At 45.9% G+C, this 105,607-nt stretch overlaps 3 protein-coding genes and 2 long non-coding RNA genes across 16 annotated transcripts in view; 2 read left to right on the forward strand and 3 right to left on the reverse strand.

The window, feature by feature from the left end:
• Window positions 1-29,064: 29,064 nt before the first annotated feature.
• Window positions 29,065-84,265, reverse strand: Samd8 (sterile alpha motif domain containing 8). Of its 11 annotated transcripts, XM_087585506.1 has the most exons (8): window positions 84,088-84,265; window positions 80,784-80,919; window positions 79,175-79,638; window positions 49,449-50,041; window positions 45,062-45,157; window positions 41,929-42,046; window positions 33,946-34,096; window positions 29,065-33,556 (listed from the first exon to the last, which is right to left on the reverse strand). In XM_087585506.1, the coding sequence occupies exons 4-8, from the start codon at window positions 50,024-50,026 to the stop codon at window positions 33,252-33,254; spliced, it is 1,248 nt and encodes a 415-aa protein (XP_087441632.1). In that variant the 5' UTR covers window positions 50,027-50,041; window positions 79,175-79,638; window positions 80,784-80,919; window positions 84,088-84,265; the 3' UTR covers window positions 29,065-33,251.
• Dusp13a (dual specificity phosphatase 13A) lies at window positions 76,687-79,312 on the forward strand. Its single transcript, NM_001162408.2, has 3 exons — window positions 76,687-76,835; window positions 77,647-77,864; window positions 79,113-79,312. The coding sequence occupies exons 1-3, from the start codon at window positions 76,687-76,689 to the stop codon at window positions 79,310-79,312; spliced, it is 567 nt and encodes a 188-aa protein (NP_001155880.1).
• A 113-nt stretch (window positions 84,266-84,378) lies between the features above and the next one.
• On the forward strand, window positions 84,379-92,048 carry Dusp13b (dual specificity phosphatase 13B). The gene is made up of 4 exons (NM_001007006.1): window positions 84,379-84,800; window positions 85,556-85,729; window positions 90,120-90,340; window positions 91,593-92,048. Exons 2-4 carry the CDS (start codon window positions 85,557-85,559, stop codon window positions 91,793-91,795), a joined length of 597 nt encoding a protein of 198 aa, NP_001007007.1. The 5' UTR covers window positions 84,379-84,800; window position 85,556; the 3' UTR covers window positions 91,796-92,048.
• Window positions 88,225-91,768, reverse strand: LOC108352868 (uncharacterized). Its single transcript, XR_015638599.1, has 2 exons — window positions 91,401-91,768; window positions 88,225-90,036 (listed from the first exon to the last, which is right to left on the reverse strand). It is a non-coding gene; the product is annotated as an uncharacterized LOC108352868 (long non-coding RNA).
• Window positions 92,049-100,417: 8,369 nt separating the features above from the next.
• LOC120096899 (uncharacterized) overlaps window positions 100,418-105,607 on the reverse strand; it is a 37,994-nt gene continuing 32,804 nt past the window's right edge. The window contains exons 4-8 of one of the 2 annotated variants that reach the window (XR_015638605.1): window positions 103,595-103,630; window positions 102,963-103,198; window positions 102,722-102,783; window positions 102,030-102,166; window positions 100,418-101,830 (exon numbers count right to left, since the gene is read on the reverse strand). This is a non-coding gene — a long non-coding RNA (uncharacterized LOC120096899). Of the gene's footprint in view, window positions 101,831-102,029; window positions 102,167-102,630; window positions 102,784-102,962; window positions 103,199-103,594; window positions 103,631-105,607 lie in introns of both variants that reach the window. The other variant, XR_015638606.1, reaches the window with a different exon arrangement.

A 105,607-nucleotide genomic window follows, 5' to 3' on the forward strand; every position in this document is an offset into this window, starting at 1 on the left:
CAAGATGTAGAAACCTCGGCTCCCTCTTCGACGCCATGTTGAGCTACATGCCACCGTAACGATAGCAAACTAAACCTCGTCAGCCCCAACTAAATGTTTTCCTTTGTAAGATATTGTCAAGGTTGTCACAGCAATAGAAACCCTAACTACGGGCTGGAGAGATGGCTCAGTGGTTAAGAGCACTGAGTACTCTCTCAAACGTCCTGAGTTCAAATCCCAGCAACCACATGGTGGCTCACAACCATCTGTAATGTGATCCAATGCCCTCTTCTGGTGTGTCTGAAGACAGCTACAGTATACTCATATATAATAAATAAAGAAATCTTAAAAAGAAAAAAGAAAGAGAGAGAGAGAGAGAGAGAGAGAGAGAGAAAGCAAGCCTAACTACAACAGGAGGAAAGGATTTGTTTGGCTTACACTTCCATATCATTGTTCATCACTGAAAGAAGTCAGAACAGGAACTCAAACGGGGCAGGAATATGGAGGCAGGAGCTGATGCAGAAGCCATGAAGGGGTGCTGCTTCCTGTCTTGCTTCCCGTGGCTTGCTCAGCCTGCTTTCTTATAGAACCCAGGACCACCAGCCCAGGGGTGGTACCACTCACCATTGGCTGGGTCCTCCCACATCAACCCCTAATTAAGAAACTAACTTACAGCTGGATCTTACGGGGGCATCTTCTCAATTGAGGGTCCCTCCTTTCGGATGACTAGCCAGCACAGCTGGGAGGGACAGAAATGCACACAGGGACTTGTATTTGAGGCCATTAGTGCCCACAGTCAGCTGTGAAGGATCTCCTGGAGATAACTGGTCTCCAAAGTTCGGTCAGTACATGTGATGATCACCCTACTGTGCGTGTAGAACTACGGGCATGCACTTGTTTGAGGTCTACAATCTCAGGATGCCATTTTCTAAGCACACTACAGCAGGAAAAACACTGATCAAGAGACAGCCGCATTCCAAAGGCAAATTAGGGAAACACAATCGTTCCTCAGCTTTCCAGAGCAGAACAGAGTTGGGCTCCCTCTAGCTGTCTTGGGGTTCCTGTTGCTGTGGAGAGACACCATGACCACAGCAACTCCCACATTTAACTGGGGCTGACAGTTTCAGAGGTTTAGTCCGTCATCCTCATGGCAGGACACGGTGTCGTGCAAGCAGACAGCAGCGTTGGAGAAGGAGCTGAGAGCTCTACATCTTGATCCACAGGTAACAGGAGACTGTAGTTCCGTGATCAGCGTCTTCCCTTGGGAATGTTCAGGCACACTGCACACTGTGGGGTGGGGTGGGGGGTCTTCTCCAAGGATTTTAGTGTTACATCTCTCTTAGATAGTATTCAGTAAAACAGCTCTCTTAGACGTTATGCACGAAACAGTGTGGGTACCTTACCCAGGTTTAACAAGGACTCTACGAACCTTGGAGAGTGGGAAGGGGTTCTCAAGGTGAAGGTAGGTCATTGGCTGGACCTTCACGGACTGGGAGTGCCTCATTTGCACAGAGAAGCATTCCAGGAATCCCACCCAGATGCTTGCGGAGCAGGCTCTTATCTAGAGAGAGGAGGTCGAACCTGTAATTTTTGCCAAGGACTATGTGACACTCTTCATGTAGGGGATTGGGTGTCAGGATCCCCAGATCAGGCAGAAAAGAGGAAGCCCTGCTAAGAAAGACCCAGGAAAGCTGTCCAGACGTGGTAGACTGTGACCTTAATAGTGGGGTCCAACAGGAGACCGGGCATCCAACTGGGCATAGCTTGAGTAAACGAGACCTCAAAGCCCATCCCCAGAGTGACACACCTCTTCCAGCAAAGCCACACCCTATTCTAGCAAGACCCTGCCTCGTAATAACGCCTCTCTTTATGGGCCTACAGGGGCCAATTACATTCAGACTGCCACACTAGTTTAGTGTCTAGTTAGATGATTAAGTAGATGGTGGACCGGCTGCTTAAGAGTACACGAAGTAGACGGGGTTGGGGATTTAGCTCAGTGGTAGAGCGCTTGCCTAGGAAGCGCAAGGCCCTGGGTTCGGTCCCCAGCTCCGAAAAAAAGAACCAAATAAATAAATAAATAAATAAATAAATAAATAAATCTTTTAAAACGTTGGTTATTAATTTATAAGTTTTTCAATTACAGTTTACCTATATCACTTTTTTTTAAAAGATTTATTCATTTATTATATATAAGTACACTGTAGCTGTCTTCAGATACACCAGAAGAGGGCATCAGACCTCTTTACAGATAGTTGTGAGCCACCATGTGGTTGCTGGGAATTGAACTCAGGACCTCTGGAAGAGCAGTCGGGGCTCTTTTTAAAGATTCTGCTCTTTAACTGTGAGAACTATTTCTTCCTCAGCTGCAACGCCCCTCCCCAGCCGACATGTAATAATGCTGACATAGACGTCCATCATGAACATAATTAAATAATTGTGATTAACACATGCCAGGCACTTCCTTGCTCTGAAAGGTTTATATGCTTTATTAAGTTCCCTCAGAGAACATGAGTTAAGTCCCCGGTCCTGAATGAGTACAGCTGGTTCCTTAAGTCAGGGAGGCACAATTTTAACCTAGCTCTGTTAGAGTCAGAGGCAGACTAGACTGTGTTAGCCCCCAGTCACTCTGTTACCTACTGTACTCAAAGCCTTACCCGCTGGCTGGGGAAGCCCACACAAAAGAAACAAGAAGTCAACTGCCTTAGGCCAGACATGGCTGCAGATAGCTGCCTTCCTAACTTTCCCCTTCTAGGTTGTACGTGAGGGCCCGAGCCTCCAGAATCAGCAAGGGAACAAGAGCTTCATTGGGTCACTGCCCAGTCTGTCTTATGACTCGCACCCCACACCTTTCAGTTTCTGCTGTGTGGCTGCCCTGTGTCTCTCGCACTGGTGTGGGAGGCAGTGGAGGAGAGACGAGGAAGAATTCTGGGCCGCAGGAAGTCACAAGGGCAGTTTGGCAGGCTGCCTGGACGCTCCGCAAAGAGAAAAACTGGGGAGGAAGCAGAGGGACAATGGACTATTATTTCGAGCTGTGGGAGACTGGTCAGTTTGGCACAGGGTGACCTACCAGCTTGCACTGACTGTTAGTTGAGGGCAACTGGATTTTAAATAATTCAGGCCCCAGGTATGGAGCAAGGGCTGGAGGGCAAACCCAGCTGGTTACCGATGAACACAACTGAGCATGTCAGAACTTCCTCACTGAGCAATCCACGCACCGGGCTGAGCATGGGCTGAGCACGGGGTGTGACCTCCACTACTTGGCCCAACCTGATGGTCTAAGCCAGCACACGCGTGCGCGTACGCGCGCGCACACACACACACACACACACACACACACAGTCGCTGTGTTAAACCAACATGAATCCACTTCTCTAAGTAGAACTTCTCAGAGCCTGCTACTCTGCATGAAAAATCAGTGAGGCAGAAACACAGACTTCTCAACAAGGATCTGAGAGCCAACGCTCCCCCAGGATGTATACCAATCTTAAACAGCACCCCCAGCATAGCCACCCTGAAATGTAATCAGTTCCGGGTCTATCATGGTAACCATGAAGAACACCGTTTAGATCTGCTGTGGTGAGGTGCGGGACCAGTGTTCCAGCTACTGCTCATCAGTACCCTCCGAAAGTCACATAGCCGCTTCCAGCTCGGTACCAAGTATGACCAGAGCTCTTACAATAGTCTATCCTTGCAAAGCACAAAATTTGTCAAACAAGGTACCTTGGCTTGAAGATGCTTTGTCCTAGCTGGTTCCTCTTAGGACTGTCGCTTCTTGGACCATAGTCCAAAGCCTCTCCCCTTTCTCCTTTGTCGTCAAGCACATTCCTTCAACACATCTCTTGTTAATTTTATCTTATTACTTAGCGAGGCATCTGCCAGGGAGCATGTGTGGAGGATAGCCCTGTGGAGTCTGTTCTCTCCTTCCACCTTAATGTGGGGTCCAGGGATCGAACTCAGGTCACTGGGCTTGCACCACAAGCACCTTTCACCACTGAGCCGCCTCACTGACCTTCAACGTATCTCTCACGCATCTATCTGATCCTACACTGGCGCCTGCGGCCTGAAGGACCTATTCTGGCCCACTTGTCTCAGGTGTACTGGGAAGCAGCAGATCCTTACCAGATGCAGCTCTCCTGGAGGCCTCCCGGTACAGAGGAGAAAGAGGCTCACAGACCCCGGGTGTCAGTGGTGTGAGTTTGAATCCTCATGCTTTAGGAAGCTCCTCCATAGATTGTACAATGAAGGGTTATGACAGTCTCTAGTGATGGCTGTAAGGAGTAAATGAAATGTGAGAGTCTGGGGGTGCTGTAGGTACTCAGAGAATAGATCACGAGGGGTGGTGGGTTTTTATTCCACTTCCCTTGCCAGACTAAAAACTCCCAAGTAAGTGAGTTGAGTGCGAGCTTCCCCTCCTATAACTCCCCTGAAGGGTCTGGGGTAGAGGCATTACCCAGTGTGTAAACAAATAGAGAAATTGTGGGGATGGGGCTGTCTCAAAGACAGAGGATCCAATCTGAAGCAGGCTGAGTCTTCCAGGAGTTCAGGGCTGGTCCTTCATAGGCCATCAATCCCACATCCATGGAACCAACCATAGTTAGAACTATTGTAAAAGGTGGAGGCCAGCAGGTGAAGATGGCCCAGCAGGTAAGGGCACTTGTTGCCAGGGCTACAATCTAAGGGGACCCACATGGTGTATGGTGTCCTCTGTCCTCCATGTGTAAGCCACAGTATGAACACACACATAAATATATGTACCTTCAAATTACTTTTTTAAAAGATTTATTCATTTATTAGCTATAAGTACACTGTAGCTGTCCCCAGACACACCAGAAGAGGGCATCGGATCTCCTCACAGACAGTTGTGAGCCACCATGTGGTTGCTGGGAATTGAACTCAGAACCTCTGGAAGAGCAGTCAGGTGCTCTTAACCGCTGAGCCATCTCTCCAGCCCCAAATTACTTTTTAAAAGGAAATCCACAGATATATTCTGCCCTCCTACTCTGAGGTGGGTTTCTTTAAACCCTACACCCTGCAAGGACTACTTCAGCAATGAAAGCCTTAGCCCAGTGTAACTAGGAAAAAGGAAAAAAGAAAAGAAAACAAACAAACAAACAAACAAACAAACAAACAGAGTGAGGGAGGGGCAGGAAACCAAGGATGGAAATTGGAAAGGTTAGGGGATACAACGTGTCAACAAAGGGACACAATTAAGACCTTGAGGACATGGTCTTTCTTGCCCTGTTCAGGATGCCAAACCACCCTAGTTTAGTTTTCTTAAGGAATCTGTCTTGGTAGCTGTTAGGGTCTGTCTAAGCTCTGCCCACGGTTACCTGGCAATAGCCAGGTTTGTCCGACACTATAAAAGGGGCTGCTTGTTACCCCCATCCTGTTCTCTCTGCTCTTGTTCTTGCCTGCCCTATCCCTCTCTCTCCATGTGTTCATGGCCAGCCTCTACTTCTCTATTCCCCCTCTCTGTCTCTCTCTCTCTCTCTGTCTCTCTCTCTCTCTCGGTCTCTCTCTCTCTCTCTCTCTGTCTCTCTCTCTGTCTCTCTCTCTGTCTCTCTCTCTCTCTCTCTCTCTCTCTCTCTCTCTTTCCCTCTGCCTTTCTCTGTCTCTACTATCCTCTTAACTCGCCTCCCCATGCCCTGAATAAACTCTATACTATACCATCCATTGCTGGTCCCTCAGGGGGAAGGGATGCCTTAGCATGGGCCCACGGAGGCACCCCCTTCCCCCATACCAGACTACACCTCCAACCTCCATCTTCTTATAAACACATCGGTAGCCCAAACCACGATAGCTTTCAAAGTGATCCATTGTGAATCCTGGTAGTCGCCTCTTACCAGGATTCTGTTTTCTACCTGTGTATGCAGCTGTAGATCAGACTCTAGTGAGACTCAGAGAAGGATTTCAACCTGTTTGCAGGCCTAGCGTTCTGCTAGGAGGGGAGGCTATTCCCCAAGGTTATTGATTGGCTAAAGCCACATCTCCAAGGAAATGGTATCAGAGAACTGAGGCTGTTTGGGGGCTGTAGCTCCGAGGACTGGGTTCAATCCCCAGATCCCTCTAACTCCCCAGAAAAAGGCAGACAGAAAAAAAAAAAAAAAAAAAAAAGCAAGTGTCTGAGACAAGCTACAAAAGACGCACTATCAGAATGGACTGGTGCTTTCTGCAGGGGTCAGAACTGCAGGTTCCGTTAATTCAGAATAACGAGGGCCAGCGAATGAGACCTGTTTGGCTGAGTTAGACACATTAGAAAGAAATCTGCTTTGTTACCTTTTGGATGCCATGGGGCTACGCTAATAAGCTGCTCCTCTGTGTAGGTCTTAAGGAGACTCTGCTTTAACAGATGAGGAGATTTTCTAAGTCAACTCGTCTGTTGTTCATATGGAGCTACTGGTCAGTGAACTGGCTGTGTTTGTTTATATCACGGTATTTTAGCTTAACCCTGTTTGTCAATGGTGTAAGGCATCCAGTTTGTCGTCTGTAAATTAGTGAGTTCTCAGACAGTGTGCTTCAGTGATCTCTCAGGATGCTATCAAGGATCGTGTAGGTCTTGGGGAATGGCACAGTGGGAGAGTGCCTGCCCCAGCATTCCTACACACACACACACACACACACACACACACACACACACACACACACACACACGAGTGTGCTCGGCAGTGTTTGTGCACACTGAGGCCAGAGTTTGACATTAGGTGGCTTCCTCTATCACTCTCTACCACTTCTAAAAATCACATTTAAGGGCTGGAAAGATGGCTCAGCAGTTAAGAACACTGACTGCTCTTCCAGAGGTCCTGAGTTCAAATCCCAGCAACCACATGGTGGCTCACAACTGTCTGTAACAGTATCTGATGCCTTCTTCTGGTGTGTCTGAAGACAGCGACAGTGTATTCACATTCATAAAATAAATAAATCTTAAAAAAAAATAAAAATCACATTTATTTATTTATTTAAGAGGATGAGAACGGGGTTGGGGATTTGGCTCAGTGGTAGAGCGCTTGCCTAGCAAGCGCAAGGCCCTGGGTTCGGTCCCCAGCTCCGAAAAAAAGAAAAGAGAAAAAAAAAAAAGAGGATGAGAACCAGAATCAGTCCAGGAGGGTTAACTAAGGCTGTCAGGTCTTGGGGTTGGGGATTTAGCTCAATGGTAGAGTGCTTGCCTAGCAATCGCAAGGCCCTGGGTTCAGTCCCCAGCTCCGAAAAATAGAAAAAAAAAAAAAAAGGCTGTCAGGTCTTAATTTACTAGACTACTTAATTGACCCTTACTGTATTTTTTGAAAGAGAATCTCTCAGCAAGCCTCCAGTTCACTGTTACAGCTAGGTTAGTACACCCCTGGGATCCTGTCTCCACCTCTTAGCACTGGGGGACTACAGAAGCAAACCACTATACCTGGCTTTTCTATGGTTTTAGGGGACCCAGACTCATATCTTCATGTCTTGGAGCTTGCTGGCCTTGCACTCACAAAGGTCCTCCTGCCTCTGCCTCCCAAGTGCTGGGATTTAAGATGTGCACCGCCATGCCTGTTGAAGTCCACTTTTATAACACAGGGCATGCTCCGCACAACCCACTTTTTTTTTTTTTTCCGGAGCTGAGGACCGAACCCAGGGCCTTGCGCTTGTTAGGCAAGTGCTCTACCACTGAGCTAAATCCCAAACCCCTCAACGCACGTTTAGAATATATATTCACTCTAGTAGCCCTGCTCCACCAGAAAAACCTTAACAAAACAAAGACAGTGTGTAGGTGTCCAGTCAAGAGGTAGCAGAGAGACAGGGTACCTGCAAAATTTAGGCTGGTGGCATCAGCCGAGGTTGGTCACATGAGCTAAGGGGAGACTTGCGACTTGCCACTACTAAAGAATATAACCAATTATGTTCTGCCTTTCATGAGCATCTAAGCAGGAAACAAGACATTTACACCCATGTGCAGGGCTCAGCTTGTCTTCTCCAGGAAGAAAGCAGCAACGAGCTGGGTCTTGACCTGTGTTTTGTCTCACCATAATAAAACTAGTTTGCAAGCTGAAAGATGATGTTTGATTTGAAACAGACACTCAGAGGGATTTTACTTGTGAGTCGCTGGGCATGGAAGGAAAAGGATAACAAAGTAACAACAGCCCATACCCGGAGGGCCTGGATGCCTGCTCCAAAGCTGCAAAATGAGCTGAGCTTTTAATGGAGCCAAGGCTGGCACTTCAAGGTGCAGGGGAGCAAAAGGCTAGGTGTGAGACAGAAGATCTGCTCTCCGTTGCCACCAACAGACCACATCAAATAGAGAGCTGGAAACACTAACATTGTCCATGATGCTGAAAACGTGAATGGAGGAGCTACGGGTCCCCACTGGGCCCATTCCTGTGGCTGTGGGACCGGGTGCCCCTAGGCCCTTCTCTCCAGGTAGGGCAGGCGGTTCATCTGGACTCACCAAAAGTGAAAATGGAAGCTTCAGGGCCTCTTGATACCAAATCCTGTTTGAGTTTACTAACAATAAATTTCTCCAGAGCAAACCTCGAAGGCAGGGCCATTGTAAGAGGGATGGTCTTTATGGCCTCAAATTCACATCAAAGAGTATGAGACCCACCATACACAACTTGGTGCCCTCTGTAAAAATACCTATGTGGTGTGAGGTTAAGAGCTGGTATCCAGGAACACTTGTGTGGGCCCGACCGTGAGTGAAGTTCTGGGGCAATGTACTGAGTCTGGAGGCAAGGTTCAGCTGGTAGAGCATCTGCCAAGCGTGCATGGGTCCAGAGCGAGATGCCCAGTACTGCAAACTGGATGCCGTAGCACAAACCTGCAATCCCAGCAGTCTGGAGGTAGAGGCAGAAGGTCATGTTCAACTATGTAACGATTTTAAGGCCAGCCTGGCTAACAGCCTTGTTAGGGTTTTTTTTTTAATATTTATTTAATGTACACAAATAACACTGTAGCTGTCTTCAGACACACCAGAATTGGGCATCCGATCCCATTACAGATGGTTGTAAGCCACCATGTGGTTGCTGGGAATTGAACTCAGAACCTCTGGAAGAACAGTCAGTGCTCTTAACCTCTGAGCCATCTCTCCAGCCCGGGTTTTTGTTTGTTTGTTTGTTTGTTTTGTTTTGTTTCTTTTTTTTTTTTTGGTTCTTTTTTTCGGAGCTGGGGACCGAACCCAGGGCCTTGCGCTTCCTAGGCAAGCGCTCTACCACTGAGCTAAATCCCCAACCCCTGTTTTGTTTCTTTTGGTTTGGTTTTTCTTTTTTCTTTCTTTTTTTTTAAAGATTTATTCATTTATTATATATAAATACACTGTAGCTGTCTTCAGACACACCAGAAGAGAGCATCAGGTCTCATTACAGATGGTTGTGAGCCACCATGTGGTTGCTGGGAATTGAACTCAGGACCTCTGGAAGAGCAGTCGGGGCTCTTAACCACTGAGCCATCTCTCCAGCCCTGGTTTGGTTTTTCAAGACAGGGTTTCTCTCTGTAGCCTTGGCTCTCCTGGAACTCACCTCATACTCACAGAGATCGCCTGCGTCTGCCTCCTGAGTGCCAGGGTGGAAGGCTATAGTCACAACCACCAGGCTATGAAAACCCTGTTTTTAAAAGACTATTTAAAGGTAGTCTGAGAGAGAAGGCTGAATCAGTAAACAGACGGCGCTAGTAAGAGAGCCCTACAGCAAAAGGGGGGGGGGATTCTCCAATCCAGGCCACTTGGAGGATCTCAGATACGGTAACTCACCAAGTGGTGGCACAACCCCACACACTGATGCCTTCTGTAGATCTGGCTCTAACAGCTCACTGTCTTCCTTCCTTCAGACCCTTGTGTGGTGAACAGAGCAAGAACTGATGCTCTTCCTTTAGAGATAAGGAAGTTGGAGCCTGCAGAACCATTGTCCATTAAAGAATTTCCTCCTAGGTCTCTGTCCCATGCCAAGGACCGTCCTTGCCCCTCTGCCTCATGGGGCTTCATTCCTTCCTGCAGAGGTGGCCACATCACTGCCTACACAGAGGCATCTGCACCTCTAGGTCAACCGCCTCACCAGCTCTGGGTAAGCACTTTGTAGGACAGGCCAGATTATGAAGGCTTTGGGAAGGTGATGTCCCCTACCCCCAATATCCACCTTAATCTGTGGCTTAGTGTAACAAGCTTCATTTCTAAGTACGCTTGGGAGTGAAGGGCCAGTCACAAGGTACATTTCACAGACCTCTTACCATGCTCAGTGGCCCCTTATAAAGTGATGGAGGTGAGAGACAACGACTCTCATGCACTGGGGACCATTTTGTTCCTTCCCATATTTCTCAGTTCATCAAAATGAGCTTGGGATTTTGGAACATCTGAGATGTGGAACTTTGCTTGCAAAGTCTAAACAAATACTCTAATATCTGAAAATCTCTGAAGTCTGAAACTTTTCTTTCTGGCCCCAAGTATTTTGGGCAAGAGTTGCTACTCACCCATTAACACTTCAGCTCATTAATACTCATGATAGCCACCCTAGGCCATTATGACAGATAGTTCAGCAGTTAAGAGCACAATCTGTTCTTACAGAGGACCTGAGTTCAAGTCTTGGCCTATCAGATGTGTGTAGGGGGGGGCATGCAGTAAAAACTGTGGACATGAGTGCTCCATGGTGCAGTTAAGGGGAAAGTTATTTGTTAGATATGAGAGAGAAAACAGCCAGGGGCATCTGGAAGACCAGCACACAGAGAGAAAGTAGGAAACGGAATATGGCCAGCCGACCGACACAGCCCGGGCTAGCTATGAGAGGGGGAAATAACCAGAATGGAGAGTAGAGAGGGCACAGAGAGCTTAGCTGGCGGGGGGGGGGGGGGGGACCGTTATAGAGAACAAACAGCTGCCTGGGAGAAGAGAAGCCAGCATCCCAGATGGGGGTTTTGAGATGTGTAACAGGTACCTGTAATAATGGGGGAGCCTAGAGGCCAGCATGCACTTCCTTATGGTGATAGGCGCCACAGGTCCCTTTGCCACAGGGGAAGGAAATGACTCCTATCCACAGACAAGAGCAGGTTTTACAGGTTCCTGAGGAATGGTGGCTTTTATCTAAACGCCGGAAGCCTTCATATGGTCCAGCCTGAGCTCCTTTCTCATATGTGGACTGCCTTTGGAGTCTGGAGACTTGGAGTTCCCTTTAGACCTGACACTCACAGCTGCCTGTCATAGCAGTTCCGAGAATGGAAGCCTCTGCTCTTAGCAAGTATAGGCACTCAAAAGCACATACATACATACGAACATACATACGTACATACGTACATACATACAATTTAAAGTAGTAAGTAAATCCTCTTAGAACAATGGTTCTCAACCTTGCTGTGACAACAGTTGTGGAGACTGTTATTGTTCTGTCTAAGCTCCACCCCACAGTTACCAGGCAACAGCCAAGTAAGCTCCACCCCACAGTTACTAGGCAACAAGCCTACCTAACACTATAAAAGGGGCTGCTTTCCCCTCCCTCTTGCTCTCTTGCTCTTGCCTCGCTGCTCCCACTCTCTCCCTATTCCTTTCCCCCTTTCTTTCCACATACTCATGCTCAGCCTCTCTCTCTCTCTCTCTCTCTCTCTCTCTCTCTCTCTCTCTCTCTCTCTCTCTGCCTTTCTCTGCCCTACTACTCTCTTAACTCCCCTCCCCATATCCCAAATAAACTCTATTCTATGCTATACCTTCAAGTGGCTGGCCTCTCAGGGGGAAGGGATGCCTTAGCATAGGCCTGCGGAGGCACCCTTTTGCCCCATACCTGACTACACCCTCCATAAATACACCACTGACCCCCCAACCATAAAATTATTTTTGTTGCTACTTCATAACTGTAACTTTGCTACTGTCATGAATTGTAACGTAAATATGTTTTCCAATGGCCTTAATGTTACCCCTGTAAAAGTGACCTCTGTGAGGTGACCCACAGATTGAGAACCACTGTTTTACAAGTTCGGCTCTTTTTTTTTTTTTTTTTTTTTTTCCTTTTTTTCTTTTTTTCGGAGCTGGGGACCGAACCTAGGGCCTTGCGCTTGCGCAAGCGCTCTACCACTGAGCCAAATCCCCAGCCCCCCCCCTTTTTTTAAAGATTTATTTCTTTCTTTCATGTGAGTACAGTGTTGCTGTCCTCAGACACACCAGAAGAGGGCATCGGATCTCTTTACAGATGGTTGTGAGCCACCATGTGGTTGCTGGGAATTGAACTCAGGACCTCTGGAAGAACAGTCAGTGCTCTTAACCGCTGAGCCTGTATTTTAAAAAGAAAGAACTATTATCACCTCCCAATGGAGGGTAGAGAGGCTAAGTAACTCCCAAGATCACATGGGTAGTAGCAAGCACAGGAGCCAGTAATTGATTCTGGGCACTTGGCTCAGTAATGTCTGAAGCCACCATGTTATGCAGCTTTCGGGAGGACACAGACAAAGGGTGGTTTGGTGGTTTGAACGAACTCAAGCAGTTCTGTTACTTAACTCAGAATGAGACAGAAGCCAGGTCTTCCTGCTGTAAGCCACACCTCACTGAAGTGTGGTAGTTGAGATTGCTAGCCATTCTTACTCAAAATGTAGTAACAGGAAGGATTGCGGAGGCCATGCTAGGGCACAGTGGTTGAGTTCGGAGTAGGAGGCCAAATACAATATAAAATTTCAATCCACTCAAAACATGCCCCACCCCAAAAGCTGGGAATCGAAAGTGCGAGGCCTTTCAGATGCTCCCATTATTTTCCCCAAGAAGACATCAGTGCCTGTTTTAGTTTCCTTTTCTGTCACTGTGATAAATACCCAGATAAAAGCAACATAAGAGAGAAAGGGTTCAAGGGCTGGGGATTTAGCTCAGTGGTAGAGCGCTTGCCTAGGAAGCGCAAGGCCCTGGGTTCGGTCCCCAGCTCCGAAAAAAAAAAGAACAAAAAAAAAAAAAAAAAGAGAGAGAGAGAGAGAGAAAGGGTTCATTTGGCTCACAGTTATAGTTCATATCTGTGGGGCAGTCACAGTGGAAGGAACCTGTCACAGCTAGTCACATTACCTTCACAGTCAGGAGCAGCGAGTAATCAAGGCATGTGTGCCAGCACTCACCTTGATGTCTCCACTGTTATACAATCCTGGGTCCCTGCCTGGGGAATGGTGCCACCCATAGTGGGCTCCCCGCTAATCAAGAAAACCCCCTCAAGGTGTGCCCACAAGCCAACCTGATTTAGATGGGTTAGCTAGTCCCTCATTGAGGCTCCTTTCCCAAGTGTTTGGAGATTGTGTCAAGTTGATAAGATTAACCATCACACTACCTTTCAATTCGGATGCACCGAAAGGATGAAGCTATGCAAGTGGGAGCTGCTGGGTGAATTGGTCCCACAGGCTAGTCTCCAGGAATAGGTCTTTGTGTGAGGGAGCCACAGGAGGTCTCTGTAGCAGAATTTTAGAAGAGCATCGCACCTGACATTTACTCTGGAGCGATGGCCACGTAGCCTTGAAGTAATCCTTTTGTAAATGATCAGTGATTGTTATCTGAGATTTCTGGGGTTGCTCTTCCTTGGGGATTTCAGACCCATCGAGTAACCTTAGTCTTAAGACATTCCTGCAAACTTGGAATTCTTATAATGACTGTGTTTGCTTGGGTAATGGGACAACTCCTGGATTGGATAAGAGATTTTGGTATTTGGGAATTGACTTGCTGGACGGCCTTTTCTGTAACAATCGATAAAAAGCACTTCCGTGAAGCTGCTAGTGTTTGTTTCCCCAAAACTGACCCCCCTGCTACTGAAAAACCTTAGGTCATCCTGTAGAGTCCATCTTTCTTCACTGTCCCCAGAACACTGACAGGCCATGGCCCTGATGTCTGTCTGTGAGAGTCCTAGCATTGGCTAGGGGAGAGCACACATTTACCTTATTCTACTAGCACCCAGGCAACAGGGAAAACTGTCCAAAAACCCTACCAGCAGCTTCCCTTTGGGAAGGTTTTGAAAGGATGCGTGCACATACAGATTCCCACTGCTTACCAAATGCCCTCAGGACTACCTTCACCTCTGCTGATTCCTGTCCTACCCAAGGTTCCTCAGGCCACGAGTCAGAGACCTGGCCCACTCCGAAGCTCCTGGCTCACGCTGCAGCATGGGGATCAAGGCTGAGCTAAATCAAGAGCCTAACACCCCACCCACTGTGTAGAGGGCAAGGCTCTTAATCCGTAGCTGAGGTCTCTGCTCAGAAAAAATGAGGGTTACCACCATTTCTAATGACTTCTCCCAAGTGACCTGAATAGTCTTTGGTAGATTCCAAATACTGTCAAAGAGCCCTGTGAACTGTTATGTTTCTGAGTATCATGACAGAATGAGGTCAACAACTCCATTTCTGAACACCAGGAAGACAGGGAAGGGCTCAGGATAGGATGGGAGGATAAAGCTGTCCCTGTTCATTAAATTATAAAGAACTTACAAAAGGGGGCTGGGAAGATGACTCAGTAAAGTGTTTGCCATGCTAGCACAAAGGTTTGAGTTTGAGCCCTAGAACCCATGTAAAAAGCTAAGCATGGTGTTGGGTGGTTATAATTCCAGTACTGGAGAAGCAGAGACAGGCTACCTAGCCTCTAGAGTGCACACGCGCACACACACACACACACACACACACACACACACACACACACACACAGAGTCTACAAAAGAACATACTGAAAGGACTCTGGGCAGGCCGCGCGTGGCAAACAGGCCTTGCCTTCATGGTTAGGTTACATTCTAAAAGCTAGGCACCACGGTCCATTTCCTTATTTGGTCACTTCTTCCTCTTGAGGCTGGCTACCAAGGTCCAGCTCTCAAAGTATTGAGTCCAGCAACCAAAAACTACCTTGGCTCACCTAATTAACATGCCCAATTAAAACGAAACACTTCATCCTACCAGGGTCTCCCCGCCCCCTTTACCTTTAGAAACAGCCATTTTCCTATGAGCCACATCCTGTCCCCTCTTTATCCACAGGCAGTCCTTTGTCTCACACACGGACAAATACTCCACTTTCCTGCCCCTCCCTACTTTGTTCCTTTTTCCTCTTCCACCTCCTCCTGTCTTTGTCCTTTGTCCCAGTCTTGGGGTGTCTTGGGCTGACTCTAAGGTTCCCTCTACTTAAAACTTGCCAATATCACAGAATATAAGGTCAGCATCCCCAAGTGAAGTGGACCTGCATGTACTAAAACTACACAACTGAAGCGTAAGGAATGAGACGAGGGCGGGACTAGAGCGGCCAGGCGAGACCTGCAGTGACTGTCTGTGCAGAGTCCTGCAGTCTAGAGTGTCTTCACCATCACGCACAAGAGGAAGCAGGAAAGGAGAGGCTTTGGAAATACCCAGGCCTTGCTGACATGCCTTAGGTGCCTCTAGATAAGGGTGACCAGTGAGATGACTCCTGCCGAAGGCACCCGACACCAGGCCTGGCTGACACGAGTTCAATCTCCAGGACACACGTGGTGGAAAGAGAGAACCAACTCCGGCACGCTGTCCTCTGACCTCCACATGGAGGCGCCACGACACATACACGAAGTAAAATGTAATAAAAGTATTTTAAAGATGCGCCTCCGTTGGAAAGTGCATCTACTCCCAGTGGAGAAACACCTGGAGGCTCAGCTTCTGCCAGGAGCCTGGAAGAGATCAAAATTCCTTCCGTCTGCAGAATCTCGGGGTAGAGCTCAGCCTGTGGTACAGGCACCCAGGAGACACCGGTGTGCACACTATGCTGCTACAAATGGCCGGGGCATCTGAGTTACAGGACACTCATGGTTAGAAATCTGGAGCGCCCTCTGCTGGTGTCTACCTGCAAAAGATGAACCTGGTACCGAAAACCCTTAATACCAGCCTGTAGGTTTTTGTAAGTTTGATCTTATCTCTGCCTTCCAAGTACTGAGATTATAGTCCTGCGTCTACTGAATTTTCCACATGACTGGGGGTCCCGGGATGGGGGGGTATAAGTTTAGATTCCACTGCTGGTGTGGCAAACACTGACTGAGGCCTCCCTAGAGCCGCCATTTAACTGTTTTGATTTCTGTGCATGAGCGTTTTTACACGCAGGAATAGATTCCCTAGAGGATTACAGTTACAGGTAAATTTTGGCTGTCATGTGAGTGCTCTGGTCATCTGCAAGAGCAGTAACGGATGAACCATCTCCTCAGCTCCCCAACCCAATAGTGTTCTGTTGGGGGGACAGGGTCTGTCTCTATAGACCGGTCTGACCTTGAGTTGGCAGTAATCCTCCTGCTTCAGCATCCTGGGGCTGGGATTACAGATATATACTGCCCTGCAGAGCCTGAGGCAGCTTCTCTGAGCTCATGCTTCCTTTTCCTGTGTGTCCTTCCTCTCTTCTGGCTAACAGAGGATGAAGGGGAGCTCGGTGAGATCTTCAGAGACAGCAGGCTTCGGGGCCAGGCCAGCTGAGTTGTCCTAAGCATAAAGTGTCACTGTGGTACAATGGGGACATGGGGTGAAGATGTAAGATGCATCATGTCCTCTAAGACCTACCCCCCCCCCAATCAAATCTTGACCAGAGCCACCAAGGCCCTATTTACTCTGCTTACAGAAGCTACCTTATGATGAGCATTCGAGGGAGCCAGGACCATGGCCCTCATTTGGTTGTGGGGTTTTTGTTGGTTTTGGTTTGAACGGTTTTTCAGTACACAGCCCTAGTTGGTCTTGAACTCAGAGATACATTAGTTTTAGCCTCCCAAGTGCTAGGAGTAAAGGTGTGCACCATCCTGCCTAGTAGCTCGGCCCTTGAGGAAGGGGCTGTCATTGTGTCATTTTAAGATCCACCAGCATGGAAGGACGCAAGCTCTAATCTGTCCCCACCTCACAGCAGCTGGCCGTAAGAAATTACCGGTGCAGACGGGAGGTGTCCTATTGGTTAGATGGGAGGAAGGAAGTTAATTTAGTGCTTCTGCTAAGATATAGAGGCCATCATCCCTCCTCAAAGGCCACCCTTTCTGTTACTGACCCTTTTTGTGATGGTGTGTGGGATGGTAAGCTTGTAATGTTACAAGATCACGGACCAGAAGCCTCCTCTGTGAATGCCCAGTTTGGAAAAGCCACCATCTTTGAGGGCACTCTGGAAGTACTTCCTAGTATAATAACCTAATAATTTAAGGAACTTACGCCCCAGTCTTAGCTGGTGTCTTATGGTTTCTACTGCTGTGACGAAACACTATGACCAAGTGCAATCTGGAAGGAGAAAGGGTTTATACAGCTTACCCTTTCATGGCCCAGTTGCATCATCAACGGAAGTCAGGACAGGAACTTAAGCAAGGCAGGACCCTGGAGGCAGGAGCTGATGCAGAGGCCATGGAGGGGTGCTGCTGACTGGCTTGCTCAACATGGCTTGCTCAGCCTGCTTTCTTACAGAACCCAGGGCCACCAGCGCAGGGATGGCCACATCTATAATGGGCTGGGATGTTCTCTATCAATCACCAATTAAGAAAATACCCTACAGGCTTGCTCACAGCCTGATCTTACAGAGGCATTTTCTCAAGTGATGTTCCCTTCTCTCAAATGACATCAAGTGGACATAAAGCTACCCAGCAAAGCTGGTTCTAGTTACAACAGAGACCAGCGCAGCACCTGTTTGCCATTTTAAGCCTCTTGTCTAAATGTCACTTCCCTTTCTGCCACTTCAAGTAATCAACTTTCTACCCTTTTGCCAGTTTCTGTTTAAAATTGTGTGTGGTATGTGTTCATGCTGATGAGTTTGTGTCCATGCTGATACAGATGTGTGTGGGGTGGTGTGTGTGTGTGTTTGTGCATGTGTGTGTGTGTGTGTGTGTGTGTGTGTATCAGAGAGCAAGAGAGAGAGACAGAGAAAGAGAGAGAGAAGGAGAGAGAGGGAGAGAGGGAGAGAGGGAGAGAGGAGAGAGAGGGAGAGAGAGAGACAGACAGAGAGACAGAGAAAGAGAGAGAGAAGGAGAGAGAGGGATAGAGGAGAGGGACGGAGAGAGACAGACAGAGAGACAGAGAGAGAGAGACAGAGAGAGAGAGAGGGAGGGAGGGAGAGAGAGGGAGAGAGGGGAGAGATGGAGAGAGAGACAGATAGAGAGAGAAAGAGAGAGAGAGAAGGAGAGAGGGAGAGAGGGAGAGAGGAGAGAGTGAGACAGACAGAGAGACACAGAGAGAGACAGAGAGAGAGAAGGAAAGAGAGGGAGAGAGGAGAGGGAGGGAGAGAAAGAGACAGACAGAGAGACAGAGAGAGACAGACAGAGAGACAGAGAGAGACAGAGACAGAGAGAAGGAAAGAGAGGGAGAGAGGGAGAGAGGAGAGAGAGGGAGAGAGAGACAGAGAGACAGAGAGAGACAGACAGAGAGAAGAGAGAGAGGGAGAGACAGACAGACAGAGAGAGAGACAGACAGACAGACAGAGACAGACAGACACAGAGAGACAGACAGACAGAGAGAGAGAAACAGAGACAGAGAGAGAGAGAGAGAGAGAGAGAGAGAGAGCGCGCGCACCGGAGGCTACTGGGTGTCTTCCACTCTTCTTTGCTTTATATATATTTTAAGATGGGCTCTCTCACTGAATGTAGAGGTCACTGAATCAGGTAGGCTGTCTGGTCAATAAGCTGCACGAATCCTCATGTATCTGTCTCCCCAGCGTGGCGGTTATGGAAGTGCTGCAGAGACAGCCCTCCAATCTCTGTAGGTTTGGATTTGTTTTGTCTTGTCTTGCTTTTTCACTCTGCTTTCTGGAATTTTCGAAACAGAATTTACTATGTAGCTCAGGGTGACCTCGAACTCACAACCTCTCTGCTTGTGTCTCCCAAGTATGGGATGCCAGGTGTGTGCCATGACGCAGCTGGCTCCTACTTACTGTTTGTTTTGGTTCTAGCACTCTTGGCTACCTGAAATGTCAACACTTGCCAAACAAACGTTACCAGAGGACACCTTAGCTAAACAGGATAGGTTTTTAATAAGCTTCCTGAAGCGGGAGACACATACAGGTGAACAGGAGGGCAGAAACAAAGAGAGCTCATTGTACAAGATTTAGGCTTGTGTGATGCGATCTTAAAGAGAGTTCTGGGCTGGAGAGATGGCTCAGTGGTTAAGAGCACTGGCTGCTCTTCCAGAGGTCCTGAGTTCAAATCCCAGCAACCACAACCATCTGTAGTGGGATCTGATGCCCTCTTCTGGTGTGTCTGGAGATAGTATACTTATGGGGGTTGGGGATTTAGCTCAGTGGTAGAGCGCTTGCCTAGCAAGTGCAAGGCCCTGGGTTCGGTCCCCAGCTCCGGAAAAAAGAAAAAAGAAAAAAGAAAAAAAAAAAAAAGAGAGTTCTGAAAAGCAGTGAAGCACAGTATACTGTGCTAGATTGAATGCGCCTAGAAAGAAGCCTTGATTCTTATGAAGCAGCAGAGGGAGGGAGCATACAGCCACCATGGTGGCCATTACATATAGTAAAGCCTTTCCTGGCTCTGAGGCGCCGAGAGGAGCAGGGGTGAGTCAGCTGCCACACCTAGCCCTTGGTCAGTGTGCTCTTCTGGTGACTCACTTGTGTTCAGGACAGCCCCGCTGGACCAAGGGCAGTGACCAGTTGACAGTACCAGAGACGCTTGCCTTTCTCACAAGGCAGCAGTAAGATTGCTGAGGGCGAGCATGCCGTTTACTCCCCAAGGCGCGGTTACCACACAGTGCCTGACACTCAAGCACCTTCAACCTTTGATCTTACACAGCCACTGTGGTGTCAGCCCTCCATCCAGGACAGATATCCTTGGAATCTTCCAGAAGACGGCAGGGCCAGTAAACGATGCTGGCAGGGAGATGGGTATCAGCACTATTCTCATAAAACTCTTAAAATGGACAGAACAGTTGTATCTTTTCAACTCTCCCTAGAACCCGATAGGACTTGGCCTTTTCCAGGTGGTCAGGGACGACAGTTGGGAAAATTATTTTCAATGACGGTGAATGGCTAAGTCAAGTCAGGGAAACATTCTCTGTTCACGTAAATGGTTTTCCTTCCCCCCATAGACAATAGCATTCATTATCTTAATGCTGTTCTACCCAGAATGAAATCTGAGTTGGTTCTCTCAAGAAACTATAGGCCTTTCTAGAAAGAATAACAATTCTGGGTTGTTAAGAAGAGAGCCAGCCAATGCAGGCAGAGGCCTGTCCTGTTTCTTTTTTGAATTGTTTGGTTTTTTGTTTTTGTTTTTGTTTTTTTTTTTTTGTTTTTTGGTTTTTGGTTTTATTTTATCTTGTTTTTGTTTTCTGTACGCATGTCTGTGTCTCATATACATACCTGGTGCCCATAGGAACCAGAAGAGGGAATCAGAGTTACAGACAGACTGTGGTGAGCTGTCACATGGGTTATGGGGATTGAGTTCTCTGAGGTAATCTCTCCAGCCCCAGAGGCCTTTCTGATACGTCCTTTTCTGATGGTCTCTTTTCCACTGTGCTAGCCTGGGACTCTCTCACCAGTTAGGCTAGCTTCGCTGGCCAGGAAGCTCCAGGGAACCTCTTTGTATTGGTTCTGTTTCTGTTGCTGTGATAAAACACTATAATCAAGGCTTTCTGTCAGAAGGCTAGAGTCTGGGATGGCTGAACAGAGTAAGCAGGTACCGTGGCTGGGACAGCAACCTGAGCGCTCACATCTTGAACCATAAGCAGGAAACAGACAGAACAAACTCAAAAGGGCACTAACTCTTCAAACCCTCAAATTGAAACACTTCCTTTAACAAGGCCACACCTAAGCCTGCCCTTCCCCCCAAATTACCACCAACTGGGGACCAAGTGCTCAAATGCCTGCGTCTTTTGGGGGCATTTCTCTCTCAAAGTACCACACTCCAGTCTCCTGCTGGGATTCTAAGTATGGACCACCACATCCAACATTTTTAATGTGAGTCCTGGGGATGGAACTTGGGTCTTCATGCTTGTAAGACAAGCACTTCACTAAGGAAGCTATCCCCCCAACTCCCAACCCCATGTCATGGCTTGCTTCCTGTATACCTCTGCGCCCAACCTCCCAGGGCTGCCTCTCTTCTCCAGGGCAGAGGATCACAGAGGCCTGGCCTCTCTGCCTTGACAGGTGGGAGGGTATCTTAAGTTTTTCAGGTGAGAGCCCTTGGCTCCTGGGGCACTGTGTGCCTTTCAACTCCTGAGAAACCAGGCAGGGCACTCCCTCAAGCAGGAAGCCATTCAGGCTGTCCGTGTTTCTCTCTGTTCCCTAGAAGTCAGCAAAGCATATAGAAGTTTGATAGGACAATTAGTCTTAGATATTAATCTTGGTTTACTCTATATAACTTGCAAACATTATTGTATCCTGGTAACTACAATTGTATTCTGTTTCTGATAAGGGTATAAAAAAATGATTGCTTGTGATAAACTTGTCACAGCCTCAGTCTTGCTGTAACCCCTCAAACCAACCACCCATGCCTGATAGGTGACATCCCCACTGACCATAATCAGGTAACCCTGACTTAATAAGCAAGGGCTGGTGCTTACCCCCAGAAACGCGAGCCCCTATCCTGTGTTTAAGCTCTGTGAGAGGGTCAGCCATCTTGCCCCTGGGAGTCCAACCCTGTGTTTGTGGCATCCATCTTATGCACATGGTTGGTTACATTGTAACTGTTAATCTGCCTATTGATGACTCATTTCTTACTACTGAAACCTCAACTGCCTGTAGGGCACACACCTTTAATTCCAGCAATAGAAAGCCAGGGCTAGGGGTCTGAACTCAAGGCCAGCCTGGACTCTATGGCAAAAGCCTGTTGATTCCAGTAACAGTGAAGCTTTGCCACTAAGTGTTTATAAAACAGGATGGTCAGAAATGTATTCTGAAAACTTTCCTAACAGTGAAATTGTAACCATTCCACATTTGCTTCGTATTTTACTATTTTAAAAACTCTTGCCTGGGTGGCCGGGGTGGAACACCCCTTTAATGCCAGCATTCAGAAGGCATGGGAAGGCTGATCTCTGAGTCCATAGCCAGCTTGGTCTACAATTTCAAGGACAGCCAGGGCTACACAGAGAAACCCTAAAGTTAAAAACAAAACACATGGCTTGCTTTTATAGACTATGGTAATAATAACTCACTCTTGGGCTGGGAATATGACTTACTGGGTGAGTACTTCTCAGAACACACAATGTATCCCCAGGACTTCAAAACAAAGTAAAGCAGACTTCAAAGGAGACAAACAACCTGTGGCCCATCAGATGGGCAAAACCGAGTAAGAACATATTACTTTGACAATGGTATATGGGATTAACAGGCAAACTCATATATTGGGAGAGAAAGAATTAGTTTATCGTAAGTTACACTTTTTTTTTTTTTTTTGGACAGGGTTTCATGTAGTCCAGGTTGGCATGAAATTCCCTATACAGCCTAGGATATGCAAGGATATACAACCTTGAACAGGATCCTGATTTTCTTGCCTCCACCTCTCAAATACTAGGATTACAGGTTTGAGCCAGTATGTTTGATGGTACAGCCTCATTTAAAGATAACCTGAAAATTTAAATTTTTTAAATTTTAAATAGAAAATTCACAAAGCCAAGTTGGGCACCGTAGCCACACCTCTTGATCCCAGCACTTGGGAGGCAGAGGCAGGCAAAGCTCTGTGAGTTTGGGGGCAGCCTGGTCTATAGAGTTCCAGGGTGGCCAAGGTTATAAGGCCTAGGCTCAACTGGCTTCCATGTTCATGACTTATTTATTTATGTATTTACTTACATATTTATTCATTTATAAAGATTTATTTTTTTATGGATGTGAATACACTGTCGCTGTCTTCAGACACACCAGAAGAGGGCATCAGATCCCATTACAGATGGTTGTGAGCCACCATGTGGGTGCTGGGAATTGAACTCAGGACTTCTGGAAGAGCAGTCAGTGCTTTTAACTGCTGAGCCATTTCTCCTGCTCCCCATAATTTATTTAAAATGAACAATTTCCAAAAAATATAGTAAGAATCACAGTAACCATTGTGGAATTAATAAAAACATTTAGACTCTTACCTGGACAGCTATGCTTATCAAATTTCCTCAACAGATATATGTATCAAAATGCTTCAAATTGTATCACTGATACCACAACACTCTCTAGCTGGGTCTCTGCTACTCAAGCTCCATAAAGGATAGGCTCAAAGTTCATGCACTTTGCTCTTTTCTTAATGAAACCTGCATCTTACAACCATTAAGTTCAGACATTGTTTGCAAAGTTTCATCCAGTGCTTCTAAGTCTAGAATATGAATGATCAAGGAGGTTCTTCATTCTGGTTTATATAGGGAGCATCCTGAGCTGTAACATTTAAATTTAACTTTAAAATTTTAATTTACTTTTAAAATTTTAATTAAATTTAAGTTTAAATCGTGCTACTGTACCAGAGGCCTTAAAGGTGTCATTTGGTCCTATCCAAAGTGACAGCTGAGGTGCCTAACTCAGCTTCCTCCAAGTCACCATCTTTTCTCTTAATATCTCTGCAAGGGCCAGTTACCATTCTACTTCATGCTTGGGAGCCTAGGACTCCTGGAGGTGACGGGGATCCAGGATATCCTAGATTCGCATTGCATCAGCCAGTAGCAGTCAACAGCTAATTTTTGGTTCCTCAGTCTTCCTTCCTGGGTCAAAGACGTCCTAAAAGTTGTGCACAGTCCCAGATCTTTCAACTATCAAATGGTAGGGCCTCTTGAGCCTTCCTCTCATTTGACCTCCTGTATACTTTAAAAATCCTATTTCTCTTTTGGCGGTGCTAAGGGTTAAATTTGGGGCCTTGTACACACCAAGCAAACATTCTTATCACTGAATGGTAATACTTTTAACTTTCATTTTGACTTAATATTCCTCTGTTTGTTGTACTTGGCTACTAAGGTTGTAGTCTACCGTGTCCTTATAGCTCCTTGGAGCTCAACACAAAATGGAGGACTCCCTTTTCTTAGTGGGGCTTCCTCTTCTCTGCCTGATCTGGGGAGCCAGATCCCAATCTTCGGCCTGAGGAGTGTCACATAGTCCTTAGCAAACCTGTAAGTCCAACTCCTTTGTTGTGATAAAAACCTGCCCAGCAAGAACCTGGGATTCCTGGAATGCCTCTCCATACAAATGAGGCATTCACAGCACTTCAAACTCTAGCCAGGGATTTACATTGACCCTGAAAAAAACTACCTCCCACTCTTCAAAGTTCATATACAAACAACAAAGTGTATGTGAATCAATTGTTTCACTAAAGATCAGCTAAGAGAGATGTCTCATTAAAATCCTTGGAGAAGCCCCATCCCCAACCCCACTCACTCCCAGTCAGAAGGGGATCCTGCAGATCCTACCCAATCTGGACTCTGTTTCATCCTTCAAGCATAGTATACAGTGTCTGGACACCCTGAGGTAGCATACATGCATACTACAGCTGGCGCCCAACACGGGATCATAGCTGGAGGAAGTATATGGTTACCACAGCTGGCGCCCAAAGTGGGGGTCAACAGGACCTTTAGTTTGAGGGGGAAGGTGAGAACCCCCAACCCCTGAGTGGCCATATCCTGTCCTTTGGCATCAGTTCAAAGGCCCAAGCCCCACACTCTGAGGGCAGGCAGCTTATCTCTTTCCACCCCTCCTGCACCTCTCCTGTGTCATCTGTCAGGGCTATGGTGGCACATAGCCAGGGAGCAATGCACAACTGGGATGCACATGTAGGAAAAGGGATCTGCCCAGAGGGCACAAACATGCTGGCAGCCATCAGCACTGGGGTGGGCCAGGCCAGACATCTAAATGGAAAGGACCTACCAGACTGCTGGCCCAGTCAGATGCACATTGCCAAGTTGGATCCTTGGGGAAGATTATATGTGCTGGCCAATAAGGAGCTATGAGACCTAGGCATGGTGGGCAGAGTTTCACTGCTACACTTTGAGATGGCATGGCTAAGATGATACGGCCCGCTCAAAACTTAAAATTTTCATGCTTCTTTGCCTAAAACTTTGCTTAAATGCTTGTTTTCCTCTAATAACAGGAGTAAAAGAATGTTTATGCTTTTACTCCAAAATTGTTTACAGTTGCAAACAATGATAATACTGACATCTAAAATTTATCTTTGGTAAACTTAATTCTTTTAAGCTTCAGAGAATCATCTTGGATCTACTCTTCACAGGCCAAACAGACTACTTCAACAACTCTTTTTTTTTTTTTTTTTCTTTTTTTTCGGAGCTGGGGACCGAACCCAGGGCCTTGCGCTTGCTAGGCAAGTGCTCTACCACTGAGCTAAATCCCCAACCCCTACTTCAACAACTCTTATTTAATCTTCAATTAATAAAAATGAGACTATTTACCTAAACCAGCTTATTTTCACAAACTCTTACTGTCTACTCTAGATATATAATTAACATGCTTCCTTTCTCAGTTACCCCAAGCAGGTGACATAAATGATCCCCAAGCCCTTCCCTCTGCTTTCCTTTGTGCAACACAGACGACTTTCCACTTAAAGGATGCCAGACCGGGATTAAGATTCCTGTAACATATACCCCTTGCCTTTCTCCTAGGCCTATACCAATGGACCACCATGTGCTGCCGATCAGACTCTTAACACCTTAGCCCTCTCTTCCTTTGGTCTGTATCCCTGTGATGACTATTCCTCAGGCTTCTCTCAGGTTGAAAGGAAAGGGGGAGCTGCTGCTGCAGGCTGGATGGAGACGATGGATGTTCCTTCTGCTGCTGGAAGGGAATAGAACCCACCATCTTCCCTGGATCTGCTGCCTGGCCACTGCCTGGCTATAACAGCTGCCTTCATCCACACACCAGCTGACCGCAGACTTTCGAGACAAGCTTAATCAGGCAAAAGCATCCACAGATGACAGCCTTGGGTCCCTCCAGTGACGGATGAACTCTCTTGCCAGGGTCATGCTCCAAAACAGACCTGATGAGTGCTAAGCATGGGGGACTTACACATTATTGAGAAAAAAATGTTATGTCTATGTAACTGATTCTAATGTTGAGACCAATGTTAAAACCCTCATATACTGTTCAGACATGTTCTTGAGATTTCAAATCTACCGAGCATGTAAGGTGGTTCAATAATCCCTTGTCTCCCAGCCCTCATTAGCCCTCTGGTTTATGCTGTATTTTGCTTTGATTCTTGCACTCCGCCTGCCTCATCCAATTTTTAAAATGGCAGATAGGTAGCATAACAAAAGAACTTCCAACTGGGTTCTGGTTTAATCCTCCACCATTCACAACAGAGAGGCTGAGGGCTTGGGATGACATCTCTCCATTAAAAAGTAAGACAGGTAGAGATGCTGTTTGCAGAACTACTCCCAGCAGGTTGTCATGGGGCCACCTGCTGCTTCCACTGGTAACAAACACAAATTCTGGTATCTGCTCCCTGCTGCGTACAAGTAAATCCAGTTTTGAGAAGCTTTTGAAAAATCACGTGTGTGTGTGTGTGTGTGTGTGTGTGTGTGTGTGTGTGTGTGTGTGTGTGTGTGTGTGTTAGCAGAGGAGCACACATGCCAAGGCATACAAGTGGGCACAGGACAACCTGCAGGTTCTCCCCTTCCGCCTTGTGAATCCTTCAGGTAGAGCTCAGGTTGTCAGGCTTGATGGTGAGCACCTTTACCCACCAAGCCACCGGGCTGGCCTTGATCCTTCTTTCGCTCACCCTCTAAACCACTGGTTCTCAATTTTCCTAAAGTGACCCTTTAATACAGTTCCTCATGTTGTGGTGACCCCCAATTGTAAAATTATTTTGCTGCTACTTCCGAACTGTAATTTTTCTACTGTTATAAATATCTGAGGGCTGGAGAAATGGCTCAGCGGTTAAGAGCAATGACTGCTCTTCCAGAGGTCCTGAGTTCAATTCCCAGCACCCACATGGTGGCTCACAACCATCTGTAATGGGATCCGATGCTCTCTTCTGGTGTGTCTGAAGAGAGTGACAGCGTACTCATAACATAAAAAAAAAAAAAAGAATAAATAAATAAATATCTGATATGTGACTGAAGCAGGGGCAGGGGTAGTCACAATCCGCAGGTTGAAAACTGTGGTCCTAAACCTTTGGTGAAATCTTTGACTTGTCCTTCCAGGATTGAAGTTCTGAATATTTACTGAACTTTTCTTGAAACTTCCTTAGTATATAAACCCTTACTCCCTCCCAACTCCCTCTAGATAGGGAGTTTGTCTGTTGCTTCAGTGAGTCCCAAACATTTCCCTTCCACTTTATGAAGCTTTTTAAAATGAGAAATCCTCATGAGGACAGATATGCTACCACCTTTGAATGAAAATGGCTTCGGGATTTTTTTTTTTTTTTTTTGGTTCTTTTTTTTCCGGAGCTGGGGACCGAACCCAGGGCCTTGCGCTTCCTAGGTAAGCGCTCTACCACTGAGCTAAATCCCCAGCCCCTGCTTCGGGATTTCTAAGAGAAGGCTGAAGTCAATTTATTCATTTAAAGAATGTTGTCCTGGAGCCTACAGAATGGCTCATGGGTAAAAAGCCCTAGCCAACTAAGCCCAAGGCCAGAGTCTCTCCCCTGGAGCCCAGTGTCAAGGTAGAAAGGCTAAGATCCCATAAGCTCATCATCCTTCCCTCCACATCCATGGCAAGTGGGGGAGTAACTCACACACTAGTAAGAGGTAGTCTCCTCTTAGAGCCTTAGATAATAATCCATCTGGATTATTATCTAAAACATGGGCCCTATCTTACCCTCCTAAATTCAAGAAATATTGTCTTTTTTTTAGTATGGGTATTGAGCCACCAAGGTCATAGCGCTGTCATAATCTGGCCCTCCATACAACTTGTGAGGCAGGCAACCCCAACCTGAACCCCATTCAACATAGATAGTTAGGTGGAGTCTGTCTAAAGCCAGTATTTTCCATTTCATCAAGTTCTCTTCTGGAATGCTCTCTCCCTAAGTGTCCAAAAGACAAGGCCAGCACTGTGGAGGTAGAGATCATGTGGAAAAGCTCAGCCATGGGTTAAGAGTACTCAGTCATATACTTATAACGACTCTTAGCATCTCAACTAAGCCATGGTCAGAAGCTGCCAGACCCACAACAACTCTCTACTTCTTTTCCTTGTTTCTTTTCCAAAGCCCATCTAACAGTCTGGCCATCTTCTCATGTAATCTACAATTCAACCAACATCAAACAAGCAAGCAAAAACTTTAGGGACTAGGGGTTTAGCTTGTAGCAGAGCCCTGATATGTTCAGGAATCAGTAAGGTTTTGATTTGAGAAAGGGTCTTAGGGGAGTGTGGTGGTGCAGCCTTTTGACCCCAGCACTGGGAGGCAGAGGCAGCTGGATCTCTGCAATGGTAGGCCGACTAAGAAGACTACACAGTGGGACCCTTTTGAGACGGATGTGGGGAGAAGGCAGGGTCTCAAGTATCCCAGGCTGGCCTTGACACCAATACGTAGCTGAGGATGACTCTGGTCCTCTTGCCACCACCCCTGAAGTACTGGGATTGCTAGTGTGTACCTTGTATTTAAGGTCTGGGCTCTCAGAAAGCTCTGGCTGACCTCCAACTTGCTATGCAGCTATGTTGCAGAAGCAGGCCTTGAATTCTAATCTTCTCACCTCCATTTTTCAAGTGTCTGTCTGTTTCTCTTTTTGTGCTGATGATCAAACCAAGGCCTCACACATGCTAGACAAGTGCTTTGCCAGCACTTCCTGTTACCTATTGTGTACCAGACAATAACTACCCGAGAGGCAGTCAATGCCATACATTATATCCTACAGCTTTAAAGCTGCTGTGTGGCAGTAAATGCACAACAGGTGTTTGTACGTAAATACACATAGGTAAAGGCACAGGCTACCACCTAACCTGAAAACCAAGCTCAATCCCTGAGACGTAATAGTGACCAGCTTCTCGGAGTTGTCTACTGACCTCCACGTGTGTACTGTGAAATGCAGTTTAAGGTTTTCCTCCCTCCCTCCCTCCTTCCCTCCCTCCCTCCCTCCCTCCCTCCCTGCATCCCTTCCTTCCTTTTCTAAAGCTGCAGTGTTTAACCATTTAGGAAAAAAGACAAAACCCCCAAAGTCCACTGAGCCTGAGAGTCTAACCCCTAGGAGGCTGATGCAGGAGGACAGCAAGTCCAAGCCAGAAAGTGCACAGAAGTCTGAGACCAGACCACACTACATAGCAAGATTCTGTCTGAAACAATAGACACACTATGTTTACAGTGCAAGGATGATTACATTAGAAGCTGCATATCAACTTTCAAATGCTTTATTCTTTAGTGTTTAAAACGTTTTAATACAACAAAGTTATAAAATAATATATTAGTAGATCTGGATTTAATTTAGAATCAGGTATTTACTTATGTACAACACTGTGCTTCAAGGCATGGCTACCACAGGGACTTTCATATCTTCAAGTAACACTAGTTTCTCTGTGGGCAGGAGACCTCTAGGTAGAATTCTCAAAACTGAACATGCCTGGTTTAGTCCAAGCAACCTGCTTCCTCATTGAGTACCAGTTTCATTTCCTTTGTTCCATATCAGAAATATTTCATTATCCTAACAATCCATGAATTCAATGAAAAATTATTAAAATTAAACACTTTAAAGATGTTAATAACAGGCTCCGTTTAGTTCTTCAGACAATCCAGTAGTTCAGATTAAAAGAGATGTAAAGTAACAATGAAAAAAAAAAAACAAAAAACAATAGAACATTCCTTCTCCCATCAAAGCACAGGCTTCCTTATGCAGACACAGGGAACACACAGAACAAAGAGTCCTTTGATTAACACAGAGTACAATGTATCCTCAACTTAGTGTAGCCGGAGAAATAGCTTAGACTTCATAGACATCTGTACTGATCTTGATACAGTAATTCATCATATTAGTCATGTGAAATTAGTGCCACTGAATTTACCAGCAAGCCAACACCTGCTTTTACAATAATGTTAGTCATTAAAAGCTATTCATAAGAAGAAGAGACAAACAAAAGCCCTTCTCTTCCCCTTGGTTGCTCGAAGCATCATTGATGGGACTTTCCTCCTCAGCTGCACAGGTGTGGGGTGGCTGGGGATGCGCTCACTGGTAATAGACACAGACGGTCGTGTAAAGTTGCCATTAAAACCCACATGCTGTGCGCTCCAGGACAGCCAGGGCTATACTGAGAAACCCTGTCTCAAAAACAAAATACTCAAAACAACAAAAACAAAACAGTAACAACAACAACAACAAAAACTCCCAAACCAACCAAACAAAACCCCTGACATGCTTTGGTGGCTTTCACACTGTATGAAGGAAAGCAAATGAACTCTTCTAAGATCTTTCTTGTCTTCCAGTCTGAGAGCTGAGAGGGCTGACAGGTGACTCTACTATCTGCTTTCTGCCATGGGATTTCACCCACAAACAATTACATATACTAAATCAGAGAGTTTAAGTCAAGAATATTGTAAACATTGTTAAGCACGCTGGATCTAGAATCTTTCAATGACAAGACTGCTTTTCACTGAATATAAAGAGAACACGTTTGTCATGAATCTAAATTTATATGAATTAAGTTTTACAAAAAGGTGCATATGGTGTATACCTTTAATCCCAGCATGGAAGGGAAAGACAGGTGGAACCCTGAGTTCCAGAAACCCTGTCTCCAAAAAGCAAAACAAAAACAAACAAACAAATGAACAACGAACCTCCCCCAACCCCCCAAAAAACCTTTTGCACAAATGTTCCTAAAGCCCACTTCCTCTCTGCTATAGAAGGATCGGTGCCTCTGTTCCCCATTTATGAATTACAGAGTTTTGGGATTCTCAATCATACAGGCAGGCAGAAGGGGGCTGATCACCACTCACTGTGTCTGGTGCGCTCTTGGAAGTGGCTCTTCTCAGCTACGGCCACGCTTATTAATTGACTGGTCCTAAGATGAAGCCCACTGCTTTATAAAAATATTGTTGCCACAGCAATTCTGGCTGGAGAGAACTGGAGGACAGCCTCACGGGGAGCTGCAGCACAAAGGCTCTGCAGAAGTGTGTGGTGATGAGAGCAGCTTGTTTCTCTCCACCAGCGTGTCTACCTTTCAACAGCACTCGCCTAGCACACACACAGCCCTGGGTCAGCACACAGGAAGGGCGATGACACTGTCTTTAGAATATAGGCCATCCGTCCTTTGCATCCCCAAGAACTCAAACCTTCTCCTGCTTCTGTACTAAGCTGTCAAGAATAAAAGCCTCCCATGCAGCACAATCAAATACAGGGTTCAAAAGCATGAAGCCTCTGCATGCAGCCACATCATGCCCAAAATGTAAACAGAAATTCTATCTTCATTATGGCTAGGTTTTAATACAATAAAATAAAAAAAGGTGTGACAACAAAAACTGAAAGAAAAATGACTTTGTCTCAGCTCTGAGTCTTGAAGAGGATTAGCTCATGTAAACACTGTCTTGTCAGAGATACTAGGTTACAGACCCAGCTTCCCTTCACCCTCAGAACCGTCAATCTGTGCTGCAGCTGTGGCCGGGAGCCCCACTTACAGCCCTGCAAGGGCAAAGCTGGCTGCACCTACTGCTCTCTCTGTGACAGAGAGGCCTGATGTTTATCATTAAGATATTTACCATTGATATAGCTAGCAGTTTAAAATTAATGTAGACACATGTTTTTGGAACATTTTCCCAAAAGCCAACACTACCTGTCTCCATCCCCCCAGGTAAACTGGATCCTGCTATGTGGGGGTGTCAGGTAATAAGACGGGGTGGCAGTAATATTCCTGACGAACTACTCAAAGGAGCATGGCGACCTCTGCTCCATGATTATGCAGTTTCTTTAGATGAGATATTGGCATTTTTGATCCTGGCTTGTAACAGAATCAATAATTTAAAATACTGCACATATTTTGAAGTATGAAATTTAAAAACATGATTGAGCTTGAGTGGCTTTGGGTGAGAAATGAGGGGTGCCCCAGCATACCTCCACACTCCCAGCAGGCTCCCTCAGCACAGGCCCACACCTGTCTGTCTAACATCCCCTTCCTGCCTAATCCACTCAGTGGCTTCCGAGGGGGTGGGACTAGGACTCCAACTGTGAAAACGAACATGTCACCCAGACAGAGAAGGAATAAACTTGTGACTGCAGTGTGCCTGCAGCTCCAGAGTCCTTGTCTTAATGGAACGTAAAAACTATACAATCAGTATTCCAATCCTACCATCAGGCTAAGGTTAAACTGTTATGTACAACCAATAAAAAATAAAGTGACACGTGGTACTGGAGAAGTGACAGTAGTCACGGAGGGTAGTTTTCTAATGTAAACAGCAGCTAAAGCATTAGTTCTAACTGCCAAGTTAAGACTATAGAAAGAATGTATGCATACAGTTATTTTTTAAAATAAAAAGTATGAAGCTTTTCTTCTGTCTAAGTGTGTCTTAGACGGTTTACTTCGATGGTGAGAATGAGAACTTTGAGGGAAAGCAGAAAGAGGAATCCCCCAGAGTTAATGAACAGTACGCCTACAACTTGTTCTTTTTTTTGTTTTGTTTTTGTTTTTTTTTCCCCAGAAGAAAAGAATTCTTTGCATGCACACTTACTCACTCACTGACGTAAGAACTTTAAAATCTGGTAAAACACTCATTTGTTTCACTTAAGTCACATTATTAAAAAAGCATTATACTGGGCTGTCATCTGCCTAACTAACACAACAGTATTTATTCCAGATACTTACAGCACTAAAATGACACCACTTTACTATTAGGAACACAGCCATTTCCCCTCATGAATCCTTTCTGTGTTCACACTGAGACTTCCAAACAGATCAGGGACGGCAACTGAGGCTGCACCTGTTCTAAATGCTGACCCCCATACCTGCATTAGTGGGAAGGCCAGCGACCCCTGATCAGCCTGTCACCTCCCACACTGCCCCTTGCATTCTCTTGTTTCACAAAAACTGCTATGTTCAATGTGTTTTTCTTTAAAATGGCTCAAAAGGTAAAACCTATTTACCAGTAGGACACTCACTTTGCAGACAGACAGATTAGTTCAATGAACATGTGAGAACAGCTCACTAGGTAAGGAACACCAGCTTCAAAAAATACTTCTTGACTTGAGTCCTATTGGAAATCAGTAAAAATTCTTCAACCAGCCCAAGCTGATGTGCTTGAGTTCAGTAAGCAAATACTCAACATGCACAGGTAATGGCCTGACATAACCCACACACTGGGTCTTCCTACAGTGAGGGGCAGAAACTCTCTCCTTGGCCTCTCCATTCAAACAGCTAGAGACGGAGTCTTGTGTTCTCTTTCTCGAGTTTCACGGTCACAGCCTTACTCACAACGGGAAGCCTGTCAACACAGAAGCCAAAATGCAACATATCCAGGAACCTGGGGACAAAGCAACGGTATTCGTTTTCATTCCATAACTACTGTATATTTAACAACAAACTCATTACAGAGAGAGAGTCTTCATCCAATTAGTCTTTTCATTATTGCTGGTTTAGAAAATGGCCAACAATATTCATTAGGTACTGTGCCATTAACATTGCATTCAAAGAAAGAAAACATAGGGAACCAAATTCTCGCTCTCCTGCTCTGGTGATACGCTCTGGTATTAGCCAGAGTGTGGTAGTACAAAAAGAGTCTTGTTGTGATATAAAAGGCAATAAACACGTCAATGGAATAATGTTCATGGGCAGCCAAGATGAAGAAGATTCCAAAGAGGTTGAGAACCCACGAGAGAGTGTGCAAGAAATTCCAGCTTCTTGGCGTATCTAGAAAAGGAGGACAGAAGGACCATTTAATGACACATTTCCTCCCATGCTTCTTAGCCACATGCTTCTCAGGGTAGGCTATAAGCTTCTGCTCCTCTAACCTATGCCCCACCACTGGGTCTCACGTAGCCCAGGCTGCCCTGACCTGGCTATGTAGCTCAGGATGAACCTGAACTAGGATTTACAGGTATTTGCCATCACACCTGGCTTTACGGGGCACTGGGGATAAAAGCTGGGGCTTCACGCATGTCAGCAAGCACTCCCGCGACTAAGTTACATCCCCCCAATTGCCTCTTCTTTCTGGGACTTTACATTCTCCCCATCCCCAGTTAGTTCCTCCTCTGCAACAAGCTGCCTAACATGCACAGGAGCATTGAGGACATACTTACATTCTGTGACAAAGAAATTCAGCATGGTTAGGACAACGGTGTGGCCACTGAACATGTAATCCCCACAAGTGTGCACGCCCGTCAGAGTCATGCCGAAGCCACTCCAAATGGCAAACGCCCGATGCAGTTTCTCCCACACACTTCCATACACCTACAAAGAGGGCTGTGAGTTAGCTCTTGCAATGCTCAGTGAGGCTCAGGCTTCACCACTCCACCTCAGGTAACTCATGAGGAGTGACTCAGAAATAAGAGCACCAGGTAAAGGCAAACAGAGTCTAACTCCGCTAATCAAAGCCGGGCTGCACTTCGAAATGCTAATTAAATGAAATCATTGTAATTCAAACTCTTTTACAGTTCCTTTAAAGTAAAAAGGTCAAGGCAGGCATGGGGGTGTCTTCAAACACCAACACTTCAGAGGCAAAGGCCAGTATATCCGTCTCTGTGAGCCTGAGGCCAGTCTGGTCTACACATCCAATTCCAGGACAACCAGGGCTGCACAGAGAGACCTCATCCCAAGAAATTAACAAAAGCAAAAGGTGAAAAGGTCACTGCCAGGAATGTTCAAAATCCCAGCCCTTCAGACTCAGATGCAGGAGGATCAGGAGTCCAAGGCCAGCCATTCTGTGCTGTTACTAATGGAAAAGGAACCTTCCTCAGCCCTGAACGGACTGCATATTCTGTCCTGTCTGTGCTTTGATGCTCTTGGGAACTAATCACAGTGGAAGTCGGTTCGCTTCTTTGTTTGCTTAGTCACAATGAGCTTGGGACTGAACAGCAAGCCAGCAGCACTGCCAACACCTGTGTATGAGATTTTATGGTTTCATGCCTTTATAAGCTAACCTGGAAAGACACCAACAGATGTAAGACGCCATTTGGAATAAAACTTCCATTTTGAGTAGAGGTTGAATGAATGTTAGACAAGGTAAGTCCCCTGCCACAATGGAACACCCCAACCAATGAGGACAGAAGAAATGTACAACAAAAACATGTTCCTAAAGAAATCCCCTTTCCCTAAATCCTGACTGGCAGAATAACTTGGCACAGATGTTTCCAGATCTCAGGCTTAAAAGATCTATAGGGTTCTTGCTGGGTGTCACAGTTCAGCTCCAGAGTCTTGACTATGTCCCTGGACTATGTCCCTAATGACCAGTCTTAGGGTGTGTGTTCAATAAACTAGCCCCATTTGACTGAGATCTGTGACTGAGTGGTTTGTGTGGCAATTTCTAGATCCCAATACTCAAATTTTATTTTATTTACTTACTTTTCTTCCATAATGTCCATATTTATCTCTATTAAAATATTTTAATAAGCTCTAAATTTCTTTTTTAAAAAAGGAAAAATATATAAATAAAAAAGCAGCAGCAGCAAGGAAATAAACCATGCTGAACCGTCCAGGCTGTCATTTAACAACTATTCTCCCTGTCTTCAATGAACTCAACAGCTCCTATCCCTACAGCTACAGGGAGCTATGCTCTGCACAATAAACTGTAAGTAAGAATGTGAAAGACCTACAGGACAGCTACAAACTGGCAGAGGAGCTCTTTCCTCCCACCCCATCTGCCTTCTCCCTATAACTCCACCATGGCAACTGAAGCTCCAGCAGCCTCCGAGGCCCACACATCTCAGGTAGCATAGTGTAAGAGAAAGACAGAAGGGTTACAGATCACACCAGAACATTGTGTGTGTGTGTGTGTGTGTGTGTGTGTGTGTGTGTGTGTGTGTGTGTGTGTGTGTGTGGTGGGGTTTAAGGAGGAGAGATATTTTGAGACAGGGTTTCTCTGTGTAGCTCTGGCTGTCCTGGAACTTGCTCTGTACACCAAACTCAAGAGATCTGTCTGCCTCTGCCTCTGAGTTCTGGGACTAAAGGTGTGTGCACCACTACTAGGCTGGGTAATATTTTAATTATGGACAGGAACAAACAAGTAATGCTAGTCCCAGATAATTACCACTCAGTAACATACATCTTTTCATCGTTTCCCATTCTGTACCTCTCATACGTCCTTCCAGAAGCAGAACTGAGGCAGAGAAGCATGAGTAGAAACTGTCTAGATGTGAATGCGAGTCAGCTTTGCACTGCTGAGTTCTGAAAAGAGACCTGTTCTTGGTTCTGCCTTGGAGCCATGATTTTAAGGCAATAATTTATCACAGTGAGACGCCTCTGGTTGGACTCACTGTGAGGATTGACATCTGGCTCTAACGCTCTACTTTCTATGACTGCTATAATAATGTAGGCTACATTACACTTTAAAACAGCTAGCAGCATTCAGGGCAGAATGGATGGAAATATCCATACATTAACTAATTAATTAAAAAAAAAAAAGCCACTGGAGACAGAAAGAGAGCTGTCCACACCGGAGAGTAACATCTAATTTGTTCTTGTAGCACAAGATAAGGTTCTTTGCACATGGTCCAGCCTTCTCATAAGTGGTCGTACTGATAAACCTCTTTACCACCTGAGGTTTATCAGGAAATTCTTATCCATATAACAAGCTTCACAGGAAAGTAAAATGTTCTACCTCAAATATGTTCCCTTCAGATCTTCGGATCCAGTTGCTCATAAAACTGCACTAGGTAATAGGTTTAAAAACCTCTCCTTGAATAAAAAGAAGTATCTATCTTTATTAGTCAACTAAGCAACAGATGCAAACACAAAAGTGTGGAGCTCTCCAGATGTGCCTAGAAAGAGCTTTTGCAGGAAGCAGAGATCGAAGGTCTGACGCTCAGACAGGGCTGGCACAGGTGTCCACACGCTGCTACCTGGGGAGTCTTGTCAGGACAGTAAGACTGTCACTAATGACAAGCAGTTCCTTTGCTTAGCTTGCCAAGGTTTGTATTACCACTCCACACTCCAAAAGCGCCATGTTGCTGGTTCCTTTCCATAAGGAAAGACATGAAGTTTATGCCAACATGTTGGCAGAATTATTATTAAACATATATGCCCTCTCTTTGGTTAATCTATCGATACTGAAATTGCCAAACTTTCAGGGGGGAAAAACAACTATAGCTTGTTTATAGGTTAGTTTGAATCTCCTAATTGGTTAACATACTATTGGGAAAATGTTTTTACCTCACTTCAAACCATGTACAGAAACAGTTTCAGGAGATTAGAGCCATACATAAAAAAGACCAAGAAGCATTAGCTATTGTCTTTCATTAACCAGCCGGCAATAACTCGAATAATCCTGAGCAGTGTAGACGAGAAAGTGAACCAAGCGGCACGCTGCTAAGGATGAAGTGCAGCCCTCCTCCTCCTTCAGTCATCTTCACCTTCCATCACACGCCGCCGCACTACGGACGCTGTGACACGCTTCAGCACACAGCTCTGGATCATGCAGTCGCTCTACAACAGCCCGAGCATTCTTGGTGAGAGTCAAGGACTCCTTAGCTGCTGCAAGGAGGCCCAAAGCGGAATGAAAGCCTGGCGTCTGTGCCTCCTCTGAGCATCTGTCTCAGGGTGGGTGACTGCTCAAAGGCATATCATCATGGCCTCTACTCAACCTATTTCATCTTTCTTCACGGCTGAAACGAAGGGACGAGGAAAGACAAGGATGAAGACTAAGGTGCCTACTGTCAGCTGTTCCAGTTCCCTTCCAAACCTACAGTCCTAAATGTGCAATCAGGCTGCAGCCTCGTGGGCAGGCGACCCTATCATGAGATCACTCTCCAGTAAGAGCAATCCCGTCATGGGAACTGGCTTATCTCCTCAAGCAATGACAGGGACTGAAGTAATCACCAACCAGAACACCCAGGCAGCTTTACTATGTGTACTTCTTATGATTACCTCAAAATTTTCTCTAGTTAAGCCTAAGTTCCTATCAGTACACCAAGACTGCTGTTGGGGGAGGGCTGTCACCAGATGCTGGTGTCTGGTCTTCCTCCCAAAGTGGCTGCAATGACTGACTGTGTCTTGCGGCACTCTATCTCTTTAACTGGCACACTGGGTGAGTGGCTCAGCTTAGCCTGTTGGGACTGGGGAGAGCTGGTACTGGGCTGGAGAGGTGGCTCTGAGGTTCAGAATATACACTGCCCTTCCAAAGAACCCAGTCAGTTCCTAGCACTCATGAAGGATGGTTCACAACGGAGTCTGACTCTAGCTCCAAGGAATCCAGCACACTCTGGTCTCTGTGGGCACCACACACACGTCCATGTCCAGAAAGACACATCCATGCAGTTTTAAAGATTAATCTTTAAAACTTAAACCAGGCATAACAGTGCACAGTTTTAATCCCAGCACTCAGGAGGCAGAGGCAGGAGGCCCTCAAGGCCAGTCTAATCTAAAAACCAAAGTTTCAGAACAGTCATGGGTAGACAGAGGAAGTCTGTCTCGACAAAGCAAAAAGCAAAAACATAACAACAACAAAACCCAACTTCTGATAATCGTTTAAGGCTATAAATCAAAGAAATAATTGTTTTGAAGACAAAGAGAGCTATGAACACAGCTAAAAACCTGGGTCCATAACATGGTGGCACCTTGGTGGTGGTGCCCTACAGTCTACTTTAAAGGGATGTTCATGCAGGTTATTACTGCAACTAAACGAGATTTCAGTCATTTTTTTTGTTAATGTAATTGCTAAAACAAAGTCGATTTTCTGAATTGCTTAAAGGGCAGTTACAGAGACCAGTACCCGGGAATGTTTAGAGAAGCTTACAGATCTGTCTGCACAAAGTCAAGTGAAGTAGGGAAGGAATGCCACTCTGGTAATGTGTCTTCTATCTCAGGCTGCGCAGGGCCTCACCCCGCGGTCTGGCTGTCCTCAAACTTGCCAATCTCTTGCCACAGCCTCCTGTGCTGGGACTGTAGGCATGAGTGCCATGCCCAGCTCCTGGTGACTGTTTTACATTATTGCTTTGCTAAGGAAATGCATGCGTGATCTCGCAAGATGGTTCAGTGGGCAAAGACACTCGTGAGCAGGACTGATGACTGGGGCTCAAGCCCTGGTTTCACAAAATGGGAGGAGAGAGGACTGGCTCTCAAGAGCTGTCTTCTGAACCACACATTCTTGCTTTGGCATGTGTACGCCCAGCCCACACTTGCATGTGAGTACACATATAAATTTAAAATGTTTTGGCCAGACATTTCTGGGTGATGTCTGGAGACCTTGAAAAGCAAATGTGGCTGATCTTCATTACTGTCCTTCAGAAAGAACAAGCTACTTAGAAAGTACAAGGTTACAACGTGTACCTTTGTCCAAACACCTGAAAACTAGCTTTTGTCAACTAAGCATTGTAGGACTACGTATCACAGTTTCCAATGTGCCTGTCCTTAATAATACAGTTCTATCTCCAAAAACTAGAGGTAAACAGTGCTGGCCTAGCACGTGCAAGGCCTTGGGCTCAAGGTCCCTCCACAAGATACAAGCAGAAAACCTCTACTGTCTAAGGATGTTTACTCTGGCACTGTCTAAAATACCCTGGAAACACCCAAATTTTTCACCATCGGCAATCTGGGGGTAGGGGTGGGGTGGGGAAGTTTACAATGGACTAGCCCACAGCTATTAATGATGAGCTTTTAAAACAGATAACAATAATTGTATACTCATTGCAAAAAAGTAATTAATAAGGCTGGGAGATGGGTGCAGTGTTTTCAAGCAAACATGTCTTAAATTCAGAGCCCTAGAACCCATGCCAAAAAGACGGAAGAAGCTGGCCCGGTATGATGGCCCACAGGAGGAAGAGCCAAGAAACCCCCAGAGCAGCTAGGCACCGTGCTACCAGAACTAGTAGCTCCAGGTTCAGCCAGAGACCCTGCCTACACACACACACACACACACACACACACACACACACACACACACACACACACACACAGATCTACATCAGGCCTCACACATATACAAAAGAGAAAAAAGTAAGTAACATGCCAATACCTTAAATGTCAGTTATAGAACGACTTCCGAAATTCACCCACCATTCGAAAGGTGTCCATCAAAGTCAATTTATGAAGTAAATAAAAATTCTACTTAAATATGGTTTGTGTGAGCGTGTTACCTAACATCTTTAATCCTAGCAGTTGTGAGGCAGAGGCAAGAAGATTTCTGAGTTCCAGATCAGCCTGATCTACATAGTGAGTTCCAGGCCACCTAGAGCTGCATGGAGTCTGCCTCCAAGAAAGGAAGGGCAGGAAGCAGGAAGGAGAAAAAGAAGAAACTTCAAACCAGACCTGTGCAACTGGACACAACTGTTAGTTTTACTTGTAGGATGGGATGAAAAGGGGCTCTATGTGAGTTTTTGCTTTTTAACATACATTTATATCTAATTTGAGCTCTTACAAGAAACTTGTTCAAGTCCATAATTAAAAAAATGTTTTTCTGCCAAGTGATGGTGGTGCATGCCTTTGGTCCTAGCATTTGAAATACAGAGGCAGGAGGATCTCTGAGTTCAAGGCCAGTGTGGTCTACAGAGAGAGTTCCATGACAGCCAGGAGTACACAGAGAAACTCTGCCTTTCAAAACCAAACAAAACACCAGCTTTCCTATATGGAAAACCACAAATGCCCCAATAGTTTCTAACCTTACAAAGATTTCCTTTCAGTCAGTCTGAACTTGTGTGGGCCTTCTCCTCACTGCTCAGGCCCCGGGGCCTGAGTACCTGGAAAGCTGTGCTCCCCTCCGCTCAAGGGCAGTGTTTGTAGCTCTTCATTCACCTCCTCCGGGTGCTCATCTTCCTTCCCTAACTGGCACGTCAGCCATTTCTACTGTGACAGGCAAAAGTCACAGCACCTAAGTTTGTTCACCAAAGGTGTTAATGCAGCCATCAAGCCCTCTGCCTGTTTAAGTGGGTTAGTTTTTTTCTTTCTCAAATCTAACCATTTGCAACAGTTTTGTCTACCAAGGACAGGAGAGATCTTCAACTTTTGTTTCTGTTTCTTTTAGACTGGGTCTTTCTACATAGCCCTGGTTGTCCTAGAACTCAGTATGTAGATCAGGTTGGCCTCAAATTCACATAGATTCACCAGCCTCTGCCTCTGCCTTCCCAAATGCGGGAACTAAAGGTGTGGTATTACATCCAGCCGAGAGCCTCAACTTTTAAAATTATTTTATAGATTTGTTCTTAAGTAGTGGGGTGAGGGTGGGTGCTGGGGACCAAATCTCAGTAGCCCCTGCACATCCATCAGGTAAGCACTCCACCACTGAGCTTAAATTTAAAAAGCAGATCTTACCCTAGATCTTAAAGTAAAAACAACAAACTTGACAACCCTCTCTTTTGTTCCCTATCAGCATAATTTGCCATGTCTCTTTAACCAGCAGAAAGGATATATGGGGCTGGAGAGATGGCTCAGCGGTTAAGAGCACCCGACTGCTCTTTCAGAGGTCCTGAGTTCAATTCCCAGCAACCACATGGTGGCTCACAACCATCTGTAAGGAGATCCGATGCCCTCTTCTGGTGTGTCTGAAGACAGCTACAGTGTACTTATATATAATAAATGAATAAATAAATCTTTAAAAAAAAAAAAGAAAGGATATATGTACAATGCAACAAAACAAAATGCATAAAGCACACACCAAACCAAAGGGAAGGATTATAGAGCTGTGTGAAAGGTTTATAGAGCACTGAACTCATTTGGACTGGAAAGTGTTTAAGGAAAAGGAAGGATGAAAGCCACGAAGTGGCCACAGCATCCGTGAAGAGCTAAAGATGCTGAGTGTATGGAGAACGATGTGATCGCACGTAAGGGTGTGATAAGGACACCCACTAGACTATACAATACATGCTAAAAACACACTGTTAAATAAAGATGCTGTGTATGGTAGGAAAGGGAAAAAGGCAGTCAAAACAATGGCTCCCATAGTCCCACAGCCTAGAACTCATACCCACAGATGAATCCAGCTTATAGTTACTTAACCAAATTCTTTCTACAAGTTTACTACCAGATACAAAAAAAAGCACATTTTAACATAAAAAGGAGGATCTTTGCCCTCCCAAACACATTGTGTCATTAATCCAACAAGAACAAGAGAGAACATAGAGAAGGTAGCAGGCTACCTTTCCAGTACACTGCAGGTGCTGTCCTGGCACGGAGAGGGAGGTCACAAACATGGTAAAGCAGCGAAGCAAGAATACAGTGCCCATCAGACTACAGAGCCTTCGCAGAAGGATTGACCTGTGAACAGAGTGACCAGAGCAGAAATCAGCGACAATCCAAACTGAGGCATCAAGTGCTTGTCTAGAGAGAGAAGGGAAAACCTTATTAAAGGTCTTATTAAAGGGAAAACCATAGAGACGAGTGTGACAGCATCTGCCTCGGGCCAGGGCTGTGACTGTAACAGAAGGACAGAGGGACATTCAGATGGCATTCTAAAATCTAGACTGCGGCTGTTTGCTCAAAAGCTATTACTAAACATAGCCTGTTAACCTACAGGGAGAAAGGTCACCACATTTACATTACACCCCACAAAGCACTGGGATGTGTGTGTGTGTGTGTGTGTGTGTGTGTGTGTGTGTGTGTGTGTGTGTGTGTGTGTTTATTACTAAGCTTGTACTCAGAGTAACAGGTTTATTATAAATGTACCCTATTTTATTCTATCTCGGAGGAGAGGACTCTTAGAAAACATCTAAACTGTCCTCATCCAACAGAATTCTATAGTGATGGGGATTTTCTATGTACCACGTAGCCAGCTAGAGACAAGGTGGCTCTTGAGCACCCGAAATGAGATATAACTAAGATCTGAATTTAATATTAAGTAATTAAAACTATAATCCAAGTGCAGGTAGTGCAGATCTCCAAGAGCAGCCTTTCAGCAGTAAAATATAGCCATAGGAAAGTGGAGTTTCTCAAGACAGAAGTAATACTCGGAAGCTCAGTGTCAGAGCTACTGTAACTAAACACACAGGACTCAGTACTTGCTGGGGGACACAAAGATGGTCCACCCAGGGCTTCTGAGTCTTCGCCGGATTTCTTTTCTTTCTTTCTTCTTTTTTTTTTTTTAATAGAGTTCTTCTGTATAACTCTGGCTGCCTGGAACTTACTCTGTTGACCAGGCTGGCTTTTTTTTTTTTTTTTTTTTCTTTTTTTCAGAGCTGGGGACCGAACCCAGGGCCTTGTGCTTGCTAGGCAAGCGCTCTACCACTGAGCTGAGCTAAATCCCCAGCCCCCAGGCTGGCTTTGAACTCAGAGAGCCACCCACCTCAACCTCCTGAGCACTGGGATTAAAGGTGTGAGCCATCAGCACCACTGGCTTTGCTCAAAAAAAAAAAAATTAAGATTTACTTTTATTGTTTTAATTACAATGTGTAGGTCTGTGTGTTGGCCTGTGGGAATGTGCATGGAAATGCAGGTACCTTGGGGCCAGAGGTGCAGGGTCTGAGCGAATCAGCATGGGTACTAGGAATTTAACTCTGGTGCTAGAAAGAGTATCAAGCATTTTTTTTTACCAGTGAGTCATCTTGCTAGACCCTTAAACTGTTTATAGTGGGGTAAAGTTAGTCTTACTACCAGAGTGGCTATATGACAGTCATCCTAAGTTGTTCCTAACTTAAACTGAAGCTATGAAATACTGAGCTCTTAAGATACTAGTTTATGTTAAGTATATATAAAAAGGAAACTTTGAGTTGTCACAAACTGTGACATCATTTATGCCATTATTTCTTTAAATGCCCTAAATCTAAACAGACTAAGCGTGTGGGGACTTTCCCTCAAAAGTAGCACTGGACAGAAGACAAAGATTGTTTCACTCTTTAGTGTACACATCTGGATGGAGTTTAGGAACCTGCATCTGTTTCAATAACCTTTCAGAGGACCACAATCAAAATGATACAAAGATGACATTTGAAAAATATTTTTGAGGCTGGAGAGATGGCTCAGAGAGAGGTTAAAAGTACTAGCTGCTCTTCCAGTGGACCTGGGTTCAATTCCAAGCACCTACATAGCAGCTCACAACTGCCTGCTACTCAAGTTATGGGGAATTGACACCCTGCAAACAGACATATAGCGCATATATATATATGGAGAGAGACAGACAGACAGACAGACAGACAGACTTGGATTTATCTTCTTTAAGTAAATACCACTACTTGGATTTACCTGGCCACCACTCTGCTTCCCTGAGTCTACCAAAGTTTCTTAGAAAGGTTAAATTTATTTAAATTTTTTTTTATCAAGTTCTGGAGCCTGGCATTTTCATCTAGACTTTGATCACAACTTTTGTGCCCATGAATTTTCCCTGAAATTTTAACCTAGATTTTTGTTCAGCATCTGCCCTCAGCATACCTGAATTTCTTACAAGATTAAATTTGTTTTTATTGTCCAGAGTGGATAGAGTCAAGTCTACAGGGTCTTGTACGGCCCAGAAAGCAATGATATACACATACTTTTAAACTATTTCATTTTAAAATATGAGTACCCACAGGACACAATGCACAATGAGAAATGGGTTCATTATGGCCTCAAAATGGGACTGAAATAGCAGCCATCAACCTTCCTTTTCACCTTCAACGTATTAAAATAACTGTAGCTCAGGATGCATGTGGCCGTCACAGAGCTTCCTGGTAAGAAGAGAGGCCCTAAGTTGCAAGACGACACCTCATTCCTTTTCAGGGTTCTAAAAACAGTGGGCAGTGGCTAACCACAAGACAGTTTTTAGTGTTTCTTCATTACTAAACCTTATTTTCTTTCCTATTTTTTTAATGTCATTAATGAATAAAAGGGGCCTTTTAACCCTATGTCTTCCCTGGGTTACTTCTTGGTGAAATTGCCAAGAAGCAGTCTATTTAGCGCTTCTATGCCACCTCAGATGTGCAGAGCACAGAAGACAATCTTGTTTAATGGGCTCTCCCTCCTCCATTCAAACACATAACCAAACACTGTCCTTGGAAGCATTTCCATCCATCTTTCTACAGCAGTGACATTCCTAGCTATTTCTGAAGGAGGAGGACAAGGAGGGCTAGGAGGAGGTAGACTAGCAAGGACTGACTGACCAAGGCTGACTATCCTTTTTCCTATAAAATACATTCACAATATTGCTAAATATATTGGTCTTACGATCTTTCTTAACTAAACCCAATTTTTCTTTGTCACTGAACAGAAGCTCCTCTTCCAGGGAAATGCAGAATGAAGGAGCAGGCTTGACAATCCTACATGAAAACCAGGCAGCCCTTCAGTCTGGGCATCAGTGAGTACCTGTGCTTGTGAAGGAGGAGGACCAGGATCCAGATGTAGCACAGGATCATGCCACACACTTCAGTCATGGAGAAGGCCCACGGGATCCTAGGAACACTGCAACAGAAAAACACTTCTTTCTGGAACTGAACACAAGCAGATGCACCTTCCCAACACAGTACTCCTAACAGCAACCTCAGAACTGCTCTGCAGAGCATTACTTCTCTTAGGAGATGCTACCTGGAAAGCCCGGGGGCAGAAAACCTGCTTCAAACCTACTTGCTGTTGCAGACGTCCTATAGTAGTTCTTTATAAAGAAACAACAACCCTTCTCTCTCACACTATCACATTCAATTGCTTTTATAAAAAGCAGACTTTCTTTTTAATTATGTCTATGTGTATCTGTGGATCTGTGTGCAAGGGAAACAGGAGGCTGAGGAAAGCAGAAGAGAGCCTCAGATCCCTTGGAGTCTTGTGTTATAGCAACTGCAAGCTGCCTGGAGCAGGCACAGGTCCTCTGTAAGAGCAGTACACACTCTGAGCCCTCTGAGTCATCTCTCCAGCCCAGCACTCAACTTCTTAAACTGTGCGTTATAGGACTGAATGGGACTGAATGGGTAAGGAGCCTGCAAATGAACAATCAAGAAAGAAACAATAAGGAAACAATGGCTTACAGTAAAAGGTCTCTGAACTGAGAATAAGCAAAAACCAGCTCATCTCCCATTCGAGGAGTCTGAGGTGTTTCTGGCAGCACCCACCTCGCCAACAGGGCATGGAACAACTTTACTGCAGTCTTGGTTCTGAACACAAACATGTTCTTCCAGCTGCATGCCATTGCTACATACAGCACCAATGAGTGCTGTCATGGCACCTCAGCTCAGATTCAAAGACTACTGTATGTTATAAATCTGTGTCTTCGTCAAGTCTTCTGCTCAGATGAAAGACAGACACATGATCACCCGCTTTTGCACTTGCTATTCCTTAGCCTGTAAGCAACCAGCTATCATACTGGAGGGGTTGAGTTTTGTGATCGTAGCTGATTTTCATAAGCTGCTACTGCCGATGGCAGTGGCACAGCCTTTCACCTCAGCACTTGGAAGGCACAGGTAGGTGAATCTGAGTTCAAGGCCAGCCGGCTCTACAGAGCGAGTTCCAGGACAGCCAGGGCTACACAGAGAGACCCTGCTTTGAAAAACAAAACAAACAAAAACAAAAAAACAAAAAAACAAAACAAACAAATGAAAAAACAAACAAACCCTCAAACAGCAGCAAAAAACTGCTGTTAAAAAAGGTGGCAGCACACACCACCTTTAACTCCAGCACTCAAGAGGCAGAGGCAGGCGACCTCAGCTCAAGGCCAGCAAGGTCTACAGAATGAGTTCCAGGGCAGCCAAGGACACACAGAGGAGCTTTGCCTTGAAAAGACAGAAAAACAAAGAATTGTTACATGAGTTTTGGCTCTGGGTTACAACAGATTTCTAACAATTTCTAAATGATCCTGAACTTGCCGTTTTATTTTATGAATTTATGTGGGGTATTCTCAGAATTGAGGACTATAAAAAAAAATCAAATACATTAACTCTAAAAAACAGAGTTTGCTCTCTGTACTCAAGTATCAAATATTTAGCTTACGTATTATGTTTGCCTTCTCAACTTAACAGCAAAACTATACGGATGTCAACAGAATTATCTAGGCATCAGCAAATGTTTGATTTGCTAGAACCAAGGGCATGTGTCATGATACCCTTAAAATAAAAACTTTCCAAATAACATATACAAACCAGGCATGGTGGCAAATACCTTTGTTCTCAGCACTTGGGAGGCAGAGATCTCTGAGTTCGAGGCCAGCCTGGCCTACATGAAGAACTCAAGGACAGGGCTGAAGAAATGGCCCCATCCTTGTTAAGAGCACTGGCTGCTCTTCCAGAGGTCCTGAGTTCAAGCCCCAGCACCCACAGGGCAGCTCTCAACCATTTGTAATTCTAGTTCCAGTTCTGGAACCCTCACACAGACACATGCGGGCAAAACACCAATGCATAAAAAAAAAATTAAGAAAAAAAAAATGAGTTCAAAGACAGCCAGGGACTCTGACCCACAAAATTACACAAACACACACTTAAAATAATTTTGCAAACTTAGGATGAAAGTAAATCTACTTCCTTCTCAAAACTAAACCTAATTACTGCTCCCCAGAGGCAATTTACTCTATTTCATCCCACATTAAATCTTCCAGTAAAGTAACACCCACACTCACCTAACACACACATACTCATCCAACACACACACACACACACACACACATACACAGAGAGAGAGAGAGAGAGAGAAGGAGAGAGAAAGAGAGAGAGAGAACACTCTTCTTCCTTTGTGTCTCTCATCCACTATTTAATAATTTTGCTTAAGAACATCTGTTTTAGCCTTTACTCAATATAAACTTATATTCATACAAAATGATGAAAGTCCTTCCTGTAAACTTACAGTTTACTACATCTAATGAAAACCTCTATTTAAACAGATTTCCATCTTACTGATGCTCCTGCCCTGCTCCCTGGCCTCTTCCTCCCTCTCTCCCATGATTCCTCCTGGTTCAACAGTATGTAATGGCATTCTCCTCCCTTCTATTTTTATTTCTCTTCCCTCCATAGCAACCTACACTCATGGTTATAAACCAAACCTTGTCATTATTAATAATTCTCTTCATAACTTCAATTTCAAGCATCATATATAATTATGGCATATGTATTTATACCATATTTTATATATTTAGGCATAATATATAAAAATAGAACAAAAGCACAATAAAGCCCAGCTAATGCCTACAGTCAGCGCACCATCTTATAATACAGCCTCATGCAAACAATCCAGAGCCTATGCTCAAGCTCCAAGCCCATCTTTGTAATCCTTCACTGACCTTACAGCAATGACCTCATTGTTTCCAAATCCTGTTCCCTCTTGCTATCACCAATATTATATGACCCCCCCCCAAAAAAAAAAAAATCCTGGTCCTTCTGAACAACTTACTAAGTTCTTACTACTCTTCGCTCAGGTCACCCAATTATACTTACTATTTCACCATATTGCTTCATTTCACACACTTAGGATCCTCAGAGTAAGTTACACATACACCTCCCTCTCAGGACACGTATCTCTGAGGACAGGGATGAACCTCCAGGCTCCCTGGGATCTGCAACACTGACTCTGTATCATTGGCTAATATGTCCCCACTGTCACACTTTTTAATTATCCTCAATATGTCCTTTGCAACTACATTTTCCTGATTAGGATCCAATTAACATGTCTGTCCCTTAATTTCCTTCATGGTCCCCCTGAGGTTTTATTACGACATTTCTAGAGAATCTAGATCAGCTATCATACACAATGCTCCTTTCTGTGTGTCTATTTCCTTGTGATCAGATTTAGGTTAAGGTTTTCTCAGGGGCAAGATTATCAGAATTACCATCTAGGTGATGCTCTGAACATTACATCCAGTGCACACATTCAGTCTGCTGACTGTGAGGGTGGATCTGACCATGTGGTTAAAGATGGTCTTTGTCAGGTCCCGCACTGAGCCCTCTGCAATTAAGTCCTGTGGAAACTGACCCTTCAACCACGTGAACACACTGCTGCTCTGGGGTTTCCATCAAGTGGATTTTAGCATCCACTAATAGCTTAGTGGAATCAATTACACACTGAAGGGTACAGATAGACAATCTCATGTCTCATCCAGTATTTCTCGTCTGTTTACTAGTCATCAGTTATTTTCCTTTAAAATCCATTACTCTGTTTTTTAAACAGGAAGAATAGCTTATTGAATATGCAGTCAGAGGTGAGCAGGCTGAGTACTGACTAGCACTGGTCCCTACGGCAGTCAGTCTTAGTCCTCTCTCTGACGTTCCCGCAGACCTAGCTCAGCTTGTACTCAGCCCTGGGCTCAATCAGCAGCAAGGGAAGCAACCTGGCACGTACGGCTCACTTTTAAAGATCACCGATGCGAGACTTACTGTTTCTTTTGTTTGCTTGTTTTCCTAACCATAAACTATTTTTTATGTAATATATACTTAGTTTTGTTCAGTACATAATAAAAACAGAATCAACCCCTGAATTAGTTTGTACTATTGCAAATAAATTAAATTTAAAACAATAAAATTGTTTTTTAAAAAGAACGGCAGCTAAGCCTATTACGAACATCCTCCTAAGGTGACCCTTACACATGACCCAGAATGTGAGCCTGTGGTCCACCTACTGCAGTTTCCAGAGGACAGGTATGGAGCTTGGCAAAGCATGTCCTCTGATGGTACCACACAAGGCAAATGGAACACGCGTCCAGCTATCACCACAGCGCACCCCACTTACTACCACTGTGACTCTAGACACGGCCTAGGAACTCAGTATTTAGAAACAAGATTACCTGTCTAAGAATATATCTGGGAGTGGTGGGTAGGTCTGCATGTCAGGCACTCGCTCGTGAACAATGACCATAATGAAAGAGGTGAACCCAAATACTATAAAGACATATACACAGCTCAGGACGGTCTTCCAGTACTCGGGGTCCAGTCTTCGGGCACAGTGCTTGTTCTTGCCATTCATGTATTGGTACTGATCAGAGCTCAGGTCAGGGATGGGCCCATCACAGCTGTGTGCAGGCTCTCCATTACAGAGCCAGTCTGCACTCTGAAGGGCACTGATGAATGGCGTCATGGGACTTATGGGACTGTCACTGTTGTAACCCATCTCTTCCAAAACATCAATGTGTGTTTTCTGCAGTTTTCGGACTGAGAGCATTAGCCGTTTAATGTCTCCTAGGACTTTGATTTCCAGAGGAGGAGAGCGGAGATCATACTCGGTGAGCGTGAGCAGTGTGACTCCATCCAGACGGTGCTTGTTACATAAGATGTCCACATACTCAAAAAACCCCTCCTCCTTCAGCCACACGGCCACATGCCTGGGAGTCCAGCGGCGAATGCAGAGTTGACTAGGGCCTGCCATTTCCTCTTCTACTTCCTGTCAAGGGAAAACAGGAAGACAAAGCAAAAACTTGAATGTAGTTCAACATCTTCATTAAAGACCAATCCAAGTACACACAATAAAACCCAGTAGAGTATCTCTACTGTCCCCACTGGACAGAAGCTTATCGGCAACGAGTGGTTCCCGTAGATTAGCACTCAAATAACTTTATGAGGCTGATGACGAACGTTCTGGTGTTACGGAGGGCTGTTGTTGAACCCAGGACTCACACACATTAGACCAGTGATCTACCCTGAGCTACAACCCCAGCTTTAACACTTTACAGAAAGGTATTTTAAACTGGCATTTCCACAGCATGTCTGCCATGATCACTTCAAAAGGTTACTACTGAGAACAATGATGGATATAATGGGGGGAGGGCACTTTAATATTTCTCACAAAGTGCGATCTATAAAAGATATGAGAAAAAATTCTCCATTTGAGGAAGAAAAAGAACACAAACTATAGATATATAATTCCAGAAAACTTTAGATTTGAACATTCAATCTACTAGTTATGAAATGATTTATCTAACATACTAAAGGTTTAAGAAAGGCTGTGAGCTCGGTTCCTAACAGTTTTGTTGTTTTCCAGAAGGGTCTCTCTGTGCAGCCCCGGCTGTCCTGAACTAGCTCTGTAGACCCGGCTGCCTCTGCCTCGAGTGCTGGGATTAAAGCACGGCCACTGCCACTTCTACTAGTTCTTCAAAGCCCACTGCAGAACTGAAAATGCCTGCCCTGCTTAGAGTTAGTGGTCAGAGTTTTAAAAGGAAATTGTCTGTCAATAACCACTAAACATGAAGCAAAACTCAGATTATAGTTGGAAAGACTACTTACTACAGTTTTTTAAAGTACTGATGATTTTTTCTGCTTTGATCTTATTCAGCTATTTATATTCTTTTTATTTTGTAAAACCAGGATCTATTTCAATTTTTAAAATGTATCAGACACATGGGAAACAGGCCTACATGAGAAAGAAAAGATAACAAAAAAACACTTCTCAGGTGTCTACTTCTCAACTATTAAAGCCAATTTTCTGGATTTAAAATTAAGTCACTATATTTCCTTCTGAGTAATGTTTAAAAACAGGATAGGTTGTTTGTCTGTTTGTTTTTAATCCACAATGATACAGTGACTATCTAGCTTTAAAAAAACAGTTTTAGTAAAATGTTCTGGATAGATATGAGTTACACATTTCTTTTGTGAAAGTTAATTTAACTATAGTGTTTGAAAAAAAGGCTTGTTTTAAAACATGAAACAAAACGTAAGTATAAATGAGTATCCCCCAGGACAAAGGTTTTCCACAACACCCAGGACAGCATCATCTTCCTCTCCTCCCAACCAGACGACCCTCTGATCTCCTGACTTAATGTTCACTGTGGCTTTATAGCATACATTCTGGAGTAAGAAAAACTTCCTGGCCTCTTTAGGTTAAGGAAAGTAAACGGCAGATGATGGTACAGTCTTCCCTACCCACACGAAGACTTGTCTAAAGACTTGTCATCACTGAACAAGAGCAGACATTTTAACTAGTAAGCTCACTCACACCATCAAAAATACTCCGGAAATAAGACTAGACATGATAAAGTTTACCCAAAGATGAAAATGTTTATCACTAAGGATTTGGTCTTGATACTGAAAAAAGTACTCATTTTTAGAAACCTTCAAATGTATTTCACTATCAACCCACATTTTCTTTCCCAATCTTAGAAAATGAACACCCTACCCATCTATAGGGAGTGTTCTGCTGCAAAGTTACAGAGGGTGTATGTGAAGTCCCATTAAACTATGGTTTTACCATGTTTGCGTTTACATCAGTGCTAGACGGTTTCATCTTTCCTGCTACATCTGTCTGTATCCTCCTTTCCTCCCTGGATGCTGATCAAATACCAGACTTGGATACCTAATAAGATGTGTTATAAACTCAGCAGCAACTACTAAGTAGCAAGCCTCATCTACAACAAATAAATCATCTCCGAGTTATCTCTATTCTGCTACTTTACCCCTCAGCCATTGGCTTACCACCAGTGGGTTCCAGGTCACTCCCATCCTTGGAGTACTGTTCTTCAGTCCAGTTTCACTTCACTCTGAGCAAAATCCTTTCTCCTTTCACGTTTCTCCCACATACTAACTCACCAGTCCTTTCAACCTCAATCAAGCTAACTGGCTTTGATGCACATGCTTTAGCTCCTAGATAATTTGAGTTGTAACACAGAAGCAAGCCTTTGAGCCTGCTGTGGGAATGCCCTAAAAGCATGACACATTTCACTGCTCTGCCTCATCAGGTTAGTGCATGTCCTTTAATTGTGTGCTACCACATAATAGTTACAGGGCCACAGCAACCAATATTTAGCTCCGACTGTGAGAACATGTATTAAAGAGGAATATTAAAAGTGATAGTAAGCATTAGGGTCCATTTAATAGTCATGCTGAACCACAGGGACTCCAGGAAACAGAAGACTTTGAACAAAGAACATGTCAGATGCTGGCTTTATACAAATTAATAAATGAATTTTAGTCAATAAATATTCCACAGTGATTTCCATTTTAACAATAATTGATTCATATCAATTAGCAGCAGGACCACTGCTTCTGCCCAAGATATAAAAGCAGAGCAAATTCTACTCTCTGATTTGAAATAATCAAATGGTAAATATATAAAAAAGATTCAAAATGCTGGACCATCAGCCACCCCCACCCCTGACAGTAAACAAATGAATGGGTTCATATTACTTTAGCTTAATGCCTTGAAAGAGTTTAAGCCAGGAGAGTCCTAAGAAACATAGGTAAGCTGAGGCCTGGCAGACATGTTGAGCTGAGCTGAGCTGAGCTGAGCTGAGCTGAGCTGAGCTGAGCTGAGCTGAGCTGAGCTGAGCTGAGCTGAGCTGAGCTGAGCTGAGGTGGCTGTATCTGTGGGCTGAATACTACGGAGACACTCAGATGGAGACAGGTTAGAGATCCACAGAGTCTGTCTCCCTTGAATACTCATCAGAACATGCATGTGTTAAGATGGGAAAGAAACCATCCAAAGGTTTCCTAACTTCCCACACGGACAAGAAAAAGCCTATCCTAAGCAGGCTGAACACCAACAGCTCAGAATACACGAGGCTTTAGGAAGAACACACAACAACACCAGTAGGACAAAATAAAACCTAAAACCATAGTTCTCAACTAAGGCTAATTCTCCTCACTTTCCAGGGATATTTGGCAGCATGTAGATGTATGTATTCTTGATGGCTGCCCCTTGGGGAGGCAGTTACTAGCATGGAGAGATGCTGGTAAGATCTTATAATGCTGCCAGCTGTGGTGTACCTCAGCACTCTGGAAGCCATATCAAGATGATAGGGAGTTCAAGGCCGGAGTGAACCACACAGAAAGGTAGACTTTGGGAGAAACTACATGGTGAGAAGCTCTGTGCTGCCTAATTTTATCTAACTTGACACAGGTTAGATAATTTGAGAGTAACTGAGTAGTAATTTGAGAGGAGGCAACCCCATCTGAGAAATGCCTCCATAAGACTGGGTTGCAGGCAAGCCTGCAGAGCATTTTCTTAATTGGTGAGTGATGAGGAGAGCCCAGTCCACTGTGGGTGGTACTATCCCTGAGCTGGTGGTTCTGGGTTCTATAGAAAAGCAAGCAAGCAAGCAGAGCAAGCTATTGGAGCAAGCCAGTAAGCAGCAGCCCTCCCTGGCCACTGTATCAGCTCCTGCCTCCAGGTTCTTATCCCGTTTGAGTTCCTGTCCTGACCTTCAGGGATGAAGTAGACGTATAAGCCAAATAAACCCTTTCCTCCCCACAGTGCATTGGTCATGGTGTTTCATCACAGCAATGATAATCCTAAGACATCCTCCCTCAAAAAAATAGAAAATAAAAATCTGCCAGGAGCAATGCTGGCACATGGTCTTAATCCCAGCATTCAGGAGACAGAGGCAAGTGGATCCCTATGAGCTCAAGACCAGTTATATAGCAAGTTCCAGACCAGCCAGACCTATAGAGAGAGCCTGTCTCAAAACAAGAAAACAGCAGAAAGCTGTGGGGTACTGGAATCATCTCTCTGCAAACAAAGAACTGTTTGGCCCCTAAATGTTATTTTGCTGCTAGTGAAGAAAATGACCCTAGGGTAACCTTTCTTCTGCACCTTGTGATTTCAGTAATATTTATAAGATATGTAAGAATATAAAGGATCTAGAATCCAAGAGCAAGACAGTAAAATCCATGAAAATGGTTCACTAGACAGTGACCAGAACAGAGATCACAGAATTGGGTGTTTTGGAAAAGGGAAATGTATGTAATTATAACAACTGCATTAGACATTTAAGTACGTTAAACAGGAAGCAGGCACGCTGGGACACATCTGTCACCCAGCACCAAAGAGGACAAGTTAGACAAATACCTAGACAGGTATCTAGAATTTGGGGCTAGTCTGGGCTACCCAGTGAGTGCAGGGCACAGCCCAGCTGACCGTGGGGCCCTGTCTTTTCCCATCTGGAACAAGAGAGAGAATCAGGCAACTCTCTGAGAGAAGCCAGAACCTATGTCTCAGGTATGTCCTACTTTCTTTCTGAGCCCCTCCTCCCTTCTTTCTCTCAGCCACCTTGTTTTAAATCTACGTTGAACATATCTTCTAATAACGATGTCCAACTCTGAGACTGGAGAGACGGTTCCACAGTTAGGGACAATTGCAGCTCCTCAGGTTACACTCAGACGGTGGCTCGCAACTGTCTATAATTCTAGGTGCGGGGTTAGGGTTAGGGTTAGGGTTAGGGTTAGGGTTGGGGTTGGGGTTGGGGTTGGGGTCGGGGTCGGGGTCGGGGTCGGGGTCAGGGTTAGGGGGTTAGGGTTAGGGTTAGGGGGTTAGGGCTAGGGGGTTAGGGTTAGGGTTGGGGTTGGGGTTGGGGTTGGGGTTAGGGTTAGGGTTAGGGGTTAGGGTTAGGGTTAGGGGGTTAGGGTTAGGGTTAGGGTTAGGGTTAGGGTTAGGGTTAGGGGGTTAGGGTTAGGGTTAGGGTTAGAGGGTTAGGGTTAGGGTTAGGGTTAGGGTTAGAGGGTTAGGGTTAGGGTTAGGGTTAGGGTTAAGGTTAGGGTTAGGGTTAGGGTTAAGGTTAGGGTTAGAGGGTTAGGATTAGGGTCAGGGTCAGGGTCGGGGTCGGGGTCGGGGTCAGGGTTAGGGGGTTAGGGTTAGGGTTAGGGTTAGGGTTAGGGTTAGGGTGGTTAGGGTTAGGGTTAGGGTTAGGGTTAGCATTCTCTTCCAGCTTCCAGGGGCAGGCACACACATGATACACAGCACACATCGTGCAGGCACAACGTCCATACACATAAAGTCACTTTTTAAATTTAATTACCAACTGTGGAGGCTGGAGAGAGGGTTCAGTGGTTAAGGGTACATAATGCTCTTATAAAGGACCTGAGACTCCGATCGGGCGGCTCCCAGTTGCCTGCAGCTCCAGCTCTAAGGGATCTGGTGCTCTCAAGCAGCACCTAAAACATGTGCACATACGCCCAGACAGACACATGACATGGAGTGAACCAGAAAAGCCGCAGCTCTGCTTCAAAGGGGCTCACCCCGAGATCCTTTCCTGTGAAAATACCACTACTCCCAGTTTGGTCTGAGTTGAAGTCCCTAAAAGATTTGGGAAACATCTTGGGTTGCTGTAAGTGACCCTCTTGACATGACTTTCTTATCCATGTTCCCCTTGAAGCATTGCTGATTCCCTTCAAATGACAAGTCCCTCCAATCTATGTCCTTCTCGTGTCTCCCTGGGAGCGGACAGGCTGAAACTTGGTAAGCAGGGTCCATGCTCCTATTTGGCATGGAAGAAATTACAGGCAACTTCAAAAGGATCAGCTGGGCATAACTTTAATCCCACAGCTCAGAAGGTGCAGGTGGATTTCTGTGAGTGGGATAAGGCAGGACAGAAAGAAACACAGGGAAAATTATACGGGGAAGAGAAATCCCTCACTCTGAAGTCTGACTGAGAAGCATGAACCCAGCATGATTAATAACTGCGGGAAAAGCCACCAGCATAGAGACATTCCGGTCACATGTACATGTTTTATGTTAAAATCATAAATGACCAGGCATAAAAGCCTGCATGTGTCTGACCCCTGGTGGAGCCTCATTCCTTCCCCTAGATATTTCTGAAAATCTCAAACAAGACTGTTAACTTTGCTTACAGCAAAGGCACCCCATGTTCTGGACTTTTACCTTATCAATTAGAATCCTGTCCAGCCCTTCAGGAACCATACTGTGACCTCCTTTCACTTTTTGCAACCTCCTTTGATAACTGCTTCAAAATTTCCAAAATCGCATCCTTGAGTGTTTTAAGGACAATGAGTGGCTCGCAGAGAAGCTACACCACATCCCTGCTTTCCTCCAGAGCAGCTCCTCCATCCCAGTTAAACATCTATAAACCTCACTGATGGCTAACAAAACCCCAACTGATTTAAGGAGGGAGACAGGGTGGAGGTGGGGTGGAGAGGTGGAGAGAGGGGGATAGTAAACTCACAGTAAAAGGCAATATAAGCAGTAATAGAGATGAGAACAGATAGCACTAACGAGGTGGGCAGGGCTGAGTTTGATGCCTGGAACACGCATGTGGAAAGAGAGAATAGGTTCTGTCATGTTGTCTGATGACCTAATCCCAACTTCCTGCATAAACACAAACAAAACACCCAGATCTAAAGAAATTGAGTATCCCAGGGGGCTTCACTGGTCAACTGTACTTTAAGAAATACCAAAGCCATGTGGGGGGTGGCTTTTAATCCCAGCACTGGGAGGTAGAGGTAGGGGGATCTAAGTTCAAGGCCAGTCAGAGGGAGTTCCAGGACAACCAGGGCTACATAGAGAAACTCTGTCTTGAAAAATCAACCAACCAAATAAATACAATTCTCTACACACCTTTCAAGGAACCGATATTTCTGAATTCAGTCCTGAAAACAAAATCAAGAGATAACAAGAAAACAATACCATGAACTGATTAGCCCTCATGCACAGAGCTACAACAAACAAAAACAAATTTAATGACAAAAAATTAAAACCAAGTGGCATTTATGTCAACAGTGCTAAGCTGATTTGGTATCTGAAAATAAAAATAGCGAACTTGGGTTGGAGAGATAGCTCAGAGGTTAAGAGCCCTGGCTGCGGGGGTTGGGGATTTAGCTCAGTGGTAGAGCGCTTGCCTAAGAAGCACAAGGCCCTGGGTTCGGTCCCCAGCTCCGAAAAAAAGAACAAAAAAAAAAAAAAAAAAAAAAAAAAAAGAGCCCTGGCTGCTCTTCCAGAGGTCCTGAGTTCAATTCTCAGCAACTACATGGTGGCTCACAACCATCTGTAATGGGATCTGATGCCCTCTTCTGGTGTGTCTGAAGGCAGCTACAGTGTACTCATATACATAAAATAAATAAATCTTTTAAAAAAAAAGTCAAACAAGTTAAAGAGCAAAATCACAAAATCACATCAAAATATAAAGAAAAGCATTTGACAAAATTCACCCATCATTTCTGACTGTAAAAACCCACCAAACTAAAAATACAAAGGAACTTGGTAAAAGGTATCTTTGAAGAACCTACTGGTATCTGGTATCAGATTTCATAAGGAAAGCCTTCCTCCCAATACCTGGGATAAAGATGATTCTTGATGCCTCTAGGAAACATCAAAGGCTCTAACAAATGCAACCAGGCCAAGAGAAGCAAAAGGCATGCAGATAACCTGACCACTCCTTCAGAAGCCCCGAGGTGCTGTGTAGGAGATACACCAACCCCAGAAAACAAGGACGACAACAGCAAGTGTTCCAACGGTAGGGGCCGAAGGTGCACATGGCCCAGTGGTAGAGTGCATGCTCATATGGAGGAGAGCTACTAAAAACCCATCCCCAGCATGTATGTACGTAGTGTACACACTACCAGCCATGGTGGCACACGCCTGTAGTCCTGGCACCTGGGAGGCAGAGGCAGGGAGATCTCTGTGACTTCCAGGCTAGTCTAACCTACATAACAAGTTCCAGGCCACAGTGAGATCCTGTCTCAAAAACAAAACAAAACAAAAACAATCAAACAAACACCAACAACTACAACCATAAACGTTTCTAAAGAATGAATCCATGGTTAGCAAGACCATCACATATACAATCAACTACAGGCCTGGCTCAGCTGGTGCATGGCCTGAACACTCAAATTGAACTCCCAGCACCCATATAAGAAGCACTTAAAAAGACTTAGGTAGGAGGCTGGGAAAGGAAACATTGTAACATGTTTATAATCCCAGCACTGGGGAGACAGCCAGGGGCACCCCTAAGTGCACAGACCAGTCAGCCTACCCAAATAAGTAGGCTCCAAGTTCCCAAGTTCAGTGAGTGATCCCAACCCAAAAACAGCTATGTGGGGGTTGGGGATTTAGCTCAGTGGTTCGGTCCCCAGCTCCGAAAAAAAGAAAAAAAGAAAAAAAAAAAAAAACAAAAAACCAACAACAGATATGTGTGTGTATGTATGTATGTATGTATGTATGTATGTATGTATGTGTATATGTATACCTAAGTTATACATATTCAAAGAGCATTTTCAAACTATAAAAGTTACAGCCTATAACACTAGTAGCTGTATTTCTCTCACATATAAAACTTCTCTAAAGAGGACTTTTACCCTCACACAAGTGGTGGTGAGTGCTATGAAGCAGGGTGACACAGCAAGGTGCACTGGTCACCTTACTAGCATGTCCAACTCCTCCCTGTGAACAGTTGCTCACAAAGTTATCGCCATTACCACATCACCATAGGTCACTGTTCTATAAACAGAATACATATATCAAAGAATCCAAGATGTTATCTAAACACTAACTCAATTACATCGTTAACTCTTGATTCACTTTGGTTTGGTTTTGCTATTGAGCCTACGTGAGCCTGACAAGCTTGGCACTTCCTATGCGAACTTACTGTAATCCTCCTACCTTCGCTCCCCACAACGCTGTGATCACACGCATATACACCATGCCCTGCTTGATGCACATTTAAAAGCACTTCATATAAAGCCTCGTACCTGTCCCTTTCTCAAAGGAATTTTGTTTGGTACAGCTGGGGACTGAACCCAAGCCTCATGTATTCTCTCCAAGGACTCTATCCTTGAAGATCCCCAGGCTGAGTGCTAACTGGCATGTGTAAATGAAGCATTTCAATCTGAGACGAAAACTAAAGTACACTCTGAAGTCACGAGCAGCTAAGAAATCCCTGCAGCAAAGGTTAACACTGTCTTATCAAGACACAAGGTCCACTCCTGCTTTCAGCCTGTGACTGACTATCAGTGGGTCTTAGCTCACTCTAAGTTACAGATAATAGATAAAACGAAAGCAGCTGACTCCCTGTATATCATGCAATACATACCACTTTATCTTTTGTATGTACTCTGGTTACACAATTAAGACATACTGAGCACAGCAGTTATCTTAAATTTGTTCCTTTTTTAATCAGATTAGTTTAAATCCTGCTAACTAAAGAGTTCACTGGCCTAACAGGAGTTCAATTCCTACCACCCTCAGTTGCTTGAGTCAGGCCTTATTAGGTAGCCTAAGATGATCTCCAAGTTGAGGATTCCTAGCGAGCACCACCATGTTTGGCTTGAGTTCAATGTATTTTCTATAATGCATTTATTTATTTGCTTGGGGGGGGGGGTGTTCATGCACCTGCATGAGCAGAGATGTCCTGCTCTATCCCTTCCCATCTTGCCCCCTTAAGAGAGTTTCTCACTAACCACGGTCTAAGGTGTCAGCCAGAAAACCCGAGCAATTTCCCAACAGTGTAATGCTCAGGTCACGGTGCCCTCCATCATGTGTGGCTTTTTACATAGGTGATGAGGATCTGAACTAACCTCTGGGATGATACATCTCTATGTCTGTCTGTCTGTCTATCTTTGTGAAATAAAAAGAAAAAAAAGGTTAAATAAATCTAACTTGAAGTCTGTATATTTTTTAAAGATAATTTAATTCTAAACTGAGGGTAGGGTTTTGTGAACATCATTGTTATCTAAGTTATTCACACAATTCAAAACAGATATAATTTGTTTTTGAGACAGGATCTCCTTTAACCCACTATACAACCACGGATGGCCTTGAATACTTGATTCTTAGCCACTCCAATGCTAGAACCATAGGTATTTAGCACTTTATACAACTAAACTGTTCTTTTTAAAACTTGTTCTAAGTGTTGTTGAGACAAGGTGGCCTCTGACCTGTGACCCCCTGCCTAACTGTGCTAGTACAGACAGGCCACCACACTGGGCTTGAGTTCAACTTATTTTCTATGATGTTCTTATATACCTCCTTGATGAAATGAGAACAGCTTAGAATAAACAGCAACTTCAAATGTGCTGTTCTTAAGATCAGCAGAGCTCCCCTTTAATCACCGGTCTTTAGTGTATCCTTCTCTCTCCTTTGGAGAGACGTCTAAGAGCTGTGCTGGGTTCTTAAATCATGGTACACACCTTTAGTCCCAGCACTCAGGAGGCAGAGGCAGGTGATCCAGGACAGCCTGGTCTACAGAGAAACACTGTCTAGCTGTGGGACTGTGGTGATTTGATGAGAATGGCCCCCACAGCCTTGCATATTTAAATACTAGCCTTGGAGGAGGTATGTCACCTGGGGTGGGCTTTGAGGTTCCAAGAGCCCACCATTCCTAGTTAGCTATCTTTCTGTTTCCTACTCGAGGATAAGACTGTTGAGTTCCCAGCACTACGCCTGCTAACCTGCCTGCTGCCATGCTCCCAGCAATGGTGGTCGTGGAGTCACCCTGAAACTGTAAACTGCCAATAAACCCTTTCTTCTACAAATTGCTTTGGTCATGAGTCTTATTACAGTAATAATAAAAAAGTGACAAAGACTTTTCCCCATTCTCTAACTGAACTGTTTTTTCCATTGTTGGGATAACCTTTTTTGTTTGTTTGTTTGTTTTTTAAACTCAATAGTTACATGCTGTTCTAATACAACTTTCTGTGACAAATGTAGTTCTTCTCTGCAGGCCAGTCCAAATCACATGCTACAAGTCACTCCTAGTAGCCTAGCTCAGTATTTAAAGTAATATCTATTTTTGTTATTTGTGTGTGTGTGTGTGTGTATGAGAAAGACAGGCAGGCAGACAGACAGACACACACACACACACACACACACACACACACAGAGAGAGAGAGAGAGAGAGAGAGAGAGAGAGAGAGAGAGAGAACAGGAGAGTGAGACAGCAAGCACCCTTCCATACCCCTGGCACACAAGTGTCACAGCATTCATGCACAGGACACAGGACAACTTTGGAGTCCTGGGATGAAGCTCGTATCAGAGGCAAGCACCTTTACCCACTGAGTCATCTCACTGATTCCACACAAGCCCTTTAGACCTCTGAATTCTTAGACTGGGTCCATATAAGGTGCTGGTGCAAAGCTAAGTAAAGCAAAGTTCACGTTGTATCCCTGCGACACCCTGAGAGATGTAAGAGCTGTCTTCGTCCCTTCTCATCAAATGCCTGCGCTTCTGCATTCTTTGAAAGCAGGGCGTATTCTGTCTCAGTAACCTGTGTACACAACTTGTCTAACCCAGGACTGAGAACCAGTGTAAAGCAGTGGCTCTCGACCTTCTTAAAGCTACAACCCTTTAATACAGTTCTTCAGCTGCGGTGACCCCCAACCATAAAATTATTTTTGTTGCTACTTCATAATTATAATTTTGCTACAGTTATGAGTCATACTATAAACATTTGAATTCAAACAACAGGTTCTACTTGAAATTAGCATGTAAGAATTCAAATTCAAGAGCCAAACATTTTTCCACATGCATTTTACATGTATCTAGATACATTTAGTGGATGAGGTGGGATAAGGGTAAACCATTTAATAAATACAACCATCTCAGCACACATATTCCAATGACAACTTCCTCTGCAGGGCAAGGTGGCTGGCATATGCCTCTAGACCAGTCCTTGGGATGTAGAAGTCAGGGATTGTGAGTTTGAGACAAGCTTGTGTCACAGCAAGACCCTTATTCTGAATAGGATTAGAGGAAGACACCTGCTTACAGATGTACACTATCCATTGCAACACTTCAGAAAACTAGCCATTTTTTAAAAAAAGATTTATTTAGTATATGTAAGTACACTGTAGCTGTCTTCAGACACACCAGAAGAGGGCATCAGATCTCATTACAGATGGTGGTGAGCCATCATGTGGTTGCTGGGATTTGAACTCAGGACCTCTGGAAGAGCAGTCAGTGCTCTTAACCACTGAGCCATCTCTCCAGCCCAAAAACTAGCCATTTTATACTTAAGAAAACTAGCCATTTTATGACCCCAATTGTCTTTTCTATCTGTTTTCATCTCAGGATAGAAGTTAGAGCTATGAAGTACATTGAGTTACCACATTTCTTTAATACAGAATAATTCATCTCTTATTTGGACAGGCAGGGGTCAGACAGGGTTCAGTTTGAACAATTCTACAGAATGACTTACATTCTGGATTTGTGTAGTTGTCAACTGTGCTGTGGTGGTCAGTGGTTGGTCACAAACACTAACCCTGGACATGAAGTGATTAGTATAACTACCCAGATGAGCATTTATTCAAACATTTGGCTTTGGGACTGGAGATACGGCTCAGTAGTTTAGAGTACTTTTTCTTCCAAAGGACCCAAGTCTTATTCCCAGCACCCACACTGGGAAGCTCACAAATTCCTATAACTTCAGCTTCAAATAATTGGAAGCCTCTGGCTCCAGACTCACCATATACACTTGTATGTATATGTATAGTCATATACACAACTGAAAATAATAAAGTATATCTTTTTTTTAAAGATTTATTTATTATATATAAGTACACTGCAGCTGTCTTCAGACACACCAGAAGAGGGCGTCAGATCCCATTACAGATGGTTGTGAGCCACCATGTGGTTGCTGGGAATTGAACTCAGGACCTCTGGAAGAGCAGTCCGTGCTCTTAACCACTGAGCCATCTCTCCAGCCCAATAAAATATATCTTAACAACATCCGCCTTTTTTCTTTCTTTCTGAGGCAGGGTCTCACATGGATCAGTAAAGAACACATCATGTGTTTAAGCCACAGTGAAGACCAGCTACACCCACACCTACCACATTCCTTTCCTGGGACTGGGACAGTGGTGAGAAGGACTGTAAGACGGCGGCTTCCTGTCGCCACTGCTCTACCACTGCTCTACAGTGCTGTAAGCTATGACGGCAGCAGGGACCCGGATGAGGTACATGGGTCCTCTGTTCTTCTGAAAACAACACAGGGGTTTGCTACTCCCTGAAAATCAATTTCAAAGGAAGAAGTTTAAAAGTTGTTTTTTCTTTAAGGAAACTATCAAAAGAACTGAAAATGGCATTTCTTTTTTAGTTTAAAAAAAAAGTAAAAGGAGTTGGTGTCACAGCATGCACTGCTCTTCCGGGACCCGAATTCAGTTCCCATTATCCAATCAGGTGGCTTCTAACCACCTGCAACTCCAGCTCCAGGAGATCTGACACTCTGGCCTCCACAGGCACAAGAGTACGTATGCATACACACATAAATTACAAAACTATTAATAGTTATTCCTAGGGTGGGCTCTTCGCTCTAACTTTCCAAAGTCTGTTTTGTATATTTAGCATGCGATATTTGATGATTAGAAAGAAAAAGAATTTAAAAAAATTAAACACATTTCAGTTCAGTACACTTCACTTGAATAGATATAAACAAAAAAAAATCAGATAATTTGCATATGTCTACAAGCACTAATAGACACAAAAAGCTGAGTCAACAGCAAAGCCATGACATCCAAAAGCAAGACATGATTCCAGATCCCACTCCGTCCCCCATTAACTGCAATTCAAAAGTGCTTTGAGCTTTATCCCAGGACTAAGAGACTATGAACAGTCAACTGAGGCTTTCAGTACATCACTCTGAGAGTCAGTAGAACAGAATATGTAAAATGTTAACACTGGCGGTGATCTAAGATCTAGTACAACAATTTTCAGTTGAATAAACTAAGGGGAGGGACTAAATCTGAGAGAGCATGTCACTGACAGAATCTGATCTAAAACTCAGGAGTGGTGGTGCATCTCTGAGACTAGCCTGGATGCCTTTAATCCAAGCACTCTGGAGGCAGAGGCAGGGGCAGACAGACCTTTGAGTTTGAGACCAGCCCGGTCTACAAAGTGAGATTCAAGTTAGCCAGGGCTACAAAGAGAAACCCTTTCTCAAAAAACCAAGAGTGCTGCCTCTGAGCTGGCCAAATGGCACAAGTCTGAGTTTGACACCCCAGAACCACATGCCAGGAGAGAACCAACAACTGAAAGTTGTTGTCTGGTCTCCAAAAGGAGGCTGAGGCATATGCCACAGTGTGGGGCATATAGGTACGCACACAAATAAGTAAACCAATAAATTACACACAACATTTAATATTTAAGTATTTCAACAGTAGTATTACTACCTATAAACAAATTCTTTTCAGGGCTGCAGCTTAAACCCAGGGCCTCAGACATACTGGCAAATGTTCTATCTCCAAGCTACATACAGAGTGTGTGGTGGGGTGGGGGACAACCTCATAACACTGGTTGTCCTGGAACTTACTAGGAAAACTAGTCTGGCCTCCAATTCAGAGTTCTGCATGCCTTTGCCTCCAGAGTGCTGGAACTGCAGGTATATGTCACCAACATTTCTAAAGTATACACAAGTAACAAAAGCAAAAGGCAGTGAGATGGTAGTGGCTAAGAAGCTTTCCACAGCAAGGAAACCCACCAACATGGTGATGAGACCAATCGACACAACAGGGAAATCTGCAGTTATTTATCCAACAAAGGAGTCACATCCAGAATACTATTAAACACCTCAAAACACTTAATAACAAATGAACCCAAAATAATCAGTTACCTTGTCACGCGAGCAACAAAGTACACGATAAGGAACTCAGCTGACTGGTGTACAGGCTGTAACCCAAGTACTTGGAGACTGAAATGGGAGGGCAGAAAGCTCAATGTCTGCCTTGAGTTTCAAAGTACCTTAGGCTTCAGAGTGACTGCAAAGACAGCTTGGGCAAATCAGTGAGACCCTGTCTCAAAATAAAGTTGAACTGGGCTAGGCCTCTAGCACGGTACTAGCTATGTACAAGAGGGTCTAGGCTTAAACCCTATCACTGGAAATCAAACAGAGAAAATATAAATCTACTCCAACTGTAAATGCTTTATTATCAAAAACCCCAAACTAACAAATACCGGTGAGGACGGGAATGTAATAATATAGTATCAAGAGCAATAAAGGTAGCTGGGTGGTGGTGGCGCTTGGGAGGCAGAGACAGGCAGGTCTCTGAATTCCAGGCCTGCCTAGTCTATAGAATGAGTTCAAGGACAGAAAGGTCTATGAAGGCACCTCAAAAATCCAAAAACAAGCCATGTGTTGTGGTGTAGTTTCAGCACTCTGGAGGTGCGGGCAGAAGAATGACGAGTTCAAAGTTACCCTCAGTTACAGAATGAGTTCAAGTCCAGCTTGGGCTATCTTAACACCTTGTCTCAAAAAACAAAAATCCCTAAAAACTGCACTTTTAAGTAGTTATCTGTTATACTTTGTATCTGTAAAGCTTTCCAAACACCCCGGGAGAGGCTTTGGGCTAGAGGAGGAGTGGCCTGTGGAACCCACCTCCTCCTCACGGGGGCTCCATCCTTTCCAGGCTGGAGTAGTAGACAAGCGATTCTCATGGTCATGGTATGCTTCCTCCATACACAATGAAAGCAACAGGCCAACTAGGCCACAAGTCAAACAAACCATCATGAGTGATTACTGTTAGAGGAACAGAAACTGATTAACTACAGCCAGTGGAAATGGTATCAGCACATCAGAGAGAGACCCTCACTCACTTAAGTTTAAGTTTATTACTAAGAGAGCTTAAACACAACATCAACCTAGATGGCCATCAAATACATTAACAGACAGGAGAACCACAAAAGCACGGAATTCAGTCAAACAACAAACAAGAACCAACTGCTATGAAGCCGAGCTGAGAAGAGCTCAGTCGGGAGTCCTGGGCTGATCTGGATGACGTAAGAGGGTTCCCAAATGAAATACACAGCCCCGACTTCATAGACCAGCCAACCAGCCATCCCACAGTCAGTCAAAGTGCAAACAATCTGTGCAGTGCTTAGCCACCACATCAAACCTGCTCCCCACAAGGCTCAGGGACCATCTTGAAAGAAGTGGGAAGATTAAGAGCCCGAGGTCTCTAAGGTCAAGGGCAAAACTGCCTTTTGGCTAGGACAGAACTGCTATACTTAAGGACTCACAGAGCTGTGGTTCCCTTTACAAAATCTGCACAAGATCAAGCTACAACATTCCAGCATGAAGTAGGGAGAGGCTTGAAAGTGCCATTCCAAACCAAGAAGTTATTGACAGTTGATGACTTCTAGGGCAAGACGAGATACATTTCTTTTAAGGGTGTAGCCCTATGGGCCAAAGCTCCAGGACAGTCCTACACGGAGGAGTGTATGGGCAACACAGATTGAACTAGAAGACTGCCTATTAAAAAAAGGGGGGGGGGCCTGGAGAGATGGCTCAGCGGTTAAGAGCACCAACTGCTTTTCCAGAGGTCCTGAGTTCAATTCCCAGCAACCACATGGGGGCTCACAACCATCTGTAATGGGGTCTGATGCCCTCTTCTGGTGTGTCTGAAGACAGCGACAAGTGTACTCACATACAATAAACAAATAAAATATTTTTTTAAAAAAAAGATACTGGGGTTGGGGATTTGGCTCAGTGGTAGAGCGCTTGCCTAGCAAGCGCAAGGCCCTGGGTTCGATCCCCAGCTCCGAAAAAAAGAATAGAAAAAAAAAAAAAAAGATACTAAGCTGGGAGGAGGTTGGGATGGTGGGGTGGATCTGGGAGGGGTCATAGAGATAAATGAGGAATGAATATGATCAAAATATACTATATGCATGTATTAAATTCTCAAAGAATTAAAATGGTATATTTTTAAAAACAAAACATTATAATCATTTTCACTAAAATAGTGGACAAGAGGATATTACATTAGGTGTCTATGTCTCTCTCTCTCTCTCTCTCACACACACACACACACACACACACACACACACACACACACACACACACACAATCAAAACAAAGCACAGTGATTGCTGGAGGCTGGAAAAGAGAGAAGAGGAGGATGAAGGGAGCCTGGCTAATATGTAAACCAAAACCAGACAGACAGAAGTAATAATTCTGGGGCTGGAGTGCCGCTCAAAGGGACAGTGCTTCTTGTTTGAGGCCTGAGTTCAGTCTCTAGCACAGCAACAAAAGTGAAAAGAAACAAGTAACATTACACAGACTGAACAGGCCAGACTTAAGTGTGTACACACAGACATATGCATGCAGTATCAACTAATGAAAACGAGGCCATGAAGTTTAAGAGGAGCCAGTAAGAGGAGATGGGACCGTTTGGAAGACGGAAAAGGGAGAAATGTAACTATGTCAAAAATAAAATAAAAATAAGGAAGGGAGGGAGGTGGGACGGAGAAAGGGGAAGTGTTTGGTAGTGGAATGGAATTACTACAATTCATTTAACCTATTATATATTTTATTAACAAACAGAAGAGAGGCATTCCACCCCACCAAATAACACCTGTAATAGTAAGGAGACAGAAATGTTAATTACCTTGATCAGATTTTTAAACAAATCACACTGGGAGCTGGAGAGCTGGCTCAGTGGGTTAAGAATGCTTGCTGTGCAAACACTGGGACCTGAGTTCAACACTCACCTAAAAAGCCCAAACACAACCAGGTGGTGGTGTTGGTGCCACACACATTTAAGCCCAGCACTCAGGAGGCAAAGGCAGACCTCTGAGTTTGATGTCAGTCTAATCTAAAGAGTGAGTTCCAGGACAGCCAAGATGAGCACACAAAGAAACCCTGTCTTGAAACATCAAAGAAAGAAAGAAAGAAAGAAAGAAAGAAAGAAAGAAAGAAAGAAAGAAAGAAAGAAAGAACGAACGAACCAGCCCAGCCCAGTACCCAGAGAGAGTGATGAAACAGGGCCCAAGACTCATCCTCTGGTTTCACAAACACATGTCGGAAATGCATGGGCACATGAACACACACACCTCCAAAACAGCATTTTCTTTTTAAAAGATTATGCGCGCGCGCGCGCGCGCACACACACACTCTTAAACATGTGAAATTTTGAGTTAAATCCATTTTTTTTTCCTTTTTTTCGGAGCTGGGGACCGAACCCAGGGCCTTACGCTTGCTAGGCAAGTGCTCTAGTTAAATCCATTTTTAATGTTTAAAGACATGAGGAACTGGAAAAATGGCTCAGGCAGTAAAACCCTTGCCACATGAGCATGAGGGAAGTTGAGATCCCAACTCACCCACATAAGAAGCCACATACAGACAGCAGTGTCTGCCTGTAATCCCAGCGTGGGCTGGGAGAGACACAGCACAGAATTCTTTAAACTCACTAGCCAGCCTGTCTAGTGTACCAGCCTTGGCTTCTCAGCCCTCACCCTCTTCTTCCTCTCTCCCTCTCTCCCTCTCCCCCCGCCCACACACACAGAGTTTATAAACTGTAAATATATATTGAATTACCACTCCGTACCTCACAAACATATACTACTGAAACATTTCTTAATTAAAATAAAAATACAAATTTATACAATTGGTTGTTGTTGATATAAAAGTACACTTTGGGAAGAAATGGGAATTTCTGAAAAATAACAGGCACTCCTAACTAAAAAGATATAAAACTCTATCAGGTTTAATCATATCAATACTTAAGAGACCACATGGGTTTTAATTTATCTTTAGAATAGAGAAGACACATCAATAAAATCAAACTCTACTCTTGATCTGCTCAGTTTTATAAAAATTGATTTCTATGCTCAGACAGCAACTACAAGTGATCTAAATAGGCCTGGTCTTTTATTGTTTTGTAGTACTGGGGATTGAATCCAGGACCTCAAGCACTCTAAGGCAAGAAGTCTGCCACTGAGCTGTATATCTCAGCCCTGATGAAATTTTCTCGTAATATTCTCAAGTGTGTTTGTGTAAATGTGCACACATTTTTTGTGTGTACAAGATCCTCTAAAACACTGAACTACAGCTGCATGAAGCATTCATCTTCTACCTTTAGATTCTGTGACAGCCATACAATCAAATGCCCCTAAATCAGTGGTTTTCAACCGGTGGGGTGTGGGTTGTGACCCCTGGAAGGGTATCGAATGACCTTTTCACAGGGATCAGCTAAGACCACCTGCATATCAGGTATCTATATTATGATTCATAACAGTAGCAAAATTACAATTACAAAGTAGCAACAAAAATAATCCTATGATTGGAGGTCACCATAGCATGAGGAACTGTATTAAGAGGTCACATTATTAGGTGTGGCAGAGGACACCTTTAATTCTAGTACCTGAGAGATTGTGATCTATGTGATGAGACCTTGTTTCAAAAGATGGGGGACTTAGGGGGAAGTGATGGAGGAAATAATGCACAAGGCTAACACATTTCTAGGGCTGTAAAAGTTCCACTTTCCTGGTAGGATGCTTGACTGACTTGCAGAAGGCCTGAACTGGCCCCCAGCACTGAAGAGAACTCCTTAGGGAAATTGTAAGAATGAGCATTTTACAAAAGAATGGCCACACGGTTTTCCTTCTTTCCTTCTATCTTTCTTTCTTCTTCTTTTGGTTGTTTGAGACAAGGGTCACCTGTGTACCAGTCCTGGCTGTCCTGGAACCTGATTTCTAAAACTGCCTCTGCCATCTGAATGCTGGGACCAAGGGCATGGGCCAGCACACTGGGTGCCACACACATAGCTTTTCATTCCACACAGTGGTAGGCTACTGCTTTGGCTCTACATACGTTTCTTGGGAAAACATGTGTAATTTATGCTGCCTTGTAGCTGCCCTCTTACATGTGACTCACTCTTTAAACTTTTCTGGATGCACACACTCGGTAGAGATGCATCTGAAAGACAGAAAGCCGGAGCTGGTCACCAACACACCTCGCTTTCTTTGGACAGCAATAATGAGAGCAGTATTCTCTCTTAGGGACAGTGGATTCTTACAGGGACTGTGAGGCCACGGTAAGGTGATAATTTCCCGGCAACTACAAACACAATCTGAGAGTTCAGAAATGGACACAGAAAATGCCTGTTTGAAAATGCCTTTTATTTCTGCTCTTTGAGCAGTTGCAAATTATTCAAGAAAAATTCATAATATTTATTAACCCAAACAAACAAACAAAGTCACCGTGAACTGGTGAGGTGGTTCAGTGGGCAAAGGTGCCAGCTGCCAGCTCCGAACACCTAGATGCCATGCTCAGAACCCAGGTGGTGGATGGAACTGCCTTTTGACCTCCACACATGTGCCATAGCTCACCCGACACTCCCTCCCATATAAATCAGTAGGTAAGTAAATATAAGTAAGTAAATAGCATTTTTTTAAAACCACACTCAGGACAAAGTAAGCCTGACTCCAATTTAATCTAATACAGTCTATGTAATATGCGTACAACAAATACAAATTATGCTAATTTTTAGATTCATAAACAAAAGCAGAAATATAAACTATACCACACTTAGAGCATTTCTATCTAAACTTCATGATTAACAACTCTATAAAAGGGGCTGGAGAGATGGCTCAGCGGTTACGAGCACTGACTGCTCTTCCAGAGGTCCTGAGTTCAAATCCCAGCAACCACATGGTGGCTCACAACCATCTGTAAAGAGATCTGATGCCCTCTTCTGGTGTGTCTGAAGACAGCTACAGTGTACTTATGTATGATAAATCAATAAATCTTTAAAAGAAAAAAACCCAACTCTATAATTTGACTCTCCAGTTTTCCTCCATTCCATTTGAAATATGTAAAACTCTAAATAACAACATTTTCAGTGAACAAATAGAAACTTTTTCTCTAAACCTATCCAAAGATACTTTACTTTTCTTAGCAAGCTCAGGACTTTTTTCTAAAACACTTCATAGGAACTCAACATTGCAAAACAGTGGTAGAGATGCAGAAGCAATTCCTACCCTCTGTATCTCAGACTCCTGGTAGTGGCCTTATATACAGGACCTGAAGACCAGCCCTGACCAGCTGGAAGAGGGAAGTGCACCTGCTCCCTGGCTTTCATCAGCATCCTCTTGGCTGAACCTCAACTGAGACAGCAAAGTGTGTTTGCTGTCCTAGCACTGCACTGGCATACTCAAGAGTTCTCATGTATAAATCTCGTCTGGCTTCAGCAGATCTTTAAATCAGAGCTATTACTATTGAGTTGTACCTAGTTCTATCCATACAGAGAAAGTAAAACTGTGACAGACAACATTTATAGGCTAATTTATAGTCTCGGCTACACCAAAAGTGTTCATATTAGCAATCAAAATCCAGTGGGAAACAGTGCAAGATCCCTGACCTAAAGTCACAGCACACTGGTGAGAAGGTGAACCTACAAAGACCTTCATTCTGGGTCAAGCTGGCAGCTTCACAGATTGACAACTCAAGCCTTTTACTTTTATTTTTTACTGGCAGTTGAACTCAAGAGTTCAAGCACACTACGGAGAAAACTCTCAACTCAACTCCAGTTTGTCTGACTTCCTTCCCCCTCCTTTTGAGACAGGGATGAGCTTGGTTGGCCTTGACTCCTGATCCTCTTAGTTCGTCCTGAGTGCCAGGATTATGTGTATAAACCATCGTGCCCAGATTAAAATCTTTATTTTTGTACGCTATGTCCCCAAATCTAGTCAATGTAACAGAATAATCTGGACCAAAGCTTCATAATCTAGTACATATTATGAAAATGTACTAGTTAACATTTAAAATTAAATTAGAAGACAGAAAAGACATCTTTTAAGTTAATAGCTGTGCTAGTTACAACTAGTAATAAATGGCATATATGTCAGACTTCTAAGCAAAAATCTTAAGATTTTTAACAAGCTAATTAATAGGGCTCTCCTCCTCTAACTACTTGGGATTGAACCTAGAGCCTCCTGAATGCTACATAAGCACTCTGCACTTGGTTACAGCCTAAGACAGCATCTCCCCAAGACAAAACAATAACAGCACCCATTAGAACATCTGGATTTAACAAGTTTCTCAAAATTGTTCAATCCTAGCTCTGAGAAAAAGTAAGAAAATATCTCAGTTAGCAAAGTTTTAAAGAACTGAAGACTTGACATCAAAAATCTTGGTATTTACAGACAACAATACAGCACGAACAGCAACTCTGCAGGATGAGGAGAAGGCCTGTGAAATCATTCTAACTGCACCTGCCAATTCTGCAGCTGCACTTGGGAAGGCTCCTTCTGCCTTACAGTGTCTGCTTTACTGTAAGACTCCTTTTCTTTACAATTAGGTGGCTGTGAGAACTGATGAAAACGTAGCCATCACTCGGCATCTCAACCCATTAATTTTATAACTCCATCCAACAGTTTCTCTCTTTAATCTCATGTTAGGCTGGTACCCTTGTAGAGTTTGTATTCCAGTTCAGTAAATTTTCATACATCAACATTTTTACTCAGCTAAATTTGGCTGGGTGAGGTAGTGTATGTCTGTAATTCAAGCACTCAGGAGGCTAACTCAGGAGAATCCTGGGTTAAAGGTTAGCCTGTGTTACACATTGAGACCGTGCCCCCCAACCTCCCCCCCCCCAAAAGATCAGAGCTAGCACAAAAACAAGTTCTTTTGAAGGTTCCCAGTCTGCCAGGGAAAGCAGAACCATGAACAGTAAGGCTACTTAAAATCCTTCATCTAAAGATCATCTTTATTAAAGAACCCTTCTGACAGCCTCAGAAGAGCAAAGGAATGTCCTATTCTTTGAGGAAATTATTATCCACTGATCATTTGCTGGTCTGAGCATTAAGGCCCATTCACAGAAACCAATTTAAAAGCTTGTTGCAATCAGTAAATGATAATCTTGTGAGGATTAAGCAGTAGATGCTTGTTTAAAGTAGAAAATAATTAAAAGCCGGCTTTAAAATGTCTAAGGACGTGGCCAAACCTATCTGAGAAGCTGCAAGGAGCCTCACTGAGCCTCAATTAACAGTCGTAGGAGTCATGATACCATCTTTTAGTTATATGAACACAAAGTTTTGGGATCAATACTTTTCTGGCAGAAGTTACAGCTTTGGTACTACATCTTCTAGAAAAAGTACCTGTGTGCTCAATTCCTTTTGTCAGCTGCCAACCACAACCTCCCCTTACTACCTTTATGTTTTTAGATCACTATAGGAAAAAATTCCATTCATGAGGAAAGTCTCTAAATAGCAAGAGAATACTGATCCTGGAAAAGCTGTTAAAATTACCCCTCAAATTTTTTACGAGGTAACCCTGATCCTCGAGTTGCCAACGGGAGGATCTTGTAGGTTACTGGACTATAGGTGGTTTCACTTCTTGTAGTAAATGCCCTCTTAACCCAAGAATTCCCACGGACCATATTTCCATCCTGTGGCCAATATGCGGGTCAACTCAAGCCATATTCAAGTGTTAACAATTCACACTGAATTATCTGTAAAATCCAAGCGTCCGAATTCCCCTTGCAGGTTTAATTTTTAAAATTTAAAGGTAATGTATTACAGACTTAAACTTGCCTGACATCTGAACCTTCTTAAGAACGAAGCACAAAGAAATCACTCACGTCAAAAGAAATCTGGGTGACATCTTTATTTCACAAATCACTACCCTCTCTGAACATCACTTCCTCTCTCCAATCGCCTCCCCTAGTCCCTGTCAGCGATGCATACCCACCCCTCGCAATCCAGCTTCTAAAAAGGCTCACAAACAAGCAAGACCCAAAGCCCTCATTCACTACCCAGAGATCTTTGGCACCTTGAAAGACACTAACCTGTAAAAAAGCCAAGGCTCTAAATTAGATCCCCCAAGGGCTCCTTTTTTCCCCTGGACTTTTTCTCTCTACCCTTTGGGCCAAACGACTTCCCATCCGACAGCACCTCCCTCTTTCCAGCCAACCCTAACTCCGGCCCCGCGAAGCCAACCACCATTCCCACCGAGTCAGGTGGCTGTCAGTCCCCACCCGGCTACCTTGCCCTCCTGCGGGCTACAGGCGGCCCGGGGCCAGCTCTTCCCACCCCTCATCTCTATGGCCACAACCCGGGGCACCTCCTCCTCCGGGTCCAGATTCCGGGTACCCCTCTTGCACGTCCCTTCTTCACTATCTGGGTAGCAGGGGCCCAGCCCCTGCGCCTCGTCCCTCGTTCCCCACGGGGCAGCTCAACCCCCTGATTTCCTCCAGATTCCATTCCAGAGCGGCCTCCCCCGGCTCCCCCAACCGTCTCCCCGCGGCCCTTAGCGCCCCCAGCTCTCCACTCACCCTTGGCTGCGGGCGCCCCCCAATCTCCCCTCTCATCAGCCTCGGCGCCCGCTCACCTCCGCGGTGGGAGCCGGGCTGCCGGGACCCAGCTCGGAGCCGGTGTCTATGGCGCCGTCGGAGTCCGGGGTCCTCGGCGCGTAGGCGGAGCTCAGCGCCTCAAGAGGCAGACGCGAAGGCCGGGGCAGGGAGCCGGAGCGCTGGCGGGAGCCGGCTCGGCTACGCGCGGGCATCGCTCCGGCCCCGTCGGAGCCGTGCCGCCAGTAGCGGCCAGCCGAACCGGAACTACTTCGGGAGGCGGGGCGCTACGGGGGAGGGGCGGATCCAAAACCGGAAGAGGCGGGGAAAACACGGGGAGGATGAGAGCGCATGCGTCATGCCCAAGCATAATTTGTGAGTTGTAACGAAGATAGGCGAGGGTTTGTGTGTTGTTAACTGGGGTTGTAGCCTAGGAAAAGACTATTATGAGACCGTTGAAGGGGCTAGCTCCTTCTCAGTCAGTCCTCAAGTAGCACCATTTATTGTTTTTTTTCCCCCTTTGGTGTTTTTCGAGACAGGATTCCTCTGTGTATAGCTTTAGTGTCCTAGAACTCCCTCTGTATACCAGTCTGAACTCAAACTCACAAAGATCCACCTACCTCTGCCTCCCGAGTCCTAGGATTAAAGGCGAGTGCCACCACTGCCCAGCCCCGTTCATTGTCCCTTTATTTTGTGTCTATGCTAGAGACTATATACTCTAAATCGTTGTTCCAATTCTGCCAAGTAGATCTCTCACACAGAAAAGTCAAGAAACATTGTAGCCTGACGTAGCACAATTAATATGTATCCAAGTTGGTATTCGACCTCAAACTGCCCTTTCCTGGCACTGCTATACCCCACCCTAACAGAACACCCCATTCTAAACCAAGCCTGACATCGACAGAATCCAAGTCTGAAGCCATCTGCAGCTTGAATCTCAGCCCTCCTTTGACTCTACTTTCCTGAACAATGCAGAACCAGCTTTGGTAGTACTGAAATGGGGCAGGTTCTAAGGTGGACAGGAGAGCAGAAATCTGCCCATTGTGCTCATACCCTTTAGGGGCTCCATGAGGCTGCATGAAATAAGGCAAAACATCTCATCTCCCGCCCTTGTAGGCAGAGGACTCTCTCATCCTCAAAATGATTCTGATGGGGGTAGAGATGTTTCTCAGTCACTAGAGCACTTGCTGCTGCTCTTGCTGGAAAAGCAGGTTTAATCCCCTGATACCTCAATGCCTCGAGTTCAATGCCACATGCGACCTTACAACCATCTAGAACTCTAATCCCAAGGGATCCAACAGCCCCTTCTGGACCCAGCAGGCACGGGATGCACACAGCCCACATACACATTTGTAGGGACTCAAACAAAATAATTTTAAAACTTATTTGATATGTAATAAATGTTTGCCTGCATGTATATCTGTGCTCTTACTCTGAGCCATCTCTCCAGTGCCAATAAAATATTTTTAATGATAAAAAGTAATTCTTTTAAAAAATGGTTCTAGGGGTTGGGGATTTAGCTCAGTGGTAGAGCGCTTGCCTAGCAAGCGCAAGGCCCTGGGTTCGGTCCCCGGCTCCGAAAAAAAAGAAAAGAAAAAAAAAAAATGGTTCTAATGTCTGTGGATTCTCAGAGCCTTGGGCAATGAATGATCACCTATTTGACATAAAAGGACTCATCAGCTTTCTCTTTAAAAAAAAAAAGCTATCTTCATTATAGAGCAATTGTTCAAATCTTCCATGTGAACCTTACAGGCACACGTTAGATGCTTTCTGTGACTCCACAGTTCAGACAATGTCCCCTGTGCTCCACAATCCATAGGCTCCAATGCAGCAGACACTGGTGTTCCACCCTATTTGTGGCCCACTCAGACGTTTCTCAGTGCTTTTCTCTGCTTTAACTCTTGTCCTCAGATCCAGTCTGTGCAGGCTCTAAACCTACGAATGAACCTATTTTAAAGTGCCTACCCTATGTCAGACACAGTGAACCTTTCGTTTGACCCTTGCAACAATTCTCCAGGGCAGATATACCCTGAACTTTAAAGAAGAATCTGACAGAGAGAGAGAGAGAGAGAGAGAGAGAGAGAGAGAGAGAGAGAGAGAGAGACTTGCAGGGGTCCAGTTCCATGTTCTCAGAGACTTTAGAGGTAGGAGTTGGCTTAAGGGAAATAGATCTTACTCTATTCGTAGGCCCCTGGACTTGCTGAGTCACTCTGTCCCACCTGTCAATGCCAATCTCTGGCAAGGAGAAATAACACAGGGAAACGGAGAGGAGTGACCTGACGGCAAAGGCAGAGACCCGGGTATGCAGGCTGGCCCATGGCTGATGCCTCCATCCCAAAACTTGGGGAAGAAAAAGAAACCACACCTTGCCCCAGTGTCCTGCAGCTGGAAGAGCTGCTGAGGGCAGGGAGATCCTCTTGCAGCAGGGTGGATGAAGTCTGGCCCAACCTTTTCATAGGAGATGCGTGAGTAGCTGCTCACACGGTTGTAGGAGTCGGGCAAGAAATGTCAATCCTTGAACTCTTTCCCTGAGGAGGTGGCTAGAGGCAACAGAACTAGTTTGCTTCTAACCTGCCTCAGGCCAGAATCTTCTCTGGACTTCCCAAGTGCCAGGAGCGACTTGGTGACCAGTTTCTAACACTAGAGGGAGCCTGAGTGTTTTGGTTTTGTTATTTTGGGAAGATCTGAGAGATTTCCTGGCTGGAAGATCCCTGGGGTCTTCAAGCACATCTTAAGACAGCAAACAAAACAGTCGGGCAAGCAACATTAGGAATATAAGATGGCGTAGACATAGATCATAGTTTCTGGTCCCAGCTCGCCTCCTGTGAGTGGGTGGAGAAGCCTGACTCGGGATGAATCAGAAAAGGTGTCATTTCTAAGTATTTGTAGATTAGTAGCAGGTATGACGTGGTGAATAAGTAACTCTAGATGATGTTTATGAGTAGTAGGACATGTGGCAAGAAGGGAGGGGTAGGTAGTTCTCAGGGCTGAAGCAATCTCTTCCTTCCTGCCTTTGGTGGGGGCAGGCTGCCTGAGACAACAAAAGGGGTCCAAAAAAAAAAAAAAAAGAAAAGAAAAAATACCCTCGCAGCACCAATGTTACCAGCAGAAATCTCTAGGGCTGGGACAGAGAGATGCAGACTCAGCTCAGTATCGATGAAGTCTAGGCCCCCTTTTACCCTTATGGCTTCACTCTTCCCAAAGCAGGGGTCAAACAAGCCTCCTTCCCCACCCAGAGGCTCAGCCCAAATCTGGCCCCCTTTCTGTCCTTGCCAGGGCCACGGCAAATAACCGATTTGAGCTGTGGAAGTTGGGGATCACCCATGTGTTGAATGCTGCCCACGGAGGACTGTACTGTCAGGGGGGTCCTGACTTCTATGGCAGCAGTGTGACCTACCTGGGGATCCCAGCCCACGACCTCCCTGATTTTAATATCAGCACCTACTTCTCCTCAGCAGCCGACTTCATCCACCGAGCCCTCGCCACGCCTGGAGGTAAGACTTGAGGCTGAGCCCATATTCCGTTCTGCTCACTAGTGGGAAGGATATCCAATCTCCCCTCAATCCTCAGCATCCTCCCAACCCTGGTTTTTGTTTTTTGTTTTGTTTTGTTTTGTTTTTGTTCTTTTCCCCTCTATGCCTCAACATTTTATTTAATGGCGTTGCTTCACAGATAAAGAAAGTGAAGCCAAATAGCAAAGCCATAATAAATTAGGAGCAGCTGTGGGACTGGAAGCCTGGTCTCCGAATCGTCAGAACAATTTTACTCCTCGTCAGGCAGCCCTGGGAAAGCACCACACGGTACCCAGAGGTCTGCCCCAACGGACTTCCAAATGAATGAAACAATATACCCAAGATGCAACAGGTCTGGAGAGGCTGGAGCCCTTACTGTCTGTTCATCTTGGGAAACAGCCATGCCCCCTTCGCTTTGTGACCCTGGGCAAGCCAGTGTGTCCTTTCCTCTGGGTTTCTGTTTCCTCATATTTTTTTTTTTAATGATGAGGAATTTGGTAAAGTTCATGTTGCTTTGTAATAGCCAAAGTACTTTGACATGTTTTTATTTCCTTCATCCATTCACCCATCACCTGGTTATTGTTCACCCCGTGTCAAGGAAAGAACTAAATTCTAGGAAGTCAGACTTAAGTAAGCCAGGGCATCTGCTCCTGTGCTAATCAAACAGTGATGCATTCTGAATGTTACTGATATGAGAGAGCAGACATGAAGAACTCCACAAATACTCAATCCTGAGGACCGTGGCGTTGGGGACTTCCCTCCACAGCAGTTTCCTTGGGTCACATGCAGGAAGGGCTGGTGGCTTTGTGACTCTCCTAACACCTTCAGCAGTGGGGAAAGCTGACAGAGGAAGCCGTGTGTAGATGAGACTGGATGGATGAGTAAAGGCTAGTCAGACCCAGGTCAGGGGGGAAAGGTCAGAGGTCATGTCAACGCCAAGGAACTGCAAATTAGCCTTCGTTCCTGGAGCTGAGATTTGCAGTGGGTTCTGGCTGAGGGGAGGTTCAGGATGAAGGGCTAGGTCTCGAAGGCTTCTGTAAGTCGTGTTGAGGGTTTGGGTTGTAGTTCAAGACTCAGTCTACTCATTTGAAAGATCAGGACACCGAGGCCCATAAGAGGCTGAGGGACTTGCCTCAAGACAGGATCAGGAACAGACCTTGGGTTTTTGGCCCCGACCCTTGGGTGGGCTGGCTGGTGGGGAGGAGTCCTTCACCTGTATGTCTTCTTCAGCTAAGGTGCTGGTGCACTGCGTGGTGGGCGTGAGCCGATCTGCCACGCTGGTGCTGGCTTACCTCATGCTGCACCAGCAGCTCTCCTTGCGGCAGGCTGTAATCTCCGTGAGCGAGCACCGATGGATCTTCCCCAACCGCGGCTTCCTCCGCCAGCTCTGCCAGCTGGACCAGCAACTCCGGGGTGCAGGTCAGAGCTGAAGAGCCAGGTAAGGCAGGTCAAGGAGGCAAAGCTGAGTGTGGTTGGCGGCAAGGAGTCCGTTGAAGGCCTGGACAGGGAGCCTGCGATGAAACTGATTAGCAAAGCTGTGTGCCTGAAGGGAGGACCCACTCCCTTTCCCAAGCTGCTGGGCTCCCCTTTTCATCCAAGATTTCACCATGGCCGGGCAGGCAATCCTCCCACCTGGGTTCATTAGCTCTCCAGAGAATAGAGAAAGATGGAAGACGGCTCAGTGGATAAAGCACTTGCCACACAAGCATGAGGACCCGAGTTTGAATCCCCAGAGCTCACATAAGGCCGGACCTAGCTGTGGGATGAGAGATAGACACAGAAGAATCCCTGGAAGTTAGTGGATGTGGCATGTGAAATGGAAGACAAAAAAAAGCCAGGATAACCTATTTCAAACATGATAGAAGGCAAAACACACACACACACACACACACACACACACACACACACACACACACGGAGGTGTGAGAGTGGGGTGAATCAAAGAGAAAGACAAGGAAGGAAAGGTTAGTGTTAGGAAGTCTTATGTGATATATGTACATCATACATATAGTATATATAGACTATATATAACATGTATCGTGTATACCATAAATTAGATAGATAGATGGTATTATGATATGTTGGTATATGATATATTATGTGTGCTATATATGATATATAATTATATAGTATATATCATATAATATAATTACACATTCTATTTCATACATATATATACTATATACATATACACACACACACACACACACACACACACACACACACACACACACATTATTTCTACCTGGTTTCGGGTGCTGCCCAGCCAAAGTTCACGACCTGCTCTTTCCCCTCCAGATAGGAATGAGACACGTGGCAGAGCAGCAGACTTCACAGTGTGCCCTGTCACGCTGCTGCCTTAGCCTGGGATATCAGACACCCTCACTTCTGACCTCAGTGTCTTGCCCATCAGACAGCTGGTTTGGGGGAAGTTGGTTGAGCATAGCTGCAACATTGCACAACTTGTCAAAATGACGTCCCCAGAATCAGCTGTGTCATGAGAGCCCTCAAGAGATTTGCAGCACACAGGCTGTGCAACTGTACCAAGCAACCCCACAGCTGAGGCCACAAAGCGAGGGGCTGTGAAGAGGGGCGCTCTCTCTCCATTAGCCATGGCTATCAAACCTACCCTCACTGTTTCATCTTGTATCCACTCAACCTGCCACAGAGAACTCAGAGGTGAGGCAGGCTTAGGTAACAGCTCTTGCTCCTGTCCTAAAGACCCAGCCGCCCTGGGCCTTCGTTCACCTGCCTGTAACGTGACGGTGCTCTCTTCTCCAGAGCCAGTCCTTACCCTTTGCCACCAGGCTCTGTCAGTTTGCCACCCTTGCCCTGACCCTGATGGCAGCCTTAGCTCAAGTAGATGCCCAGAAGATGAAAGGGGCCCAGTGTGGTGCTCACCGTCGAACCCACTGCTCCAACGGCTCCCTCCAGCGTTTCACACACCCTCTCAGCCGCTGTCTTCAGTCTCCACAGGTGGGAGTGGGTTTTCTGTCAACTAGTCTTTGAGGTTCTTGTGACAGGGTCCCCAAGGTCTCTGATAGGGCCAAGGAGAGTGAGTCTCATTGTTCTCGCCAGCTCTTCTTGAGGCTCAAGGTCCTCAGCGGTGGTTAAGTCTTAGCTGCCGGGAGTTCGGTGGACCTAAGGCTGTGTGTGTGGTGTGTGCATGTGTGTGTGCGTGTGTGCGTGTGTGTGTGTGTGTGTGTGTGTGTGTGTGTGTGTGTGTGTGTGAGGGCTGGAGAGTATTATGGTATGGGTGTATGGCTAGAGCATCTGGATTAAAAGGATAGTTTTTAATTTCAAATCCAGTGGGCCCTAAGTAGGCAGGCGCCTGGGCCGTCTGTTTCTAAGGGAGTGGCAGAGGGCAGTGGAAGAGAGAGCTGCTCCTGGATAAAGCTACTGGGTGCACAAACTGCCCCATAGTCCCTGACAACTTTGTCTCTCTGTGCTACCTTGTCGGAGCCTGCCGGATTGTGAGCTTGAACTGGTCACCCTGCAATAGAGGCCCCTCGGCCTGTGCACGATGTCCTGCCATTGTATGTTCTGAGATAGCGTCCTCTGTGTCCTCCAGCATACATTCCCCGGCTTTTTATTTCTGGCCCTAGTTCTGGTAACCTTTGAAAGGCAAGAGATTGGGGGCTGGGAGGTATTTGTTTTGGGCATGCTGGAATGGAACTCAGGGTCTCAACCATACTAGATAAGTGCTCTACCATTGAGCAACACCTTCCATTCCCAAAGGGAGGTGGTTTTCTGCTGTATATGTGTGCTGTGTTGTTTTAGACAGTGTCTCACTGTGGCTGTGTAAAACACCTGTCTATCCTAGAACTACTCCTCACTATGTAGACCAGGCTGTCCTTGAACTCACGAAGATCTGCCTGCCTCTTCCTCCTGAGTACTGGGATTAAAGGTGTATTTAACCACCCAGGCTCCAAGGGGAATTTTTAAGATGGTTTGCTTGATTCCCTCCCCCCACCCCCCAGCTACCCAAATACACTCATACCACACACCGAAGGCAACCCTCTGAACTTCCTGTATGCTAAACATTAAGACCAAGGCCTGGGTCCAAGGAGAAAGTACCTGGCTGAGCGTGCCCTGGGACCAATGGACAAGTTGGGAGTGGCAAGGGGAGGCAAAAGGGAGACGACAGCATGCTTTATAATTAAACTCAAATCAAAAAATAGAAACAGCATCAAGTGTGCAGAGACAGGCGGCTGGGAACCGGCAGCACAAGCTGTGGACTGCAGAAGACAACCTGGGCAGGATCTCCCTCCAGGTGGGTGAATGGGCCTCTGCTTAGGGCTCCCCCAAGAATACTGGGTACTAGGGCCCAGGGCACCTACGCCTGTGTGTGTTGGGCAACTGTGAGGACTGGGTTGGGGGAATCCAAGTGGGTCAGAGCTAGAGTCACAGAACACTGCCTCTCGCTACTGAGTGACGTTGGGCGAACTGCCTTTATCTCTCTGAGCCTCGATTTTTCTCATCTGGAAAGTGGGGATGTTGATACTGTCTGCCTCGTGAGAGCACCTTGTGGACTCAGCGTGAAGACATGAGTTCTAGGCTCTGTCTGGTCTAGAGTATGCTTCCTTAAGCTGGGAATACACTCGTGAAACACAGAGATCCAGGTGTAAGCTCCACAGGCCATAGCAATCCGCCCCCTACAGGTTTTGTCTGAGCCCTGAAGGGATGAGACGGATTGGAGCAACAGAAATAACGTAACACCTCATTTATGTGGCATCTCCCATGATGCAGGGCCTCCAGGAGGCACATCCCACTTATGATGTCATGGGAGTCTCCCAGCAGCCCCTAGTGAAGATCCCATTCACAGACTCCCACACAGGCCTATCTCCCTCCAGGACTCCAGGGATGTACACTGGGCAGAGACCACTACACCCTACCCTTGGCATTTGCCTGCCAAAGTCTCTTTCCCAGACTCCTCGAAGTCCTACTGTGAGAACGCTAGCCCCACTTGGTCTATGCTCCCCTGGGGAAGAAGGGAGACGGAGAGGAAACAGCAGAAGAGACCAGGAGAAATGTGTTCTGAGGTTACACCTAAAGAGGTAGGTGGCAAACAGCTGCCGTGTCCCTGGGTGGCTGAGCAAGGCCTGAGGGTGCAGGGTGGTATTCTAGAAGGCTGTTTTCCCCGGGGCAAAGTGAAAGACAGGCAACAGAGAGGAAGCTCGAGGTGCTACCAATGCCAACACAAGGTAAGTGTGTGTGGCCCTGTAAGCAGTGGTAGCGTGGGCAAGAAAACCACTGTCCACAGAAGCAACTCCTCTGCTGAAGTCACAGGGAAGCAGAAGCCAGGTAGCACCAGGGAGCCATGTGAAGACTATCATGAGTGGAAACAGTGGCCTGGTCCTGCAGGACATTCAGCCATGCCTCCTTCTGACATAGTGAGGTGTACAAGTCAGTGTTGACCAGGGCCTTCCATAGACCGGGGGGGGGGGGGTGTAGCAGGAATCAAGAGTACTGACTGAGTCCCTGGGCTTCCTTTGGTGTGTGGTGGTGGTGGTGGTAGTGGGGTATGCTAAAGTTTAAAGAATGGTTCATTGAGGGGTTGGGGATTTAGCTCAGTGGTAGAGCGCTTGCCTAGCAAGAGCAAGGCCCTGGGTTCGGTCCCCAGCTCCGGAAAAAAAAAAAAAAAAGGAAAGAAAAAAAAAAAAAGAAAAGAAAAAAAAAAAAAAAGAATGGTTCACTGAGTGAGCTGCTGGACCTGGCTTTGACTGATAGGTGAAAGGAGCCCTCAGAGGACCGGACCAGGAGACCCTAAGTCTTAAGAAAAATCTTTCCTATAGATGTGAGTTAGACCAGGGAAGCTAAGGACATCCTATAAATACCACCACCCAGCTCCTGGGACACAGTTGTGCTGCCTGGCAGCCACTGGCCACTAGAGGGCAAAATTATCCCATGTCAAATTCAGCAGGCCTGTGGTGGGGCCTATGGCTTCCCCAAATCCCATCTAGTTCCACTCACAGCTGGAGGAGTCTCCCTAGTGGCTTCTGGCTATTGGACTCCCCTGGATTCAGGGGTCACCTCCACCCTAATGTCCTTTGCCCTGGCATTACTTCATATAGCCATTCCTTTCTCTTGCAGCCAGCAGAACACCACAGAGCATAGGAAAGTCAGGGAGCCCCAGGAGTCTTTACCATGGGGGAACTAAGGCTCAGACAGGAATGAAACCTTGCTTAGGTCCCAGGATATATACCCTTGCCAAGTTTTAAGGGGAGTCTGTTCCCCAGGCACCTCTCTTCGGGTGGTTCCTGTCTTCAGGATGGCGAGAAGGACACGTGTGTTCAACAGCAGAGGCAGTAGGGAGAGATTAAGGGCCGCTGCTTCAGCATGGATGAGTCTTCATCCCCCCCACCCCCCAACACACGCACACCCATTGGCTCAAATGCATGGACCTGGAATCCTACGCGCTTCACAGCATTTGAGTTCTGGACGGAACCTGCCTTAGGACTGTTCCACTCAGCCTGCCCTGCACCCAAACCCCTATTCCTGGCCCCAGACCATGCCCTAGGTAGGGGGCAGGCCACTCAGCCTGCCAGAGAGGTCACAGAGGGGGATGAGGGAGAAAGGCCGGTCCTCCCTTCCGTTCAACTCACCATCCACTCGCTGGGTGAGTGTGGCCAAGCCAGTGGCCTCCTGGGTGCCGGTTTCTTTTTCTGGTCTTGGCAATGCCTACCAGAGGGAAAAGATGCTCTACCCAGTCTGTACCTTCTCTAGTTACTCCTTGAGGGAACCAGGGGCAGTTGGCCAAGGTAGGTCCCTCTTCCCTCTAAGGCACCAGGCCCGGGTTCTGGTGCCTCTGACACCTCAGTTCTGCAAGGTCCCGGATGGCCTGAGCCAGCTGACTCCAGACACAACTCACTCCATCCCAGTGAGGCCTGCACAGATGCACTGGCCTGAACCACAAGGGTAAGGAGGAAAAAACCTGGGGCCTGAAAACGGATGTGTAGCTCAGCCCTGACAGCTCCCTAGAAGAGACACACCAGTTGCTGACCACCCCCTGGCAACTGGAAGGCTTAGGGAATGAACTGAAGTCACTCGCTGGATACCAAGCCCAGGGTAGTCTCCAGCCATTTGTCTTTGGGTATTGTTGAATCGATACCCAAGCTTCAGTGTCCCTCCCGGTGAAACATGGGACACACCACACGGGACACATTCTGCTTATGAGAGGCACCAGCTCATCTGGCGTGAACAAGCTGACTAACGCCAACTTGTAGTTGAGTCTCTGACCTCAGGCATCAGCCTTAGAAACAGCTGGGGTGGGAGCCGCTGATGAGCTGCCTGGATTTGGAGAGACATCCTGGGTCCTCTCCAGGAGCCCCAGCCAACTGGGGTTCCCAGTGACTTAAGGGGTGCGATCTGCACTGATTAGCCCTACAGAGATCCCCGAGGTCCCTAAGACCAGCATTTCTAACATCCATGGCCTCAGGAAAGGTGTGCTTAACACCATGGCGTTGACAAGAGAGTTCTAGTCCTCCTCGTTCCCAAGGAAAGAGTTCTAGGTTCCAGCCCAGCTGAGTCAGTTAATAGCCTCAGTCAGCATAGCCGAGGCTGGCCCCCACAGCAACCCACTGGCTCCTGGTACTGCAACACAGGCCTCCTCGTTCACTGGCCCCGCCTTCGGGGAGCCTGCTCCAGCTACTGTCGTGTTGCTCTGTTCCCAGGATGGACTCGCTGCAGAAGCAGGAACTCCGGAAGCCAAAGATTCATGGGGCAGTCCAGGTGTCCCCGTACCAGCCACCCACGCTGGCCTCACTACAGCGATTGCTGTGGGTCCGTCGGACCTCCACGCTGACCCACATCAATGAAGTCTGGCCCAACCTTTTCTTGGGAGATGCGTAAGTAAGACCCACGTAGGGGTTAGGGGTGGCTGGAGGATGTGAGTAGCAGGACAGGCCTCCTCCAGATGGCGCCCAATGCTTCTCACCACGGCACGCATTTTTCTCGTGTTTAAGGATGGAAGCAGGTACCACAGTTTCATCTTTCAGGACATGAGATAGAGAACCTGTGCCTTAGAAGTGATCCTTCTTAGTGAGTAACTACATTTTAAATGATGAATCTTCTCTTTCTTCCCTCCCCTCCCCTCCTCTCCCTTCCCCTTCCTCCTCCTCCTCCCTCTCTCCCTTTCCCTCCCCTCCTCTCCCCTCCCCTCCTCTCCTCTCCCTTCCCTTCCCCTTCCTCCTCCTCCCTCCCTCTCCTTCTCTCCCTCTCCCTCTCTCCCTCTCCCTTCCTCCCTCTCCTCCTCCTCCTCCTCCTCTTCCTCCTCTTCCTCCTCCTCCTCTTCCTCCTCCTCTCTCTTTCTTTCTCTCCAAGATGTCCAGTACCCCAAGTCGGCTCAAACTCCCTATGTAGCTGAAGCTAAGGATTCCTTGAGTTTCCCGTCCTCCAGCCTCCACCTCCAAAGATCTGGTTTTACAAGTGAAGTGTGCCTTCCCACCATGCCTGTTTCGTGCTGGTGATCAAACCCAGGGCTTTGCTTGTGCTAGGCGGCACTCTGCAAATTGAGCTCTGTGTCTAGCCTACCTGAAACCATCATCGTCCTCACCATTATTGATTTGGAGCCTCACTGGCTGTCTAGGAACTGACTAGGTAGAATAGGCTGGCCTCAAACTCATAAAGATCCTCCTGCTTCTGCCTTCAAAGTGCTGGGGTTGAAGCTGTGCGCTACCATGCCTGTCTCATTTTTAATTGGTATTTTGTATATTCTATATAGGGATGGGTTTGGCAGATCTCTCAAGTTATTGTGTATTTGACCTTATTCAACTCCCAATTTTTCCCCTCATTTTTTTTTCTTTTTAAAATTTGAGACTAGGTCTCACTGTAGCTAACTTGCGATTGTCTAGGAAGACTAGGTTAGTCTTGATCTTACGGAGATCCACCTGCCTCTGCCTGCAGTGTTGGGATCCAAGTCATGCACCACTGTGCACCCCCATCCCCACCCCACCAATACCCACCTTTTCTCTCCCTCCCACTAGTCTGGTTCCTTCCACCAGATAACCTTGCTTCGGCCTTAGTGTCGTATGTGTGTAATACATACGTGATTTTTACGTAGCTATATAAAACCCGGGAGCCACAGAGGAGTAAATGCATGCTATGTTCTCTGGGCTGTGTTACATCATTTAATATGACTGCCATGTGCGCCCAACTCAAAAGCAGCCTTAATTTTTATTTCAGGTCTTACCCTGAATACTACAGATGTGCCTTTTGTCAGCCTTCTAAAGTAAGAGCAAAGTATTTAAATTTTATCTTATGTGGCTAGAGGAATAGCTCAGCAGTTAAGAGCACATACTGCATGGCAGCTTACAACTGCCTGTAACTTCAGTTCCAGGGAATCCAACACCCCCTTTGGCTTGGCTTCCATAGGCTCCTGAATGTACACGGTGCCCCACAAACTCACACAGGAGTACACATATACACATAAATTAAAACAAAAAATCTTTTGGGGATTGGGGAATGTGGCTATGTTCGTAAGGCGTTTGCCTAGCAAGCACAAAGTCATGTGTTCAATCCCCAGCATGACATAAAAACTGAGAATGATGGCACACACATGTAAAAGGAGGATCTGTGCACGATGTCTGCAGCTGCATAGGGAGTTCTAGGCCAGCATCGGCTCCATGAGATCCTGTCCCAAACCCAAACCCAAACCTTTTCTTTGTGTGTGTGTATGCACTCATATGTTCTTGTGTCTGCAAACACAGGTGCATACATGTTACAGTGCATGTGTGGAGGTGAGAGAACATGTCTACTGCCTTACTGTCCTGCTGTACATGCCAGGTATCTGGGAATTTTCCCGTCTCTACCAGCCATCTCATTGCAGGAGCAGTGGTAGAGACAGCACTCACTTCTGCATCTGCCGATTATGTGGGTGCTCAGAATTTGAGCTCAGGTCCCCACACTTGTGTGGCAAACAGATGATCTTGTGTGTACTTCATGGGCTGCCTCGGTGGCTTAAAGTTGTGCGACACAAGGCATTGTGTAGCTGTGGCTTAATTTTAGTATTATATGATATTCTACTGTGTGACTATTTCATAAATTCTCCATTGGCGCTGATCCCATTTTTAACTATTATAGTGGTCCTAGGAGTGGTTACTAAGGTATGCTGGGAAATTTTACAAATATAGGGTACTGGAGAGATGGCTCAGAGGTTTAGTGAGCACTAGCTGTTCTTTCAGGAGACTGGGATTCCCAGCACCCACACGGCAGCTCACAACTGTTTGTAACTCCAATTCTGGAGGATCCAATACCCTCACACAGACAAACATGTAGACAAAACGCCCCTGAACATAAATACATCTTTTTTAAAAAGAAAATATAGACTAAATATATAGAAAAATTATAATTTTTCCCTTTGTATTTAGAATTCACTGGGCTAGGGAGAGCCCTGGCTGCTCCTCCGAGGTCCAGAGTTCAGGTCCCAGCATCCACATGGCTTCTCCAACCGTCTGTAACTGCAGTCCCGTGAGATCCAAAGCCATCTTCTGATGTGCAGATATACATGCAGACAAAACACCCATCTACATACGTAAACGGACTCTAGAATAATTAAAACAGATGAATATCTAGTTAACAATATTCCTCTTTTTCCCAGAGATGAAAATCCTTGTAGACTTTTAAAAAGTGCCTGTGTGCTTTTTCACAGTGCTATTTTTGGTAAAGCTGCCATCACTTTGTAATACCGTTTTGAGATGAGCTTTATATAGAAGGAAAGCTTTTTTTAAATTAATCACACTACATATTCAAAAATTCTTATAACATTCTGTTTTGTATCCTGTATCTTCACAGGTTCTTGATAAAACGTAAACACCCTTCCTTGTTTACCTGCATTCACCACACTTTAGTGATTTGCGGTATTTCATGATTTAGATACACAGGAACTTGTTTTGCCTGAGGGGTTTGTCCCATGTTCCCCTGTGATATCTAAACTAAAAACGGTGCCAAAAGCTCATAACATATGCTGCAGTTTTCCCTATGAATGCCTACCTTTGAGAGGTTTAATTTGTAAGTTAGATTAAGTAACACTAATAATAACAAAATGGAGTAATTACTATATTAAGCGAGGGCTAATAGAACACAGGCCTGCCTGTGATACCGTGTTAGTCAATTTCATAACCGAGATAGCCAGTAATTAGCAGGTAATATCGCATATGCCGTGTGTATACACCGGCTAAAAGGGGGATGCTTGTCCTTGTTCTAGTGTGCTTTCTGTCACTACGATAAAACATTGACCAAAACCAACTTGGGGAGGAATTACAGTTGATCATCAAGAGAAGCCAAGGCAGGGGCTTGAAGCAGAAACCATGAAGGAATGCTACCTCCTGACTTGCTTCCTCTGGCTTGCTTAGCAACAGTTCTTAACACAGCCTAGACCCACCTGCTAGGGGATGGTACTGCCCACAGGGGGCTCCATGCTCCCATGTCAATTAATAACTAAAACGTCCCAGAAACATGTCCATAGCCAGTCCTATGGTGGCGATTTCTCAATTAAGGTTTTCTCTACATAGACCTGTAAAATTGACCACGACTGCTAGCTATGACAGCCTCAGGCACAACACAGCAGGACAGTACAAAATTTGAAATCTATTAGTTGTTTACCAATAGAATTTAAAAAAAAAATATTTGGGAGGCATAGTCGACTGTGGGTAAAAAGTAAAACCATGGATGAAAAAGGATTACCGTACTATACTTAATAAGTTTTTGTTTCCGTCAGAAAATGTTTCTTTCCCTAATATTTCGGTTTCAAATAGTATTAAATCTGGCTTATATAACACCTTTCAGCACATTTAGAATTCCTCCCTTTAATCTGTTCCTAGAAGAAGGTGTTTACACAGCGCATGGATGCCTTTCTAAGGTTTTTGATGCACGTAGCTAAATCCATCCGGGAAGTTCCCTAGGGGAAAGGTTCAGAGTGGCAGTTCTCACACTGTGGGTCACGACCCCTCTGACAATCCTGAGTCTCCAAAAACATCCACACTGAAGTACGCAGCAGTAGAAAAATTACAGCAATGAAGTCGCAATGAAAACAGTTCCACGGTTGGGGGTCAGCGTAGCATGAGGAACTGTATTAAAGGGTTGTGGCACATAGAAGCGTGAGCACTGTTTTGGAGGATTGCCCTCACCGGGGCGGTTCACCGTTCAGTCTCCACGCCTGCAGGAGAACAGAGGAGAGGGGTAAGTTCCGACCCAGTGAGCCCCACCCCACCCCTTAACTTCCCGTGTACCCTCCCTCAGGTATGCTGCCAGAGACAAGAGCCGTCTAATCCAGCTGGGCATTACCCATGTCGTAAATGTTGCTGCGGGCAAGTTTCAGGTGGACACAGGCGCCAAGTTTTACCGTGGAACACCCGTGGAGTACTATGGCATTGAGGCCGATGATAACCCCTTCTTTGACCTCAGTGTCTACTTTCTGCCTGTTGCTCGTTACATCAGAGATGCCCTCAATACTCCCCGAAGTAAGCTGCTGGGGAAGAGGTTGGGTTAGGGTCAGGGTGGGTAGGGAGCCCACAGCACCAGCTCTGTCAGAGGCCCTCCCGCAGTAGGATCAGATGGTTATTGCCACTTAATGAGTACATGGTGGAAGCCAGTGACTTCAGATATAACTAAGATTCAGCATGGGGTTGCAGAGGCGGCTCCGTTGGGAAAGTACATGCTGTGCAAGCATGGGGATCTGTGTTCGATCCCTGGAACCCACATGGACAAGGCAGGGATAGTAGTGTGTGCTCATAATTCCAGCATCAGATAGATGAATAGAGAGATTCTGAGGCTCATTGGCAGGCAGCCTGGACAGTATGTCCAGACCTGTGAGAGACCCCATCTTAAAAAATGAAAGTGGACAGCACCCAAGGAACAACACTCAGAGCTGACTTCTGGCCTTCATATATGCATGTGTGTACATGCATGCACACCTATACTCTCATGCGTACCATTACATCAACACACACACACATGTGCACACACTTTCTCACACACATACACACACTCACACATATGTACACACTCTCTCACACACACATGTACACATACTCATACACACACACTCATACACACACACTCACACACATGTGCACACACTTTCTCACACACATACACACACACTCACACATATGTACACACACTCTCTCACACACTCACACACACATGTACACACACTCATACACACACACTCACACACATGTATACACACTCTCACACACGCTCACACACATGCACACACACACCCTCATAGACACTCACATGCACACACACACTCTCTCACACACACTCACATGCACACACATGCACATGCACACACACGCTCACACACACGCTTACATGCACGCACGCACACACACATGCAAACACACACACACTCTCATACCATCCATTTTGATCCCCAGAATAACCATACTCTTTAGAAAGAAGCCAGATACTAGGCAGAAATCACCAAGACCTTGCAAAGACTCATGGGTAAGCACCCCAGAGGGAAGACGTAAGTGCAAATCCAAGAGGTCATGGAAGTTTGGTGACCCTCACCTAGAGTTGCAATGGCTACCAGAGAAAGCCCTTCTACACCAGGAGAGGGAGCCCTGCTGCTCTTTAGCCTTATACTAAGTCGTTGTGTGATCTTGAGCTTCCATTGTCCCTGAAGGGATGGCCAGAGATGTCCCTTCTTCCCAAAGGTGAGATGGGAACAGGTCACCAATGCTAGCTTGGGTCTTCCTACAGGCCGAGTGCTGGTCCACTGCGCCATGGGGGTAAGCCGCTCTGCTACAATTGTCCTGGCCTTCCTCATGATCTTCGAGAATATGACACTGGTAGACGCCATCCAGACGGTGCAGGCCCACCGAGATATCTGTCCCAACTCAGGCTTCCTCCGACAGCTCCAGGTTCTGGACAATAGGCTGAGGCGGGAAACAGGGAGACTCTGAATTAGGGAGCACTTGAAGCCCTGACTCCTCCATCCAGCGTGGCCTAACCTGACTTACCTGGCCCTGGGAATGGCAGCCTTGGCTGTTTCCAGAGTCCCTGAGATGGCACCAGCAAGTCAGGGCTCCGCTGAAGCAGAGGCAGGGTGGGCTGGGTGGCAGCCCTCAACAAGTGGAGTCCCCTGACACAGCAGAGAAATTCTTTATGCAGAAGAAATTTCAGACTGTCTCTATAATAAAAGGTTCATCATAATAACAGTGGTTTGTAGACAATGGCTTTACTCTCACGAGGGCCACAGTCCTAGGGTAGCCTGCCAGCTCTGACTCAGTAGTCTGGTGGAAGAAGTAGCCTGTTGATACCACAAGGCCAACTGAGGAGACCGTGCAGGTGGGGTTCAAAAGGAGGTTTGCTCCAGTGCTGCGGACCAGGCGACTAAGTCCTCATCTTGTCTCTTTTGTACCCTCACCCAATGCTAAGGTTGTCTGTTTAAAAAAAAAAAATTCCAGTGGCTGGAGAGATGGCTCAGTGGTTAAGAGCCCTGGCTGCTCTCCCAGAAGTCCTGAGTTCAATTCCCAGCAACCACATGGTGGCTCATAAACATCTATAATGAGATCTGCTGCCCTCTTCTGGCCTGCAGGTGTCCACGCAGCTAGAGCACTTCTACACATAAGATAAATAAATCTTAAAAAAAAAAAAAGTTCCAAGTGTCACATCCTCTCTGGGCCACAATCAAAACTCACCATTGGGATCCAGTGAGAGTGTAAGCCCTGGCAACCCAAGCACCATCTTCTACCTTATAAACATGAAGAGAAAGAATGGGGGCCAGGAAGGTATCTCTCATGCCAGGGCACACATACACACCCTGACACATCATGCCTATACACAGTAATAATAAAATCAAGCTTATTTTTAAAAGTAAATTAAGGTCAAGTGAGAGACAGCTGGACAGGTAAAGGTATTTGCTACCAAACACAACGACCCGAGTTCAATCCCTGGGACCCATGCGGTAGAAAGAAAGAACCAAATCCCACAAATTATTCTCTCATCTCCACACACTTACTATGACATGGATATACCCGTCTCCCCTCCCCCCAAAAAAACCCCATAAAGAAGTGTTATAACAAAAAAGAACAGTCTTAAAAGTTAATTTGAAAACTGACTGTTGGAGCTAGGGGTGTAGGGCAGGGGTGAAGCGCTGGCCTAGCATATGTAAACCTCTGGGTGTGATTCACGGCATTATAAACAAAACAGCAAGGAGCAGTACCTATGGGCCTAGCATTGAGGCTGGAGGACTGAGTACATTCAAGGAAGGCCAGGCTAGACTACATAGTAAATTACAGGCCTGGGACTAGGGACGTCCTCAATTGGTAGAGCTGTTTCCCTAGGGCACACGGGGCTCTAGGCTTGATCCTCAGTGTCTTAGGGTTTCTATTGCTATGAAGAGACACCATGACCATGGCCACTCTTACACAGAAAAACATTCAGTTGGGGCTGGCTTACCGTTTAAGCAGTTTAGTCCACCATCGTCACGGCGGGAAACATGGTGGCATACAGGCAGACACAATGCCAGAGAGGAAACCGAGTGTTCTACATCTGGATCACCAGGTTGTAGGGAGAGAGAGTGACACAGGGCCTGGCTTGAGCATCCCAAATCTCAAAGCCCACCTCCACAGTGACACACTTCCTCCAACAAAGCCACACTCACTCCAACAGGGTCACACCTCCTAGTAATGCCACTCCCTGTGAGCCTATGGGGGTCATTTTGATTCAAACCACCTCACCCAGAATGATATAAACCTGGGTGCCCGTGTGCCACAACCCTCAGGAGGTAGAGGCAGAAAGATCAGTTCGAAGTCATCCCTAGGACATAGTGAGTTTGAGGCTAGCCTGGGCTACAGGAGAAAAGGATGAAGAAAACAATACAGAAAGTTTCCCTTGGGTTCCTCACTGGCAAACAGCATGACCTGCTCATGGTTTTTAGGGTGAAATGGTTTGCTTTCCCCACTTTTCTCTGGTCCCATTTTTCTCCTGCTTCCTCAGATTTTTTCTACTGACCCTAGAATATGAAGGTCTCTCTGGGTTTTGTCGTCTTGCGTCTTATCTCCCAGATGCTCCTACTTTTCTGGGTGAGCCTTGGCTCTCCCAGCCTCAGTCTTCTCTCCTGTGCTCCAAACCTGGGTATTCCACTAGCCACCTTCATTAGTGTATTAGGCCTTCAGCCTCAGCTGAACTTTTCATAATCCTGTACCCCACCCCCAGACTCTCTCTTCTAGCTTGTTCCCTACTTTACAGCAGAGTTTCCCACCACCGTTCTTGTGCCAACAATAGCTATTTTTATTGATTTTTTTTCTTACCACTATTGCAAGATATCTGATAGAAGCCACTTAAAGAAAGACATCACTATTTTGGTTCTCAGTTTCTGAGGAAATTCAAAGTTGCTCAATCTTTGGTGGCAGGAGTTTAAGGCTGCTTACATTGTGGCTGACCAGGAATCAGAGAACTCAGTGTGCTTGATTGAATGAGAACAGCCCACATAGAGTCCTATGTTTGAATGCTTAGTTCCCATTTAGTGGAACTGTTTGGGAAGGATTAGGAGGTATGGCCTTGTTGGAGGAGGTGTGTCACAGGAGGTGGGCTTTGAGGTTTCAAAAGTCTCTCTGTGTCTGTCTGTCTTTGTCTTTCCATCTCTGTCTGTCTCTCAATCTCTCTCTCCCTCCCTCCCTCCCTCCCTCCTCCCCTCCCTCCCTCCTTCCCTCCCTCCCTCCCTCCTCCCCTCCCTCCCTCCTTCTCTTCCCCTCTCCCTTTCTTCCCTCTCTTTCCTCCCTCTCCCTCTTTCTCTCTCTGCCTGCTGCCTGTGAATCAGAATCTAAAGTTCTCAGCTACTGCTCAGCACCATGGTTGAGATCAGAAAAAGGTAGAGTTTTCAGATGCCAATCACCCATAATTTGTTTCCACATCCCAAAGGTTCCAAAACCTCCCAGACAGCACCACCAGCTGGGGACCAAGCATTCAAATAGGTGAGCCTAAAGGGAACATTTCAGACTAAAACCAGAAGAGCTGTCAACCTTGACATAGCCCCTGGCAACCCCTTCAGGTACAGCTCTGTGGGTCTATGGGCCGGCAGCCATGGGTTCACATCACTAGGCCATTAAGGAGACCAGATCCTGGCACATCCTGGGACTGGATGGTCTCTCTGTCCTGCCGCACTGCACACATCTCTCATCCAGCTCCCCTGGTGTCCTCTCCTAACATAGACCACTCATAAGCCCCTTAGACTCTCCAGAATTCTCACCAAGACTGTAGAGCCAATTCTGGCTCCCCCGGGGGCTTAAAGAAGGTTCCCTTCTCTAGTCTACTCTTGGGGGGTGATGGTTCTCCTTGGTGCAAATTGGAAAGCGTCTGGGCAAACCACATTTGTGGACAGAGCACTCCAGATTAACAAGCTGCCTGTGCCCCCTCCTCCCAAATGGACAGGGTCCCGACTCAGGATCCCTGGCAGGGTAAAACTGACCCCTGGGCTGGATCTTAGCCCCCCTTAATCTATTTGCAAATCACAATCTACTTGAAAGCATTCTAGCTTGGTAGGTTCACACCCCCATTTCATACACAAGTCAACTGAGGCTCCAAGGAAGAAACCAGAACGGAATGTAGGTTCAGGATCTAGGACAAGCGCTGCCAGCTGGCGCTCTCACATTTCTGTGGCATACCTCTGAAGGCTCGTGCTGCTGGGCCCAGGTTCACTCCAGAATCTAGGGCCCTACCGTGTATGGCTGCTCCAACTCTAGGGAGAGATGGCTTTTCTCAGTCCAACCTGAAGTTGGTGGGGACTGGAATTATCCAGATCGGACATAGTCCTAGCTAACAGCCCAACCTACTTACCCCCAATTCCCGGAGGTCCTCCTCCTCCTGACAGCTCAGACCTTGTTGCTATTTCCTGCTCACCCACTGTCAGCAGCACCCAAAATAGTGGCCCCCAGAGGCCAGCTTCTAAGTCATCATCCTGGCCTGTGCATGTAGGCAGCCTGCCCCTGTCGTCGTCTGGGCTGAGATGCCTACAGGCTGGGGCTGGGACGGAGCCTATCCCTCAGCCTGGAGCTCGGGTTTCAGAAGGTCGAATTCCTGGGGCTCCGTGGCTGGAGTTCAGGATTGGTGGCTGCTATAGGAAAAGGTAGGGAAGCATAAGGACCCAGGTGGTAGAGAGCCAGACGTGTCCCAGGCCCATGAGGAAACAGGCTGGCCTGGGAAAGGTAGAGCCAAGGTGGAGAGGTAACTAAAGCACAGCCACAACCACACCTCGACTGGTAAGGCATAAGCAGAGTTACTGCAAGACCTTCCAGAAGTCTCTTTCAAAGGAAATGGTGTGCTAGCGAGACATGGCTACGCTCGCCTCCAAGCCCAGCACTTAGGAGGCAGAGGCAGGCAGATCTCTGTGATTTTAAGACCAGCCTGGTCTACAGAGTGAGCTCCAGCACAGCCAGGTACATATAGTGGGACCCTGTCTAAAAGGGAATGACATGGGGTTGGGGAAGATGGCTGAGTAGGTAAAGTGCTGTAACATGAAGACTTAAGTTTGTATCCCCAGCACCCACAGAATAACCAGGCCTGGGGCAGGCATCTACGCACACACATCGCCGGAGGTCAGAAGCAGACGGGTCCTGGGAACTCATTGACCACTGAGACTTTCTAAAACAGTGAGCTCCAGGTTCAGACAGAACCTGAGTTGGAGAGCAAAGGGGAAAGGCCTGACACTCATTGCCTTCTGGTGCTCTGTGGAGTGTCAGTGGGATTCTGGGACTCCATCTCAGTCCTGGACACCCTCTGCCTCCACATTTCCTTCACATGAAAGAGAGAAAAGCTTTTTGTTAAGTGTGGGTTTTTCCTGCATGTATATCTGGCCAACCCATCTGTGCAGGACCTGCAGACACCAAAAGGGGCATCAGATCCTCTGCAACTGGAGTTACAGACTCGTTAGCTGTCATGTGATTGCTGGGAACCAATCCTGGGTCCTCTGCAAGATCAGCAACGACCGGGCAACCCCGAGACATCTCTCCAGCCCTAGAAATCTCTCTCGTTTACGTCACCATTTTTGAAGTCTTTGCTACTTCTCATCTTTGGCCTTGTCTACTGTATGGTCTGATCCACAAGTTGCCCCGGGTGGGTGGGAGTCACTCTAATATACACAAAATGCCATTGGCGGGGGCTCATTGCTGAATGGGGAATACCAGCTCCGTAGACCCTTTCTGGGTAGGAAGTCCTGGGAATGAACCATAGTCAGAGATCACAGGACATAGAGGGGAGCCAGGAGAGAAGTGGGAAGCAGGAACCACGAGACAGCAGGAGTCAGAAGAGGAGAAACCAGAAGGGTCAGCTGGTGACACCACCACCATCACAGGCAAAGTGTAAAAGAGTCTAGTCCCCGTTCAGCCAGAGCCTGGGAAGACGCCTCAGCCTATACCCCAGGGTGGTCAACATTAGAATTGTCATTTAAATCATAGATGCTTCCTAGAAGACGGTTCTTGTTTCCACAACAAGCTTGGCTCTCCTTTTTGGCCTATTTTTGTTGGCTTGTTTCAAAACAGAATCTCACGTCGCCGAGGCTAGCCTTGACATTGATTATGTAGCCCAGGATGAGCTTGAACTTCTGTTCCTCCTGCCTCTATCTCCCGACGGCTGGGATTACAGGTATGTGAGGCCTGTATGTCTGGTGTACAGGGTTCTGGGGACCAAATGCAGGGCTTCCAGAATGCCCAGCAAGCATTCTACCAATTGAGCTACAGCCCCCACTAGAGTATTGGATTTCCCAGAGACTCCCAAAGCATCCCTGAGGTCACCTGAATGCACCTCATCCATTTTCAAACTTCAGCGCCTGGCAAGGCTGACTAAGTACCTTTGAGAGACAGTTGGTCAGCACATTCAGACTGGAGCCAAGCTTTCCTTTCTTCTCCTTTTCCGAGATAGGATCTTACTCTGTAGCCCTGGCTGCCCTTGAGTTCCTCATTCAACCTCTACCAAACCCTGAGTGGTAGAGTCACAGGCATGACCCACTGTGCCCAGCTTCTCTCTTACGTTTTTGTCATTGCTTCGTTTACCGTCATTTGTGCGCGTGCCATAGGGACCCGGAGGTCACAGGTCACGCGAGAGTGGCTTCCGCTCTTCTATCATGAAGAGTCCCAGGATCCCAGGGCTTGAACTAGGATTGAGGCCTTAGCGGCTTCTTCACCTGTCAAGCCACCTCTCTGGTCCCTCCTGATCTATTCGAGATCACCTCAAATAGATGGATCTGACCTTGAACCTGCTATGTAGCTGAGGAGAACCTACAACCCTTGTTTTTCGAGAAAGTTTTTCTGTGTAGCCTGGCTGTCCTCGAACTCAGAGATCCGACACATACCTCTGCCTCCAGGTGCTGAGATTAAAGGCTGCACCACCACCACCTGGCTAGCCTTGAACTCTCCATCCTATTGTATCCACCTCCCAAGGGCTTTACCCTCAGCTGTGCACTTGAACACTATTGCTCTTGGTCCACTTCTGTTCCTCCAGAGAAGCACCACTACTCTGGACAAAGATGTTTACTCTACCTGACCACCCGCATGGCCAGCTGACCACCCACCTAACCAACCACCAGCTAGCTCCCTGGCTATGTCAGCGGCTGCCTGAAGTAATAGAGTAATCTTTTTTTTTTTTTCTCTTCTTTTTTTTTTCGGAGCTGGAGACCGAACCCAGGGCCTTGCGCTTGCTAGGCAAGCGCTCTACCACTGAGCTAAATCCCCAACCCCCTAGAGTAATCTTTACATTGCTGTGATAAAGTTCACTGACCAGAAGCAGGTCGAGGGAAGAAGGCTGTGTTTTGGCTTCTATAATCCGAGGGGCTACAGTGCATCCCAGTAGGAAGGCTTAGGAATGGGTCTGTGAGGCCAACCTGGGAATCAGGAGGCAGACCAATCACATTTTCATCCGCACCCAGGAAGCAGAGAGGGAAGGAGGAGACTAGGGGTGGGCCTTAAACTTGCTGGCTCTGAGGATGTACTTCCTCTAGAAGGCTTCACCCCCTAAAGGTCCTCTAGCCGTCCAAAACAGTACCACCAAATGGAGACCAAATGTTCAAGCACAGGAGCCTAGGTGGGGATAGTCGTTTGAATAAGAACTGTCCCCATAGGGTCCATTATTTGAACACTCAATCCCTAGTTGGTGCTGTTTGGGGAGATTTCGGTGGCACAGGCTTGGAAGGCAGGAAGTCCATGGCAAAGTCTTTCAGAGTGGAAATCCTTCCATTACATCCAGATCACTCTCTCTCTCTGCTTCTCTACCAAGGATGTGAGCTCTTAGTTTCCTGTCCCTTCAGCCTGCCTCCTGCTTACTGCCATGGTTCCCCACCATGACAGAACTGTGAGCTCAAACAAACTCTTTTTTTTTTTCCTATAAGTTGCTTTGGTTATGGTATTTACTTATTCACAGCAACAGAAAAGTGACTGTTGGTGGGAGACATTTGTCACTCAAACCACCACAGGCTGGAATGGCCCGGCAGGAGCCTGGACACGCAGGAACTGCGGTTTCTATTCCCATGTTATCCTCTGAGCAGTTGCAGGAGCCAGCAGACATGAGCACCTGTGAACCCCGGGTTCCTCAAGCATTAGCTAGACTGTGGGTCTGCTGTGAATGTGTCAATCAACAAGCAGGTTCAAAGGTCAGGTGTGACTGTCTGCACTTAGAAGGCAGAGAGGCAGGTGGAACTCTGCAAGTTCAAGGCTAGCCTGGTCTACATAGTGAGACCCTGTCTCAGGAAACAAAACATCAAAAACAAAATCAAAAACCAAGCAGACAAACAGCTCAGAGTCTAACACACTGTAGGCGTTGAATAAAAGCTTGAGTTTCTTCCCTTCTTTCAGAGACAATTAGGGCTTAGAAGAAAAATCTGCTTTTACTGAGGATGGGAGGGCTGTACACTGCCCCTTCTCAGAACACTGGTTGTACGATGGGGTGACCATAGGTAGCCTGTTTGTGAAAAGCCAGTGCCTGGATTCCTTCTTTTAAAAACCTTTTTTCCCTTGTTTTGGTTTTTTGAGGCAGGGTTTTTCTGTGTAGCACTGACTGTCATGGAGCTCCCTCTGTAGACCAGGCTGGCCTCAAACACTGAGATCTGCCTGTTTCTGCTGGATTAAGGCACCCCTGCTACTGCTACCACCACCACCACCACTCTAAATTTTCCCCTTTTAATTAAAAAAAATAGTTTTTAAAAAGAATTTTTAAAAAAGACTTTATTTTAAAAAGTATTTTCCCGCAACTCTGTCTGTGCATCACATGCATTCATCCTGGGTGCCCACAGAGGCCAGAAACAAGGAGTCAGATTTCCCTGGACTGGAGTTACAGTGGGACTGGGAATCAAACCCCAATCTTCCAGAAGAACAGCCAGTGTTCTCAAGTGCCAAGCCAGCTCTCTAGTCCCAATTATTCTTATTTTAAGAATAATTCTTATGTGTTTGTGTGTCTGTCCGTGGGTTTGTGAATACACCTGTGGTGCCCAAAGAGATCCAGGCGGCCATTGATCCCCTGCAGCTGGATTTTGTGAGCCGTGGGCTCTGGGAACAGAACTCCCACCCTTTGAGAAACAACACTTGCTCTTTTTTTTTAAACATTTATTTATTTAATGTATAGGCTGGGATTTTAACTCAGGACTTCTAGAAGGGCAGCCAATGCTCTTAACCACTGAGTCATCTCTCCAGCACCCTGGCTTTATTTTTCATAGTCCTTTAATTATTTTATATGATGTATAACTCTTGCCAAGAAGTTTTGCATCCAAAGCTGACTGCACTCCCTTGGGGTTTTCTTAAGTAGGGCTAGAAACTGACATTAGGGTCTGTAATGCCAAATGCAGCCTGCTCTGCAAACCCTCAGTTCTCCAAAGACTAGAGAATATTTGATTTAATGGAAAGTGTTTTATGGGCACCACAGACCTGGCTGAACCTTATTCTGGTCTTTAATTTAGGGAAGAATTAATGTCCTATACAAAAATCTCCTGACATTCTCCTTAACTTTGCCATGGTCTGGCCGTGGTACATGAGTATTCATACACAGACAGACACATGCACAGACAGATACATACATAGACACATGCACAGACAAACACACATTCAAGGATACACACATGGATGCACATACGTATATACCCACAGACATACACAGAGAGAGAGAGAGACACACACACACAGGTGTACACACAGACACACACACACAGACACACACACACAGACACACACATACACAGACACACACAGATATACATACAGACACACACACACAGACACACACACACAGACACACACACAGGTACACACGCACAGACATACACACAGACACATACACAGACATACACACACACAGACACACACACATAGACACACACACAGATACACACACACACAGAGAAACACACAGACACACACAGACACACAGACATACATACAGACACACACACACACACACACACACACACACACATGAACACACACACACTAAGTCTCCTGAATCAGGCTTATGAATAAACCCTGGAATGTCTAAGAGTTGTTTGTTGTTGTTTTTTCTTTTCAATTACAACTCAATTTTTAAAAAAATCCTCATGAAGTCCGAAGTAAGCGATTTCTTTGCTGGCTAAATGAGGCGCCCCACATTCCGAGAGAACACCCTCATGGGTGATTAGAGTAGACGGACAAAGGCCAAAGTCAGTTCCTCCCACATCCCTACCCCCTCCCTGCCACCCTTTCCCTTCACACACACTGGGCTCCTTGGAGGACTTGGGAAGAGTTCACAGCAGGGAGCGAGTGTGTGCAGCCTCTGATTACTCAGGACAGCATTTGGGGATCCCTGCTCATTTCTTGGAGGTTTTACTGGGAATAAAATCTTCAGAACATTCAGTTACCTCTCAATTTCAGAAACAAATATTTTAAAACGTAAATTCGCTCCAAATGCCACATGGAACATAGACGTAGGCGAAAACTGTACTTAGCGTCCAGGTGTGGTGGCATATACCTGTAATCTTGAGTCTCCTGCGGTAAAAGAAGGAATATTAGGAACTCGAGGTCCGCTTCAGCTATATCAATTTGAGGTCATCCTGGGCTACATGAGACCCCTCCCCCCAAAAAAAAAACAAAAACAAAAACCTCCCTGTATTCGCCAAGCAGCCATTGCTACTTGGAAGTTGCTTTGTCATTATGGTTCTAGAGGAAAGGGGACAGAAAGACATACCAAGTAACTGTTAGGGCAAGAGAGGGGAAGAATCAGCACTGAAAGAGGAAAGGTTTGTGTGGCTCACAAATGTGAAGGTTTCAAGTTTGAGGTTGCACATGCTGCTGGCAGCATGGAGCTGTTTCCCTCAGGGCAGCCTGAAAGAGAAAAGGGAAGGGACCAGAGTGCCATCCCCTTCCCCTCAGCCTCTCAATAGCCTAACTTCCTCCCCTTCTTACAGTACCTGCCAACAGTAGCATAGGCTGTGCCCACCAATAAATAGTACCACAGGCTGTGCCTGCCAACAGTACCATAGGCAGGAGACCAAGATTTTAACACATGACCCTTTGGTAGACATTTTAGTTCTCAACTTTAACGGTCAATGGTTGAAGGCAGCTGGACCAGGAAAAGGGGCAGCCAGCAAAGAGGACCATTAGTAGTGCCCACTCTTCCCTAAGACAGCGTTCCAGATGTAGGTAGGGGCACCATATACTGGGAGAACCAGAAGGCTTTTGCTCACTAGCTGGTTAGGTTTCCTGAGGAGGTGATTTTGCAGCCAACACAGGTGAATGGCATCAGGGTTCAAGGGCCCCACAGTGCCCCTCCCCACCTTCCAAATTACCATCAGCTCTGAGGTATATCCAACAATCTAGCCTGGTAAAACGGGATTCTGGGATCTTGATCTTTTAACCAAGAAGGGGCTTCAGGATTACCATTTATTAGTTAGGTGTCCTCAATTCCAGTCGGCTGATTGATGCAGGGCCTTTGAGAGAGGCTGAGAGGTAAAAACCAAGGACTAACTTTTTGTTACACCTCTATGCAGAGAACAGCAGAACATGTGGTCAGTGGCACGGGATTTCTTTCTTCCGTCCTCCCTCCATTTCTACCATACTCTAACATGTGTGAGGCACCTCACCATTATGTGCTGGGCAGATACAGGCAGAACACGCTCACCTGTTAGGCAGCAGCAGTGAGGGGTGGTCCTGGGCCAGGCTTGCTGCTGTCCTCCCCCATCAGACTAGCCTCAGGGACAGTGTTAAAAGCCACCAAAGTAGCGAGCTGTTTCCTTAATCCAATTCGCAGGCATTTTATGGCTGATTAGACACAGCATCGGAATCTGGGATCCTTTGGTTCATAACAGTGATGCCCTTGGGCCCATTGAGTGCTTTGTATTTTTTCCATCCGGAACCCTGCAGAGCCAAATTAATCAAGCAATCCTTTACAAACTACCATCAAAATGATGTCTAGACTCTGACCAGTTTCTCCTAGCGGACCCTTGCTGCTTCCGCCCTTGACTAAAAACCCACTCCTGTAAAAAAGGACCTGCTGCTTGCTGCTGCTTGCTGCCTTTGCAGCCCGCCCCCTTGCCAAGCTTGGCCCTCCTGGGTGTGGAGAATTTGGTGTCTGCATGAGGCAGCCCGTCCTCCCTTACAAAGGTTGAACAGTGCCTCTCAACTGCACTCCTCCCCAGTGATCTCCCAGGCCCTAACTATAATTCTGCTATATTTCACTCTCCACCCATAAGCTGTTCTTTTAAGGATGCGAATCAGGGGGCTGGGGATTTAGCTCAGTGGTAGAGCACTTACCTAGGAAGCGCAAGGCCCTGGGTTTGGTCCCCAGCTCTGAAAAAAAGAACCAAAAAAAAAAAAAAAAAAAAAAAAAGGATGTGAATCAGCCAGGTGTGGTGGCATGCTCGTGAGGTAAGGCGGGCAGATTTCAGTTAGAGGCCAGGCTGGTCCACATAGTGAGTCCCAGACCAGCCAGGGATACAGTGAGAATCCATCTCAAACAATGCAATGCAATGCAATACAATTCCAGTCATGCAAACAAACATGCAAGGACAAAATCTCAACTCTTTCCCATGACCCACAAAGCCCTATGAGTTTCACCCCTCACCTGCTATCACTTCGCCCATCAACTACTCTACCATCAGCTGAGTTGGCCTGTGAGCACTTTAGGGTGTGGTAGGCTCCTGCCACAGAAACTCTAGAATACAGTCTAGGCAGTTGCTGATCTTTCTCCCCCTCCCCCTTCCTTCCCCCTCCTCCCTCCCTCCCTCTCTCATCAGGAAACAGAAGCAGACGGGCAGTCCAGACATTCACGGGCCCAGGTTCCTTCCACATTCTTGCTCTGCCATGCCTGAGAAGGCTGTCTTCGTTTGCTGGGACGACAGCCTCGTCTGTATCACGCGACTTTGTGTCACGTGACTTTTCACGGCTGCTGTTTCCTAGTCTTTCCATCCCAGCATCTTGTTTGTTCTGTAAGATGGTCACCCTGTCCCATTCTAGCATCCCACTTACTGGTTCAGTTCAAACCTTGCCTGATGAATTCCTGACCAAAACAAGTTTCCCTGCATACTGCATGAACACACATTTCCTTCCTAAAAACCAGCCCCAGGACATCCTGTTAGCATTCCCCCCCCCCACCCCAGGAAAATATTTAAATTTATTTGTTGCGTCTTTGTTTATGTGGCATTGCAGATAGAACTCAGGCCTTGCAGCATGCCAGCTTAAGGCACTACCGTTGAGCCACATTTCCAGGCCAAAGCCCCTGAGATTTGACCGGGAGTTTGCCCTGTTGCCCTGGGCACAACTCAGCTATTGTGATTCTTATCCCAGAACTAAAATACCCATGGTGATTTGGAATTGCACCACTGTCTGTGTGACAAGTATTTGGTTTGTCCTACAGGGTCAAGGGCAACCAGCATATCATATAACAGTTTCAATTAGTCTTCCCTTGGTGTCCGTGTCGGCCTCTTTGAAAAACTTTCCTAAGTCAACTAGCTTTTCTAGGTAGCCCTCTCTCATAGAGGGGCCATTTCTCCCCTCTATGAGCTCACCAGGGACATCCTGTTTTACTGCATGCTGGAGCAGGGACTGGACACCGGTCTCACGTGTGGGAATGCCGGCTGCGTTCCCAGGCAGAGTCCAGCCCCAATAGACTGTTCGTTCTCGATAGAGACGTCTTAATCTGTCCAATAAGCCAAGGCAATTAACAGATCCAAAGAGGACCAAGAGAAAGAATAGCAGTGGCTACTATGTCTTCAAGCCAAGAGCTCTGAATGCGTTACCTTATTTAAGGCACAACAAGCGCCTTCCATTATGATGCCCAAACTACAGATGAAGAAGGGATTGCTTGAAGTCAGGGCACCGGGACCAGCTCAGAGCTAAGTGGGGAGAGCAGGAACTGAACCCAGTACCGCGTGTTTGGGGAGCACGTGCCCTTTACTCCCGTACTCTCCAGCCTGCACTACACAAACAAGCCGCCCTGTCAAGCCTCATCAACGTCACTGTGGTGCGCTAACAGACTGTGAAGACTGTTAGCCATCTCTGTGTAAAACAAACAAGCTCCGTCATGAGGACCGAGGTGCTAATGTGACCGATTGGCTTGCCGTAACTGACAGGCTGGAAGGGCCCTAAAGGGCATTGGTCCTCTGGGAGACGGGGTAGTTTGGAAGGGCTCTTGTGCGTTGCCCGGGACCTAGACCCCAAGGGCTCAGATGTTCTCTCAACGGAAAGCTCACAGCAGGCAGTCCCAGTGTTTTGACAGCCAGGTGATAAACAGAAGTATTGATTTCAGAGAAACATCCCCGGTCTTTA

This window comes from Rattus norvegicus, chromosome 15, assembly GCF_021556685.1.
Source record: "Rattus norvegicus strain SHRSP/BbbUtx chromosome 15, alternate assembly SHRSP_T2T, whole genome shotgun sequence".
Classification (NCBI taxonomy): Eukaryota; Metazoa; Chordata; class Mammalia; order Rodentia; family Muridae; genus Rattus; species Rattus norvegicus.

Coding starts and splice junctions, on each gene's coding strand:
- Dusp13b (NM_001007006.1), top strand. CDS start 85,557: ATGGACTCGCTGCAGAAGCAGGAACTCCGGAAGCCAAAGATTCATGGG. Junction 85,730..90,119: donor AACCTTTTCTTGGGAGATGC/GTAAGTAAGACC, acceptor ACCCTCCCTCAG/GTATGCTGCCAGAGACAAGA. Junction 90,341..91,592: donor TGCCCTCAATACTCCCCGAA/GTAAGCTGCTGG, acceptor GTCTTCCTACAG/GCCGAGTGCTGGTCCACTGC.
- Dusp13a (NM_001162408.2), top strand. CDS start 76,687: ATGGCTGATGCCTCCATCCCAAAACTTGGGGAAGAAAAAGAAACCACA. Junction 76,836..77,646: donor AACCTTTTCATAGGAGATGC/GTGAGTAGCTGC, acceptor TGTCCTTGCCAG/GGCCACGGCAAATAACCGAT. Junction 77,865..79,112: donor AGCCCTCGCCACGCCTGGAG/GTAAGACTTGAG, acceptor TGTCTTCTTCAG/CTAAGGTGCTGGTGCACTGC.
- Samd8 (XM_087585503.1), bottom strand. CDS start 74,391: ATGAGAGGGGAGATTGGGGGGCGCCCGCAGCCAAGG. Junction 50,042..74,355: donor GGGGGCGCCCGCAGCCAAGG/GTGAGTGGAGAG, acceptor TTCCCTTGACAG/GAAGTAGAAGAGGAAATGGC. Junction 34,097..41,928: donor ACCTGCAGTGTACTGGAAAG/GTAGCCTGCTAC, acceptor CCCTCTTTGTAG/GTGTATGGAAGTGTGTGGGA.